Here is a 144,179-nt window from a genome sequence, read left to right as displayed (position 1 = left end):
GATATAGCCATATAATATATAATTTTATATATGTACTTGGAAAACAAAATTAGGATTACTCTACAATTATTAAAAACTGAATCAATGATTAAAAATCTTGACCTCAAGAAAACACCAGGTAAGGTCTATTGCTCTGCAGGGAAAGAAGCGAGTGAAAGAAATGATTTAAGGTTTTCAAAAGAAGAAACAAATCTATTATTATTTTTGATACCTGATATCTGCGTCTTCGCAGAAATCTCTTCCAAACAACCAAACAATTCTTAAAATTAATAAGGGAGTTAAACAAATCTTGGTAGATGATTAACATGCAAAAGCCAATTCCTTTTCTTCATAGTAGCAGAAGCTAAAAGTCATACAGAAATAAATGTAAAATAAAATATACAAAACTTTTATGGAGAAAACTATACAACTTTATTAAAACACATTACAGAATACTTCGTTAAATGGAGAGTTATATTGGTTTCTCAGGGCTGCCAGAACAAAACACCACAAATGGGTGTCTTCAGATCAACAGAAATTTATTCTCTCACAATTCTGAGGACTAGAAGTCCAAAATCAAGATGTCGACAGGGACATGTTCCTTCTGAGAGTCTGCGAAGAATCCTTCCTTGCCTCTTCATTTCTGGTGGTGGCCAGAAATCCTTGAGTTCCTTGGTTTGCAGCTACCTAACTTCAATCTCTGTATTTTCACGTGGCTGTCTTTTCTTATATTGTTATATCCTCTTATATAGACACTAGTCCTATTGGTTTAGGGCCCACCTTATTCCATTATAATCTCATCTTAACTAATTGCATGTGTAAAGACCCTATTTCCAAATAAGGTCACATTCTGAGGTACCAGAGGTTAGTTTTTTAGGGGAACATAATTCAACCTACAATAAGAGTCATACCATGTTAATGGATAAAAATACCATGTTTATGGCTGTGGGCATTTATCACACAAGTATGAATTATTGCCCAATTTTTGCAATGTAATTCCAATAAAAATTTCAACAAAGCTGATTTTCAAATTTATATGAAAGAGAAAATGGTCAATAATACAATCAAGCTAATCCTTATGGAGAACTCGGTAGAAGGACTCACTTTACCAGATGCCAAGACTTATGAAGTGATAGAAACCGAGACAAGGGGGTATTAGGGCAGAATTAGATGAATGGAATGGACTACAGAACCCAGAATCAGGCCCACACAAATATGAAAAACTTATTCTTGACAGAGATGGCTTGCAAATCAATGAAGAACAACTAAACTATTCAATAAAATGGTCCTGGCAAAGTATATGCATACAAAGAAAGATTAAAAATGGGTCCCCACCTCATATTATATTAAAACTCAATTCCATATAAATCAATGATTTATCTCTTAGGGCTAGAAGAGGATTCCTTAAATGAGGTCTAAAGAGCACCAAACAGAAAGATTAATGATTTTACTATATAAAAACTCCTAGCGTTAACCATCAAGTGCATTATTTCTTTCATTTCCTTCTTTTAACTACCTAATAAATTCAAGACCCATGGTAGGCACCAGGAATTCAAAGATGAGGAACACAGATGGTATAAGGTGGAAAAGATATGTTTGCAACTAATTTCAGTTTTTGCAGGGTTATGAAGGAGGACAGCGGGGAGCCCTAACTTGCCTACAGTGCCAGAAAAGTGACAGAAAAGATGGCGTGGGAGGAAGTTAAGGGAGTACAGGTAGGAGGTAAAGGGTGTCTGTCTGAGGGGAGGGCACATTCAAAGGCTCTGTAAACCTACCTTAGGGCCAATGAGGCTGAAATGAGGGGGGTCCAGGGGAGGGTCACCCAAGACCAAGTAGAAGAAATGGTTAAGGCCAGATCATGCAGGGTCTTGGGGCCATGTTTAACATTTTGAAATTACCTAAGAGCCATGGGAACCTTTTTTATTTTTTATAATCAAGGGAATGATAATATTGATAAGAATGACAATATTTGCATGTTTTTAAACAGCAAACCAGATGACATCTGGAGAATAGAGAAAGCATGAGTGGATGTAGGAAGAGCATCCATCTTTTTCTCTTTCCCCATCCGTTAGATGTCGTTTTTCAGCTGTGTTTTATGAGCTCGGGAAGTAAGGAAGCTTCAGAAATAACAACATATTATATAAATGACACAATAATGGTATTATTATTAATGATAATTAATGATACTTAATTATATTATTATATATAATATTATAATAATTAATTATTATTATTAATAATTAATGATAATCCTCTCTTTTACTAGAAAGTAAACTGGGTTGCTCAAGGTTGCCCAAGAACTGGGAATTGCACCTGGACATTGTGGCTCTAGAGCCCATGCTCTTAGCCACTGCAACATGTGAGCCAGAATTAGGGGAAATAAGAGTAACTGTTTGTATACACTCCATAGGAAACCATTCTTAAATACAACAAAGACCCAATGGACATAAAAAGGCTGCTTCCAGTATAAGGAGAGAGATGAGTTATGGGTATGACCCGGGCCCATTGCTGGTCCAGCCAGCAGGGGTGATCCAGCACCGAGATGTTGCCCAAATCAACGGAGAGTCTGTTTAATATACTCAGTAAGGACTTAGGTGGGCTTGGACAAAATTCTGCTCTTGAGTCTAGTTACAGCCAAGAAAATCATATTTATCGTCTTTGTTTGACTGTAGCCAATGTTGATCTGGCCTGGAATGCTGTTCACCCACTTCCTTCAGCCACTGAAGCCAATGCTGAGATTGTGTGGCTAATTTCTATGACAGCCATGGTGTAGACATGAATCAAAGCACAAACCTGCACAGATTTGCACACAGGTACTCACAGGCTTCCCTGCTGCTTTCAAAGACCTTGCTCTTGGGGCACCTGGGTGGCTTAGTCAGTTAAGCATCTGATTTTGGCCCAGGTCATGATCTCATAGTTCATGACTTTGAGCCCTGTGTTGGGCTCTGTGCTGACAGCTCAGAGCCTGCAGCCTTCTTCAGATTCTGTGTCTCCCTCTTTCTCTCTGCCTCTCCCCCACTCGTGCTCTGTCTGTCTCTCTCTCTGTATCTCTCTCTCTCAAAAATAAATAAAAACATAAAAAAATTTTTTTAGACGAGCTTGCTCTTTGAGAGGGGTTGTCTCTAGCCACTTCCCAGGCACAGTTAGGGTCTGCTTATATTTACAGCCATTGCTGCAGTGTGCACACCCACTGGGCAACTGCACAGGACCTATGAGTTTCTATGAGGCTAGGAGGGCTCACATAAGAAATTTTGGACTGGTGTAGCCACAGGAAGGAAAGCACACGTGAATGTGGGGACACTTCTTGTGGTGGCTGTTGTTCTAACATGTTCTTTGTTAGCATGGCTTTTTTTTATTCACTGTTATTTTTTACTTCTTTCTGTCCATTGTCAGCAGGGATGCAGCCAGGGGTTCTCTCTATGAACTGCCTCTGATTAGCATCAGCTCAGCTGTGCTTCGTCTGTTGTGATTCCAAGTACACGCGATCATTGATGGGAGGCCAATGGCTTAGAAATGGATGGCCAGGAAAAACAATGACAAGACACAGCGATGTCGGTTCATTTCCTTTGTCTAAATCTGTGAGCTCACAGGTGTCTCTGTGTTTTTCTGAATGCCGGATGATGCACATCATAGAAATGTGATCATTGCTTCTACTTTGCTGAAACTTTCCACTTGGCTCTTTCATTCAGTCCATTAATCAGTCAGTTCAGTAGCTGACCACCCCAGGCCTCCACAAGCCCTTCCAAAGAAGTCTTTCTATATAGGAAGAGAGATGCAGATACAAGGTCATTGCCATTTCAACCCCAGGAGGAAACCAGAATTGACTAGGTTTTTTTTTTCTTTTTGATAGTAATTCATATTTGTAAATATACTTTACAATCTGCTGGGTATTTTAACAATTATTTCATACACTTACATCAAAAATTTTATGGAAAAAGACTATTCAAGACATTGTTAAGAGTGATTTTCCTGAGGAGGGGTTAAAATGGCAGAGAAGTAGGGGGACTGGGATTTCCCTCCTCCCTCAAACACAGCTGTATTGAGACCAGAACACTTAGAACTCCCAAGAAATCAATCTGCCGAGTGGCAGAAGTATCTCCACACTTGGAGGGAGACAGCTTGGTGGGATAGAGGTGCATGTATGTGAATTGGGGGAAAAAAATGGGGAAGGAGCCTCTCCTGTGGAGGGACAAAGGGAGAGAAAGACAGAGGGCTCTGGTATGGAGGAAAACCTCTCTGGACCACAGACAGGAATGAGAAATATGAAGAATGCCAGTTTCTATTTTGCAAACAGCCTTAGGAGCTGAGTCTCCGAGCTTTTAAAAGCACATGACTTTTTCTGGATGGGAGCCAGCCATGTGCGCACACCTGGAGGGGATGGAGCCAGCCCCGGGGTGTGGTGGCAATCTCAAGGGCACACTGGGAGGAAACAGTCCCCTCCCTTGAGTACTGTGGGAAGAAAGTTTATTGCCTCCCCCAAGACAAAATACCCTGCAGGTGCCATCCAAAGGCCCTTTATCAGCAGGGATGAGTGGTGCTATTCCTGAATTGGAGCGAGATCCCAAGACATGAGGTTTTGAATCCCAGTCAAGTGCCTAGGAGATGCTGGAGACTGTGGAGCAGGTCCAGTGGGCTGCCTGCTCTACTCTTTGAGGGCAGCCTGAACAGCGTGGTTTGAGACGCCCTATCCCGGGAGGAGAGATTGGGATGTCGCCATTTTTCACCTCATCACCAACACAGTGGGGCTTCAGGGAGCAGCACAGCAGCCCCCAGTGGCGGCAGGACCCGCTTACACCATCCTTGCCCCTGGGTGCCTGGTAACTGCTTATCTCTTGGAGTAGGACTGACACTGACTGAACCAGATGGCCTCTCCTCCAGACCAGCATAACCACTGGTCCCAGGCACCAACAGACAATGTTTTTTGTTTTGTTTGTTTGTTTGTTTTGTCTGTTTGTGTGTTGGTCTGTTTGTCTATCTCCTCTTCTCTTCTCTTCTCTTCTCTTCTCTTCTCTTCTCTTCTCTTTTTCTTTCTACCCTCTTCTTTTTTCCTTTTGGAATCAGGCTCATAGTTTCTGATTTGTTTTTGGTCAATTCCTATATATATATATACATATATATATATATATATATGTATATATATATATATATATAAATTTTGATCTGTTTTGTTTGTTTATTTAATCAGGCATTTTTACTCTATTCTTTCTACACTTATTCTATTATTATACCTTCTCTCTTTCCGGATTAAGTCTTATAGTTTATTTTAATTCTCTGCTCAGTTTTCTTTTCTCCCCTTTCATTTTTCTCTTGTATGGGATCAGGCTTCCCTCCGCCTTCCTTTTCCTTTTTTCCAGGGTTACTTCAACGACCAAATCAAAGCACACCTGGTTGAAGATCTAAACACTCCACCACTACAAGCAAGGTGGAGCTTTGCAGAGGACTGACCAATGGGATTGAGCAGCCAAAACGCAACAACAGAGTGCATGCAACACACTCCAAAAAACACTTCCTGAAGTACCACACCCTGGACAGTGTATGACCTCTTTTTAATATACTAGTACTCACAAGTGCAGGACGCATAATAAGCTATTTAAAAAGACAGAAACCCAGCCAAAATGATGAAACAGAAGAGTTTTCCTCAAAAGAAAACTGAAGAAGAGATGACAGCCAGAGAATTGCTCAAAACATATAAAAACAATATATCTGAACAAGAATTTAGAATAACATTCATAAGACTAATAGCTGGGCTTGAAAAAAACTATAGAAGACATCAGAGAATCTATTGCTGCAGAGATCAAAGATCTAAGAAATAGTTATGGTGAATTAAGAAATGTTATAAGTGAGATACAAAATTAACTAGATACAGTGACAGTGAGGATGGAAGAAGCAGAGGAGAGAACAGGTGAAAGATAAAATTATGAAAAATAATGAAGTTGAAAAAAAGAGGAAAAGAAATTACTAGATCATGAGGGAAGAATTAGAGATCTAAGTGATTCTATGAAATAAAACAATATCTGTATTATAGGAATTCCAGAAGAAGAGGGAGAGAAAGGGGCAGAAATTTTATTTAAACAAATTATAGCAGAGAACTTCTTTAATCTGGGGACAGAAACAGGCATCTGAGTCCAAGAAGCACAGAGAACTCCCTTCAAAATCAACAAAAACAGGTCAACACCACAACATATAATAATAAAACTGGCAAAATACAAAGATAGGGAATCCTGAAAGCAGCTAGCAACAAACAGTCCTTACTCTACAAGGGTAGACACATAAGGTAGTAGCAACCTGACCACTGAAACTTGACAGGCCAGAAGGGAATGGCAGGAAATATTCAATGTACTGAATAGGAAAACCATGCAGCTAAGAATCTGTTCTCCAACAAAGCTGTCATTTAGAATAGAAGGAGAGATAAAGGCTTTCCCAGACAAACAAAAACTGAAGTTCGTGACTACCAAACCAGCCCTGTGGGAGATCCTAAGGGGGAGCTCTGTGAGTGGAAATCAGCAAAGACTACAAATGACCAGAGACATCACCACAAGAACAAAACCTACAGATAACACAATGACACTAAATCCATATCTTTCAATAATCACTCTGAATGTAAATGGACTAAATGCCCCAATCAAAAGACATACGGTATCAGAATGGATAAAAAATATAAGATCTATCTATACGCTGCCCACAAGAGACTCATTTTAGACCTGAGGACACCTTCAGATTGAAATTGAGGGGATGGAGAACCATCTATCATGCTACTGGATGTCAAAAGTAAGCTGGAATAGCCATACTTACATCAGACAAACTAGATTTTAAAACAAAGACTGTAACAAGAGATGAAGGAGGGCATTATACTGTATTAAGGGTCTATTCATCAGTAAGAGCTAACAATTGCAAATGTTTATGCCCCCAACAGGAAAACACCCGAATATATAAATCAATTAATCACAAACAGAAACAAATGTAAGATAATAATACTGTAATTGTAAGGGACTTTAATACTCCACTGACAACAATGGACAGATCATCTAGGCAGAAAATCAACAAGGAAACAACGGCTCTGAATGACACTTTGGACCAGATGGACTTAACCGATATATTCAGAACTTTTCATCCTAAAGCAACAGAATTCACATTCTTTTCAAGTTCGCATGGAACATTCTCCAAAATAGATCACATACTGGGTCACAAAATAGCCCTGAACAAGTACAAAAAATTGAGATCATACCATGCATATTTTCAGATCACAATGCTATGAAACTTGAAATCAACCAGAAGAAAAAATTTGGAAAGTGTCCAAATACATGGAGGTTGAAGAACATCCTACTAAAGAATAAATGTGAGAGCCAGAAAATTAAAGAAGAAATTAAAATATATTTGGAAGCAAATGAAAATGAAAACACGACAGGCCAAACCCTCTGGGATGCAGCAAAGGCAGTCCTAAGAGGAAAATATATTATAATTCAAGCCTACCTCAAGAAGCAAGAAAGTTCCCAAATATACAACCTAAACACACACCTAAAAAAAAGCTAGAAAGACAGATGGCAGCAAAGAAAGCCCAAAGCCAGCAGAAAAAGAGGAATAATAAAGATTAGAGCAGAGATAAAGGATATAGAATAAAAAAAAAAACAAAAAACAAAAAACAGTAGAAACCGTTCAATGAATTTAAGAGCTATTTTTTTGAAAAAAATATACAAAATTGATAAACCCCTAGCCAGACTTCTCTGATAGAAGAGAGAGAGGACCCAAATAGATAAAATGACAAATTAAAAAGGAGAGATCACAACCAACATCACAGAAATACAAACAATTATTAGAGAGTACTATGAAAAATTAAATGCTAACAAACTGGACAATCTGGAAGAAATGGAAAAATTCCTAGACATTCACACACTACCAAAACTCAAACAGGAAGAAAGAAAATTTGAACTGACCCATAACCAGTGAAGAAATTGAATTGATTATCAAAAATCTTCCAAGAAATAAGAGTCCTGGGCCAGATGGCTTCCCAGGGAAATTTTACTAGACATATAAAGCAGACTTAATACCTATTCTTCTCAAGCTGTTCCAAAAAATAGAAATGGGAGGAAAACTTCCAGATTCATTCTATGAAGCCTGCCTTACCTTGATTCCCAAATCAAAGATCCCAATAAAAGGAGAATTACAGGCCAATATCCCTGATGAACATGATGCAAAAATTCTCAACAATATACTAGCAAATTGAATTCAACAGTATATTAAAGGACTTATTTACTATGATCAAGTGGGATTCATTCCTGGGCTGCAAGCCTGATTCATTATTCACAACCCAATCAATGTGATACATCACATTAATAGAAGAAAGGAATCATATGATCCTGTCAATAGATGCAGAAAAAACACTTGACAAAATACAGCATCTTTCTTAATAAAAACCCTCAAGAAAGTCAGGATAGAATGAATATAACTTAACATCATAAAGGCCATATATGAAAGGCTCACAGCTAATATCATCTTTAGTGGGAAAAAAACTGAGAGCTTCCCCCCTGAGATCAGGAACACGACAGGGATGTCCACTCTCACCACTGTTGTTTAACATAGTGTTGGAAGTCCTGGCCTCAAAAATCAGACAACAAAATGAAATAAAAGGCATCCAATTGGCAAAGAAGTAGTCAAACTTTCACTCTTTACAAATGACATGATACTCTACATGGAAAACCCAAAAGACTTCACCAAAAAAACCTGTTAGAGCGGATACATGAATTCAGCAAAGTTGCAGGTTATAAAATCAATGTATAGAAATCGATTGCATTTCTATACACCAATAATGAAGCAACAGAAAGAGATATGAGGGAATCAATCCCATTTACAATTGCATCAAAACCCATAAAATACCTAGGAATAAACCTAGCCAAAAAGGTAAAAGTTCTGTATGCTGAAAACTATAGAAAGCTTATGAAAGAAATTAAGGAAGGCACAAAGAAAAGGAAAAACATTTCATGTTCATGGATCAGAGAGGAAATATTGTTAAAATGTCCATACTACCCAAAACAATCTACGCATTCAATGCAATCCCAATCGAAATAGCACCAGCATTCTTCACAGAGCTAGAACAAACAATCCTAAAATTTGTATGGAACCACAAAAGACCCCAAATAGCCAAAGTAATGTTGAAAAAGAAAACCAAAGCTGGAGGCATCACAATCCCAGTCTTTAACCTGTATTACAAAGCTGTAATCATCAAAACAGTATAGTATTGGCATAAAAGCAGACACATAGACCAATGGAATAGAATAGAGAACCCAGAAATGGACCCACAAATATATGCCAACAAATCTTCGACAAAGCAGGAAAGTGTATCCAACAGAAAAAAGACAGTCTCTTCACAAACAGTGCTGGGAAAACTGGACAGCAACATGCAGAAGAATGAAACTGAACCACTTTCTTACACCATACACAAAAATTAATTCAAAATGAATAAAAGACCTAAACGTAAGACAGGAAGCCATCAAAATCATAAAGGAGAAAACAGGTGGCAACCTCTTTGACCTCAGCCACAGCAACTTCTTACTTGACATGTCTCTGAAGGCAGGGAAATAAAAACAAAAATAAACTATTGGAACCTCATCAAGATAAAAAGCTTCTGCACAGTGAAGGAAAGCGTATATGTATATACAATGGAATACTATTCGGCAATAAAAAAGAAGGAAATCTTGCCATTTGCAACAATGTGGATGGAACTGGAGGGTATTATGCTAAGTGAAATAAGTCAGAGAATGACAGATATCACATGATTTCAGTCATATGTGGAATTTGAGAAACTTAACAGATGATCTTGGGGGAAAAAGTAAGATAAAAACAGAGAGGGAGGCAAACCCTAAGAGACTCTTAAATACAGAGAAGAAATTTAGGGTTGATGGGGGTGGGGAAAATGGGTGACAGGCATTGAGGAGGGCACTTTTGGGATGAGCACTGGGTGTTGTATGTAAGTGATGAATCACTGGGTTCTACTCCTGAAGCCAAGACTACACTGTATGTTATCTAATGTGAGAATAAAAAAAAGAAAGAAAAGAAAAGAATGATTTTCCTTAGGGAGGAAGGAAAATTACACTTATTTAAATAATTACACTTCTATAAATCATTTTATTCTTCCAATGCACATGCAGTATGTTTGTATTTAAAAAAGAAAAAAAAATCGAAGAAATGCACATAGAGGAAAAATGGGGAAAATACAAGCAACTGATGAATCTGGCTAACAGCATTTGGAAGTGTTTGTACTATTTTTGCAACTTTTCTGTGAGTTTAAAATTATAAAAGCACAGAAAGTTACAATAATGGCCTAAAAAGATTAAAGGTATGTAATTCTTGGGCAATGTTTAAACTGGGTAATTCCAACAAATTTGCTCGGAATTTCCCTAGGAATCCCCCAAATGCCTAGATTATAGGCTTTGCTTAAAATCATGGATTTAAAATATAATAGAGTGAACCATAGGCTGTGGGAGAAATTATTGTACAGTTGAAGCACAACATGGCTGTTTTCAGTTCATAGCTTTTATTGAAATATAAACTAAGCAAATTCTTTGAGTTTTCTTTGTATGCAGGTGTGCAATTACAGGGTGAGTGCTTGTTTTCTGAGCATAGTATGTTCCATACATGAGAAGGTGATAATTACCTTGTTAGATATCCATTCTATTTTTTACATACCATGAAACTCATCTGTTTTAAGTGTATAATTCAACTACTTTTACTAAATTTATAGAGTTGTTCAACCATCACCACAATCCAGTTTTAAAATGTTTCCATCACCCCAAAGGGATCCCTTGGGTCCATTTACAGAAAATCCCTGTTCCCACCCCCAGACTCAGGCAAATACACTCTCTGTCTTCACAGATTTGCCTGTTCTGGACATTTTATATAAGTGGGATCATACAATATACGGTCTTTCCCATCTGGCTTCTTTCACTTAGCAGAATGCTTTTAAAGGTCCATCACCCCTGTTTTTTTTCTGGGAATTTTTTCTTGGTGCAAGAAGTTACTCAGTGAGTAAGTAAATACTTATCTTTACTCTGAGGCAATGAAGAAAGTGAGCCACTAACACATACTAACAGGTCTCTCACAGCTGAATCTACATCAAGAACTCAAGCCTGATAAAGTTTTCTTGTCCAGAACTCCTGCTGTCCTGGGAAAAACATAACAGTTTGTTAATGGTCTACAATATTCTCCACAATCTGGGAGGTTGTCATTATACCTTAATTTCTTAGTGACATGGAAGAGGCCTTGAAAGAGAGAGAGAGAGAGAGAGAGAGAGAGAGAGAGAGATACAAGGATAGAGACTCCAATACTGCACAGAGCTCACAAAACCAACATGTTATCTGGAAATTACATTTCTTAGACTTAAAAAGAATTAAAATCTCTCTTTCAAATGTGGGAGTTTATGTGCACAAATACATTAGTGTTTTTGTTCTCACAAGCAACAGAATGGTGTAATAAATGTCTCTGCAGTAAAAAATAGTGTGCTATCTGGGACCGGACCCAGATATCTAAAGACCTGTAAGTGCTTTTCTTCTGAGAAGGCACAGTGAGTGCAAAGAGACATATGTTTTGTGATCATGTCATCCGGCACCAAACTTGCGTTTGAGATGCAACTTGGGTTTGAGAAAGTGTTGGTCTCAGGAAATGCTGTATTTAATATCAATGCATGATGTAAAAAAATTTTAAGTGTTATCATTTTATATAATTTAAAACACCCAGGTTTAGGGGTGCCTGGGTGGTCTCAGTCAGTTAAGTGTCTGATTGTGGATTTTGGCTCAGGTCATGGTCTCCTGGTGGGGAGATCGAGCCCGCATCTGGATCCGTGCTGAGCATGGAGCCTGCTTGGGATTCTCTCTCTCTGTCCCTCCCCCACTGGTGTGTGTGCAAGCTCTTTCCCTCAAAATAAATAAAAAATAATAAAAATAACAAAGTATTCAGATTTATAAGTGGAAAAAAACCCTACATTCGATTAAATTTTTCTTATCAGTTTAAATGGTTTGAAAATGAATTCGCAATTTCCTTACAAATGGCCAAAGGAAACATCTTTCAGTTACACTCGTGGGTGCCATCTCTTCCTTCTGCTTTATCGTACTTGTTTGGAATTCTCTTTCCACTCCAAGCATCTCTGACTCAGCAATAAATGTCTTGTCTTCTACGAAAATGATGAGATTTCCCCATCAGCTCCTTGTTTTTTGTTTGCTTTATCTGCATGTCTTTTTCTAACTGAGTTGTCCAGACTGTCGTGGCATCCCCTGCTGGTCAATTTGCAGCCAGGCAACTCTTATACTGCTACCGTTTGTTACCTACAGTTATGCATTAGTCATGTTAGTTGTGTGATGTTTGTAAAATGAGCTATTTCAAAACACGGGTCCTGGACAGACAATTCTGTCGCCTAGGTGCTTCAGAGTTTTAGAAATCTGAATAAAAGCTGGTTTTTACCAAATCTTATTTTTGCTTATTTGTTTTCCTGGAACACCCAAATTTAGGGTAGAAAAAAAAAAAACATCAATTAAAAAGTTCTACAATGTTTTCCTCCATGATCAAGGAATTGTGTGACTTTGGGGAAGGAAATATATTAGTCAGCATTTCTCAAGATGAGACTTCTGGGCTGAAGATCAGAAGCTGTAATAAATCAGTATCCGAATTTGCAAGTCAACGAGAATAACAAAGGCATTTATGTTCAAGCCCAGCCACTGGGACACAGTCATCTTCATTGCCTTTCCAAGTGATAAACCCCACACAGATGGAGACAAGGTGCAGATGTAGCATCAGTGGTGGTCTTTTCTCCCACCCCTGTGACTGGTGCCCCAAGAAGGGTGAAAGACACCACATTGGATTGCTCTGTCATCACTATGAAAACTTGATTCCCTTTCCCTAAGAAACAGTCCTGGAAAATAACACAAACATGACCAAAGCTGGAGTTGATTGCTGCAGGGGAATGAGTGATCTGGGGGATTGTGAGAGTAGGCAAAGTATCCCATTCCCTGAAGGCATCACAGGGAAGGAGAAATAGTGCTATAAAAGGTCTAAAATTGAGTCAAGAAATTGAGAATTTAGAACTTCCAGCATCAAATCCAGAATCTTCTATGATTTGGGCCTCCATTCTCTTCTGAGACTCACTATCAAACTTGGAGTGAGACCCTAAAGAAATAGGGCATAGCTTCTGGTTCCAATTTTGCAAGGGGGCTTAGAATCTTCATTCCATTGGAAGTTTTGTTATATTTAATTAGAATGTCCCTGCCTATTCCCTTTCTCCCTGTTTTTCTCTCTCTGCCAGTCATTCCTCATATTTATAAATTGCAGAGGATTAGGTAGATATGAGGTACCATCACTGTCACCAACAGCAGCATCACCATCATCATTGTCATTGACATTGTTACCTTCCGGTGATAAGAGACAGCATGTGAACAGCGATCACTGTACACAAAGTCATGGAAAAGCAAACTCGCAAACATCCTGAGTAAACAGATGATACCTTTAAAAGCAGATGTTTCCACATGTGCTTCCACATGCACATTCCTCCCTCACCTGTTCTCTTGGGGAAATGCCCAGACAAACTACCCATACAAATGCAGCACATGTAGCCCGGGTCCACTTCAAACAGGACCCGGCCTTTCCATTCGAATGCAGCTGGATAGCTGGATAGCTAAATAGCATCAACTATACTGAAGGTTCAGTGATGAAATAATTTCCTCAAATTTCTGGTAATATTGGCACTCCTTCTGAACTGGAAGGTTGATAGCATTGATTACGAATCAGTGTGTGTATTAGAGAAAGGAATTATGGCAGTTTACTTTGGGAAATCGCATGCTTTTCTTCAGTATGCCAGAAAAACTCTGACTTCAAAGGAATACAGGTTTTCTGTCTTCTTCATTAAGTACAAAGATGAAGAGATATAGACAAGTCAGCACTGTAGTAGCAGTTCGTTTAACCAGTAATCTTCAACAATCTTCTAGTTTATGTGATGAGTATCATGCTAGAGAATGATAATAATAGCCAATATTTATTAGATATTTACTATAATCCAGGTCTTGTGTTCATGTATCAACTTTAATGGACTGGCAGTGGCTGCTTGACATGCGGTGCTGAGATGGATTCTGAGAGCTTGTCTGGGTTTAGTGAGAAAGAGCGCTGCGATTGATTAATGATGTCTGCTTTGAGCACAAGCGGGAAGAATGAAGGTACATACAAGTATAGTCACATCCCATGATTTTGTATTATCAATAAAGATAGAATGTGACAAAGCACACTGAGAGAGGCACAGTGAAGTCCACAACAGAAATTCAGCAAAAACCGTTAGCATGGAGGTGAATTTGACCTGAATTTTGACAAAGAGTCAAACTTTGTTGGGTGAAGTTGAGAGAAAAGCAAAGGGCATTTTAAGCAGAGGGAATAATTTCAACAAGATGCCGAGGAAAGATGTAGGGTATGCCAATGGACAGCGAGTAATTGGGCCCACCTGGTACTTACAAGGCACAACGGGAATTTAGATGGGCAATAGTATGGAAGAAAAGTAGAGAGACCTTCAATATTGACTGAAAATGGTTAGAAATTGATAACTATCTATTTTGTGGCATGGCCAGATATGAGGATTATTTTGAAAAGCACACATAGAATATATCCAAGAGAGGAATTAGAGAATACCAAAGCTAATGCAATTGCAAGAGTCTGGATAAGACATACAGTGTCTGACAAGGGTATAGGAGACCACTGTGAACAACATCTGGAGGTAGAATGACCTGTGTTGATAGCCAAGTGAGCACATGGGTGAGGACAGAGAGGCATGGCTATCATACATTTCTGTTGTGTTCATTTAACAGGAATAAAGAAGCAGGAAGTCTTATGATGATGAGCTTTATTTTGTTCATCTTGATTTTGGTGTGTTGAAAGAAAATCATTGGAATATCTAATAGGCAGCTGGAAATTATGTTTGGTGATCAGGAGACTGTGGAAGGCCAGAAAGACGGTTTAGAAAGAGGTCTGCCTAGACATGATAACTGATAAACTGAGAATTCAGGGGCTTGCCAAGGAAGAGAACACAGAGAGAAGAGGATAAAATGTGACCTTGGGACCTGCCTCATTTAGGAGGCAGAAGGATGGAGCCAAGCTAGCAAAGGTGACAGAAAAAGAGAGATCATTCAGTCGAAGGAACAACAAGAAGAAGAGAATGGTCAACCCCAAGACCATTGCAAACAGTCCTACCTTGAATTTCTTTTAGATTTTAGGCTGTCAACTCCTATTCTCTATTACATTAATTAATGCTCACAAATTTGTTTCAGAATATGTTTACAAAAATTATGAAATATCCTTGGAAATTTCCTTGGTTTTGTGCTATTTTTGCATATGAACAAGTAAAATTAAATTGTCTCTGAGCCATCACTGTTCTCTCATGTGTCCTAACCATTGAAACATGCAGAGGGTTAAGTGTAAAAATGCAAAGATCTGTTGAATGTGCATAGTCTCCATTTCCTTATTTGCTCTCGATTTCCTCCAGATATGGGTGCTTCCTTCTTTCCATGTTATTTCCATTGACTGACCCATGGATCACAGAATGGACTCCCTCACTGGGGTGTATCTTTCTCTAGGAGCCATATATGACTTCCATATATAAAAGTTGGCTTCTAAAAATCTAGATGTAAATAAAACTGCCAAAGGTACTGTGTTACCTTCATTTTCTACCTTTTTAATTTTTTTCCTTTATCTTACCTTTCTCCATCTTTTTACAAAAAAGTGACTTCCGAGAATTTTCAGGGCTCATCCTCCAGTATCACCTATATTTTCTGGGGTTTTTTTTCCCTTCATGTTTTCTTTGGCTGATTTGCTTCAGATTCTGTGATTTACTATTTGTATTTAATTTAATAAGTATGTGTGGCAAAGGAACATGCAGGAAGCCATGCTTATATCCTCTCATGTTTTATTCTAATCTGTAACTGCTCATTAAGTGTGGGCTGCATTGGTATCTATATCCTGCTTTCTTTCAGCAGCTTGTAAGGCATACCTATTTACCACAATATAAAACACACATTCTCAAGGGGAGAATATTATCTCCAAAGGAGAAAAATTAGTTCCTTGGAGGGAGTGAGAAAATTTACTCAAAATCTATAAAGGACATATATACATATAACACACAAACACATATACAGTCTATTTATGGTGTTATAATTTTACTGTGGAGTGACTGGGGAAAAGAGAGTCTAAAAAGTCTTCATAGGGGGTGATGATGTAAAGAAAGATTCAGAAACACTGGCCTAAAGGAAAAATTATGGTCTGTCTCAAAAAAAACTCCTGTTTGAGACAAACATTATAAATAAATTAGGAAACATGACGAAGTGGAGAGAAAAACTGAACAATGGACATTTTTGTCCAAATATTCACTTGTTGTCTTCCCTTTTGAGTGCTTTAAATGACCTATACTCTACAAGTCTTAATCATTTTTTTCTAGTGATATTTTTCCAAAGAGCTTAATTCCAGGGTTTAGAAATGTGAGTGTCCCTAGTTTCTAATATCTTTTATCATTTGTAAAATTACACAGTAGTCACTTCTGTTTAATTGTATGTGAGTGTGCATTTACCTTCTTCCAATAAACCATTGTAATTCATGCCAAAACAGGAATATAGCAAGTGCTATAGAGAACAACGTAAGAAACAATAAATATGGAATGTTCAGGAATATGGAAAACTCAGGAAATTTGTGTCCATCAAATCACAACCACTTCTCTTTTTTAATCATGTATGAATTGTTAAATTATTTGCTGCTTCATCCTTTGATGGGCATCTGTTTTCAATCCATATCTTTCCATTTGTTAGACCACACCCCTTTCCCTAGTTCTGCACCGATTTTGTAAAGAATTAGGCATTTTAAAAATAAGTCTTGCAAAATACACCATCATAATACTTCCTTGGCACAAAATGGCAATTATAAAACAAGTAAGTCATGGGATGAAGAGTCCAGCATAGGGAATAGGGTCAATAATATTGTAATGGCTTTGTACGGTGGCTGCTGGTGACTACACTTATCAGGTGAGCATTGTGTAATGTATATAAGTATCGAATTACTAGTCTGATTATTATAATATTGTATGTCAATATAATATTTGTACAATTATCATACCTGACACTAATATAATATTGTCTATTAACTATAGCTCAATTAAAAAATATCTCTTTGGGGCTCCCAAAACAAGTGTTTACTGCATCACCTGCCATGCATCATGAAATTTTTATTTGTGTGTGTGTGTATGTGTAAGACTAATCTTCTCTGGGGTCTGTTGACCCCAGCCTTCAGGAGAAGAGAGATAGGCAAGAGGCAATGATGAGACCTGATGAGAATCATAGTGTTTTATATTTGAAAGAGTCATGGAGATCATCTAGAAAACTGCACAAGCCACATTATTCTGATGCAGCATTCCACTGAGGCCCAGGGAAGTATGAAAAGTCTCAGCACTGGAGACAAACTTGAGCTAACAGCTAACTGCCCTGGCATTCACTTCTGTACATTCTTCTCTATGCCAAGCGATGATTTTCTGGAGTGCAAGTTTTCCTTTCCAAAGTCTATTTTTGGGGTCTTTGTGATATTAGACGCAGAACTTCTTGCAGACAAAGATCCCAAGATGTCTTAATGATATTTGAAGTGAACTCAAGGCATTAAGAAAGATTAGAAACTTTCAAGAATGCTCTAGAAAGGAGACCCTTAATGAAAATCGATATGACTATGCCTAAAAATTTGTGTGACTATAGCTTTCTAAGGTCACCTGAGCTCTTTAGGATGAAATTCTGAGACTTTTGGCCTTGTAATCTTGTGTACTTGCTATCCCTTTCTTTTCTTCAATTTTCACTGACTTTTCTTTTATTTGTTGTATATTTCATTCGGGTTTGTGAAACTTTGATAGTGGTGAAGTGACAAACAACATAATAAGGAATTATTAGCACCTCCGTTTTGTGGGATGGCAGTGTTAACAGAAAAACCATTTTATTCTGAAAACTGTACTTCTGTACATGATTAACATTTTTTAATAAAAGCATTCACAAATAAACTCAAAACTCTTATTCCCAATGTGTATATTCCTTTCCCTCTCACGGAAATCTCTGTACAGCGTAGTTTTAGGAGTATATACACCTCCTCCCACCTCCCTCATTTCAGCATGAGAAAGGTACCAGAGCCACGAGCTGAATGTTCAATGGCAATTTTCGTGTTTATGATGTGGGATGGAAAGAAATAGAAGTGAAACCTCTCTTCTTTCCACAAGCCACATGCGGACCGGCTCCAAGTGAAGGGTTTTCACACAGGCCAGTTTCTGTGCTATGAATTTGCCCGCTTTGCAACCAGCCCTGAGAGGTATTTTAGGCTCGGCAACTGGTCGAGGCCGTCTCTCAAGCACAAATACACCGCTGTGCCAGTCGTGGGGCTGTTTGATGAGGACCACAGCTCTCTGGCAGATGGGCTCTGTTTTGATTTCCCAAACCTCCTGGAGGTGAAGGAAGGCTTGCTGACTGTGGTCAGGAAGGTCCCAATTATGAACGATTCCCTAACCAAGTGTTGAAACACGGTACTTTGTAATTAAAATGCAAAGCACACAAACTGCCAAACCTAGAAAAAATTTCTTCAGGAATTTCCCTTGAAAGTTTGGTTTCTCACATCCTTCAAGCATCTTCTCTCTAAATGTACTCTGATTTCCTTTACTCTTCCATAAACAAAACAATCTTGTCTGCTCCCTTTGATTGGTACTGTCGGTCAAGAAGTAGGGATATGGGGGCACCTGGGTGGCTCAGTTGGTTAAGCTACCGGCTTCGGCTCAAATAATGAACTCAAAGTTCATGAGTTCTGAACTTGTGACACAGTGCCTGCTTGGGATTCTCTCTCTCTCCCTCTTTCTACCTCTCTGCCCCTTCCCCACTCACACTCTCTCTCTCAAAATAAATAAAGAAACCTAAAAAACTTTAAAAAGAGAAGACTTTCATAAAAAAAAAAAAGAAATAGGGTTATGGTTTATACTATTAATGACATATTTCAGGGACTTACTTTTTCTCTTTTTTTAAAAATGTTTATTTACTTATTTTGAGAGAGAAGGAGGGGCAGAGAGAGAGAGGGAGACAGAGAATCCCAAGCAGGCACTTTGTCTGGGATCTGCACTCTGTCAGCGCAGAGCCAGACTCGTGGCTCAAACCCACAAACTGTGAGATCATGACCTGAGCCGAAATCAAGGGTCGGTCCCTCAACCAACTGAGCCACCCAGGGGCTCCTCCTTTTTTTCTTATATATCTCAAATCTTGTCCTCATTTTACTTTGCTGCTGCTGTGACAACCAACTCTGTGCTACCAGGAAAATGAAGGAAAAGACAACTCTAGAGAAAGCAATTTTTCCTTTTAATGTGGTAAAATTTCGCTCTGTGTATTGTAAGCCTCTGTTGTTGGGTACATACAAGTTCAAAACACTTTTTTGGTGAATTAAGTGAGTTATTATTATGTGGTGACCCACTGTATTCCCAACAATGTTTTTTGTTTAAAGTCTATGTTGTTTATTAGTTAACATATCTGCAGCAATTTTCTTTTAGTTGGTTGTGTTTGCCTGCTATATATTTTTCCATATATATATTGTTTTCAATCTCCTCATGTCTTTCTTTTTTCTTTCCACATTGCTGAATTGGAGGGGGTCAGGGCAGGAGACTAATGTCGGTCAAAATAGCAGAGATGGAACTGAGACAAACAAAAGAAAGGACAAAATACACTGCACTTTAAAAAGTACCTATCAGGGGCGCCTGGGTGGCTCAGTCGGTTGAGCGTCCGACTTCAGCTCAGGTCACGATCTCACGGACCGTGAGTTCGAGCCCCGCGTCAGGCTCTGGGCTGATGGCTCAGAGCCTGGAGCCTGCTTCCAGTTCTGTGTCCCCCCTCTCTCTGCCCCTCCCCCGTTCATGCTCTGTCTCTCTCTGTCTCAAAAAAAAAAATAAATAAACGTTAAAAAAAAAATTAAAAAAAAATAAAAATAAAAAGTACCTATCCGATGCTAATTATGCAAATACATCTACACATCTGGATATATGTATAAAGGAGACTTAAAAAAGAAAAAGAAAGGAAAATTTTCTTTCATCAAATACCCCATAGACAAAGACAAATAACTGTTATCAAACTAGGAGAAAATAGTTTTAACATGTGTAAAGGTTTTATAAAGAATGCTTATAATTAGATAAGAAGATAAACTAATTAGAAAAAAAAAGAGCAAGAGGTATGTACAGGTAATTCATAGAAGAAGAAATGCAAATGACCAATAAATGCATATTTAAATGTATAACCTTACTAGTAATTAACAAAATGCAAATGCAAATGAGCTTTTATTTTTTACCTATTATAGTAGAACATATTTCTGGTTTTTTAGAACATATTTCAAAATTAGATAAAATAATATACTGATAAGGGCATGGGGGAAGGTAACTCTCCCTCTAAATGATCTCTTTGCTAAGGATTTACTTTGTACTGCCTTTTTGTAAGGCACTTTGCCAAACCTTTTAAAATTGCACAAGTTTTGAGCCAACAATCTCATTTATTGGTATCTACCCAAGAGAAACACAGCCACATGTGTGCAAGGGAGGCATGTACAAAACTGTTCCCTGTGATATTTTGTGGAATAGTTAAGAGAAAAGTAACCTTGAATTTCCACTAATGGGGTAATAATTTCATAATCCATCCTATGGAATATTATGCAGCAGGTTTTTTTAATGCAATAAATCCATACTTAACTCGTATGGAACCACCTAAAGACTTTGGCCAATTAAAAATGTCCACAAAAGTAAAGAGATATTTTATTTACGTGAACAATACATATTTGAAACAAAGATATTTATTTGTATAGTATCATGTGTAATTAGAAAAAGTTGAGTGGACACACACTAAATTCCTCACAGAAGGCATCATATGCTGTGAAAGACCTGGGAATGGAGGTACTGTCTTTAGGGTAACTACTTGTATCTATATTATTTCAATTTCTTACAATCAAAAATGAATTCATATTTTACTCTGTATTTAAAATAATTGGTTTTAAAAAGAGACGATTTTACATTTGACTAATGGCTCAATTTTTAGTCTGATTTGACTAGACTCTTTAGAGTAATTGGATCATAGCTTTTAATGAAATGATAAAATTCTTCTCTAAACTTACAGAATGAGGCCAGCACATACGAAATCTTTTGGTTGGGGGTACCTGGAAGGCTCAGTCGGTTGAGTGTTCGACTTCCGCTTAGGTCGTGATCTCGAGGTTCAGGAGTTCGAGCCCTATGTCAGGCTCTGTGCAGGCAGCTCAGAGCCTGGACCCTGCTTCAGATTCTGTGTCTCCCACTCTCCCTGTCCCTTTCCCACTTGTGCTCTGTCTCTCTGTCTCTCAAAAATAAATAATCATTAAAAAAATCAAAATCTTTTGGTTGACCACTGTGCAAAGCAAGTTTAAAATTAATTTCAGCCTTCAGGAAGAAACTCTATGTCCAGAGTGAAATGAACAACGGAGAGCTGTAAGCAAATCTCTTTTCTTTGACACAGGGAACGCTGATGCCCTTTTTTGTCAAAATCATGAGGAATTGTCGACAGACAGCACTGACCCACAGAATGTGGATGGGACTATCTGGAATAGTTCTTACCGTCTGTTTCATTAGATGCATCTTACTCTTCCAGAACAAAAGGCTCTTTTCTTTTGAGCGTGTCGTGCCTCTGCCTAGCTATTGTAAGCCTGTTACACACAGAATAGAGTCAGATTCTATAAAAGGTGTCACTATCTTTAGGGTTATAAACTGTGGTAGGGGCCTCAAACCCTACCAACTGGGTGATGAATTTTAACCTTGCTTTAAAAAATATAAGCCTTTTGGGGTGCCTGGGTGGCTCAGTCAGTTGAGTGTCCAATGTTGGCTCAGGTCATGATCTCATAGCTCATGAGTTCAAGACCCACGTCGGGCTCTGTGCTGACAGCTCGGAGCCTGGAGCCTGCTTCGGATTCTGTGTCTCCCTTTCTCTCTGCCCCTCCCCCATTCATGCTCTGTCTCTCCCTCAAAAATAAATAAACATTCAAAAAATAAACATAAAAAAACATAAAAAAATAAACATAAAAAAATAAGCCTTTTAAAATTGAAATTCTGAGCTGTCACAGACCATAGTCTAATCTCTCACTTTACAAAGGAAGAAACTGAGAACCAGAGGGGTTAAGTATCTCACCCAAGGTCACTCAGTGACCTTGGCAGTGACTCTTAAATTCACCAGGTACACAGTGACCCCAAACAAATCACCAGTGTAGCCTCTCTCAGAACCTAGGTGCTCTTCAGCTGCTGCTCAGAGGGACTGATCTAGAGCCACAGGCTTACTTTCTGAGAATTCTGGAGAATGATCAATTCTGGACTATTTAGGTACAGCCCCCAGCTACAATTGTGTATTTATGGAGAACGCCACAGGTTATTCATTGTGTACTGTTCTCAGGCTATCTTGACCTTGTACTGCCTAAATTCTATTTTCTTTTTTTTTTTTAATTTTTTAATGTTTATTTATTTTTGAGGAGAGAGAGAGAGAGAGAGAGAGAGAGAACAGGGGAGGGGCAGAGAGAGAAGGAGACACAGAATCTGAAGCAGGCTCCAGGCTCTGATCTCATCTGTCAGCACAAAGCCTGACTTGGGGCTTGAACCCACAAACTGTGAGATCATGACCTGAGCTGAAGTTGGACGCTTAACCAACTAAACCGCCAGGTGTCCCCTAAATTCTATTTTCACGTGATATTTTTAAGCCATTATCCCTTTGAACAAAGAAGAAATTAAGCGATCAATGTATAGAGATTCTAAGGATACACATCTCCATGAAATGTGGGAATTTAGAATGAAGGCTATTGGGTACTTATTAATAAATATCTCTAACAACCTTGAGTTAGGTGCCCTGTTACCACAATTCTGAAATATCTACTTACAGCAAAGGCAAAATTAGGATAGAGTATTGATCTTTAGGTTTATTGAATTTCCTGGGTTGGCATGGGATTGCAATGTTATTTTAGTTTGTCTAAAATGCACAACTCCTTTTTTGTAACTGAAATAGAATCTCCCCTTCCCTTCCCCTGTTTCCTTTGTTTCTCTCCCCCCTTAAGCACATGCGTGCCCACACACACACACACACACACACACAATGTTATCTTCAAAAAAGAAAACAAAAATAGGACCTAGAAACTCAAAACACATTGTCATCTTTCTGTTGAAACTGTACCCAGCAATGCAGACTATTCCTGCATTTCCTCTCCTCCCCCTCTGCTCAGTGTTGTCTAGGGAGATTGATAAAGGCTGGAGACCCAGGCTAGAAGGCCCATTTATGACAGTCAGACTCCATTACAGGCTCAGCTGAGGACACATCTGGAACCCATTTCCTGCCAGGGGGATCCGTGGATGGCGAGCCGTAGTCAGCATTCAGCTGAGCCTCTCCTGTCTGGCTGTCGGCTGCCTCTTCTGGCCAGAGCCTAAGAACGTGGCTGCTAGTGAAAGTGTTTATGTGTTTATGTGACCACAGGTATGTGCCCTCAGTGACAGATCTCCTGTCCCATGTCATGTGTCCTGGCAGACAAGTGGAATGGGGGTTTGAGCCAGAGGGAGTGTCCCTGAGGTTGCGATGTCACTGCCAGGAGAGGGAATGTCCCTGAGTGTGGAACTTGGGCTTTGGGAGGGTGATCAGTGGCTTTTCTTCTGGATTTGGGCTGGATGCGGCATTTGGGAATGACACTTCGTCTGCTGTTAAATTTAGTTTTGGTTTTGCCCAATGTTGGGGGGTGGGAAGATGACCTGTCTCACAAGAGGTAAGTCACTCTCTGCATGGAGAACAGATTTTCTGAGTGTAATAGCCACCCCTTAGCAGAGCCATGTCTATGGTCAGGTAAAGAGTGTCTCTTCTCTACCTGCCAGAGAACCCGGGGCCTTGAGACATTCAATGAGCTTGGGGAGAAAGCTTCCCACAGATCACAACAACATCTGTGACATCTGTGGGGAGTCCAATCCCAGTAGAAATGTTCCTCCCCACTCCTGAATGTTCCAGGAAGGGAAAGGACTGAGGGAAGATGTTTAAAGGGTACCGAGTGCTGTACTAGGCAATGTGAGGAATATCAAAGTGATGTGAGTCACAGGGTTTGTGTTCTGCTGTTAGTTGGTTGTGTTTGTTGCCTTTTATCTTGAGAGTCTTCAAGCTCAGCGGGACACACGTTGAAAAATAAAAAGGCTCCTCTGTGGCTTTTCTCAGTTGCACATGTCCTTTGGGTGTCTATCATGGGTTTGCTATGGGTTCTCTCCCCTTCTTATTCCATACGTTTTCTACTTCCAGATTCTAGCAATCCTGTTCGCACCGGCATCCCTTGGTCACTAAACCCATACCTGGGTTACTTAACAACTGTGGACCTCTCGCTCTTGCTCCCAGCTGCCTTGAGGTGCAACGTCCCACAGTGAATTTACCGCCCTTCTCTTCGTGTCTCCACTTTTCGATCACCCACCTGGTAGCCCAGCTTAAAAATCTCAGAGGCATTTTTGACACTCCCTTCTTTCTCAGTCTAAAATATGGTCCTTTTGACCTTTTGCTTTGGAAAATATCTCCTGAATGCATGGCTTCTCCTCCGTTTCCAAAGCTTTAGTTTATATAGTCTGCATTTCTCCCTGGGCTGTCAAAGATGCCTGGTAGTGCACAGTACTATGAGAACAAGTCTTCCCTTTTCACAAGGAATGCTTTGTAGCATCCCTGTTAGCACCCTGACATGAAATCCATACATAATGTAATCTACCTGAACACATATTTCAAAAATTCACACAAAGCTCCAACTTTACTGGAAAGGGAAAATGCAGTTCAAGTTTGTATGAGCTTAATACCTGTTTCAGTACAGGAAGGTTTGGAGGGCCCACACCAGAAGACACAATTCGGTGGTCAGTGACCACACCCATGGGAAGAATCATCAAGAATGCGACAGCTGCCAGTGCAGCCCAGTCTGTGGGTGTTCTTTAAAAAGAAAAACGTTTATTTATTTGTTTTGAGAGATGGGGTGTGAGTGTGAGTGGGGGAGGGGCAGAAAGAGAGGGAGAGAGTGAATCCCAAGTGGGGGCTTGAACTCGTGAACTGAGAGATCATGGCCTGGGTCAAAATCAAGAATTGGATGCTTAACCGACTGAGTCACCCAGGCGCCCCCTCTGTGTGTGTTCTTGAGGTGGCTCCCATATTTAGAGTGATGCTGTTGTCGGCAATAGAATTTTCCAGCAAGGTGAAGACTCACGGCAAATTTCTGAACCAAAGTACAGTCTTCCCTGTAGATGCCAAGATTGCATTCTTAGAAAATTCAATGTATAGTAAAATGATGCCAAAAAGCTATTTTCTTTTGGGTCTCCTGGGTGGCTCAGTCGGTTAAGCATCCGACTTCGGCTCAGGTCATGATTTCACTGCTCCTGAGTTCGAGCCTCGCCTTGGGCTCTGTGCTGACAACTCAGAGCCTGGAGCCTGCTTCGGATCCTGTGTCTGCCTCTCTCTCTGCCCCTCCCCTGCTCACACTCTGTGTCTCTCTCAAGACAATACACATTAAAAACAAGTCCTTTTGTTTTTATATGTAAATGTTTAGCAGGACATTTGAAAACGATGTGGGACACAGGACAGCTCTTCATGACCTCAGCACTGCGGGACATTTGGCAACCCTAGTCTGCTCCCACTCACTGCCAGACGTGTCCCCGATCCTTGCAGCTGCCAAGAAACCCCCTCACAAGTTTCCAAAGTGTACCTTGGCAGTTGATAGCATTTCTCCTGGGAGTCACTACAAAATCTTCATTTATTTATATTTAGTTTTACTCAGGTAATCTACCTTCCTCGTAAAAAAAATGAAGATACTATAGTTGCAAGTAAATTTCCTTTGATTTCCACCTTACCTGGTCTACCTCACTATTATCTGCAGAGGTGACCGTAATCGGTTGCTTCGTATTATTATTCCAGAAGGTTTATTATATATTAACCTGAAATTTATGTTTCCCTAGAATATATATAGTAACTGTTATGAGTTGAATTGCGTCCCCTGAAAATTCACATGGTGAAGTCCTAGCCTTTATTTGGGAATAGGGTAGTTAGAGATATAATTAGTTAGGTTAAGATTAGGTCATGCTGGAGTAGGGAGGGCCTCTAATTCAATATGACTCTTCCTATAAAAAGGGGAAATTTTGACACAGACACAACACACAAGGCACATGTGATGTGAAATGGAGGCAGAGATGGGGTGGTGCTCTACAAACCAAGGAATGCCAAAGATGGCCAGCTAACCAGAAGAACATAGGAGAGAGGCATGGGACAGAGTCTTCTCACAGCCCTCAGAAGGAACCAAGCCTGATGACACCCTGATCTTAGACTTTGGGCATCCATAATCGTGAGGCCCACTACATTTCTGTTGTTTAAGCCTCTCAGTTGGCGATAGATACTTCTCCATGACGGCCTCTGCAAATTAATACAGTACCATTCTGTGTCTCACAGCTTTAGGTAACAGACAAGAAACAGTCAGAATTAAGACAGCCTGAAGAGGAAGGAGGCCTGGAGCCCCTCCAGACTGGATGACCAGCCCTCTGTGGAGATGTCAGCAGGCCAGAACCAGAAGGATCGGTACACTGAGAGGGGAGACTCTTGCATACACACTGTGCCTTTCCCTTGAGCCCCATCTCCCAGCGAGAGACTCATCTATTAAATCAGACTTGCAATCGAGTTGTTTTTGTTGCAAAAGAAAAGTTGCAATTAATCTTGAGCCTTTTTATCAAGCTGTTGGTTTGTCAGAGAAATGAAAAGGAAGAACTCAAAGCGTAGCTGGGAGCATGACAGACTTTTAACTGGCTGCAGTTTATAGCCGGGTGACTGGGAGAAATGTGATCTCCATCTCATTCTGGACCCTTCTCTATACCTTGCTAAGTGTGCATGATGAAATGGGTTCCATAATATAGCTTGAAATGTAGTGCATGGCATACTAGTGATGGAAATGAAATGAGCAGTTCAAAATCTCGGGTCCTGAAAGAAAAAGCAGACCTTTTAATATCCAGTTTCATAAAGTAATGCATTTAAAAATAATTTGCAAACTGGAAAGGCAATTAAAAGGGTCCTTTTACTCTACTGTGCCATGTGTCACAAACTCGAAGTTTTGCTCATTGCGTCTAAGGTGTAGCCAAAGACATTTGGCTTCGGCAAACTAGGAAAAGCACTGCTAAAATGATCATATTCCACGTAGTGCTTTGGACACTTTCACTGATGACAGATGCTTCTGAAAGTAGGGCTTGTGGAATACGCCTCTTTTGAAATAGTTCACCCTGAAGTGTTTACAGGAATGCTTCTGAATATTTAAAAAAATTTTATATTCTAAATGGAAACTTATGAATCTCAAAAATATTGTTAATTTTCTAAAATAGTTTAAGGTGGGGGTGCCTGGGTGGCTCAGTCAGTTGGGCGTCCGACTTCAGCTCAGGTTGTGATCTCACTGTTCGTGAGTTCGAGCCCTGCAATCGGGCTGTGTGCTGACAGCTCAGAGCCTGCAGCCTGCTTCGGATTCTGTGTCTCCCTCCCTCTCAGCTCCTCCCCTGCTTGCACTCTGTCTCTGTCTCTCTCAAAAATAAATAAACGTTAAAAAAATAAATAAATAAAATAGTTTAACCTAATCAATGCCCTATATAATTTTGTTCTTCATTCAAAACAAAGTATATTAGTGCATAACTTAAATATATTTTGTTATGGAATTGAGCAATATCTTATATGCCCAATGTAATAGAGATGTAAACGTATTTATAGTTCTATCAATGTATGTGAAATTCACAGTCTTTAAATTAAAATATGAACACTCCTCTTTTGTATATGGGTTTGTTTCATGTTTTTCTGGGGTCTTTTACCAATGCAGGGGTGCCTGGGTGGCTCAGTTGGTTAAGCGTCAGGCTTTGGCTCAGGTCATGATCTCATGGTTCATGAGTTCGAGCCCTGCATCGGGCTCTGTGCTGACAGCTCAGAGCCTGGAGCCTGCTTTGGATTCTGTGTCCCCCTCTCTCTCTGTCCCACCCCTGCTTGTGCTCTGTCTCTCTCTGTCTTTCAAAAATGAATAAACATTAAAAAAAAATTGAAAATAACAATACAGGGATTACCAAAATACTTAGTATTTCTCTTATCCCTATTTGTCATTTATGAAATTGTTTGGAATAAGTAAAGCAGTTTTGCCAGTTCAGCAAGAAAATCACAAGGTGCTGTAAGGAAAGGGGCATTAAATATTTTATCCAGTTGAAGGTCTTTGAGAGGGAGACAGGAACAGACAAACGCTACTCCAACTGTACCAGCTTTCGGTGCACGATGTCTTTTACTCAAAGCACTCTGCATAGTTATAGCCCTTCATAATCAGAATTCACTCTGATCAAAGCCCGGGAGTGTTTTCTGAGTAATGTGCTTAATGATTCAAGATGAGCTCACTACTTAGACTCCTTCTTGCTGACATCTTCAAACATCCTTCACCTGGCTTTCTCTGGTCCCTTTGCCTGCAGTGCTTTTCCACCTTTCCCTTCCTACCTTCCCTCTCATGCTGTACGCCTTCAGCAACTTCAGACTCTCTGCCTCAGGGAAACTTTCTGGGCCTTCTGCTCTCCAGGTTGGACCTCCCTATCCCCACCTGCTCCTGACATTATGATCTCTTTGTGCGTTACTGGTGTCACATCACCTGAATCTGAAGGAGGATGTGCCTAAATGTCTGTCTCTACCCCTGGTCTGTAAGCTCCAAGCACAGGGTCTTTGTTTGATTTTGTTCACTTGATAGCTAGTGGAGTGTTTGGCTGATGGTAGGCAATTACTACATTGCCAAATATACTTAATAAATATTGGTGAATAAATGGGTGAAGGATAATGTTAGATGTAAGCATTTTTAGTTTAAAAGCATTGTGCTAAGAGATTTACTAATATGAAAAAAAATGATGTTTAGCCAAATACCCACTTGTTCCACTCAAAATTGGCCATGGGTGAGGTGCCTGGGTGGCTCAGTTAAGCATCTGACTTTGGCTCAGGTCATGATCTCATGGTTTGTGGGTTTGAGCCCCGCATGGGGCTCTGTCGCTGACAGCTCAGAGCCTGCAGCCTGCTTCGGATTCTGTGTCTCCCTCTTTCTGCCCCTCCCCTGCTGATGCTTGCTCGCTCTCTCTCTCTCTCTCTCTCTCAAAAATAAATAAACCTTAAAAAAATTTTTTTAAAGTTGGCCATGGGCTTAGTGGATTGACCCTTGTGCTGCAGGGCACAACGTATGGGGTGCTTTTAATAATCAAGACCAGTTCCACATAGAAGGAGCACATTATTTCAGGACGTGTGACCAAGGCCTCGTAGAAAAGGGAGCTCAGATGTTAATTTGCTTTTACATATTCTTTATTCATTCAAAACCATGAATTGGGGCACTCGTTAGGCATTAGGATATGACAGTGATGGAGGCAAATGTTTTCTCTGCCATTATGCACTTGGCAGTCTTGCGCACTGGATCTCAATGTGAGTCTAGATTGTTCATCTCAGAATCACAGGGATGGTTATTAAAATGTAGCTCCTTAGCCTGCACTGCAGCCAGACCAAAATCAAATATTGCAGAGCAGGACTGAACAAACCTTATTATTTCCTGAATTACACAAGAGAAAACTGGATTGAAGTCTTCCAAAGTCTCTTTTTTTCCCAAATGACGGAGAGCATAGAATACAGGTCATAAGACTAAGCTTACCCAAAGGTGCGACCACGTGAGAGGAAATGCTAGGAACATTTCAATAATGTCTACACTCCTGCTGACAATCCCAACATAGCTTTGCAGGTAGAGAAATTAGAACATCATGTCAGTCATGGTCCCAGAAGGAAATAAAAGTTTACCTGGATGATCCAAGTAAAGAGACCTAATGAAGGCACTCCTTGTAGAGAAGAAAGACCAGGCACAAACAAGAGATGTCCAGACACCTCGAGATGTGTAACAGCAGGAAGCCACTAACACCTCCCTCAGGACTGCAGAAGCGTGAGAGGAAATAGTGCCATTGGAGTCCCCTAAGAGCTGGAAGTGTGAAAGAGACGGCTACTCCAGCTGGGACAACAGTCATGGAGAGGTGCAGATATTGCCAGAGATGTGACCCCAAACAGGGAGGAAACAGGGAAGAAGTACTCTAACTCCCTTCTTCTCCCTCCTCCCATGCTCCTGACAGTGCACCTGCTGGCTGAACCCAAGCAGAAACCAGCCAGAGGCAAGCCCCTGGCAGGGGAGCTCAGGTGTTGAGCCACAGGAAAGAAAGGCTGAGAATAGCTTGGGGGAAGGGGTGGACAGTGGAGAACAACGGCACATACTCTCTGCTCAGGCATCTATATGGAGAAACCCTCTTAGGCCATACACTAAGCACAGAATGAGGTTCAAGCTGTTCACTTGTAGAACACTATCTTCGATCCATCTCATAAGAAAGGCTTGAAAATAATCCATAATTGAAAAAGCACTGACCAGCTCAAAACTTGTGTAAATATCATTGATAGAGCTGCTTTTGCTATTATTTTTTTAAATTTGTCTCATTTCAAAATATGTTTAAGGTAGACGTATCAACAACACATCCACTCAATTTTCTCTTTGGAAGCTTTATCTCTCGTGCTACTTTCTCTCTACCATCATATTGACTCAAGAACATTTTTCCTATAAGAAGGCAGGAAATGGAGAAAATTCAAAGATAGAAATAATATATGATTTTTTTCTGAGATACTCTGATAATCTATGCTACTCATTTCAAATGCTGACTTGAATACAGCATAAGCTGTAGGGTGTATACTTTTTAATATATTTTTTATGACTACAAAAATGAAAGAGGCTCTTCTCCCATCCATAGTCTGGGGGGGGGGGTGCCTTTTGCCATTTCCAGTCAATAGCACGTCTATGTAATGTGGTTGACCTTTCATTTGGTAACTTGCAGTAAATCCTAAATTCCTTAGGATGATACAGGAATTTGATGCCAAATTATTCAGGGGTGGAGAGGTTTTCATTGTTTGGTTTTGTTTCTGCTCAACACTAGCTGAGAAGCACTAAGGTTTGTGGGGTCAGGGAGGATGCAAAATGAGCATGGTTTGAAGGTTCTCTTGATGGTAGACAAAGAGTGATCAAAGGGAGGAGATGACTCTTAGTGTTCTCTTTGGGTCAGGAGTGAGGTAACTGGTGAAGTTCGAAGCCCAGGCCCTTTATAGAAAATCCTTCAAGACCCCTTTTGCAGGCTGATCTTTTGGGATGGCTACTTTGGACTTATTGACTATATTGTTAGGGTATCTGAGTTCCAGCCAAGTCAGACAGGTGCCAAGGTTCCTATCTGCTGGGCTGTGAATTTCAGTGAAGGTTTTTAGCACCTGGCATGGTTTTCTGGTCATGTCTTAACACCCTAATCATTAGGGCTGGTCCCTGAAGCAGAGAAATTTTTTGCTAAAATGCCGCATTGAAGTCAACACAAGTGTACTTGTGCTATCAAACCAAAGCTACTGACATCTTCTCTTTAGAGATGTTAGTTATCTCCAAGAATTAGATCCTAAATAGTGAGAGTTTAGAGAGATCATATTAAGTTTTAAACCAGGGAATTGAATAATGGGGACATAACGAATCCTAAAACTTTATTTCATCTCATGGTGTGTGAATATCATAGGCTGCATGTGCCTCCTAATATTTTCCTTCCTTCATTTTATTATTTTGATGCATTTTGATAGAATTTTCATAGTCTCAGTGAAATGTGGTAGGGCAAGCACAAACAATAGTATCAGAAAACACAGACTTCAAGTTCTGGATGCTGACCTAGGCTCAAGGGGTCTTACTTTCTTTTCTTCATCTGTAAAATAGAGTTGCAATGTACCATGGGCTCTACCAGACTCAGGCACTAGAGAGAGAGAAGGCAGTTCTAGAAAGTATGGAAGTTTTCTTCGTTCTGGTGAAAGAGCTCCACTGACTCTCAGCCAAAGAACATGAGATGGTCACAACCAAGCCATCAGTGCCAGAGGAATTATTCCCAGCTCCAAAACCTTTGCAGATTTTGATCTTTAGGACATAAAGTCCAAATGGCTCAGTGTAATGCCAAACAACCTCCTTTCTCTGGCCACACCTAATCTTCCATGGCAGCTAGACAGGTAGCAGTTCCTTCAGCCATGTGCTCGCCCCACTGTCTCCCCATCTCCTCTCATGCTTTTCCTGCTGTCAAGAACAGCTCCTCATTTCTCCCCTGTCCATCCAATTTCTACCAACTTCTACCTGCTTCCACAACCTTGAATTAACTCACCTGCCCACCTGCTCATTCCTTGAGACATGATGCTTTAAGGAGGGAAGGGAGAAGCAACCTGGCATCACTGAGTACCGAGAAATGTCATATCTTTCATCTCGGTTTGTGTTCACACCCACCACGCAGTAGATGTTATCCCCTTATTTCACTTATGACAAAGTCGAGGTTCGGCAAGGCTAGGTAGCTTGGCCAAGGTCACAGGCTCCTAAGCTGCTAGTGTCACACTTAAACCTAGGTCTGTGCAGTACTTCTTGCTGCCTGGCTTGTCGATAGGAGATGTGTAGCTCTTCCCTAATGTGGATATAAGTAAGCAAGCATTTATTTACTGATATAGCTTGAGAGGACTTTCAACCTTTTCCAACATCCAATGGTTAATCAGGGGCCATTAAGTTCCTTTGTAAACATTTGACAAGAATAGATGCCTGCACATAATATTCAGGCAAGTATTCACTTTTTCTAATCAGGTAAAGGGTTTGTGATTATTTTTCTAAAACTGTATAATGGAAGAATGGTTAATTATGTTCGTATTTAAACCTAATGAGTTGTTAGGGTATACTTAGAATGATCTGGCAGTCACAGTTCAGAGAAATAAATTCCACATAATTTTATTACCAATGTAATTTTTTAAAGGTTTAATTGGCTATGCCTGATTTTTAAAAATATGTCTATTTTAGGGCCTCTGCTGGCACTAGCAGCTAGTACTTCCTTCACAGTGGAGTGAAAGTGGCCCCATTGAAACAGGTGGGCTGCAGCTGGCTCCTGCTGAGGCTTGGGAGGTGGGAGAGCCAACCCTACAGGCTGCATGTTGGAAAGGAGGCATTTCAGGCCTTCTTCTGGAGAAACTAATCTCACACCGGGCCATACCCACACCAGACAAGAAGTTACCAAACCCTGACGCTCTGTCAGACACACTCCCAGAGATCTGAAACCATGGTGGTTAAGGGTTTTTTTTTTTTTCCTTCTTCTTTTAAGCTGCCTGAGGTGATGATGACTCATTGCAAGGTTAATGCATTTCACCTTTCACCAAAGCTGCAGCCAAAATATTTTTCCACCTTTATGACTCACCCTTTTCCCAGGCCTGTTAAATTAATAGGAGTTTAAAGAAAATATACAGGGAAGACTGAGGCAGTCCCCCTCATCCACCTGATGAGCATGGGTGTGTCCCAGCAGTAACCTGGAGTCTCCTGTCTTTGCTAGGTTCAAGTCGAACTTGGACTTCAGAACTCAACAGGGTTCCGATGGAAAATGCACTATAGGTTTTAGAAAGCCTCCTTTCTGGTTTCAGAGTCAGAGAATTTCTCTGGGTGCGAGGAAACAAGGGTCTCCTTGATGAGAAAGGGGATCTGTTATGAGTCAACCAAAGAAATGTGTTTATTTGTGGTGCATCCCTAGGCCCAAGTCTTTAGAGAGCTTTTCATTGTGCACGCTAATGTAGGTTGACCATGCCTTCCTAATTCTGTCTTCTGCCAATTTCCTACATTATTCTTTGCTTCAGCCAGAGCATCCTTTTCATGGACCTGAAGACTTGCCACCATACATTTCAGCCTCTGCATCTTCGATTAGGATTTTCTTCCCACACCTATGATCAGAATGTACTCCCTTCCTCTAATCCATTCATCTAAACTCTAATCCTCTTTCTTGGCTCAGGTTAAATCTTATTTTTTGGTGACATCTTCCATGACAGAAATTGCTTCCTCTGTAAAAGTCTTTTCTCACTGCTTTTAAGAACCTGTCTTTGCCAGTGATTCTGTAGCTTTACCTCAATGCATCTAGTGTAAGTTTCTTCTTATTTACTTAGCTTGTGATTCATGCCTCTCATCAGTTCTAGAAGATTCTCAGCCTTCGTTTCTTTGAGAATATTTTCACATCTTTTTCTTTGTTTCTCAATTACCTTCCTTTCTGGAACTCCAATTAAATATAGATTAGAACTTTTCATACTTCCTCCCAACTTTCTTTACTTCCGTCATGTTTTCCATCTCTTTCTTTTCTGTGCTTTTGGATCTACATTCCAATTTTGGCAGTGTCTAATCCAAACATCCCACCGACTTTTTTTGAACAACCTTATTGAACTATAAGGTATACACATAATTTACATACATAAATTCAACTATTTTAAAGACTTCACAGTGTAACGACGTTCAACAAATTTACTTAGTTGTGCGACCATGATCATAATCTAGTCTTAGAACATTGCTTTTATTTTTTTTTTAAAGGAGATTCCACACCCAGCATGGAGCGCAATATGGGGCCCAAACCCACAACCCTAAGATCAAGATCTAGTCTCAGATCAAGAGTCGGGCAGTCAACCAACTGAACCACCCAGGTTCCCCGGGTCTTAGAGTCTTTCTATTTACCCATAAAAAGGCCTATGACCATTTTCAGTTAATCTCTATTCCCACAACCTTAGGAAATCACCAATCTTAATGTCTCTATAGATTTGTCTCTTGTGGATAAATGGAATAATACAGGATGTGACCCTTTGTGTTTTGTTTCTTTTACTTAGTGTAATGTTTTTGACCTTCATTTATGTTGTCACATGTGTCAGTACTTTTCCTTTTTCCTTACTGAATAGTATTCCACTGGATGCAATAGACCACATTTTATTTACTCATTCATCTCTTATCCACTGACTTTTCAATGTCAAAGACTACATTTCTGTCAGTAAGTTCTATCTGATTCGATTTCAAGTTGAATAATACAATTATATTCATGTAGTTGTTTCCTTATATTTATAACATCATTTCACTTTAGTTATTTCAAACATATTTTTAGTTGGTTTCTAATAATTCCAGAGGTCTGAAAATCTAAGGAGTCTGAATCTGATGTTTGTTGATTGTGTAATTGTCTATTCTGCCTGTGTTTCTTCGTATGTTTGAATAGAGTTCATATTTTGTGGGAATCTTGTGTCTTCTAAATTGGGGATCTCCTGGTTGGTACCCAGGATGACCTTCTTTCAGGTTCATTTTCTGGTTTAAGTTTCCTGGACCTGGTGGTGGTGTAAAAATTCTCCTAAAAGACTTTTTTTTTTTCCAGAAAATGAGATCAGAAGAAGTAACAGAGATGTTTCCTTTTCTGGTTTGCTCACTTTTTTTTTCTCCCCCTTTTCCCTAAGAGTACTGTTCTTTGAGTCCCACTACTCTATGCCAGTGTCTCAGTTCTAAGTCATGTCCAAATCCTTGACCCTTGGTCTTGAAAGACGTTAAAACCAAGACCTTACTTTGTCCTGAGGATAGCCAAGGTACTTGTTACTACTTATCACTTGTGTTTTCATCTTAATCTTCATTTTACGTCCCTTATTTTGTTTAGGCATATGATCACTTTTACATTTTTTAAAGTATTTTTTTTCCATTTTATTTAGAATTTCTAGGTGTTTTATAGCATGAGGTTTTTCAGTATTTGATGCAACTGGGAACACAGATGGATATAAGCAGTCAGTGGTTGTCTTGTTATACAGACATCAGTGTGTTCGCATCTGTGAATATGTATATGTGCTTTCATATGTGAACTGTCAGTTGCTATGCTAGAAACATGAGCTCAGATATCACTAGACCCAGCATCAGTGCCTGGATAGAAGGAATGTAGTTGTTTGTAGGGATAGACCATATTTTAAGTTTAAGCAATCTTTTTAGAGTTCACAATGAATATTTCTGTAGGGCCCATGATTTTTTTTGAGATTTTTGGCTTGTAACGTACACTACAAGACAGTAATTTCAAGGAAGTAATACCATAAAAGTGTTTGGATTTTATAGAATGTTTCTGTTCTTTCTTTTAATAGCTTTTGTAGTACAATGGTGTACATTAAAATTCACAAACGTTTTTTTATCCCAAGGGTTGTGTGCCCACAAGAAATGTTCTTTTCCAAAGGTGTTAATGCTATGGCACACTGGCCATCTAGTCTAAAGTAGGGAATAGAGTAGTTTTCTTCCGACAATCCTTTAATCTTGAAGTTCTTATTTGAGGAAGAACATAAAATTATCTAACCTTGACAGGAACCAAGGAACCTATTTATTTCCTCAGATTGTCACCTCCAAATAAAAACAATCTTGCATGTTAAGTGGAGACAGAAAAACATCTTTACAAAATGTTTTTTTAATGTTTATTCATTTTTTGAGAGATAGAGCAAGAGTGGGGAGGGGCAGAGACAGAGGGAGACACAGAATCTGAAGCAGGCTCCAGGCTCTGAGCTGTCAGCACAGAGCCCGACGCAGGGCTCGAACTCATGAACCATGAGATCATGACCTGGTCCAAGTCGGACCCAGCCGACTGGGCCACCCAGGCACCCCAAAAACATCTTCTTAAAGCCTAATTTGAAAGCTTCAGGTATCGATCTTTGAAGTCTGTCTCATTCCTATGAATTTCTCAAGAACTTCCTCTCCAGTTATTCACACATTAATTTCCGAGGGCTGCTATAATGAAGTATTACAGACTAGGAGGGATAAAGTAACAGATGTTCATTGTCTCATGGTTCTGAAGACTAGAAGCCTGAAAGCAAGTTATGGGCAGCGTTAGTTCTTCCTAGAAGCTCTGAGGGAGAACCTGTTCCATGTCTTTCTTCTGGCTTTGGCTGTTTGCCATCGGTCTTTGGCATCCCTTGGCTGGTAGACACATCACTCCCATCGCTGCCTTCTTCTGCACATGGTGTTCTCTGTGTGTGTGTGTCAGTCTCAATGTGGCCTTCTGATAAGGATAGCAGTCATTGGATTAAGGTTTACCCTAAACCAGCATAACCTCATTTTAAATTAATTACAACTGTAAAAGTCCTATTTCCAAATAATGTCACATTCTAAGGGCCCAAAGACATGATTTCTGGAGGGACGCTATTCAATCCAGTCAAGTCCAGTACTGTGGGCTGGCCAGAATAAGCATGAGCTCTAGGAAGAGGCAGTCTCTATCCCAGGCACCTTGTCTACACTCCATGCATCATCTCCCCGTGGAGATGTAAGGTGTAAGTAGTAACTTTAAAGACCCAGGGATCCCTAATATAAAGCCCAAATTTAGAAGCCCTCAGAGAGAAACATTTTTTTTTTCATTGTGAAAAGCATTGACAATCCACAGTTGCTGGGCTTTGCTGGATCCATCCATCTGGGCTGTCTTTTAAATGCATTTTCAAATGGTGAAAAAGAACACAGCTTAACTATTAAAAACATAGGTTTGGGGTTACCAAAAGCCATTAATAAATAGAGAGTCTTAGTTTCCAAAGCTTGCAGGCACCTTCCCCAGATCTTGAGGGTTCCTAACATTCTTGGCAATTATGAAAACAAATGGAGCAAAACTGCCTCCAGCCATGACCCTCCACCTTTTCCCAGTTCCCCCGATCACACGACTATAAGCCAGGAGTCTCTACAGATATTTAGTTTCCTTTAAAACACACTCTCATTAAAACTAAACAGCATCATCAGAGAAGAAGAGTAAACATTCAGATTTTTTTAAAGCTCATGAGGACTTGAACAGTACTAATTCTTTTGGTTGGACTGATGACAGCAATCATGCGGTTTTTCACCAAGAAGCATTAAACACCAGGTCTCAGCCTCCCATCTCCCATTTCTGCCCAGAATGCAAAAAGAAGCTTTTTTTTTTTTCATCCTTCTAGCTGCACACCTTCCATGCTATAAACCAACATTAGCTCCAACCACACAAACTTGTGTGTCTTCCAATGAAGCTTCTTCATGGATTGGCATAACTCAGGTGTAACGAGAAATTGTAGTATGAAAGAGAACACTTCTTGGAATTCGTAACACTTCCTTCCTCTGCTGACTCTTTTTTTTTTTTTTTTTTTTTTAGAAAGTAATGCCTGACTGCCCAGGGAGATTTTAGAGGAATTGCTGGCTACATACAAAAAGGAAAAAAGTATGAATTACGTTTAATTCTATAATAGGTTCCTGCGGTTGCTGTCTATCTTAAAGGAAGGATTACAAGAAGGAAAAGGTTTCATTCTATTCACCAAGCATCATAGCTAATATTATTCTGACATGAAATCTTTGTTTACCTTGTGTAGTAGGTGCAATAGATTTGTCAAACTGGTTCATTCTATTAGAGCTCCTGATTTCAACCTCCCATAAATCAACTTCATTTGACTCAATATCCTCACCCACAGTGATTCTGATTCTGCAGAAGTAGTTACTTGGCTTTCCACTCAAGCTTTACCTTTATCTGTGGCTTTAGAAAAGTGTTGTCAAAGCCACCAGTACTGATGTTATACCAGCGAGGCAAGAAAGCCCAGGGAGAAAAGGGCACATGTTGACTGATGTTTCTTATTTAAGATTTAGCAACTTTGACATCAGTGATCTGAAGCTATCTTTTTCAGCAAATGAGCTTTTTTGCTGTTTCCTTCTGGAGCTCTGAAGCTTTTTAAAGCCAAAGCCAGAGGCTGGGGTACGAGGTGGACATACCATCACATTATACAAAGCAACACAGAACTCATGATGGGCAAGGATGAAGCGAAACATGATTTCAAAGAAGCATTTCTAAGTCTTATTCACTTCCTAAGATTGGAGTCTAAGCATTTTTTGGTGGCAATATGTTTTGCTACTTTTCTCAAAAAAAAAAAAAAGTTTTATGTGTTTATGGTGGTTAAAATAATTTATTCAAACTCTGAAAAATTATTCCAACAATTACAGCAAAATAGTTAAAAACATCCATCCCCCCAAAAACTTTTTAAAATTTTTTTAAATGTTTATTTAATTTTGAGAGAGACAAAGTGTGAGCGGGGGTGGGGCAGAGAAAGAGGGAGACGCGGAATCCGAAGCCTGCTCCAGGCTCTGAGCTGTCAGCACAGAGCCCGACGCAGGGCTCGAACCCACAAACCCCGAGATCATGTGCTGAGCGAAGTCGGACACTTAACCGACGGAGCCACCCAGGCAGCCCCCCCAAAAGACTTTTAAAAAGATAAAGCATCCTAATTTGGGTCTCTTTGAAATAACCAGTGTTAATATTTTAGGGTACATCCTCTCAGGGTATTTTTTCTAGGCAGTACATGAATTTCATAATATATAACATATATATAATTACATAATATATAACATACTCTATAATACTTATAGATTATAGTTTTAAATTATTTTATATATATTAAATATATATCAATTTCTTTTTTCACTCTGCATTAACTCATGTATCTCATCATATATTGAAATGGCCCAATAGAATTTTCTAGACTTTATGGATGAACTTTAACCAGCTTCCTCTTGGTACATCCGTTATTTTTCTCTGTTACAAACATGATGTATCATTTGTGCATGTTATTTCCTTATCCACATAAAGTTTATATTTTATGCAACTTAAACCAATTATTTGTTGCCTCGTATATTTTTTTCTCCTGTAATAAATTTAAGTATCCCTGATCAAACACTCATGGTCGACCACGTCTACGAAACTTGGCCTGATCCTGCAGTGGTCAGTGGGGGAGGATGTGGGTCTGGGTGTCACCACCACTAATCTTTCTTACAGCTTATTGAATGATTCTCCCTGTTCCTCACTGTAATATGCACGCACACCAGTGGGTACACGCAGGCATGTGCACACACCCATACTCCCCATGTACAGACATGCACATCTCTGACAAACCTTTTTAGGAAAATGAAGTTCTTCTTCCCCATAATGCTGACCAAATACATCCCAAGGTATGTTGGCTTTAACATTTTAGGGATCCTTCCACAGTTGGCTATTATCTCTGATAAGTATATTTCAAATATCAAGTACAGATATGAAAAATATTTTGAGCGTTCTAACAAAGCAAAAAATGGAAACGCCAGAATTATAAATGATGCATATCTTAGTCAAGCTTTTCAGAAAATATTCTCACCTGGAAAAAAATTGTCTTCCAAATTCTTCATTTTAGAGATAAATATATATGGCGCAATTGCTTGGAGAGAGTATGAGATACATGAGATACATTTGTGCCGAGGCTGATTGTTAACAGCATATTGCAGTGTGACTTTTTTGTGGGGCACTGTGTGCACATGCATTCTGACTTTTGTTATTTATGATAATCCTGTGAGGGGAGCTGGGCAATCTTACAGTCCCCATATCATAGATGAGAACCCTGCTCCCAGAGAGGTAAATGACTTGTCCAAGGACACTATCAACATGGGGTGGAAAGGTGTCTGAGTCAGACCCCAGGCCTCTTTTCATCTCATCCGCTTTGTTAGCATAGATGTCGCTGGTTAATTTATAACTCCATAAAGTCTTTCTGTTATGATAGCTTTCCCTTGCTTCAGAGTTTGGGTCCACAAGCACCATTTGGAATGAGATCATTTTTCTATAAAACTTCTGTTAATAAAACTATTCCACACTGATTCGTTAGGTATCTGTCAAGTGTGAGTTTGCCTCCTACGTCCTTGGCATTTTTAAATGTTTCTAGGAGCCTGTTTAGGGGAAAAGAAAGTTGCTTCTGACATGCTTGAATTTCTAATAATTTTGTCACTGGACTGGTGTGTCCGTTAGACATACATATCCCCTCTATGTCCATTGCCGACTGTCCCCTCCGGCTATCTCTATAAAACCATGCTCTGCAGTTGTAAATCAACCCATGTATTTTATTACAAAAATATATAAAACCATGCTTTGCTAATACTCCTAAATTCTATATACATTCAGCTGCAACCACTGTTAACATCTAAATGGAGTGCTTCCATTTTTTTTTTTTCACACCCTTTCCAATTTCTTTATGCCTATGCTTGCTTCTGGTTTGTTTTTAACCATTCATGTCAGAATGCAGTTAAAAAGGTTGGTATTCTGCTTTTTTAATGTAAAGTTATATCATAAGAATTTTCACATGCCATTAAATAAATCAAAGCATATTCTCATGGTGGACTATTTTGCAGCAATGTTTATAAGAATATTTAACTGTTCTTCTATTTTCTGCCATATGGTTGTTTAAGCAAGATGGCGGCCAGGTTGAAGGATGATAAACCTGGATCATTTCCTGAAAGTTGCTGGCAATTTATGTTTCCACTGATGGTGTATGAGAATGTCTTTGTCATGGCCTCTTCCAAAAACTTCATTACCTTTAAATATTTTATTAAAATTCATTGCGAATTTTATAAGTGAAAAGAGTACCTTATTTTATTCCAGTCACTGGACGCAGACATGTTTGCCTTTCTGAGGTCTTCTAGAAGTCATTCCAGCTCCTTTGCTTTGTGGTATTTTGCATCTCTCCATTTGGCCCAATTTTCCCCTTAGGATGAAGGGAAGGTGGTCTGGGCCCAGGCACTGTTGGTGAGGTGTTGACTTGCATGGCTCCCACTAATTGTCCATTGCCAGGTTAGGGGAATGTTCTCTTGCCTACAGCTCCTGGCCCAGCCCAGGTTCCACCCAGTTAGGTTCTGCCAGACTGAGTTGTCTCCCCTTCTCTGCCTGCCTCCAGACAAGTGGGAATGCCCAAGTACACAACAAAGCTCCCTTCCTCGGCATGTCCGGTGACTTAGTCTGTTTCTACACTGGTTTACTTCGTAGGCCTACAGCTCCCAGCAGGCACTGTATCATAGCCACCTTTGGGCCAGGGTGTTTTGGGGTTAGGAATTGCACTTGTATTGACGAGAAAGGCAGATACTAACTGGATGAGGAGGGAAAGCATCTAAAAAAATGATACTCTTGCAACAAAAGGAGAGTTTTCAAGTTGCCCAACGCTCTTGTCATTCAACCAAAGGGCTGACAATGGGGTTGCATAGAGTCTCAGGCTCTCTTTTCAAGTGATAGGGTTAGTCTGTTTCAGGTGGCCAAGCATGAGTCACACGAGTCCACAGTTCTGGAAGTACTAGAAATCTTCTCCAGGTTGGTGGTTTATATCCATTTCAATGTGAGATATTTTCCTCTTTCATCGGATACTTCTTTACAGATATTTTGATTGGAATATCAGAAGGTTCCATCAGCAGATTATAATCATGCTGTTTAATTTTTTTTTTTACACGTTAGAAGCTCCCACTGGTTTATTTTATTTTAAGGGCAATATCTGTCATCTGGGACTATTATTTGTACAGACAGCATAGCTTTATGTGTCTTTTGCTTTTAAAACTAATTTGTACAGACTTATTTGTACAGACAGCATAGCTTTATGTGTCTCTTGCTTTTAAAACTAAGAGGCCTTTTTGCCACCCAGAGAACATGCCATACATTTCCTGTTCCATGTTCTGTAACACCATTTGGTACAGCGGATAGCTTTTCATGCTGACTTCCTCAGAAGCACCTGTCAAGTAAGGGAGAGAAGTGATATTTTTTTCCTTTCTTTGGAACACCTACCATGTTCATTAACCACCATGAAGGCCAGCAAGCTCTCTAGACAGTGGCCTTTATACTACGTATGGCTTGTTTGGCCCTTATGTACATCAGAAGATAAATAATAGCATCAGGAATCCTTAGGCTTTTTAATTTTAATTTTAGAGAGAGAAAGGACAAGCAGGGAGAGGGGCAGAGGGAGAGAGAGAGAGACAGAGAGAGAGAGGGAAAGGGAATCTTAAAAAGGCTCCACACTCAGCACGGAGCCCAACACAGGGCTGGATCCCACAATCTTGGGATCATGGCCTGAACCAAACTCAATGAACTGAGCTGCCCAGGTGCCCCAAGCATCTTTTTTTTAAAAAATGTTCCCAGTTTGGTGAGTAAAACTTATACTTCAATTCTAATTTTTTTTTTCCTTTTGATTACTATAACTTCATCGTTTTCATTTTTCCTGTATTGCCTTGGAATAGAGTTCCAGGTTCCTTGTTTATGAAATGTGACTCTGTTTTGTTTTGTTTTTTTTTTTTTCATTCCTTCTGGGGAGGATTCTTCCTTCAAGTTGCCTATAGCCTTTTCAGTCCCCAAATATGTTTTTTCCTGGCCTTCCTCTGAACAACCTGCATGGCTTTTAAAAATCATCTTGCGGGGAACGCCTGGGTGGCTCAGTTGGTTAAGCGTCTGACTTCTGCTCAGGTCATGATCTCGAGGTTTGTGAGTTCAAGCCCTGCGTTGGGCTCTGTGCTGACAGCACAAGGCCTGGAACCTGCTTCAGATTCTGTGTTTCCTTAGCTCTCTGCCCCTCCCCCACTTGTGCTCTGTTCTGTTTCTCTGTCTCTGTCAAAAATAAATAAACATTAAAAAAAATCATCTTGCACCATCTTGCCTCTCTCTCTCCCCAGAAACTTTCCTTGATCCAACCTACTTTAAAAAACTCACAGTGTGGTTTCTGCTTCCACGGCTCTTCTAGTACTGCGTTCTAAAAGGCCATCCAGGCTTTTCCAAATCAGTGGAGCATCTTTGCCTTTATTCTCCTTTAGGGAGTACTAAATATCCTGTGATTTAGTACTTGCCATCATCTCTGCTTCCCATGGAAGCCATCCTCCTCTTTGGAGTCTGTGACCTGAATTCTGCTCCTGAGGGTGATCTGTGACACAGTCAGGACTGCAACGCTGTTATCAACTTTTGCATGACACTGAGAGAGATGCGTGACACTTTAAGGTCTTCTTGTTTATAAAAGTTGGGTTATAAATTCCACTTCATAGATATATTATGAAGTTCATAATGAGATAGTGTGGGTGGGGGCATTTCTATATCATACTTCAGCATGTATCTACTTGAAAACTATCCACTTAGAGCCTGCTAAGACCAAGGAACTGTGTGGGGAAGAAAGAACGCAAAGGTGACCCTGTCCTTAAGAAATTATAGCTTCTTGGGAGAGTCGCTATGAATGTAATGATTTTACAAAGAGATATATAATCACAACTGTGAGGAGTTCTGGAAAAGGAAGATCTAAAGTGCGATGAGAGGATTTGATCTACCCAATTAGAGAAATATAAAGAGCTTCCCTAAGAAGTGACCCCTGAATTGAGAATGATACGCAGAAGGCACTCAAAGAGATGAAAGAAAAAGTTCTCAGTCAGGACAAAGGCCCTGTGGCAGAAGGGAACCTGACAGGCCCAAGGGGTGAAAAGAGGGCCAAAGTGGTTGAAGCACAGAGGTGAGGGAGAAGGTAGATAGGTGGGGGCCAGAACTTTCAGGGCCTTGTAGACCATGTTGAGATTTGATGTTATCCTAAGAGCAATGGGGAGCCACTGAAAGGCCTTCAGTGTCTGCATGGAAGGGACCTACCAAGGTCAGACCTGCATATCTCAGAGAGATCTCTGGCTCCAATGTCAAGGAGATTGGAAGAAGGCATCATGGGCACAGACATACTACTTCTCATCCTTTCCTTGTAATGACGGCTCTCCCTTCTCTTGACCCTTAACTGTATGTCCTTCCTTCATGGTTCTGGTCTCTACAACCTAAGTGTAATGACTTGCTGGATATATCTCCCTAATGGGCCAGAAATTCAAGCATGTTCTCTTAGTCTCTGCTCATGGACTCAAGGAAAATATTTCCAACTCCTCCCTACCTTGGCCCTCATATCTCATCCGTCGTCATGTTACATGATATCTAGTGAATCCAGTCAACCTACAGTGCCTTTAATAATCTCCTGGGATATCAGGAGACTATCTTTATGAGCCCCATCTTGGTCCTTAGATTGGTTTGGGTCCACTTTTTCATACACAGTGCTGCTGCCAGGTCAGTATTCCAATGGGCATCTCCAGTGATGGCTTTTCTCTGCCTAATTTTCCCAAACTCTTTACACCAGTCCTACATTCTAGCCAAATGGGTTTACTCACTGCCTCCACCTTCGAATGTGATAGATGTGCTGGCTCGCTCCATTCTAACACCATTCTGCCTTTATTAACATCTGTTGGAGTTTGAGTCCTTGTTTATACCTCAGCTGAAATACCACTGTTGACAGGAAGCCTTCGAGGACTCGTACAATCCTACATGAAATTTCCTTCCTCTGACCCTCTTACAGCTCTCTAATGACACATGTGGCACTGGGATTTGTAACTTTGCACATATTGTGGATTTGTCTTAGTCTCCCCACTGAGCTCTTTCCTCCTTGAGATGCAGGACCACAGATTACTCACCTGTGTATTAGTTATAACGCTCGTATCTACACCTTGTGTGAGGAGGATGCTTGAGTGGTATTTATCAAACCAGCCTGTATGTTGTGATAATAAATAATATAGAATGCAAACTCACTTTTCTATTCTTCACTGTTGTGATACATTTGCAGTATCCATTTGGAAGTTTGGAGGAAATACATTTTTTAAGTCATTATTCTTACTGACTGTTCTCAACTTTTTACATCTTCAAGTGTACAAATAAGAACAAGATACTCTTGAATTGCATGTTATAAAGAGAAGAAAGAAACAGGCACACTGAACAATTCCTTTTACGTTTCATCCTGGTTAGAAGCCAATGTAAATGCTTGTGCTACATGAACAAGCCTATTTCCTGCCGTGAAGCCTTGGCTGTTTATCCTGGGACCCCTCTCCGCCACTGGCTGCCCTCAGACAACTATTAACCCCTGCTTTGAGCCAGCAAACCAGATGTGGGTTTTTTCAGCAAATTATTGGTTATTTCGCCACATGTCGGTTTTTTTTTTTTTTTTGCAGTTAAGTGTTTCCAGCTTCTCAGAGCATTCCATAGGAATAACATCATAGTTTTCCTCCAACCTGTTAATTAACATAATTATTTATCAGCCCTAAACCACAGCTTGAGTTTGTTAAGTGGCTCACAGAACATGTATCCACTGAACGGACCCCAGTTCTGTTAGGGAGGACAAGCCAGTGATAAAAAAAAAAAAAAAAAAAAAAAAAAAAAAAAGGAAAGTCTTGTGGGAGAGGATTCCTCCTCTTGCTTCCGGGGACCCACCTCAGGCTATACCCCAGGTGTTAGATGGATGTCCCCAGTGCTCTTCTTGTCATTTGATCGGTATGGTTTTTAGAATGAAGGGTTTTGAGTGCCATCTCTAAGTGCTTCCCTAGCTCCAGTATTTGAAACCTGTCTTTGTAGCTCCAAAAGGCAAAAGTGGGTTAAACCCTATTTTTTTCCTGCCACTTCCTGAACATCAGTGCAGGCTCTAGGGATTAAGAGAGTTCCCCTTGACCTACAGCCTACCACACTCCCTGGTGTTGGTGTTACCTGGAGAGAAGAGTGCCTTTCCCTTATAATAGCAGTTCTCAAAGTGCCCTCTGGGAGCTCCTGAGAGTCCCTGGGACCCTTCTAGGGATCTGCCAAGTCAAGTCTATTTTTATCAGTATAGTCAAATATTACTTGTCTTCTTCCCTCTTGTCATTCCTCTTACCAGAACACAGGCAAGTTTTCCAGCAGAGCAAATACAGAAACAGAAGTGAGAGTCCAGCTATCTTCTATCAAGCCAGAAAAGAGTGAGATTTACAAAACTGTCAGCAACAAACTACCCCCCCAAAAAAACCCAATGCTATCCTTTTCGCTCGTGTTTTTTTGTGTTGAAAAATATACTTATTGTTTGCAAAGGTATGATTTGTGTATTAATACATAATATTTTGCTGTTACTCTTAAAGTAAATTAATATAAGATATTCCCAGTGTTAAATTTTAACATAGTGATCATTGATAGATATTGTCACCCACATAAATGAAAGCACTTTGGGAGCCTCAATAATTTTAGAGTGTGAGGAAGTGCTGAAAACAAAAAGTCTGAGAACCAGAGCCTTTCACCTATTATTTACATGAAAAGTCCTTATATTGCCAGGCTTCCATCATTATATGAGTCAAATGGCATGTTCCTTAGGAAAGAAGTCAAACGCACCAGGCTTGTGTAAATGCTTTAACACTTTGACAAGGGCAATGAGAAATGGCTCCATCCATGCTACCACAGTCCACAGAGATGACCTCTGTCCACCCTGTGCCAGCTTGCTATAGCAAATAACCTCATGCATGGTCATAATCAAAGTGCTACTAGGGGCAGAAGCCAAAGGGCCAAGGATGAGAGAAGCTGGTAGCTATGGGACCACAAGAAGGGAAAGAGAGTCATGGAATCGGATTGGTGCTTGCAGAAACAAACATTCGTGGGTAGGAACACTGGCTATCTACAAAATTTTTCCCTTTGGTATTATTCCTTGAGAGCAGAAAACCCATTTTCAGAATTCAGCTACTGCCTGCACTGTGGTTTTTGTGAAGACAGTAATTAGTAGCTTTCAGTGGATTTCATGTGAAAGTCAAAGTGGCTCCAGGCTGGACCAGAGATGGATACATGTCCAAATGTTTAAGTAGAAGTTTAAATGGCTGAACCACAAAATATTTGGATTTGATTCCAATTCCTGTAAAGTAGACGCCATCTTGGAACTTCCTGTGACTGTATTCTACTTTTCTCAGAGCTCATTGACAAAAAGTCTTTCCAGCAAACAGTGGTTTATTAGCACATTAGTGTTCACCCTGACTATTCCATTCTAAGAAAACCTCACATATCTACAGCCAAAAGTCATTTCCATTCTATTTGCAGAACCCAAATAATAGCTTATTCACAGATTTGACTAAAATCACAGTCCCCTTAAGAGTAGAAAGAATTATAGCTGCTATTCAACTAATTAGTTTTTATTGAATAACCCGAGACATCACATGATGAGAATGAAGAGATGCCCAACCCAGCCTTTGCATGCAGGGTTATAAGTCCCTTAAAACGTTAATATTCAGATTTCAGTGATTCATTATTCTTTCCTGCTCATGCAATGCTACACATCCCTCAAAATTACCTTCAGTGATTTTAGGGGTCAAGGTGGGGGGATGTCTCAGTTATGCGAAAGGAAGATGCCCAATTAGCTTGGATATTAGGTCCTAATAGCATTCCTTAAACATACAAGCCCATATAGCACCCCTCCATCTCTGATACTTTCAAAATGCTATATGAATCACTGAATTCTACTCCTGAAACTAATATTACCCTATCGTTAACTAACTAGAATTTAAATAAAAACTTGAAACATTAAAAAAAAAGACAGAATGCTATCTGTCATTATTTGAGCTTGTCTTTCTTATTTATATGTGTGTGTGTGTTTGTGCTGACCCCTTCCTTTCACATGAGAATGGAACTCCATGAGGCAGGAACATTATATTCCAAGTGCTTAAAAAAGTGCCTGGTGCAGAGTAGGCTCTCAGCATTTGCTGAGCAAAAGAATGAAGTTACAAGACGCTTTCTGAAAATGCTTTTTCTCTGGACATAGCCAGTCACCTCTAATGGGTCCCCTCTGAACCTCAGGGTTTTTAAGCTCTACTAACATTTGTGGTTGTATCTTAGCAGGGACAGGTTCAGAGGCAAGCATAAGGCAGAGATTCTATCACCAAATTTCCCATAGTCAACTTGGGAACAGTATCAGTCAAGGTCCTGCAGAGAACAAGAGTTAACTCTAATTGGACAATTTGAGGAGAGGCCAATAAAGGGAGGCAGTTGAGGTTTAAAGAATCTAATGAAAGATGCTGCCATCCACTTTGGCTAGTGATGCCAGGAAGCTGTTCTCTTCCTGGAACCCCGAGACTGTGTCCATAAAGAGAGGGCTTTCTGAGAGAGGCTGGGACATTCAGGAAAGAAAATACGGCCAGCTTTGCAAAATGCTGCCAGAACAGAGCCAGAATTGAAGGGGAGCCCATGAGGCTGACAGGGGCATGGAGAGGACAGAGGGAAATGAGAGAATAAAGCCCTCTTGGACCTGCTTAGTGGGAACAGAGGTACAGCATCTTCTGGATTCATTGTGTGTTTGTGATTTCCTGATGGGAATGCTGCAGTGTTCTCAAAATGATTACACCCATAATTTTTGGCTTTATCCCAAAAAAGTACCTGTGGACGCTTAGGCCTTTGGAGTATTTAGAGTATAACATCTTCTAATATTAATTGTCTTTATAGAAGAGCTTGCAGAAGTTATTAGGCTAACTATTCTGTGCTAGTTTGCACCAGGGTAACAATGATCTTCCCCCATCCCCACTCAGGGAGGATGAGGAGGACAAAGCAGATTGTATGTTGGGGACAGGACACCTGTCTTGCCCCATACAGAAAGCGCACATTAAGATGTTTGGCACACAGTGAGTGACCACAACATGGTCAGTAATACGTATATTAGACTCCCCAGTGGATAGTTTGGCTTTTGAGGTTTTTGTGGCCCCTCTTGGACACTTGAAACAAGCAGAAGTGGAATTTATCACGGACCTTTCAGTAGACCACCCGGAGTTGCCCTCAAAAGAAGCAAATCCAGCCCAGTTCACACTCAGGCAGTCTGGCTCCAGGGCCTTTGCTCTCAAAGCACTATGGATGCCACACCCATGTCTCCTTAGTACTTTCTCTTCTTGGGATGGACAACAGCTGCTTACTGCTGGCCTTATGTTCTCACCCAATGGCTCTCTCTGACTGGAGGCACTGGTACACCAGAAGTACTGAGGAGGTAGAACGCAGGAGCATCCCTCCACCAACAGCTGAGACTTGGTGGGTAAGTACTCCAGTGACTCACTCTTCAAATCTATTCTTTGTGGTCTCTCATGGCCTCCCGGCAGGACTGAGCCTTGGGAGCTCTGCTTGCCCACAGCATGACCTGACTCATTCCTGTACCTGGGATTGGCTTTCTTCCCTTCCCTGGCCCTCTGTCCATGCCTCTCCTGGTTCTCTGTGGGATCATCTCCCTCATAAACTGTTAATACTCAGAGTCTTGTCCCAGAGCCACTTTGGAAGCAAAGCAAGCCTAACATACTGCTCACTCTGATCTTCTTAGCTTAAATTTCCCCTTTGCTTTAATGTTTTCATCCTCCTAATCAACCCTCCCATTAGGAAACAATCTCATATAACACTCAGTGATCATCCTAATGAGTGCCCTCCTTATTGCCCATCACTCATTTAGCCCATCACTAAATTCTACTCCTGAAACCATTATTATACTATATGTTAACTAATTTGGATTTAAATTTTAAAAAGGAAGAAGAAAGCAGGATGCCTGGGTGGCTCAGTTGGTTAAGGCTCCAACTCTTGATTTGGCCTCAGGTCATGATCTCACAGTTTGTGAGTCAAGCCCCACGGCAGGCTCTGCGCTGACTCGTGCAGCCTGCTTGGGATTCTCATTCTCTCTCTCTCTCTTTCTCTCTGACCCTCCCCTGCTTGGGCTCGCTCTCTCTCTCTCTCTCTCTCTCTCTCTCTCAAAATAAATAAAACATTTTTACACATTTTTTAAAAAGAAAGGAAATAAAAAGGAAAATAGTCTTATATTAGTTATTTAAACCTTCGAGTGAATGAAGGCAATGTGTCACGATTCCTAAAGTTTCTTACATTTAATGAAGTCAACCAAACTGATTGTGCTTCACCTCCATCTTTCATGAGATGCAAGGAGAATTCAACAGAACTGACTTTCTTTTACTTAATCATTCCCCTGTTTTGCATTCCAAAGTATCACCAAGCTTTGCCCCTCCTTTCTCTCCAATGACCTGCTATGCTTCCATTCTTGGAAAAATAGCTACTTTCTGGAAAAAGAGAAAGAAAGGAACACACAAATCATTTTTATCCCTTTGCTCTTTCTCTCTAGTGCTGGCGTAGTATGTTGATTTTTATGCCATTAGCGATCACATTTGTATGGTGACCTCTAAATCTGTATCACCACCACTGATTTCGCATCAGAATACAGGTCTCCCATTGTTTATGTCTTGAACATTTCTACATACATGTCCCTTATTCTCATGTACAGCCTGTGGATACAAAGGGGAATTCCTGATGTTCATGTTAAAGTATCTCCTTTTATTAAGTTGCCTATTTATACAAAAGGTAACCTCATTCCTATAATCCTCCAGCTGCAAAATCCAGTATCCACATGTGGTTCCCTCTTCACATTTGGCTTCTCAACCCCTTACCACTTCCTAACTCCTCTTTAGCCACAGAATCTCTCCATTCAGTTTGCCCTATAGAGGACTGGGCTAATTTTCCTCAAATTCTGCACACATCATGTTCCTGTTGTAGCTCAAAAAAAAAAAAAAAATGCTAGTATAGCTCTCAACTGACTTCAGGACAAAATACAAATTTCTTAAAACTGTGTATGTGTCTTTCCATCTTTTTAAGTTTTGTTTTAAAAATCTGTTCTAGTTCAGCTAAAAATTCTTCATTCAATTTCTTTCACTCTGTTTTCCAAAGCAAATTCTCCAAAGCAGGCTGGTTGATCCAGTGCCCCTAAAAATCACCCTCACTCTTGTCTCTGGGTTTTTGTTCATGACACCTCCCTATTTATAGTAGGGAACATATTTTGAGCCCTTACTGTGTGCTAAATGTTACCCAAAATACTTTCATTACATACTAACTCCTTTGTCTGCTACTTCCAGTTTACATACTGAAAGTTATACACTTTATACATAAAGTTATACACTTTATAGATGAAGAAACCAGGAACCAAGAAGCTAAGGTACATTGTCACATTTCACAGCTGGAGAGTGGTAGAACAAGATGAGATATTCCCTTCTGCCTGAATACTGTTAAGAAAAAAAAACCCAAACTTGAAGATCTTTCCAATATCGTGTCCTTTCAGTGTTACTCTGGAGCATTGTCTAACAGTCTTCAACAGAAACACCTGATTCTTCAGCTGTACTTTTGTTGGACTTCCAATTGACTATTGATTAGGACCCAGACTAATTTAACTTAGTGAAGATTGTCAAGTTTCAAATGATTTTTATGCCATAGAGATTCAAAGATTCTTGCCCAGGAGGTAGGGGACCTCCAAAAGTTACTGCTTTGTTGTCCTTTAGAACACAAACCAGTTTTGTTTTTCACTTTGCAATTTTATTTCAGCATTCAAACTCTCACTAATAACATGTTCTTTGATTTCTTCTTTATTCTGTTGAGTCAGCATTATTATACCACTGATTCCCCCATTAATGAGCTAAGTGGATCTTTGAAAGGTGCTTACTCTATATTTTTATGAGAGTCACTCTTTTAACTTTTAGAAAATTATGCTTTGACAATACAGAGCTTACACTCTGAATTATTGTGCTTAGTAACATAGTACCTACCAGTTCCAGAATGCCTGCCCCTTCTATATCCAAACTTTCAAAGTTAAATGAAGGATCACCTCTCCTCTTGACATCTTCCCTGAATATTCCAACTCATGCTCATCATTTTCTTCTCAGAATGTCTAGAATCCTTGGTGGTCTTAATGACATGCTATTTAATTTTACCTTAGTGTCTTATTTGTCTGTCTAGATCTAGATCTAGCTATCCATTCATATATTTTCTACCCCCTCCAGGTGGATAGAGAACTTTATGAAGTATGACTTCAAGAAGTTTTGAAATTATTCATATATCCTTGCAACCTACTCTGCCCCCAAAGGTGCTCAGAATGGCTTTGGACACATAGTATACATTCAGTGAAATTGAAATGAGCTTGCAGATTAGCCTTGGCTATAGCTCATACTTCTCCTGATTTATGTTTAAGCAACTCCAGACAAAACAGAGAAGCATTGTATCCAAGAATGAGTAGCCTTTAGGGAAGAATAATAATGAGGAGAAAATTCTGTTATCACACAAGGATGGGAAAAATGTCCTGTGTAAGCTTGAAGATCCTAACAGTTAACTTTAGAATTTACCCTCGTGGTTAAACCTCATTCCAAATGCCACTTCTCTCAAAAGCTAGCTCAGTGGCAATCTGTGCTTTCTCCTTTCAGCCACAATTCTGTTTAATTTCAAGACAAGGGCAGATAAAATATGCTAATACACAGCAAGTCTCCCATTGCTATTCATTAGGAAGTCCCTTTCCAGTGTGAAAGTCCAGTCTTCCGTGAATCCACAAACAAATGATTGCCCTTGTTACTGGCATTCCACACCGGTGATAAAACACGGGAGTGAATCAGCCTTGGCCCAATTGTGTGAGTTTTCTTCTGGAAGGTGCTGTGTTCTTTGTCTTGAATATATATGGGAATGTAACTCTGTGCCCTTGTAGGATGTTTCAAAATCAGTGGGCTTCTACCTGCAGGGACATTAACAGGAAATCTTCTGAGACTTCCATTTGGTTGTGGTGGCGATGGCGGGGGTGGTGGTGGTGTTTCAGGGGTTCAAAGTCTTTGCACTTGAGCTGTAGGCGCCTGCTGTAAGCAGTGGACTGTTTAGCATGCCATGTGGGCCACAGCCTCTGACATCTTTAACTAGAATAGCAAAGGGCTGGGAAAAGGAGCGTGGTGGAGAACTAGCAGCAAGGAGAGAGCAGGGCTGGAATGCTGGCTCTGACCACAAATTGGTACACGGAACTTGTGTTTTTCATTAGAGCTGCTGTAGTAATGCTGGTTTCTAACATTCCAAAGGATATTCAGACTTATATTAAATTAAGTTCTCCTTGAAAATCACTCTATGTTGGAACGACATGAAGGACCAGACTGCAATCAAGAAAAATCAGGAAATATAAAAGAACTAAGTCAGCTCTGGCCTTTGCTTTGGCTGTTGGTATGAATGTACAACACACAAGCCATGATTCAGCAGGCAATCTGGAGTATATCTGAAAGATGCAGTATTGCCTTGGGCTTTTCATTGACTACTTAGTTCAAGTTTATGTATATATAACATATATAATTTGTGGATTGTTGTATCAACTCTGAATGACCATAATACATTTATATACCAAAGCACAAAGACATGAGGGTATGTTTTATACTGTGCATCAATAAACTCTTATGTCAACCATGCATTTGTTTAAATATACATTCATTTGTACAACCTACACCTAAAATTTCCTACTGACAAAAATCAAGCATTAAGAAACTTGTCCCTCATTCTATAACCAAATCCTCATCATTAGGAAGTTCTATCGTCTGTCTATTGATCTATCATCTATCCCTACTGTCTATCATCTATCTCTATTTCTCAAACACACACACACACACACACATACATACACAAAATCTATACCTGCACAATGAGGTTTCTGAGTTTCTCAATAAAGCATATGTAACGAGTCAGGATAGGCCAGGCAGTGTTGCAGTGACAAACAAATCTCAGTAGCTTAACACAATCAGAGTTTATTTCTCCCTTGTGTAAAACACCCAGTGAGTATGGACAAATCTTCAGGACAGCTGTCCTCCATGAGCTGACCACACAATCCAGGCTTCTTCAGTCTTATGGCACTTCCATATCAGCCTGTGCATCCAGGACTGTGGCAGCAGAGAAGGAATAGTCTAGAAGGTCAACTGTAGTATTACTACATGTTGTTCCCATGCATATGTTATGGGCCAAAGTTAAGTCACACTGTCTTACATAACTTCAAAGAGGTAGAGAAAAGCTATCTTCCCTGAAAGTAGATATTGGTGAGTAACAAAAATTATATACTATGATTGGTATAGCCTAAGGAATGTGACTGATTTTGAAGTCAATCAGCTAATCCATCTCTCTGTCTCTCTCTGTCTCTTTCTCTCCATCTCTGTCTCTCTCTCTGTCTCTCTCTCTCTCTCTCTCTCACACACACACACACACACACACACACACACACCGCTGTGTGAGAGTAGGAGATTATTTCTGAAGCACAAGTAAAGGCCCTCCCTTCTTTCCTCAGGATGGACCAATCTTGATTGATTACAGAGGCAGATAGGACATTTCTTTAACTGAAACGTTACTTTTTTTTTTTTTAGGTGTTTCACATTATTCCAAATCCAGTCTTTAATGAAGATGTTCAGTTCTCTTCCTGAAAGTTGTGTTACAGCAACAGCAACAACAGAGGCCCAAGGTTCTCTTTCTGAGTAAGAGTCAAGGTGAGAAGAAGGAAAGGAAAAGCCAGGCAGGGCTTGGGGAGTATACTTTGTTTCACGCCAATGGCACTCATGTAGCCCTGGAGCAAAGGACTTGGAGTCCTCGAAAAGAGCAAAGTATATTTTCAGCTGTGATGGATCCAACAGATGAATGGGATGCAATAGGGCTTTTCAGGTTCTAGAAAGGAGCTCTGAGGGAGCCCACTTGCAAAAGGCCTTCTCAGCAGTGCTTCTCCTCATGAAGGTGAAGAGAGAGTGGGGCATCGGGGAGAAGAGAGACACTATGTCCAGGAGGGCTTGTGCATGACCTCTAGGTGCACTTCAGACAACGGTGAATGCTGTTGTATGTATCCAAGGCCAGGCAGGATCTAGCCCCTGGCTACCCCGCTCCAGCTTGGTCTCAGGCCACTCTGCATCCCCTCATCACCTGTCTGCCAAGTCTCTGTTCCCAACATGCCCTTATTCTAGTCCTTGAGTGAGTAATGTCCCCTCCTGAACAGGGCCTTTGCATAAGCAGTGCCAAGAGCACATTTCCTTATCTCTCCCCACCTAAGTAAAACCTGCTCATTCTTCTGATCTCAACTCAGATGCCTTTTTCCAGGGAAACCTTCCTTGACGGTCAGAACCACCATTATGTGCATTCACAGTACCACATGTCTTGTCCCCTAACAACTTCTGTAGTTTGTGATCGTATATGGGTTGGCATAGAAGTCTGAATAATGTTGCTCTCCTATAAATGGTCTTTAAGCTTTACAGGGACAATATATTTTCTTTTTTTTTTTTTTTCTTTTTTTTTCTTCCTCAACTTTGTAACTTTATTTTCTATCTTGGTGCCCTGGGTATGTTAGGAAATCAATAAATATTTGCCGAATAAACGCAGTATTATGCAAATAATGACCACAGTCTTCATACTTATATAGCCCTATTTGGGTATCAAGTACTTTCCCTACATTTTCTAATCTTATATTCGCAATAAACAAGTTGAGTAGTGTCAGATGTTCTTCAGTTGTGAATTAAGGGCCGAGGTGGCTGGAGCTCCAAAGCTATGACTATCCATCCAGTGCTCTGACCCTCTTCGTTATCACTCTCCCTTGGGTGTCATCCTTATGTAAATAAGTGCAAGATTCAACATATATCAAGTGGTCCTCCAAATAAATAAGAAAAAAGATCAATACCCAAGAGGCAAGTGGACAAATGGATAAATAGAAAATTGGTAACAGAGAAAACAATAATTAAGCATATACTAAAAGGCCCTATTCCTTAGTGAAATGCAAGGGAAGCAGGTCACAGAAGTACTCACATTGTAATTCAGATGCCCAGAGGAAATGTTTCTTCTTAAAATGTGATCTGGTCTCCCTCTAAGTCACTGTGCACCAGGAAGAAAAAAAGTCACAATCTGAAAAACATACCCCGATGTAGTGACTGTAGTCAGCACTGATAGGATCATTGAAAGAATTTGCCATAGTTTTGCTCAATAGCCCTAGGTAGAAAGGCTAGTGTCCTGGAGTCCTGCCCACTTTCCTTGTTTCTGTACGACATGACTTCTGGGTGTAGAATGTTAGTGGGTCCTCGTGGTGTGAGAAGAACCCCCAAACCTCTATGTTACGTCTGTGTAATGACTTCTGCTCCAGTGTCCCTGTCCACCTGCTTTGTTGGGCACCCTGATGCTGATGTCTGTAGGTCATGAACTTGTCTGCTATCTCTCTTGACTTGGTTATAGCCAGTTGGGCTCAGGACTGGCTGTACCACATCTCCGTTCTCATTGGCCCTCTCTGTGTCTCCCAGCCACACCTTCACCTGAACTTCTGCCTACTTCCCCAGTTCTGTGTGGGGACCATTGTGTCATGCCATGTCGATCCTGTGTCAAAACTGTTGGCTGCAAACTCTGTATCCATGCAGTTACTCAAAATGCCAACCTTGAAGACAACACCCTTCAGGCTCTTATGTGACAGCCTACATTCAGTGAGAGGAATTTTGCTGGACCGACCCAAAAACGGTGACCTAGAGGAAAGTATTTTGAGTTCAAGAAGCAGAAAATGCTGAAATCTGTCAAAAGAGGTGGCATTTAGCCAGCTAGTCTACATGAAAGGATGAGCTTTTTAAAGGTGGTTGAGGAGACACCATCTAGAATCCACTTCTCTGCAACACCCAGATGGGAGCTGAACTGGGATGCTTAGGGGTTGGGTGGAGGATGTAACCTGAGTGGTGGTATTGAGAGCAGTTGCAAAGGACTCTGGGGACCTTTGCCCCAGAGACTTCAGGGTGTTCCCTGCCTTCAGGAGAGATACAGACTGGGGCTATGAGCCTGTCAGAATAGATCAGCCTAAAATAGAAATACAGAGTCCTCTCAGAATGTTCTGGAAACTAACGACTACTGAAATTAGCCCTCATAGTGTAAAGTACAAAAGAAACCCCGCAGAATCTACTGGAATGGAATTTCCCACCAGCCCAGTGAAATGGGGTTTAGAGCAGATTACATGTGTTTAGGGGTAGAAAATAAATGTGCTGTTGCTCTCAGTCTCTAGTGTGCGAACTAAAATTGTTACCCACACATTAAAGCATAAATATATTAAAAGAGGTCAGGAGAAGAGAAGGGCTGAATGGTTTTCGGAAGTAGCCCTTGCGGGGGCGGGGGGCGGTGTGGGTAAGCTGAGAATGGTAACAGAGGCCTTTCCGAGTTTTATTCTGTATGTATATTTATTGTTTACATCATTGACCTCAAGACTCCATTGTTGTCCCTTGTGTAATAAGTGTGTACCATCAAAAGAGAAAGGTCGAGCCAGATAATCTCCATGAGTCTTTGGCAGCTCTGTCATCCTTGGGGCTCTGTGATCACGCCCTCTGGAGCAGTTGCAGAAGAGGGTGGCCAGCTCTGCATTGCCAACTGCTTACCTCTCCAGCCATAATCCTCCACCACAGGACCTTGTTGCTTTTCCTTCTTCACATGCTGTGCTCCCTAAATCCCCTGAGGGAGCTATCAAAACGCACCAGACACCCAGACCTACTCCCACAGACCTGGAATCAGTTGGTCTCAGGAGGAGCCCAGGTTTGGGTGCTTTCAAAGCTCCCAGGTAATCCTCATGGCAGCCAAACTCAGAACCACACTCGACACTTCCTGAGGGTCAACCTGAGCACAGCAATGGTTTCCCACCTCGCTTTGTCCTGCTAGACCCTCTGCTTCCATCACAGCCCCTGCTGTCTCCTGTCAAAATCCTATCTCTCCTGGAAGACTCTTCCTAAATGCCACCTTCTCCAAGAAGGCTGTGTTCCTTAGCTGTGACCTTTCCTTCCTAAGCACCCTCACTGGACTTTATTCATCTTTCTTGTGTGGTCTTTATTTTGGCACATTTTGCACTGTAGCTAATTGGGTGCCTGCTTCTGTACAAGACTGGAAGCTCCTTGAGGCTGGTGGCCCATGTTTATTCCTTTCTGCCAGGTCTTTCAGGGGATACATAGGGTTCTAACCACAAACAGTGGGGAAGCTGATTCTGCAGAATCTTCACAATTATTTTAGCCAAGCTAAACTAATCCATGCAGACTAAACTACATAAATGTTTGTGGAAATGGAAGGAAAAATAAAGGAATCATATTAATTTTCAGAAAAACTCAGCTAAATACTTGTTCCTTGAAAATGTATTCTGTAGAGTTACAATCTCTTTGTGCTTACTGTAGGTGCTGGAAGTCAGGTGAAGAAACTGCCCTGTGCTAGAATAGTATCTATTTGAAGAGTAGTTACTTGAATGGAGGGTCTTGGATTTAGAAATGTGACTTCATTGAAATGAACTTATTTAAAGTTATTTTTTAAGTTTATTTATTTTGAGAGAGCAAGAAAGAGCACACGTGGGAGAAGGGCAGAGAGAGGGAGGCACAAAGGATCCAAAGCGCTGATAGTGCAAAGCTGGATGCGGGTCTCGATCTCATGAACCTCGAGATCATGACCTGAGCCAAAATCAGGAGTCCAGTGCTCAACCGACTGAGCCACCCAGGTGCCCTGAAATGAACTTATTTTAAATTAATCTTCTTAACATCCTCTGGGAGGAAAAATATATCTAAAATTTTGCTCCTACAAGTACAGAGAAAGCATGTCCCAAAGAATCTATGAATTCCAGTTAAGTGGGAAAGGAGAGAAAAAATATATCTATCCTTCCCAAAACATATAGTCATCTCAAACTCAGATTCTTGGAAGTGAAGGTGCTAGTGGGAACATTGCTGTGAAGTGCTGCTGGCACATGGTCCATGTTGGGATGCAAACCTAAGTTGTGCAAGCCTCTGGATTTAATGACCAGTTTATAGGAAACAGGGACAGACAAATACATTAAAAGATGGAACAGGGGTGCAGGCAGCAAAATCCAGACTGGGAAAGTCTATCTACTGGACAAATGATCTGGTTGTGTCAACAGGTAAATTGCAAAGGGGGATAAAAGAGATAGAGAGGTAAATTAAAGATTAAGACAACTGGGGTGGCTCAGTCTGTTGAGCATCTGACTTGATTTCTGCTCAGATCATGATCTCATGGTAGTGAGATGAGTTTCCAGTTGAGCTCTGGCACTGGGTGTGGAGCCTGCCTGGGATTCTCTCTCTCTCTCTCTCTCTCTCTCTCTCTCTCTCTCTCTCTGTCTTTTCCCCACTCTCAAAAATAAAATAAAATAAAATAAAATAAAATAAAATAAAATAAAATAAAATAAAATAATTAAATAAAATTAAATAAATAAAAATAAGCCTGAGGTCAGGGAGTGAGTGAGGGTATGGATAAAATGAGAACATCCCTGAGTTAGTTTTTGAATGAGTACCTGGAGTTTATGATTCTCAGCTTCTGTCAAATTTTGCAAAAGCTTCCAAAGTATTAATAGAAAGCTATAAAAAAAAATACAGTAAGGCACATAAAAGTAAATTACTAATATATTCATACGATCGTCACAGTTTTAAAAACTATCTGGGACCCCATTTAATGATAAGAACTGTCCGGGCTGCCCGACCTCTGATTCCTTGCGGTAGGTAAGGGATAAAGCATTTTCCAGCTAATACTAGAAGGAGGGATGGGGCTGGAGGGAGAAATGTTGCTGATTCAAGAAAGTGTTTGTTTCCTGCCTTAAAATATGATTAAAACAGAAATTAGAGTTTCAAAAAATTAAGGCAATTTGCCTTATGGTAAAAAAAACACTGCCTGGCAGTGTTAAGTAAATATCTGGAGGTTATATCTGGAGGTTACAGAGTAAAAAATTGAGCAGAGAACAATTTTTTTTTAATTTAAATTTTAGTTAGTCAACAGACAAAGCAATCTTGGTTTCAGGAGTAGAATTCAATGATCCATCACTTAATGTACAACCCCCAGTGCTCATCCCAACAAGTGCCCTCCTTAGTATCCATCACCCATGTAGCCCACCCCCACCCACTACCCTCCATCAACCCTCAGTTTGTTCTTTATCGTTAAGAGTCTTTTGTGATTGAACAATTTGTTTTTATAAACTCTCAAGCCTGTTGGAAAACGGGAAATTGGGGGAAATGTCAAATCAGAGGGTGGAGGCTGGATTGCACAGAGATGGGGACCCTTCATGGACTAATAAGATGTCGGTCGCTTTTCTATCATGACATTTGCAAGAATGCCAGTGAGCCCCATTTAAAAAATCTATTCATGTATGCAAGATGAGAAGAAATTCATAATCCACCTTTGAACATGAGTTTCTGGAGAGTGACAGACAATGAAGAGAAATGATGGTGAAAAATGTCAGGCATTGGAATGGAACAAGCAGAAGGGAAGGTCGTCAGCAGGGCTTGATGATGTAAGAAAAATGTATAATTTCTTTTGCCTTTCCCTAGATTTTTCATTATTCCTGCTCATTCTTACAGCGGGGCATCAGCTATACTGGTTACCAGTGATTGTCCCAGGACAAGATCTTTACAGGAAAATGAATTGAGAAAAATGAATTGAGACTCCAAATGAAAATGAATTGAGACTCCAAATGACTCAGGACAAAGAAAAAAACTTGTGGGGTCACTGCATTCATATCACCACACACACACACACACACACACACACACACACCCCTAAGAAAGGATTCTCTGGGCTTCTGGGAGTAGGAAAGGCAGCTGAAGAGGGTGAGGGGAGGGAGAGAGGCAGAGCCCAGCAAAAATCATGGAAATGCATCATCAGGTAGCCTGAGAGAACACTCAACCTCTCTTCAAGCATCCACCCCAAAAAGCACATCTGGGGTCCCTCAAAATCATGGACAGCTGCACTGTGTGCCTTCTACATCAAGTGGTCTTGTGGGATTGTCCCTTCTATAGTTGTGGAACCTCAGAAAAGCCTCAGGAATTAGAGCAACAGGAATGTCTAGAAAGGGTGAGGGCGGGGGCATGGAGGGTTGGGAGGTTTGGTTGAAATTTTACATGAGAAGCTGTCAGACATCTAGACACAACTGATAAAATGCCTCAGTGTAGAATATCTGTGTGAGAGACTGGGGATGGGTTCTCGGAAATCTAAAAAAATATAAAAATAAAAAAATAAAAGAGTTTTTTTTTTAAGTTTACTTTATTCATTTTGAGAGGGAGAGAGTGTGCATGTGAGCTGGGGAGGGACAGAGAGAGGGAGAGAAAGAATCCCAAGGAGGCTCCATGATGTCAGTGCAGAGCCCCCCAAAAGTTTTTTTTTCAATTTAACTACAAAAAAAGCAAAATTTTGTGCAAGAAAAGAATATACTTTCAGTACACTTACATGGCTCAACGTGAATAATATTTATGTTCCCATAATAATGTAAGCAACGGAAGTCCATTTACTAAAAAAAAATAACAGTTCTATTGGGCAGAAGGGCGGGATATTTATGTGGGAAGGTAGGTAGAGCAAAATCCTCAACTTTCATAGTATAAAAACAATGAATATTTAAAGGTAGTTGGAATCAAGAAATTAGCAGGATATCTGCTGGTTATTTTGAAATATGGATCTAAGCATCACAAAAAACCATCAAAAATAGTTAGAAGTGGTTGCCTCTAGAAAGCTGAAATTGAGGACAGAAAGCATGAGGTAAGGATTGCAAAATTTCTTTCTTTTGAGGGGAAGGCGGTTATATTTAAGGCAGGCTCTGCACCATCAGCTCAGAGCCCGATTGCAGGCTCAAACTCATGAATTGTGAGATCATGACCTGAGCTGAGATCAAGAGTCGAATGCCCAACCAACTGCACCACCCAGGTGCCCTAAAGTGCACAAATCTTAAGTGCACAGCCTGATAAGTTTTTGCAAAGTGAATACACCTTTATGACCAGTGCTCTGATCAAGAAGCAGAACATGACTAGCAGCCCTACCAAATAACTTTCCCTGCCATCCTCTCCAAAGAGTAACTAGCATTTTCAATTCCAAACCAAATACAGTATGTATTCTTTTGTGTCTAGACTTGCCCTTCCCTCAAGTTTTCTAACGTAGTTCTTCAACTGCCACTTAACACAATGTATCTATTTAATAGGTGAATAACGCTGCTGTGAAGAATCTGAATTTCTTTTGGGCAATTACCTATGGGAAGAACCGCTATGTCACAAGGTATATTTTATGGTTGGCATTAACATATTATCAAGTACTCCTCCAAAGTGATTTTTCCCAATTTACAGTCCCAATAGCTATGACCATGGCCATGTACTTCAATTTTGCCAATAATTGTATGACTAGCTTAAAAAATAGTAGGCTCCTTGGTGAGTGGTATCTTATTATGGTTTTGATTTCCATTTCCCTATGGACTAATAAGTTCGGAATTTTCATAAATTTTATAATTTTCTTTTTATATTTTTGGCTTGGCATTTACGGTAGATCTTAAATCCACAATTTGGTATCCTTATTCAGGTTTTTAAAATTCTCAATCACCATAATTTCAAATAATATTTTTATTCGATTCTCCTTTTCCTCCCAGGACTCCAACTCTTCATAGGTTAAAATTTTCGATCATGTCTCATGTTTTGCTTTCTTGCCCTCTTTATATATATAAAGACACTGGATGATAATTTAGATTGAATGTACATATTAAATCTATATGTAGATCTAACTTATCTATATATAGACCTAACTTATCCAGTGTCTTTTAATATGACATTAAAGCCATTTGACAAGCTTTTAATAATTACTATATTTTTCAGTTCTAGAATTTTCATGTTTAAAATCTTTTCCAGTTTACAAAAAAAAAAAATCATCTCATTTAATTCCTTGGACATACTTAGCATCATGTTTTTCAAGCCTGTGGTTAATAGCTCCAGTTTCCGGTTGCTTTTTTCTCTTTGTTTTCAGTCAACTGATTTCAAATAAACTCATATATTCTTGTATCCCTGGTTATTTTTTTTTTTTTAATTTTTTTTAACGTTTATTTATTTTTGAGACAGAGAGAGACAGAGCATGAACGGGGAAGGGTCAGAGAGAGGGAGACACAGAATCTGAAACAGGCTCCAGGCTGTCAGCACAGAGCCCGATGCGGGGCTCGAACTCACGGACCGTGAGATCATGACCTTTGCCGAAGTCGGCCGCCCAACCGACTGAGCCACTCAGGCGCCCCTCCCTGGTTATTTTTTAAAATAAATTATTTTTGGCTTGGAGTACATTTCGATGTATAGAAAAATTGTCAAAATACAGAGCTCCTATATATCCCTCATCCAGCTTTAGTTTCTCCTAATGTTTTCATCTTACATCATGATGGTGCAATTTTCAGAATGAAGACACCAACATTACTATTAACTGAATTCTAGACTTCACCTGGTTATTCTTTATTGGGTGCCAGGCATTTTTTTTTTAATTTTTTTTTTTAACGTTTTATTTATTTTTGAGACAGGGAGAGACAGAGCATGAACAGGGGAGGGTCAGAGAGAGGGAGACACAGAATCGGAAACAGGCCCCAGGCTCTGAGCAGTCAGCACAGAGCCCCACGCGGGGCTCGAACTCACGAACCGTGAGATCATGACCTGAGCCGAAGTCGGCCGCTTAATCGACTGAGCCACCCAGGCGCCCCAAGGGTGCCAGGCATTTTTAATGATAAATTGTCAAGAATTTGAAGCATTGATGTTATTACTTTTCTACAGTGAAAATTTACTTTTTCTTCTTTTGGCAGATCACTGGTTAAGGGAAGGCCCTCTCATTCCACGCCGAAATAGAAATAATCTGAACATGGATTTCAGTCATTCTGAGGACCAATCCGTTTCTGGTTTACCTTTATCCTTTGCTGTATCCATTTGGAGTCCCAAACAAAGCCCTGGGAGGTGTATCAGCGCTGCTCCCCATTGCTAGCCCGGGAACTCCATCTTTTCCCCCTCCGTCTATGTGGGACTACCAGAATCTCAGTCCAGCTTCTCAGCCTTGCAGCCACCACTTTCCCTTTCGGAATTCGTAATGGGTTTGAAGGGAAAAGTGGCCCCATCTATGTGCATCTTGCCTCTCGTAGCTTCCTTCAGGCGCTGAATCTTCAAAGTCTCCCTGTCCTGTTTACTCTCATGACTTCAAGCGGAATAGATATACACTTTTTCCCCCTTGAATCTAACTTTTCTAGCTGCTCTTAGAGAAGGGGTTGGCCCAAAAGAAACTATTTAGGCATTACCGGGAGTTAAACCCTCAAAACATATTTTTTTTTTAATTTAAAATTTGTGATAAGATACACGTGCCGTAACATTTATCATCTTAACCATTTTTAAGGGCGCAGTTCGGGGCATGAAGTACGTTCACACTTTGTGCAGCCATCGCACCGTTCATCCACAGAACTCTTTTCACCTTGCAAAACCCTAACTCTGAGCACACAAACCAACAATCGCTCAGCCCCTGGCCACCACCATTTTAGTTTGTCTTTATGAAAAGGACCGGTCTAGGGGTCTCTCGTGAGTGAAACCTTACCGAATTGTTCTTTCTGTGACGGATTTATTTCATTTAGCACAACGTCCTCAAGTTTCACCCATGTTGTCAGAATCTTCTTCCTTTTTAAGGCTGGCTAATGTTCGATTGTATGTATACATCCCATACAGTAACCACCACACTGTTTTCCATAAAGGCTACACTATTTTACATTCCCACCAACAGTGCACAAGCGTTTCAATGTTTCCACATCCTCTCCGACACTTGTTGTTTCCTTTTTTTTCTTTCTTTTTTCTTTTATGTCAGCCGTCTTAATGGATGGGAGAGGGTGGCTCATTGTGGTTTTGATCAGCGCACTTTTGATGTTTATTGCTTAAATTTGCACTTTGGACTTCATTTTATACCTGTAGGTCATCTCTAGAAGATAATCTTATAGATTATCTCCATAAATAGTGTGTAGTAGGGACTCAGCTTGAGCCAAGCTGAGAATTTTACTTGTCAGGCCTTCCAGGTGAACTGATGCTCTAAGGCTGTTGGATGTCTGTCTCAATGATGGCGAGGTCTCAGTTAAGGCCAAGAGCTATCTTGGTCCAGTGCTGTCTGTCAGCATTATTTCTGCCCTAGGCCCCATCCTTTGGACTCCTCTGCTGCTTGGATCCTGAGAAAAAGCTCACATTAGCACAACCTAAAAAAGTGACTTTGATTAAAATCTGTTTATGGCATTGCTTGGTGTCTCCCTAAGGAGAAGATCCACATACTCAGTGAGAAAAGAAGTCATCTGGCTCTGAGTACATCTTCCAGAGTGGGAGCAGTCTGGGTTGTGAGACCCAGAGAAGGTGGCCAGAGGCCGAGCAGGGTCTGTCTGCGTGCTTGCTCTCCTCACGAGGAAGCTGACCGCATCCTGAAGGGCGGTGGGTTTGGAAGGAATCATGCTTTGTGTTGCAAGTGACAGCAGCACCTGGGGGATGTCAGGACACATCTGACCAGACTTGTTAATAAGCTCGTGTGAACCACCCTGGATAATGTCAGAAATATTTAGGGGAGCTTTTTATGGAGAAAAAATTTAGAATGCGAAGCAGAGGTCTGGTTGGGTGAAATATGGACTATTTGTATTAATGTGACTTCATTTGTACCCAGAGCTGGTGAAATATTAGGAAACTTAAGATGCAGGCAGGTAGAAGGTCTTGGGATCTAGTTGCTAAATAGAGGCTAGCTGGAGCCTGCTGGGTTTAGCAGCTATTTGACGAAACCTATCCTCCTAGTTCTTCACACACATTCCTGAGATAGAAATCAACCACATTTCTGGAGGCCATTTCTTCCATAGCATTTCTCACTTTGTTGTACTAAAAAAACAACAACAGAACCCCTCATGTTCCTATATTTTCAGGAAGTGATATCATATGTACATAATGGTAGAATTAGCCCCAGGATTTCGCTCTATTGAAACACAACAAAAGAAAGCTTTGTCACTAATTACTTACAAACTTATTATTGGTGTCATGTAACTGTGTAGGTAGTGATTTCAGCAGAAAAACAAGAATTGTAGGCAGCTATGCCTAAGTCCCAGCGTAAACCACGTATTATCTATAATAATGGTAATCAAACTAGCTGACTATTAGGTCCTTAAAAGATCTTGGTTTAGATGTAACGCTTATGTTCACTGTCTAAATACAATTTTAAATAGGCCCACTTTTAATGCCCAGTGTGAATAGAGAGGAAAGTGATGTGTGGGGTGTGTGTGTGTGTGTGTGTGTGTGTGTGTGTATTCAAGCTCCAAAAACTGCCCTTTCTATATGGGTGAAAACCTGCAGACACATACTTACATGTGAAATGTTTTTTAATGTTTATTTATTTATTTTGAGAGAGAGAGAGAGAGAGAGAGAGAGAGAGAGAGAGAGAGAGAGACTGTGCTCATTAGAGCAGGGAAAAAGCAGAAAGAGAGAATCCCAAGCAGGCTCAGCCCTGTCAGCACAGAGCCTGTGCACAGGGCTCAATCCCATAAGACATAAGATCATGACCCAAGCCGAGACCAAGAGCCAGACGCTTAACTGACTGAGCCACCCAGGTGCCCCAGCATACAAACATTTTTATTAAGAGCTTAGAATATAGATGTATTGGCCACAGTTTTTGCCCGCAAGAAACAAAGAATCTAATTAGATATAGACACAGTGTTTAGTAGACCTGGGAGAACAAAACTCCTAGGAATGGAATAAAGTTTGATTTATAACTTGAAGTACCAAATGAACTAGGGCTCAGATTTGATCAAGCCTGAAAGGTTAGCGAGAATCCAGCACCAAAGGTTAAAGCAACAAGGTGGAAAAACAAAGCTGGTTAGGCTGAGATAACTTCAGAAAGCTTGAGGGAGAATCTGTGACAGAAAGCTCCAGTTGCCTTGGCAAAGAAAATGGCCAGAATATTTCTCAGAGCAAAGGAAAAAGCTGACCTCTTAAAAGTAGGGCAGCTGGGTTGAAATTTATGCATTCAGTCTCCTGTGTGCAAAAAAACTATAACTTTGTTTTGTATTACTGAGTTCATCTTTCTCTGGAATCTTCCAGTTAATGTAAACTTGCCAAGTTGAAGGTAACCCAATCTCTTCTGGTTTAAATTCCAGTTCACTTCAAGGTTAAAGTCTCTATCAGGATGGCTCCTCTCTTTTTTCCTCCTTTCTATGAGCTCCCAAACTGGAAGCTCTGTGTAGAGGGGTGGAGGGGGGTGCTCCCACTACCTCCTGCCAATAAGAGCTGGAAGGACCAAAAGTCTGAACACTGATTGGTCTTCACAGGTTTCTAATACACTAGGGCCAGATAATAAGGCAGTGGTGCCATCTGGTTCTATTGGACACCGGCACTGGCAGCTGAAGCACTCATGGGTAGGGTAAGTTATGGTCTCTTCTCTCCTCACGGATAAGGTACCATGTTGATTGTTCTTGGGAACTTGTCCACCTCCCCAGGCGGGGCCTAACTTTCTTTCTTTCTTATTCCGCAGATTTGGCAAGATCTTGCCAAGTCTACCAAGTAGTCCTAAGTGTGGGCACACTTAGGTTTCTTTGTCCCTATCGTGGTAGTTCTCCCCGGCAAGCTAGCTAGCCTTTCCCTTTAGCTACCTTTTGTGCACCAGCTACCGTGCTTGTAGAAACTGCTGGAGTCCACATGCAGTGCATGAAGACTAGGGAATGCCATTTTAGGCCCAATTGTTTAGAAATCTCATAGTGCCCTTGCTCTTCTACGTGCTTGCACCATATTGGTTTCCACAGGAAAGTGGAAAGCCAGTCTGGATGTTCTCAGATTCCCCTTCATCTATTCAAGATTTCCATCAGACTTACTGTTTTCTCACATTCTCCTTTTGGCTGACTCCTAGGACTGTCTGGGGTTCTGGCCGACTTCTCAGTCGAGTCTTATGTTTTCCATCTCTCTCTATCTCCTTTACCCTTTCCTGTCCATCTTCTCTAGTGAAGAGGCCCTTTCTTTTTTCTCGGTTTGGAACTTCTTTCTTCTTATCCTCTTTCTTGACTGTACGTCCACATAAAAACTCTGTTTTCTGAGTAGACCAGGACTGGTATATAATTGGGATATTTATTAAAGGAGAGACATAAACATATATAAGGAGAGATTTTGAGGAAAAAATATTCTCAAAAAAGCCTGGTTTTTAACAATATTATCTTCCTATGAATCCAGAATAATCAACTTTGTTGATTAATCCAGAATAAATACATCTTTATTGAAGGTATATCTACCCCTCCTTCCCTGGGATAATAGTCTCATGAATTATCCTCAATGTCAAATATTCACAAGGCATTTTATTTAGTGAAGGATTAAAGAGTACATTGCAACTATTTTCAATGTACCTACATACCCACAGCTACTGAATAGATAGGCTTCTAAAGTTCCCTTATGCCCATCTTTCAACCATGTTCTTCTGCAGTGTGTCCACTTTGAGTTGGACAATAAAAAAAAAAGGCACCTAATTATACTTCAAGGAGTATGAACAGGTATCCCTAATAAGCAATTGCCTGGAGTGATGTGTGGCTGCACAAATACTTATAGGTTGTCCGTACACTTTACTCGATGTTATAACTTTGATATCAAATGGTACATGCCATTAGGTTACTTTTTCAAAGCATTCCCTTGATGTTCAACTTTTATTTTCTTCTTCCAGCAATGATACAAATGGGATAAAATATTAACTCATCAAGGGGAGGCTCTGTTTCCCAACGGTTCTTTCCATATAATTTTTTTATCTGAAAAGGAATGTAAATAATATAAATTCTCCCTAGGCATAAATAGTTTCAGTTTTATAGGTGAGTTTTTTTTTTAACTTCATAATACTCTTGCTTAACATTCTTCCTACACACTGAGTTAGACTTTTCCTTTTAAGTACAAGCCAGCCAGAGGACAATTGGAATTCATGAAATCTGCCCATAAATAACAGTAGTCCTCTGGAGTCTATGATCCAATCCTGTATATTTCCATACTGTCTATCAACACAAGCATAAGAAAATAAAATTTCATGGAGGCAAAAAACACAAACTAATTGCGAATGGCCATCAGATTGTAGTGCCTCGATATGCCTTATGTTAGTTTACGTAAAGTATGTTTGATAAATACTTATTACTTATGGGCTTGAAGGAGATGCAAAGATCAGTTTATAGTATTTTCAAGTGATTAAAAATTAAAGCCATCACTTACTGATACATAAATATCTGGACCTGTGCTAAGTCATTTTATTACAAACTAAAATATATTTATTCAGTCACCATTGATAAGATCTGGCTTCCTTGCCAAGGATTGTGCCTCAGGGACAGGAGTAAGTAAGATGTTGTTATCCTATTCATAATTCTATTACTAATCTCACCATTTTTATCCCTCTACATAAGGGTAGGTTGCGAGTCTTTTAAAAAGGCTAGATTTACAACTATCTCAGCAAAAGTCAAGAATGAATTATCTGGATTTGCCAGACAGTGTTTAATGAGAAGGGCTTTATGTGATGGGGTGGTTCTTTGAAGATATTCTCATTGCTACTTGTTTCAAAAGACAACTTGTAGCATTTTTCCTTTTATATTAATTTCACTAAAGTATGTTTGATACATACTCATTATGTGCCAGTAACTGGGCTGGAAGGAGATGCCATTTCCCTTCGGCTTGAAAACATTTCTTGTAAGCTTTATTTTTCATACTGTACAATAGGAACAAGAAGGCAAAACTATTCTGCTCTTGGTGCGGAAAGAGACGGACAGCATAGATTGATAAAAATAACCATGCACATTTATATACGGCTTTCTATTTCTTAAGGTACATTGGCATGTATTATTTATCTCATAAGAACTCTGGGGGCACCTGGGTGGCTCAGTCGGTTAAGAGTCCGACTTCAGCTCAGGTCACGATCTCGCGGTCCGTGAGTTCGAGCCCCGCGTCAGGCTCTGGGCTGATGGCTCAGAGCCTGGAGCCTGCTTCCAATTCTGTGTCCCCCTCTCTCTCTGCCCCTCCCCTGTTCATGCTCTGTCTCTCTCTGTCTCAAAAATAAATAAATGTAATAAAAAAATTTTTTTTAAAAAAAGAAGAACTCTGGTGATATCAAAGATTTTAAAATAGCAAATGGGCTGCTGGCTTGGAGCCATCAAAGTCTTGGATCCAGGGTAAGAAATGGATTTCCTTCTGGTCTAAGGAATAAAGTCCCTTTGACTTTATTTTTCCATCCCATGCTGGCCTTTTGAGTGTATGTGCCTTGTTCTTATTTAGGTCATTGGAATATGTACTCTTTGAACCCATCCAAAAGGGCAGTTATGATTAAGGGGATTCGATCCAATAAATCAAATCTGCAAGGTTCCAAGCCAGGAAGAATTTGCTTCCCGTGGACTAGAAGGATACATTTTATTATTTCTCCATCTGTAAGTTGTTTCTACGGATTCATAGGAGGCCCTAATCTACTACATAGCCACACTAGTTCATTACAGTATAACACTAGGTGATGGATGGAATTGGAAGGCTATAGACAGCAGAGGAAGGAAAGGCGGAAAGGGAAGAAGGAGCAGAAGCAGAAAGCCAAAAACTGCTTTAAAGAAAGGGAAAGAAGCAAATCAAGTGCAAGAGCGGGAGGGACCAGGGCAAGGGTAGATGTCCAAAGACACTCAGCTTGATTAGAAAGGAACTAATTATTTCTTTAAAAGAAAATGTTGTAACCAGATAGCTTGCACAATCTTTAGAATAATGTAGCTAAGCAGAAAAAAATTAGCAGCAGCTATGCTAAACATTAATAGTGATTAGCTCCGGGTTGCAATATGAGTGATTATCATTATTGCCATTTGCTTTTTTGCACTTTTCAGACCCCACCAAACGAGACCAAGTCAAAATCAGATCAAACGAACCTTCACAAACTCCTTTCTGTCTTTATTATTGACAGCTGGCAACATCACCGCCTCTCCAGAGAAATTGTTCCATGTAACGTCCAACTCACAGCCATGTCCATACCATAAATCAGAAAAGTTTGTTGAACACGTTACTACATGCAACTTGTGTTGAGTTAAAAGCACTTCATAAAGTGAGTTCAAATTTCTAATTCCTAAAATAAAGCTTTTTTTTTTTTTAATTTTGCCAACAAGTGCTTATATCCCTTTGGTTCATTTCTGTTCTTTGGAAAGTAGAACATAGTATTAGTAATTGTAGGAAAACACATTTATGCACCCTGGAAAGTTAGTGTTGATGCTGGTCATTTTCCAAATAAACAACTGAACTGAACTTTTTTGAGATGAAAGAGTTATTGCAGTTAACTCCCAGAATTACTTGGTTCTGTCTGGATTCTTGTTTTAATTGATTTAAATACTGTGTGCTATCAAATTCCTGTTTCCCGAGTTCAAAGAGAAGTGGCTGATCCAGAGAGATGAATGTTAATGATAAGAAAAGGACAAATTCAATACTCCCAGACTATCCAAATAAAAACACAATATATTTTCATCCTCGGCCTACTAGTGAAGAATTTAATCTTTAGTAACATAAAGCTTTTGGCTCAAGATTTCTAGGCCACTGACAAAAGAAGATGGTTGTGAATGATTGATACTTGCAAAAATAATTTGTAACTCGTTATTTATTCTTAAATAATGAACTCATATTTATTTAAGGCCCAGTCACATGGATGATATTGCCACAAGATTTACTTGCTCATTTAAATGGACTTAAAACCTTTAGTTTTTGGCCTTTTCTTGCATTTTTGCAAGCTGGGAGAACCAGTTTCTTTTAGTTTGTTACCAGTATCAAAGAATGCATCCTAGAGCCTTGTTTTTAACTTGTTAAGAAATCGGTTGGTGTAGTTCATTCCGTTGCTTGTTGACTATCAATATAATACAGGTATGGTCCCAACCTGAAAGCAGACTGTTAGCAAGTGAGGGTTTTGGAGTTAGTCTCATCTACTCGGGCAAATCTCTTTCCTCTCTCTGAGCCTCATTTTATGCAACTGTAAAACGGGGACTAACAGGTCTACCTCATGAGGTTATTACATGACTTAAATGAGACGATGTAGCGAAAGCATTAAGCATTAAGACAAGTTATGATACGCATTTAATTTTCAAGGGGCTTACTGCTGTTTTGTTGTTAGCAAACATAGCTTATTCAAGACCAATCAGTCCCTCACTGTCCTTGTTGAAAACTTACCTAAATCCATTTCTAAACTGCTGCTCTGTCCCCAACCCCTCGTGTCGCTTTCATTTGCTCATTCAAATCTCTTAGTCTGGATGTCATTTCTCACATAATGACTCCTTTCTTGAATCTCTTGCAGCTCTTTCCTCCCTTTTAAACAGGCTTTTTCATGCAGCAACATGGATGGACCTAGAGGGTATTATGCTAAGTGAAGTAAGTCAGAGAAAGACAAATACCATATGATTTCACTTACATGTGAGATCACATGTAACAAGTGAACAAACAAACAAACAAACAAGCAAGCAAAGAAAAAGCAGAAATAGACCCATATATACAGAAAACAAACAACATCAGGTACTTTTTAATAAGTTGTGTTGAAAGGATAGAGAATCAATTCTGTGCAAAAAAAAAAAAAAAAAAAAAAGGAAGAAAGAAAAGAAAAGAAAAGAAAGAAAAACAATGTATAACCTGATTCTAATCATGAAGAAATAAATCCAAATTGCTTGACTTTTTCAAAAGTATCAAAGTCAGTGGGGAGAAATGAAGACTAAAAAACTGCTCCAGATTAAGAGACAAGAAGCATGTCGAGAAAATGTTGCATGTGATTCTGAATGGGACCCTGGGTGAGATGTTTTTCTTTTTATTTATTTATTTATTTATTTATTTGCTCAAAATGACATTATTAGAATAACTGGTGATATTTGAATAAGGCTTGTAGATTAGATAATAGCATTCATCAGCGTTAAGCTCCTGGGTTTGATAACTACACTGTGATTTTGTAAAACAATGTCCCAGTTTATGCGGAGTAAAGAAGCATTATATCTGCAACTGGGTTGCATAGTTCATAAGGAAAATAATTAATACACATATTTACAGAGACTGATAAAGCAAACATGTAAAATGATAACAGTTGGGAAATCTCCGTGAAGCATATACGAAAGTTCTTTGTACTCTTCCCGCAACTGTTTCACAATAAAAAGTTTTAAAAAATGGACTTTTACTATGATGACAAACATGATTTGTAGTTTCCCACTTTGTACGTATTTGGGGGAAAAAAACTGTAATCTGCTCCTATTAGGAAAAGTGACGTTTTAAACAATATGTGGCTTAAAAAAAAATGTTTTTAAAATAGAAACAGCCGCAGAAAGAACATTTTGCAAATGAATGTTTGAAAATATTTCTTGTTCTCATGCCTTTTAAAAAGCTTTATGAGTATACCCATACAAAGCTTCCGTGTCTCACCCTTGAAGGAAACCATGAAAATAAAATGATCTAACCCACTGAAAAGTCTTCCAAATGTGGCATTGCAGTGAAATTCTGTTCTACTGTTTGTGATGCAGATAATCTGCACTCTAGAACTATGTGGCTTAAAATAATTTAATACTATCTCTTACAGTTCTGGGTATAGACAGGCTTAACTGGATGGTTCTCACTTGGGGATGTCTCACACAACTGCAGTCACAGGTGAGTGGGGTTGAAGTCACCTGAAGATTTTCTCATTCACATGTCTGCTGTCTGGGCAAACTTGGCTGGAAGTGTTGAGAGCTGGCCAAGCATCTCTTTCCTTTTCTGCCTACATGAATGGCCTCGGTTTCCTCACAACCTGGCAATCTCTGGGTACTCTATCTTATGCAGTGGCTGGCTTTCCCCAGAAAGTCCAAAGTCTTCAATATGACCAAGTCTCAGAAGTCAGCCAGCGTCTGGGGCACCTGGGTGGCTCGACTTTGGCTCAGGTCACGATCTCGCAGTCCAGTCTGTGAGTTCGAGCTCCACGTCGGGCTCTGTGCTGACAGCTCAGACCCTGGAGCCTGCTTCAGATTCTGTGTCTCCCTCTCTCTCTCTCTCTGCTCTTCCCCTGCTCAGGCTCTGTCTGCCTCTCAAAAAAGTAAGTAAGTAAATAAATAAATAAATAAATAAATAAATAATAAACAAACATTAAAACAAATTAAATCAAAAAAGAAATCAGGCAGCTTCATTTTAACAATACCCCATTGGCTAAAGCAGTCACACATTAGCCAAGATTCAAGGGAATGAAAGAACAGACTCTGTCTCTCAGTAGGGAAATGACTTGGCATTTGCTAGGAGGGAAGGAATTGATGGCGGCCACATTGGAGACAAGCTACCAACACGCACAGAAACGTGAAATGTTCTGATTACTTCCTAAGGAGAACATATTGACATACAGAGCAAATGGACATTTACCAGCCACACTTTGGGAAAAGACTATGATTAATTGGTGGATGGGATTTAAAAATTCATATCAGGATTTAGTCAGTATGGTCCAGCATGTACTTCTTCCCTCTGAGTCTTTGTGGGGTAACATTTTCAGCTGTGACAGCCAATAAACTGACTGAATGACTGCATCATAAAGTATAGAGTCAAATATTTTTAAGAAGGGAGCATATTCCATCACATATTTTCATAAAAATATTACTATTAAGAATAGTTTTATTAAAAGAAAACGCTTTTGACTATTAATGTTATAAAATATTAACTGGTTTATATAATTTCTTTTAACTTCTATTTTTGTATATAGTTTAGGTACATAATATGTCCATACAGTTACACATTTGAGAGAGACAGCCTACTGTTTTGCTAAGGACATAGATTCTGGAGTGAGATGCCCAGATATGAATCCTGATTCCATGGTGTGACTTTGGACAAGTTACTTGACCTCTCTGTACCTCAGTTTTCTCAGCTCTAAATAGAAGCAATGATATTACCTATGTCATAGGTATAAGGACTGAGTTAATATAGGTCCAAGCATGTAATAGTTAGCTATAACTATTACTATTTAACAGTATTTTTTAAAATAAAACTCCAGTCCCTTTGTCAAAATGATTCCACATCTAGGTATGGCTATGGAGAAATACTCATGTGCTCAAAGAGCAGCTTTTGCAGGGATGTCCATGGAAGCATCATTTGTAATGGGGAAAAATGGAAACTGTATAAATGCATAGGGGAAGAGTTAACAGAGTGTGGGATACAGACACAATCGAATACTTCACAGTGGTTCCAAAGAGAAAGGCAAATTTTTTTTAATTTTTTTTTTTTTTCAACGTTTTTTTATTTATTTTTGGGACAGAGAGAGACAGAGCATGAACGGGGGAGGGGCAGAGAGAGAGGGAGACACAGAATCGGAAACAGGCCCCAGGCTCCGAGCCATCAGCCCAGAGCCCGACGCGGGGCTCGAACTCACAGACCGCGAGATCGTGACCTGGCTGAAGTCGGACGCTTAACCGACTGCGCCACCCAGGCGCCCCGAGAAAGGCAAATTTACGTGTCTTGATGTGGCAACACCCCCAAGACATGAAATTAAAAATCAAGTTATGGAACAGTTGGGTACGATATAATTCCATATATGTAAAAGACAATCATAAAATTAAACCATATGCCTCTAATGTAAATATTTGTGTTTATATATAAATATTTGTATGTCTATACATGCGTATAAAAAAGGTCTAGAAGAATCTATGCCACACTGAGCTTACAGAGATGTGGGTGGAACAGGGTGGAATGGGTTGTTCCCCATTTTGTAAATGTTTTATAAGAATGTATCAGTATAATGATCATACAACTTAAGATAGATTTTAAAAAGAGTGTGAGAGTCACCTATCTAGATTGCGGCAGGGAAAGTGCATTGAACTTGATAATTAGTTATGTAATTGTGGTCAGAATGGGGAAAGTGACCGGTGGGTTTTTGGTGTTCTTTATTCTTAAAGACTACATTTCACCCATTAATTTCAATATAGTAAGAATTTTTTTCTTCATTTTTAAAGTTAACAAGTGATGGCAAGAGATGCTTGAGAACATTTATGTAGTCAAGATCACAAGAAGAACATCCAAGAACTCGCTCATTTTGTTCCTTTTAAGACCCATCATGGATAATAGTTTATGAACTAAAAAAAAAAAACATTGATTAATCATGCCCATGGTGAGAGATTGCTTTTGCTACGGTAAGTATTCCATTCACTTCCTTGAGGAAAGAAAGAAAGTAGTATGGCAGATTATTAAATTCATATCGTATATTATTGCTAAGTGCGAATCACTTTTCAAAAGTCCTGAGTGTAATCTTGTCTTGATACATAACTTCACTACATGCCTTGAAGCCATTGGCAGGTCTCCAAAGAGACAAAGCAGAACTTCAAATGTTATTTCAGATCGCTGAGGAAACAGGGGAAGTGAGATCGATCTTGCTTTAAATGACTGGAGTCGGGCTCCGCATGGGCTAGTCTTTTCTGCCTTATTTTGGGGGCTGTGCTTTGCCGATGAAGCGGTGTTGCCGGGATTCAAAAGCTGAGCTAAGCCAAGAGCTCAGTGGAACAAAGAGGGAAAGGGGTGCCCTCCTCCAACAGCTGTCTGCGTGTGTCAGCCCAGGTTACAGCCGGGAGCAGCTGTGCCCGGACCCACATGTGTCCCCGTGGGAAAGCCAGCTCAAAACTAACAGGAAGAAAAGTGACTCCTCTGATTTCAGAAAAGCAACTTGATCCCCTTATGGAAAGTGAGGGCCATTGCAGTTTTTGCTACAGGTTAGAGAGAGTCTAAGGCAAGACTCCATCCTCAAACTCTGCCCTTCAGGGGGCTGAACAGCTCTGATGAAAATCCAAACAAAACTCCTGAGCCAGGGAAGGAGGTCCTTCCACGTGGCAGGTGCCCAAGGGCCAGCTATGATGAGGTTTTGCTTTGGGTACCTGGAATGGGAAGGGAAGAGAACTTGCTTGCTCTGCCTGGTTTCCATATGAAACCATAAACACCGACCTGGAGAGCTGGGAGCTGGGTGAATGGTCATCACCAACCAGCTTATGGTATTTCCAAAAAGAAAGCCTTTTCAAAACCCACAAGGGAGCACCATGTGATGAGCTGAAAGCAGTGAGGGGCTGGAAGTGTAGAGGAGGCAATTTTCGAGGCTCCAGTGCCCCAGGCCATGGAGAAAAATATTTGTAAGCAAAATGCTTCCATCCTCCCCAGTGCCTGTGGTGATCCAGGGGCTCTGCTTCCCCGTAAGGATGATGGGAGGCATGTTGACTAACAGAACCTGAGATGAAACAGCATCCCTGCTCATATTGAAGCCACCTTAATGGAAACGCTGAATAGGTTTACTGGGTCCAGACATAAAGGGACCTCTATGATACAGCCCTGGGACTGGACATTAGGACTGTTTCTGGGTTTGTGCATGTGTGTGTGTGTGTTTAATTGTTTTTGGTTTAGCTTTTTTTTTTTTTTTTTTTTTTTTTTTTCAGATAGGCAATGCATTCACATAGTTCAATAACTGGAACATATTAGTAGGCATCTAGTAAGACTGTTTTCCATCTTACCAGCTTCTGCTCCTCTCCATGGGCGGCCACTTCCTGTTTAACTATCCTTTCAGGTTCTCCTTATGCAAACACACACACATGAATATGGATTATTGCTCTCCTTTTGTTTACTTAATGGTAGTAAGTTATAGAGAGTTCTCATTCCTGCCCTCCCCCTTTTTCTTCTTACATTTTATAACCTCCCACTATATGGACCTATAAGGATTAGTTTAGCCAGTAGCCTGTGGATGGACCTTAAATTATTTCTTAGTCTTCGGTGATTATGCAAAGAATGACATTGTCATTTCATGCATATACAAGTTTTCTGTATAATAGATTTCCACAAGTAGAATTACGGGGCCAAATGGCATGTGGGTTTTAGAGATGTGGCCAATATTCTAGATGCTCATAAGCCATCTATGACAATTTTCCACATTCTCACCAATAGAGTAAGTGTATTCACACCAAGCATGAATACACTTGGGAGCTATGCCACCTTGACAGGTGAAAATTAGTATCTCCTCATAGTTTTAATTTTTTTTAATGTTTATTTATTTTCGAGAGAGAAAGAGAGAGAGAGAGAGAATGAGTGGGAGGGGCAGAGGGAGATGGACACAGAATCTGAAGCAGGCTCCAGGTTCCGAGCTGTCAGCACAGAGCCCGATGCAGGGCTGGAATCCACTAACTGTGAGATTATGACCTGAGCCAAAGTCAGACACTCAACTGACTGAGCCACCCAGGCACCCTCATAGTTTTAATTTTTATTTTTCTCATTATGAGTGAAGTTGAACTCAAACATCTTTGTTTGAGTTATTTGTATTTCCTTTTCTGTAAACTGGTGTGTGCATAAGACCCTGTCCATATCTTTTGCTTATATTTGTGTTGGGTTGTCGGTCTTTTCTCATGAATTTTTGCTATTGAGTACATCCAGTGATTTTTTATTAGCTTTTCATTTTCATTCCAGTATAGTTCACATGCAGTGTTACATTAGTTTCGGATGCACTCTATAGTGATTCAACACTTTCATGTGCTCATCACAAGTGCACTCCTTCTGGTGTGCACTCCTTTCTGGTGCTCATCACAAGTGCACTCCTTAATTCCTATCACCTATTTTACCCCTTCCTGCATCCCACCTCCCCTCTGGTAACCATCAGTTTGTTCTCTATAAGCTTCTTGGTTTCTCTCTCTCTCTCTTTCCTTTGGTCATTGTTTTGTTTCTTTAATTCCACATATGAGTGAAATCATATGGTATTTGTCTTTCTTTGACTGACTTATTTTGCTTAGCATTATACTTTCTAGCTCCATCCACGGTGTTGTAAATCCATCCAGTGATTTAAAAAAAAAATTGGTAACTACATTTTTCATTTGTAGAAATTTTCATTGTTTCTTCATTACATTTTCTATTTATTTGCTGTGACTTTCTATCTTTTCATGTTTCAAGCACTCATAATTACTTTAAAATTAAAACATTTGTATAGTAACTGCTTTAGAATTCTCATCAGATAAGTACAATATCTGCGGCATCTCAATACTGATGTCTGTCGATTGCCTTTTTTAATTTGAGATTTTTATGGTTCTCAGTGTGATGAGATTTTGGATTGTGTTCTAGACATTGTGAGGACTATGTAACTCTGATTCTTACTTAAATCTTTTATTTTAGCAGGCAGTCAACCAGTTTAGACTGAGAATGCATGTCTTGGTCCTCTTTGTGGGCTGTGGTTCAAATGTCAATGTCAAAACCTTGGCAGTACTGTTATGGCATGCCCCACTGTGCATTAAACCCAGACACCAATCTCGAAAATAGGTGATGTTTCAGATCAGTATTCAGTTTTTCTATCCTTTCAAACCATTACTGAATAGTTCTTGTCTGTTTTATGCACAGGTCCCTGAGAGCTCTACCCGGGATTTCATAATCAGATTTAGAAGCTCACTCCCTTTAGTTCTCTCCTTCACATAATCCACCTCACTGTATTCTAGTTAGGGGGTGGGGGGAAGGATATCATCTCTTTGTTGCAGGAAGAGGGATGGCTAATTGGATTCTACCCACTGTTCTTACCTGCAGCACCTGGTAAGAAGGGGAAGGGACAAAGCTTTTTTCTTTCTTTCTTTTTTTGGGGGCAGGGGCGTTTGACTACAGAAGGGAAATATGCAGATATGGTCAAAAGTTTTGTCCTGCAAAACACAAATATTGTATGTTTTGGTCCTTTGGCTATAGAAAGAAGACTTTTCCTGGGCTTTTAAAAATCTGTACCCATGATGCTTCTGGGTGGTCCTCTCCAGAGCTCAAGCTGCCATATATAAGAAGTGAAAAAATTTAACAAAACAAAACAAACAGACAAGCAAACAAAACCCAGGAACTCACTACTGGATGGGTCCTTGAGCCTGGCAGGCCCTTGCCAGTCTATCTTCTTTCCTGTAACTTCTGAGTCTTCTTTCAGTTGCTTTATGAATTTTGTCCTGGCTGTTTTGATACCATCAGCAGGAAGAATAGGGTGGGATGTCCTTATTCTAGCTAGTCTGGAGCCTAATCTAGAACCTTGTTCTATCTAGTTGTGGAGATCTACCCACCTTTGAAGAAACTATAGCCCAGAATCTACTCTTTACCTTCCCCACCTCACTGGTCCCTGAAAACCCCTGCAGCTCATTTCCCTGAATCTGAGTCATTCAGTTTGGATTCTAGTCAGGGACACTTTCTGATCCCATCTCTCTGTCCAGCAAGGACTGTGGGGGTCTCCTAACTCTAGCTCCACATGTCTTCTACCCGGGTGAGCTGAAGGCTTTCATGTCTGTGTAAACTAAACTCCCCCATAAACCATGGCTATTTAGGTAGTAACTCTTGGATCAGTCCCCATGTTTATCTCCTGAGGGCAAACATTAATGCTCAGAGCCAGCTGGTTAAGCCCATAAGAAGGAAATACTTGCATAACCACCTCATAATATGCAAAGTCCTCTCCCACTAAGTCTTCAAATTTCGCATTATTCCGTCTCTTCTAAAATTCTGCTCTGAAATTATGCTCCCATAAGGCTGCCATCCCAAGCCACCTGAGTCCCAGACACTTCTTTGCCTGCCAGTGCTCTAGGTCTCCCCCTACAGGACTTAATTATGTTCTTAGTCAAGGGTCTTTGCTTGAAGCCCTTTCTGTTTTTTCCCTATGTCTAGGTTCTTTTTCGTTTTAACTCATATCTCTTCCATTTTAACAAACAAACAAACAAAACAGCATGTAAATAATGATAGCAACAGGAACAGCAATTGAACAAAAGCTTTTTTCACACTGCTATTCTCCTTTTCTTTCCAGTAAAATTTCTCTTTTTGTTTTTATTTATTTTATTTATTTTTGGATTCTAAATCATTTATTTGGAGGCCTGCTCCCCACCCCCGGGAGGTGCAGCTTAATCTTTTCTGTTCTAAATATAGACTGAACTTAATGAGTTGATTTCAAAAAGTACAGTTTGGAAGAGGGTAAAAAGTAATTTTATAGTGGAGTAACTTGGCAAACACACCTTGGCCAGATAATCGAGGTTAACGTCAATAGCGATAAATCCTCTATTGCTATATACTTCCTTCTTATGACTGTATTTGCTGCATCCCAAAGGTTTTGGACCATTGTGTTTTCATTATCATTTGCTCCCATGTATTGTTTTTTAATTTATTCTTTAATTTCTTGGTTGAGCCATTAAATCTTTTTTTTTATTTAACTTTTTAAAAAAATTTACATCCAAATTAGTTAGCATATAGTGCAACAGTGATTTCAGAAGGAGATTCCTTAGTGCCTCTTCCCTATTTAGCCCATACCACCCCCACACCCCCTCCTGTAACTCTCTGTTCTCCATATTTATGAGTCTTTTATGTTTTGTCCCCCTCCCTGTTTTTATATTATTTTTGTTTCCCTTCCCTTATGTTCATCTGTTTTGTCTCTTAAAGTCCTCATGTGAGTGAAGTCATATGGTATTTGTCTTTCTCTGACTGACTAATTTCTCTTAGCATAATACCCTCCAGTTCCATTCACGTAGTTGTAAATGGCAAGATTTCATTCTTTTTGATTGCTGAGTAATACTCCATTGTGTGTGTGTGTGTGTGTGTGTGTGTGTGTGTGTGTATCACATCTTCTTTATCCATTCATCCATTGATGGACATTTGGGCTCTTTCTATACTTTGGCTATTGTTGATGGTGCTGCTATAAACATTGGGGTGCATGTGTCCCTTTGAAGCAGCACACCTGTATCCCTTGGATAAATACCTAGTAGTGCAATTGCTGGGCTGTAGGGTAGTTCTATTTTTAGTTTTTTGAGGAAACTCCATACTGTTTTCCAGAGTGGCTGCACCAGCTTGCATTGCCACCAACAATGCAAAAGAGATCCTCTTTCTCCGCATCCTTGCCAACATCTGTTGTTGCCTGAGTTGTTAATGTTAGCCATTCTGACAGGTGTAAGGTGGTATCTCATTGTGGTTTTGATTTGTATTTCCTTGATGATGACTGATGTTGAGCATTTTTTCATATGTCAGTTGGCCACCTGGATGTCTTCTTTGGAGAAGTGTCTATTCATGTCTTTTGCCCATTTCTTCACTGGATTATTTGTTTTTTGGGTGTTGAGTTTGATAAGTTCTTCATACATTTTGGGATACTAACCCTTTATCTGATACATCGTTTGCAAATATCTTCTCCCATTCTGTTGGTTGCCTTTTAGTTTTGCTGATTGCTTCCTTTGCTGTGCAGAAGCTTTTTATTTTGGTGAGGTCCCAGTAGTTCATTTTTGCTTAAGTTTCTCTTTTTAGAAAGTAGTTTATTCATTAAAAATTACTTTTATTTATTTTCCAGTTTTATTAAGTTATTATTGTCTTACATTACTGCATAAGTTTTAAGGTACATAGCACAACAGTTTGACATACATATGTTATGAAATGGTCACCACTATAGGCTTAGTTGACATCCATCATCTAATATAGATACAATAAAAAGAAAAAGCAAAGAAAAGAAAGAAAAAATGTTTATCTTGTAATGAGAACTCTTAGGATTTACTCCCTTAACAACTTCCCTGTATATTGATAACTGGTTGTTAATTACAGTCATCACACTGTGCATTTACATCCCTAGTACTTATTTGTTTTGTAACTGGAAGTTTGGACGTTGTGACCACCTTCCTCCAGTTACCCCCTGCCTATACCTGCCTCTGGTAGCCACGAATCAGATCCCTTTCTATATAAGCTTGTTTTGTGTGTGTGTGTGTGTGTGTTTTAGATTCCACACATAAGTGAGATCATACAGTATTTGTCTTTCCCTGACTTATTTCACTGAGTATAATGCCCTCAAGGTCCACCCATGTTGTTGCAAATGGCAGGACTTCTTTGTTTCTTTATGTCTTGCCAAATATCTTAAAAGAACAATCTGTGTATTTTCATATCCCACTTCCCAGCTTTGCTAAACTCCTATTACACCATTAAAAATTTCCCCATCAAGGTCCTCAGCAACCTGAATATTGCCAATTCCAGTAAGAACATCCTACCCTCCCACCTCCACCCTGGCTCTTTCTCAAAACTCTCAATTCTTGTGCTTCTGTGACCCTCCTGTCTTCTTCCTAACTCTCTAACAGTTCTTGGTCTCCTTCATGGATATCTCAGCAACCCATCCCTTCAACACAAATTATGATAATAATAATATCAATAGTAGAAACCATCTGCCATTTTTAGCGAGCTCTTATGCCAAGTTCTAGGCCAGGTATTTGGAATGCATTATTACATTAAATATCATATTAAAAACCCACAGCAAAATCCATTGTGGAAATGTGGTCACTGAGAAATGTCCAGCTATTTGCCCAAGTTCATGCAAACTATTCCATGACAGAGAATGAAAGTGTAAGTTTTCTCAAGCTGTGCATTCTTGGCCAATTTCTCAGTTCACTTCAAATCCTCTCCTTGAATTATTTTGTTCACTCTCATAGTCTTTAATGAGTGACATCTATGAGGAGTTTTTCCCCACTGGGTTTCCAACTCCCAGCCAAGCTTCCTCCTGAACCTGCCAATCTGGGTGACACTAAGAACCTCTAATTCACCCTGTGTCTATCCAGCCTCATCATATTCCTCTCTCCACCACACATGATTGTCCTTCAGTGTTCTAGGTCTTTGGAACCAAGAAAGCCAGCTTCCACCCACTGTGCAAGAGACACAGAGCACTTTTGACTCTTCCTCTCTTCTTTATTCATCATTTTTTGTGAAGTCTATTAAGTCTGCTTCCTGTTTCTAGAATATTGCTTTTATTCTTTGCCTTAACTGGTACTCTCAGGCTGTCATCTTTCCTTCTGATTATGTCAATGGGTTCCTACCAGTTCTCCCTATTTCCATTCGATCTCTTTTAAGTCAATAGGCTATCCTCCAAGAGGTTTCCCCCCCCTAAAATATAAAAATGACAATTCTGGTTATCTGTTGCTATGTAAAAAATAAGAAACCTTAGAAATCAAAAACAAAATTCATTATCTCTCAAATCCTGCAGTTCTCATCTGGGGTGTCTCATGAAGCTGTATTTAGATGGTACCTGGGACTGAAGTCCTCTATGTGCTTAACTTGGCTAGCCAGGTCATTCATGATGGCAAACCACGTGATGGTGTTTGGCTGGGAGCTCAGCTAGGGTGATTGAGTGGAGAACCTCTATGTGGCATTTCCCTATGCTTTGAGCTTCTGACAGCACGGGTTTGCTTCCAGGAAGAGGTGTCTTATCCCAAGAGTGAATGTTCCAAGAGTCTAGGCAGAAGCTGTAAGACTCCTTAAGACTCTCCCTTGGAATGTTGATTCTGTTACCTTCTTTTAGTCAAGCAGTTGCTTAGGCCAGCCCAAGATTCATGGGAGGGAATCAGACCCTATCTCTTAATGTGATGAGCACCACACATGTGCAAAGGAAGGAGACCATTGTGGTGGCTATTGTGAAGATCATTTACTTCAGCAATCGTATCATTTTTATGTGTTTAACTCTTTCATTCCTCCCCAGTTCTAGAAGATGAAGTGCAAACTCCCTGGAGTAGCATGTATAGACTTTCCTAGGCTTGCAACACCTACTTCTCCAACACCTTTTCCTTCTACTCCCAGCCTCCCACAATGATTGCTTGTAAGTCTCCCCATCTCACCTCTACCATAAACCTTAATGGCTATTCTCTCCCCATCCACCTTAAAATTTCTACTTATATATCTTCACTTAGGCAACTCCTACTTCACCCTGTAAGACTACTGAGATAACACATCCTCCGGAAGTTCGCCCGGGTGGCCACTGCTGTGCACAGTCTGGGTGCACTCCCTTATCATAATAGTTGTTATAATACCTGTATTGATATTACCTGTTCTGTTTCTCTTTCCCCTCATCCTCCCAGATGATTAGCCTCTTAAAGATGGGAACCAGGTTCCATTCACCATTGCACCTTTGATGCACAGTGCCTGTGCAAAGGAGGTGCTCTAAGTGTCTGTTGACATGACGGCGTGCTCACTATGGGGCAGAGCTGAATTTTCTCCATTGTCTGTGATTCCGTCGTTCTACACGGAACACTGAACCTCCTTTCATGCAAGAAAACAGGGCACAGGGAGTGTGTGTGCATGGTGGCTTTGTAATGTGTCGACTTGCCTAGACTGACCTGTATTTCCCAGAATTCCTTCCCCTGTTTGTTTTGGGTTAGGGTAGGCCCCAAGAGAGACACTGTGGGAGATGTGGAGGGAGGAACTGAAGGAGCAGCCATGATGTAGCTCATATGTTGTTGCTCTCTGCTGGCTCATCTTGTTGGTGTGGGGTGGCAGCCAGTTCTGCAGCTGCTTCTCCTTCTCTTGCATTCTCCTTTGGCTTCTCTGACCGGTCAGCTCCGTGATGAAGGGCACCAGCTTATCCTACAGGACATCAACACTGGCAAAGTCAGAGGCAGCAAGAATTGACGTGGGGTTCTGTCTGTCCTTATGGGTTCCAGCTCATGCTCGCGGGTCCTGGCTTGTCCTTGCTTTTCCACTGCCTGCTCTGTGGACAAAAGCGATCATCTCCCACAATCCTCTAAGGTAAAAGTCGTGTAACAAAGATATCTGTCTATACCCATACCGATACCTCTGCATATGTGTGTAGGTAAGCACATACACATATGTATTACCTCCTGGTGATTATGCTTATCTGATCAAGCCATGACTGATATGGGTGGAAGAGTTTATTGGGCCACAGTTGAGACCCATCAGAAACAACGGCAAGCCATCTGGCTTTGCTAACAGCCACTGCTAATAGCCACTGCTATAATAGTAATAATACAACCCATAATTTGAAGTGTAAAGATACAGCACAGTGCAAAGATAACAAGTACATTTTGAGACCATCCCTAGTCATCTATGGGTTAAACAAGCGAGGATAATTTAAAAGCCAGAAATATGAGTAAGATACAGTCGAAGATTCAAAGGATATAGTCTGCTTGTGTTGCTAATTTAAACTCAGAATTACAGAACCCCTTCATTCCTTTTGCTCTTCTAAGAAATCCTCCTTTGGCCTTACAGTTTTAAATTCCTCCTGCTTTAAAAATTGAATCAACCCATGTATTTAAAACTGCTTTATAAATGATTAACCTTGTATTTGGCTCTTCTTTCCATTTTAAGTTTTTAGGGAGTCATTTAAGAATGCGGCCTTTCAGAGTCCATTTAAATATCGATCCTTCTGGAAGGCTTCCGTGACCTACCAAAAGGAGGAAATAAACACATGTCTCCCAAGCCCCACTGGCTGTCAGGGGCGAGGTTTGTAAGAATATGCACACCAGAGAGTGAGAGAAAGTCTTGGAATGATTTGACTTCTCTATTATTTTTGCCTTTTGGGACATTTGATTTTTCTGAGTTCTCTTTGTTTATGAATTGAAAATGCTTTTGTTTATTAAGCTAATTAAATTATTTTAAGAACATAAACAATGCAAGATAAGGGACTCAAACATTGTGAGCCTCTCTGTCTCTCTCTGTGCTAACAAACGGTCCGTGTCATAATAAAACAAGTCTATTTCTAAATAAGGCAAAAACGACTGGGTCTTGTCTGGTGAAGCAAGACACCAAACCACTGTGTCAGCTGCCCCTGATGCATCCTGGGAACTTCATGAAACCCAGTATTATGTAGCAGAGCCCAAAGGTCACTTCCCAGACCACAAAACACAATGCTCTTGATATTTGCTTATCGCCCCTCGGTGAGTGGAGAAGGCTCTAGATTGTGAGAAGTTGATGCAAGGTCTTCCCTACATCTTCCTGAGACTGTGATAATCTGAATTTGTTCCTGTTCTTACCTCTTAAGCCCATACACAACCTTAAGAGAACTACATAGTTTAAATTCCCACCTGCCATATAGGAGGCATTAAACATTAACTTTATTCTATAGAATAGAGAGACAATTTGCAATTTTATTTATTTTTTGGGTTGAGAGAGAGAGAGAGAGAGAGAGAGAGCACAAGAGGGGGAGGGGAAGAGAGGGAGGGAGACAGAGGATCCCAAGTGGGCTTTGCCTTACAGCAGAGAGCCCTATGCGGGGGCTCAAACTCGAGAACTGAAATCATGACCTGAGCCAAAGTCAGATGCTTACTGAGCCACCCAGGCGCCTCTGCAACATTTTTTTTAAATGAAAGTTTAGTTCAAAAATAATCTTTTTTATTTTTTTAAATTTTTTAATGTTTTTTTTTTAATTATTATTTATTTTTGAAGGAGAGAGAGAGAGACAGAGCATGAGCAGGGGAGGAGCAGAGAGAGGGGGAGACACAGAACCCAAAGCAGGCTCCAGGCTCTAAGCTGTCAGCACAGAGCCTGATGTGGGGCTTGAACTCATGAACTGTGAGATCATGACCTGAGCCGGAGTCAGACGCTTAACTGGCTGAGCCACCCAGGTGCCCCAAATTCAAAAATAATCGTACACAATATACCAATTTGTGAGATAAAGCAAAGACAGCCACTGCCACTCCTACTCTTCTTTCTTTCCTCTTGAGAGAGCTCCTTAGGAGTCCTCAGAAGAGTGTCTTGAAGACAAAAGACACGATGAAAATTCTGGCATTTCCAAATGCTAGTTTCTGAAAAACCCAATGTGATATTCTTCAGGCCCAAGAAGATGGGGGACTGTATGTATCTTAGGCAGAGAGAGAAAATGTACATTCTTCTTGGTACATCTTGCAAGGTGTGCATCACTGCTGGGCACTGCACGTAACTGACAGGTGCTGAACCTGATTCCTTACAGATTCTGAACCCCACCTAGCTCCAGTGGCATTTCCAAGGCACCTGAAGGGTGCAGATCTCCAAGGACAGGGTTCAGGGGCCTGAGATATGCACTCCCCAGTCTCTTTCTTGCCTGCATCTGCCTGCCTTCCCTTACACAAGCCTCCTTCACATTTTTTGTTTACCTAGAATGCTGGAGCACAATAGAAGCTGAGGAAATTAACATTTTCAGGGCTCTGAAAAGAATTAGCATTTGAGTTGCTACCTGGGGCAAGTAACATTCTTCCCCCAGAAAGAAAGCTGGTAAGGGTTAAAATATATTCTCCCACTTCAAGAAACTCCTGGTGTCATTGGAAAGATAGCCTGTGCTGTCCTGTGCTGTGGATTTGTCTGGAGGGCTATTGCAGAGCTGTTTGGTGCAAGAGTAGGGTTCTAACCGTGCCTGGGGTCATTGATCATGTGAGCACGTGGTCATGATGCACAAGACATGGTCTAGTCTGTTCCTAAGTGTTTAAATGTTTATTTATTTTTGAGAGAGAGAGGGAGAGGGAGAGCAGGAGAGGGGTAGAGAGAGAGAGAGAGAGGAAGACACAGAATCTGAAGCAGGTTCCAGGCTCCGAGCTGTCAGCACAGAGCGCGATGCGGGGCTCGAACCCATGAACTGTGAGATCATGACCTGAGCCGAAGTCAGACGCTTAACTGACTGAGCCACCCAGGTGCCCCTAGTCTGTTCCTGTTTAAACAAATTTCAGGAATCCAAGGAAACATCTGTGTCACAGTCTCAAAGATGAAATTCAGAGATGAAGGACCACACTCTTCTGCTGTTAAAGGGGGCTGGCCCAGATTACGGGAAGAAACGTCTCTGTAGGTGGCGTCCCCTCTTACGCGAAGTCCACTTGTTGCCCTTTGGGGACCCCCGTTATTGTGTCAGTCAGGGGGGCGAGAGGACATGAGCCTTACTACGTCTGAGCCACAGAGCCTAATTTATGAAGACGCAGCATCATCCGTGGCCTCTGGCTCTCATTCCTGAGTGTCATCGGGGTTCACTGCAGGGTATCGTAAAGGAAAACCTCCACAAGTGGACATGGTCTTTGGTGAGTTTTAGCTGGAGCCACAGGACTGGCATTCGAGATGATAGCTAGGGGCCCACCCGTTTAGGTGACACTGTTATGTGAACACCCAGATTATAGCCCACGTACAGCGACAAAGCGGACCTGTGGCCCGTACAGTGGAGCGCTGTGTTTACAACGACTATTGACAAAATTTCAAACCTCAGTGATTATACGTATTATGAGGTGTTCGGTGCTTATTGCTTTGCGTCTACCTCAAAACTGTGTCTATTATGGCTCCTCAATTCATCAGGAAACTTTCTTTGGGACACACATGGCACCCTTTCCACTATTTTTGTTTGTTTGTTTTATTTTTTTATTTTTTGTTTTTTTTTTTCTTTCCACTATTTTTTAAAAACAGTTTAGGTGGGCGCTCATTTACGAAGATCCTTCAGATAAGAAAGAGCAGAGACCCCGGAAAGGCATGTGTGGACACTTTCCAGTGCTGTCTCCCACGCGCATCATAGCCAGCATGCAGAATTTTCTATTTTCTTCTTTTTTGATGTGGCCTGAGCAAGCCCTCCAACCTGTCTCCCGTCCCTACCCTTGGGTGTGAAGAGTGGCGCCCTCCCAGGAGGAAGGAAGGAGGGGAGATCGTGACTCCCTGTCACTAGGACCTTTTCCAGCTCTACTCACCGGCCCAATATTGGGTTCCTAAGCACCATCTTCAGCTTGCCTCTCCCCTCCTCACTTCTCCCTTCCCCTCCCCTCCTCCCTCCAGCGTCAGACTCAGCTGCCGAATTGAATGGCAAAGGATGGTTTCAGTGTGGTTCTTCTCAAAAATCTTTCTTCTGTCTTTTCGGCTGGGTGGAGGGGTTACAAATTTCCAGATTCGGGAAGAGGGAAGGGAATGCTGCCCATGGCAGGGCTGAGGCCCACAGAGAAGGGGGTGGAAACCCCCTCCTCGTTCTCAATGCCCCTCTTGATAACAACCCTTAGTTTCCAAAGAACCCAGGGCAGAGACCAAGAGCCAGAGGTGCTGAATGTGTAGGAGATGGTGGGCAGCTGTGGTTGGCCGTAAGCAGAGCTCCTGGGGAGGGGAGGGAAGCAACACCAGAGGAGGAGAGGTGGGTGGGGGCCCCAGAAAGCATCTCCAGGGATTTCTGTCAGCAGTTAACCCTGAATCCCTAACCCCCAGTCCCTGGGAACCCCCCATCTGTGCTGCTCAGTCTTCCTGGTGACTGTTCTGCTCCCTTCTCGGTGTTGACCCCTGCCTTCCATTCCCCCCCCCCCTCCCCCCGCCTCCATGAAGACAGTCTCTCCCCAGGACAGAGGGCTCTTTGCTGCTCCTCACAGCCTCTCTGGTCCCAGGGAGAGGCAGCAGGGCATCCGGCAGAGCCAGACCCTGCTTATACCATCAGGAGAAGGGCAGGGTGAGGGTCTGGGTTGAAAGCTGACCCCAAACCACCACATGCATGCGACTCCCCGAGCCCCATAAAAGGGGAGACCATTTAGACGTGCGAATGCACTCCTTCAATTCCTAAGCCCTCCCAGGACCCTCAGCTGCCACCTGCTTGTGTCAGAGGCCTCGTGCTCCCCCCGGGGCACACAGGCTCGCATCTGCTGGGCACTAATGGAGAAATGTTGCTGCCTGGCGTGCTGGGCTGGGAGGAAGAGCTCGTGAAACAGATTGTAAAGCCCTGGGCCATGACTCGCTCTCCTCTGACTTGGCACTTACGTAGCTTTTTCCACTGGTGCAGACGGAGCCCGAGGCCAGGCCTCCTTCCTCAGATGGACGCCTGGCCCCAACCACGCCGGGGACTCGCTAGTCCTCTGCCCCTCGTTGTTTCAACTCTGCCCCCAGTACCTCCCCCCCGCCCCGCCCTCCCCCAGTGGGTTTATGGAGTGGAGCTGAGCTTGACACCGAGGTGGCAGGTTGCAGGCCATCCCCTGTTACACATTCCAAGTGTGAAATGGCTTGAATCTGTGGGCCTGGCCCCGGGAACCCGAGAGGCCCAGGGGCACCGATGCTGGTTCCCAGACAACGGCCTGTGGGTCACTGGGTGTGAATCTGCTGGTCCCGTTGCCTGCCCCGCCCACATCAGGCTTCCCTGGCTGCTGCCGGAGGCTTCTTGCCGCCCCCCCCCCCAGGCAGTGCTTGAGTTGCAGGAGCGCACGTTTCCGGCCTGCGGGGGATGGGCCGCCGGCCAGCCTGTTCCAGGCCTCCAGGGCGGCTACAGCCACAGCTGTTATGACTTCATGACTCTCAAATGGCAGAGGGACCGGGAACAGGGCCGGATTGTATTCGCAGGGTGCAAGTGGCAAGGGGTGGAAGAGCCTCGGCAGACTGGCGGCCCTGCCTGCGCGGTTTTGAAAATCACTCCTATCTCCAGCAGAAACTCCCTAGTGCCTCTGCCCCTTCCTGCAAAAGCCCCTGTAGTGGGAAGCATCGGTGGGGCCCTCCTCAGCCGGGGTATTGTGGAGGGAATGTTCAACGCCAGACCACCTTTAGGCGGGTTGCAGATTTTGGGGGAAATGATGAACATTTCATTTAAATCTGCAAAAGGGGCCAAGTTAGCATTTGAGCTGGTTGGGGTCTAGCGGTGAGAGTTTCTCCATCAGCTTTTCTGCCCCCCGCCCAGGGGGAGGGTCGAGTCCTCTGGGAAACGTGGCCTCCAGACCTCCCGCCAAGACCCTTCCACACCAAGGTCCAGGTCATGTGAGAACCAAGACTCAGGCACCATGTCATTGGATTGTCAAACTTCCTGACATTTCATTGTGGACACAAGGGTCTTGGCCATAGCTGGGTGGGAGGGACACGTGCACACACAATGTCAGACACGATTATGTTCATCTCAGTGTTGTTCGTAATGGTAAAAATTGGAATAACCTAAATGTCTATCAACAGGGGAGCGGGTAAATAAAATGTGGTGTATTTATATGATGAAATTGGATGCAGCAGTTAAAACAAATAACCGGCTTGGGCTAGAGCTCGAAAAAAGAAACAAATGAGTAAGTTGCAGATTGATAACTACAGGATGAAGCCATTTCTGTAAAGAGAGAGAGAGATGAAAAAAAGAAAAATCCTCACGAAACACAAGGCCATGTTATGTTGTCCATTCTGTCCTGCATACCTGCATATATATATATATATATATATATATGTATAGATCCACATTTATATTTATGTTTGTTCATGGATATGTACTTGTCTATGTACATGGTCTAGAAGCGTAAACCCCAAACCCCACCCTATCTATGGGAGGGACTAAAATTGGAGAAGGTGGCCAAAAGTTCGTTTTGAGTAAACATTCTAATGTTTAAGGGGAGAATGACTTCACTTATTTCTTCTGCAATTAAAAATTCATTATAAAATAGAAGAAAATGAGGTGTTAGTGGTTTACAAACTTCATCCGTCCAGATTTAACAGATGTGGGACTTTGAGTGTTTGCCGAGTTGTGGATAGTCAGTGGTTTCATTTCCCTTTTTTTTTTTTTTCTTTTCCTCTGCTGAGATGACCAAATTGACAGGATGTAAAAGGTGAGTGTGAGTGCGTGTTCATAAATCAACAGGTGACTGTGTTGGGTAACACTCAAGAAGATCCTTTTCTAAGTACTTCGTCTGTCATACTGCAGCCTTGCTGAGCCACAGGGCCATCGTCCTGTCCCGCCAAATATGGGGGTGCAACACTCATTGCTGTCGTTGACCCATCTAGAAAGGTCTGGGGCCAGGAGGGCAGGTGTGATCTATTACATGGAGTCCTCACATCTCCCGTTGTTCCTCGCACTTGAAAATGTTGCAAGTAGATGTAAGTCAGCAGTGCAAATAGCATGTTGGAAATTCACTTTGTTTGGCAGTTCAGCGAATACTATAGCATAAAATTTCTGTAAGCCTATACGTGGTGATTATTATGCTCACAGAGATTTTCAAATACAAGGTGTAATTTTGCGTGCGTGTTTGTGAGTGAATTAATAATATAGAATTTTAAAGATAATAAAAGGAAAACACCTTTTTTTTTGTGGGTAACATTGAAAATCAGAAAATATAGTTGTTTTCAAAAATAATCTTTTCCCTAGTTATAATGATTGTGTTCTTATTGGAGAAAATTTAGCAGTTCAGGAAAAGAATAAATAACAGAATCAAAAGCAGACAAAAATGAAGCAGAGGCTAACCCTTCATGACTTGATTATGGATATTATCTTCTAGGCTTTACTGTTATTAATATAACAGAATCGCCATCCTACTGGTCACATTGTTTTCCAGCCCATTTTTATACTGCTTTGATTAATATTTGAAAGTCCATCATCCCCCAAATTTCCCTCATACGCATTTCTAGTCAATTTTCTACCCACCCCAGGCCTTGGTGTCCACGGATCTAACCTCTATCACTATACTTTGGCCTTTTTCGGAATGTCAGAAAAATGGGATTGTATAGCCTATGGCCTTTTGTGACTAGCTTTCTTCACTCATCATAATGCTTTTGAGATTTGTCTATTTTGTGGCGTGTATCAGAAGGTGATTTATTTTTGTTGCTAAATACAATTTCGTTATATGGGTATATCACAATTTACAATTCACTGGTCATTTTTGAGATTTGCTGAGCTTTTTTTTTTAAATTTTTTTTTAACGTTTTATTTATTTTTGAGACAGGGAGAGACAGAGCATGAACAGGGGAGGGTCAGAGAGAGGGAGACACAGAATCCGAAACAGGCTGCAGGCTCTGAGCTGTCAGCACAGAGCCTGACACGGGGCTCGAACTCACGGACCGCGAGATCATGACCTGAGCCGAAGTCGCCGCTTAACTGACTGAGCCACCCAGGAGCCCCTGGGATTTGCTGAGCTTTTGGAATCTGTGGGTTGAGGTCTTTTCATCCCTTCTGGAATATTCTTAGAGATCATTTTTCCCCCCAAATATTGCTTCTGCCCCAATCCCAGTCTCTCCTCTTTTTCTGGGACTCATAGTACAGCTTTGCCACAGCACTTGATTGGGTTCCCACATCTCTTATGCTCTGCTCTGTTCTTTCCATTCTTTTTCTCTCTGTGTCATTTTGGATCTTCTCTACTAATTTCAGCTACATTCTGTCTTTTCAGGTTCTTGAGTAATCATGATGCTATTGCCATAAGGCTTGTGCAAATAGAACCCAAAAATGTACTCCTGCCCTTCCTTTGTATAGTTACCTCTAGTCGTCTTATAGACCTCATTCCCTTAGGAATACTTTCTCTGATCTCCAAGATGAGGCCAGAGTCCCTGGCCACTCAAGCCACCACACACCTTTCCTTCTGAGTACTGGCCAAACTTGCCATTTTGTTGACACTTTACTTAACTGCAGAATTGTTTGTCTACCTCCTCGTCTAGACCATGAGCTCCACAGGGCAGGGCCTATGGAGACAGCTCCCTTCTGTTTATTATTGTTTCCCTATCCATAGCCTGGTGACTGAAATAGTGGAGGATCTGAATATTTTTTAAATCTATGTGGAATGAGTCCCTCTCTAGCTACTTGGGGCCTGTCTCCTGAGACTGTTCCGGTTACCTCATCATAGCTCAGAGTATGTCATCTTGCCCGCACCCCAAACCATTTCCTAGGTACTGACTCAGTTGACTTCAGAGGTGGAAGATCCAAACACTTACAGAAGCTGCTAGCTCTGGCCAAATGTCGTTGTGCCAAGTGGTGCTCAGGATTACCAGAGATCTTGATATTCCAAGAGAATTTGGAAATCTGAATTTTGATTTCAACTATTCTTATTTTTAAATGACAGCAACGAATGCCTGTTTAAAACGCAATGTGGGTGAACGTTGTGCGAGCCAAGCAAAACACAACCATAAAGTGCTTTTGTTTGATACACGGACAGCCAGTTTGTGACTTCTACTCAACTAATAGGACATCCGTGTAAGACTGAGGGGAAAACCATGGAGGATAGGGATGGTGCTACTTAAATTTATGTTAACCCTTCTTTTTCAGGGACGTCGCAGTGTTAGCAAATTTGGCTTGCCAGTGCATAGCTCTGACCAAATCCCTCTACTGTTTCAAACCTCCGGTGGTCCCTTAACCAATGTTTTCACCAAAGCCTGGCAAGTTTACATGTCAACTTCCTTTTTCTGCTTTCTCTCTAAAATAATACAGAATTGTTGAATATAAACTTCCTATTTTAGGGAGCAGTGTGCTAATTATTTTTATTCATTTTTCAGGATCATATAGAAATAAGCATCACACCCACACATTTACATACACACTCATATGCAAATGGAAAGTGCAGTCACACCCGTATTTGGCTCACACATTTTCCAGATTCACCTCGTTTTGAAGTTTGCTAATTTTACGACTGGGCAGCAGACTATTCTTCTTTTCCTCATTCCTTAGGGAGCCACTTGCAGTATGTGAAAGTGGTCAGCACTCTTCAGTCACAAGCCCCCCAAGACCAATGGGTGCTTGATTGGAACTACTCTTTTTAAAAAAAAAAAAAATGTGTATTTATAAAAGAAAAACCTAAATAAATGCAAAAATGTATCCTGCAATAAATAAATAAATAAATAAATAAATAAATAAATGTTTATTTATTTTGAGGGGGGAGGGGCAGAGAGAGAGGGAGAGAGAGAATCCCAAGCAGGTTCTGTACTATCAGTGCAGAGCGCAATGTGGGGCTCGATCTAATGAACTGTGAGACCATGACCTGAGCAAGAATCAAGAGTGGGGTGCCCCTGAGCCGCCCAGGCACCCCGGGACTACTTTTTATAACATCTATTTGTATGTGTGAGACTGGTGGTAATTTCTGGGTATCCATATGTTTGCAGCTAAAGCCTCCTAAAACGTCTGCAGAGGAAGGTGAAATTTACGTTGCAGGATGAGCTCATTTGCAGTCACCTGGCAAGAAATTGACAGAGGTGGGAAACTGGATAGAAGAAAAGATACTGCTATTCTCCTTAAGAAGTTCCATGCTTTTTAAAGTAGGTAATAAATCATTCCTTTTAATCCCATTTAAGTAGAACTCCAGTTAAGATACTACTGAGGCATGTATTCTGTAGGCGTGGAGATCGCTGTTGGCATGTTGACTGTTGGATGTAGCCATTGGGCTTGTGTTGGGTATGTCTCTCCTACTGCTTGTAGTCAAGCTTCACTTTTCTAACTGCCTTGCTCTCCCTACCTGTGGAGTGTTACTGTAGCATACATCCGGCACATCGGGGGCACCTTCTGAAAATGTTGCTGGAGAATAACGTCACTGCTCGTCCATCCTTCCATGGGCATGCAACTCTAAGGGCTATGACCCCTTTCCTCATGTTGCATCTGGCACCCAGGAGGCGCTCAACATATGGGGAATGAATGGTCATTTGAACAAACATGGAAATTTAGAAGGTATCAACTAGAATAATAGCCACAACTATCTACACACAGCCTGGGCAGCTGTGACAGCTGAGCCCCCCACCCCTTGGAATGTTCAGGTAGAGGCTGGATGATCCCTATAGAAAATATTCCTGCATGGAACTAGGACTGGGGGAGACCCTCTCCCAGCTTGTTCCAAGCTGTGATGTTTAACAGGGTTTTCAGCTTGCCCGGCTCTTTGCTCCAGTACCTGGGGTGTGGAGTTAGTGGGGCAGATACTGTTCTCCTCTATTCCTACCCTACCCACAAACCCCCACACCAGCCTTACCATTTTAACATACAGGCCTGACTTCTACCTGCAGGCACCTGCATTTCTCTGCTGGGGGCTTTGTCTGGTCTCTGGAGCCCACTCTACCTGCAGAGGCTGCGGGGTCCTGGAAACATCCCTTAACACAAACACCCCAGCTCCCTTGTGTGTCAGGGACAATACTGCCACCTTGGCTCCCGGCGCCCCCAACGGAAGTCAAGCTCCGCAGCCCGCAGTGGAAACTCACTTTACGGCTTGTCTTCCCTTCCCCCACTCTCCAACTAGCGATTACCTCCCAGATAATTAATTGCCTTACACTCTACTCCTTACCCTGGGTTCCCCTTCTAGGGGAAACCCAAATTGAGTGCGGGCATCTCCGTAGTTTCCTCCCATGGACTAACTCAGAGAAGACCCACATCTGTTCCTCAAAGTCGGATTCAACTCAGCAAAGAGCAGCTCCCAGACAGAGGATTCGGGAGTCACAGGGACAGGGGCCTTGGCGAGAAATGCAGAGGCAGGAATACAGCTGCGTTGTTTCAGATGCTAATTTACAGCTCCCACACCTCAGAGCTGAGGCAACGTCTAGCACTAAAGCAAACAGTGTGATTGAAACTCTCCCCAGCCCCGCAGTGCAGGTCAGCAATTCAATCCTACTACGCGCGTCACCTTCTCCGGCTGCTCTGGGTAGGTGACACAGTGCGATTTAAAACACCGGTCCTGGCTGAAATGATAGCAAGCCGAGGGTTCAGTAGTCTCCAGGGATAATTGTGTGGGAACTAGGTAAGGAGACAGGTGAGAAGTAAATTAAAATCCTCGTAGATTGCCTTAAACCTGGAGCCAGTTAATATGCTGTGGCAAGGTGGATGGAGTTGACAGTTACAAAACACCCACATAACAGCAGGGGGTGGGGGTTTTACAGGATCCCTCATAATGACCCAGCTATTAAACATCAAGCAGGAACTGGCTTTTTTTTTTTTTTTTCCCTCCCTCTCGTCTAACTTGAGATTTCTCCAGGGAAAAAGCACAGCTATAGGCAAGTATGAGATGCCATCATCACAGCAAACTCAGCCCTGAGAGCGGCATGTCTCATGATTAATACTGACGCCCCAAACCCCCAACCTTAGGATGGCCGCATGAGCAGCCAAGCCAGGAAACACAATACGGGCAACACATGACTGATGAGAAAACCCAGTCCGCTGGGAAACGGCGTTGGAGAGCAGGAGCCACAGTTTGACCCATGTGAGAGTTCTAGCCTGGCGTGGCTCCTGCGGGCCAAATCTGGTATCAGAACTGGAAAGAAGACGTGAGTGGTGGATTAAGGGGTTCCTTTCATTCCCCTCGGTTAAGGAGGGTCGGTCTGTTGCTCTTCTAAAAACAGAACTCTGAGAGAGTCTAATGAAGGCCGCAAAGCCGTAAGCTGAGCACGGGCTCATAGGCACACTGCCTGCTTGAACTTGACCAGACTTTCCAAGCCAAACCAGGCTTTTATATGCACTGGAAGGGGTTTCTCTGCTTCTGCTCAGTTCGGAAAGTGTAGACAATGGTTGAATAAAGAAGCAGAGGGGGGGAAAAAAGTAGTTCCAAGGGCCCCATGTGTCCATGTGTATAACTGCCACTTGGAAAAGAGTCCATTTGTAAAAACAAACAAACAAACAAAAAACAACAAACAAAAAAACCTTGTAATTTTATTAGAAGTCTCTAAAACAGACTGCTGCTGAGCCAGGCCAGGATTAACTCAATATATTTTTTTTAAATGCTTATTTTTGAGAGAGAGAGGGGGGAGGTAGGGGCATAGAGGGAGAGAGAGAGAGAGAGAGAGAGAGAGAGAGAGAATTTTAAGCAGGCTCTGTACTGTCAGCACAGAGCTCAACACGGGGCTTGAACTCATGAACAGTGAGATCATGACCTGAGTGAAAATCAAGAGTTGGATGCTTGACTGACTGAGCCACCCAGGTGCCTCATCAATATATATATATTTTTAACTCAGTATTTGTATTCAGTCTTTGGTAGGTGCCTACGTATTTCATGGTATATGAGAAGCCAGATGACACGTGAGCAAACCTAATTATTCACCATACGGTGGATTCTATGACTCCATCCTTTGTGATTTGTGAGCCCTGCTGCTCTCCCCTCTCCCAACATTCTGAGTGGCAACTATTTTTCAATTCCAAGTTGGTCTAAATAAATTCCGTGTTTGGGGAAGGCTTTACAGGTATTTCCACCTTTCTAGGGTCTTTAGAAGAATCTCGAATTCCTTCTCATTCTGTCTTTTGTCCCTATGGAAGGTTAGTCAGTGATTTGAGACCAATATGTCAATATGACATCAGACAGTGTCTTTTCTGTTCAATACAAATCAGTTTGCCTCCCATGTGGTCATGAACTCTGAGTGGAAACAGTTCAACTCGAAGCCTCAGAGCTACACAGGTAGCAGGACTCTGATGGCCAACTTTCAAAACGTAATGATTAAACTGGGGCTGGGCTAACTTGCTAAGCATTGACTTGGGGTCCCATTCATAATGCTTAATTCTTGTCATCCCCATGTCATGGAGCACTTAGGACTCTGCTGTCTCAGCTAAAGAAGCAACCTCTGGGAGGCCTTGGTCACTTGTCCCAGGCTCTGTCATCTGTCCCAGGAAAGATTTAGAAAGACCCAAGCTGAAAATCCATTCTAAGCCCCTGGTTCTTTCCATTACAGATGTCTGAGCAATAATTAAATGGAAATGACAGCAGAGAGGAAAATTCTAGCGTACCAATAACTTCATTTTCCTGGCTGCTCTTAAAATGCAAAAGAGTATAATTTAAACAATAAATCATACTTAAAAAATATAAACGTCTGAATTTTTTCCTTCTTGCCTATGACAGACTCCTGGCCTCTTTCACAATTAGGCTTCTCTCCTTTCTCTGCTAGATTTCTATTTTCCTAATGTGTTTAAAAGGCCCACAGCCATGGGTGCTCCATAGGGAAAGGGTAGTCAGAATTGCTTTTCGAATGCCCTCAGCAAACCCAGGAGGACACATTCACCGCTCGCGGCCCTGAAATGGACCGTTGAAGTGCAATTCAGCACCCACCGGGCATGCAGCAGACTCAAATATCTGCAAACTTCCAGATTTGAAGTGTCTGAGTTTTCCTGCCTTGCGCTGGGTACTTGTCCTTTTTTTGTAAGCACTGGGAAATTTCAGGCCAGGTGGCCTAGCCAGCGGGATAAGGAATGTAGAACTCTTTGGTGCTAGTTTCAAATTTGATAACACAAATGATTACATACCAAGGAAATGTGAATTACTAAAAGGTTATTGTATTATCCACTTAGGGAATACAGGTGTTTCTATTTTAAATACAGTATTTTTGTTTCAGGGCTTGGAACTGAGTCGTAACTCAACTTATGGCCCCTGAAATTTTAAAGTGGAAGACATTCCAGTCAAGCCACATAAAATTGTTTTTTGGTAGTGTTTACCATCCCAAACACAATAGTCGAATTCTGGAGTGGGAAGCCAGCAAAGATACAGGGAAAGGAAATACTCTTAAGAAAGAAATATTAAGGGATGTTTCTCCCACCTCTTTCTACCTTTGAGGGAAAAGTTACAGAAGTAATGTTCACACAACGTTAAATTCTTGTTCCGAATATCCTACAAACTCTCAACATTTGGCAAGTGATTGATTCATTGATTTGTGCATGAAGCTATGTCACATTTGAAATCCCCAGAGAAGCACTTCTGAGGCTGCAAGATCCCAGATACAATCAACAGGAGTCGTTTTCATTATAAAGTTGGATTGTGGTCTGAACAAGTTGACTAGACATTCTTGAGATTCATAAGTCAGTAAATTTCCTTATATTCTAAAGTTATTTCTTTTTCTTCTTCTTCTTATAGTTATTATTTAAGTGGAAGCAAGTTTGACACTAAAGAATTATATAATCAGTGAAAGAAATGTCCAAATAAGGGAGCTTATTGCTTCTCTAGAAACAAACACCTGCCTCATTGGGATACCAGGTCCTGTGTCTGGGTTGAACCAGTACATTCTTGATCCACAGGCTTTACTTGTGATACTTATGACTTCACTCTCCCTGGATTTTAAAACACCTGCAAACCTAACCATATAGACGCCTCCACAAGGGTAAGAGGTGTCAAATGCGAGCTTTATAAATTTGACATTTTGATGCCTGTTTCTGTTTAGGGTTTTAGTTCAAATCTTACAGAATCTACCTGCAGAAGGCAGGGGAATGGCAGGAAGCTGGGGCGCCTTTCTCCATCGAACCATCTGGGTTTTGTCCTGGGAAACGGATTGGCTTTCATCCAGTGTCACTTGACCCACAGAATGCTGTCTAGCCCAAATCCCAGGCCCATGGCTCCTGCCATATTTCCTCCAGTTAATGCAACCAATAAGCACCTGGTAGTTACAAATTTCCTATTGCCCTCACTTTTACTCTGTTTTATATGGGCTTTTACATCCACAGACATTTCATGGAAGATAAATCACAGAGAATAGCATGGGGACACAGCTACCAGCAAAAATGCACCGGCAGCCAATTCTCTCTCATGCAACAACAGACCTGGATTCTTAGGTCGCCAAGAAACAGGGTAACCTGGGAACTGGATGAAGTAAGGGCTCACCTTCAAGCCCAGCTACAAATGTGGTTTATTTATACGCAGACATTTAAAAGTCCCCAGAGCCACAAAAAAAATCCACACTTTTAATTAAGGACATTTCCTTTTATGAGTTCCTGAAGGTAATGGCATCGTGAGCAGGGATTTAATAGTTTGGGGGATTTGGTTTAAGTACTGATCATTCTCCCAAACAACTGAAGCCTATTGTACAGACAGACGTCTTTCATTTTCAGATATTTTTCATCCTCACTGCCCTTCTTCTCAAGCAACAGTTAAAGAAGGTTTACTGATTTGAACTTAAGGATTATAGGTGTCTGTCTGATAGCTTCTTCAATTATTCATCATCAACATGCATTTAGTAAAAACCTAACTGTGCTGTCCAATGTGGAAACGACTAGCCATATGTGGCTATTTAAGATGAACTTAAAATTAATTAAATTAAATATTTGGTTTCTCAGTCAAACTAGTCACATTTCTTTCTTTTTTTTCTTTTAGCTTCCTGTCTTTTTTAAATTAGTATCATTCCAGTGTTGTTAACATACAATGCTGTATTATTTTCAGGTGTATGATATAGTGATTCCACAGTTCTATACATTACTAAGTGCTCATCAAGATAAGTGCCCTCCTTAATTCCCTCCACCAATTTCACATATCCCTTAGAATGTGTTTTCATATTCTTTGGGTAAATAACCAGTAGTGTAATTACTGGATTGCGGGGTAGTTCTATTTCTCAGTTTTTTGAGGAACCTCCATACTGTCTTCCACAATGGGTACACCAGTTTGCATTCCCACTAACAGAGCACAAGGGTTCCTTTTTTTCCACATCCTCACCCACACTTGTTGTTTCTTGAGTGTTTAAGCCATTTTGACAGTCAAGAGGTGGTATTTCATTGTGGTTTTGATTTGCATCTCCCTGATGATGAGTGATGTTGAGTATTTTTTCATCCGTCTGTTGGACACCTGTATGTCTTCTTTGCAAAAGTGTCTCTACCTGTCTTCTGTCCGTTTTTTAATTGGATTATTTCTTTTTTGTTTTGAGTTGTATAAGTTCTTTATATATATTGGATACGAACCCTTTATTGGATATGTCATTTTCAAATATCTTCTCCCATTCCGTAGGTTGCCTTTTAGTTTTGTTGATTGTTTCCTTTACTGTGAAAAAGCTTCTTATTTTGATGCAGTCCCAATAGTTTATTTTTGCTTTTGTTTCCCTGGTCTTAGGAGACATATCTAAAAGGATGTTGCTATGACCAATGTCAGAGAAATTACTGCCTGTGCTCTCTTCTAGGACTTTTATGGTTTCAGGTCCCACACGTAGGTCTTTAATCCATTTTGACTTTATTTTTGTGTATGGTTTAAGAAAGTGGCCCGGGTTCATCGTTTTGCACGTAGCTGTCCAGTTTTCCCAACACCATTTGTTGAGAGCCTTCTTCCCATTGCAAATTCTTGCCTCCTTTGTCGAAGATTAATTAACCATGTCATTGTGGGTTTATTTCTGGGCTTTTTATTCTGTCCCTTGGTCTATATGTCCATTTTTGTGCCTACTGTTTTGATTACTAGAGCTTTGTAATATAACTTGAAGTCTGGAATTGTGATACTTCCAGTTTTGTTTTTCTTTTTCAAGATTGCTTTGGCTATTTGAGGTCTTTTGTGGTTCCATACAAACTTTAGGATTGTTCAGTCTAGTTCTGTAAAAATTGCTGTTGGTATTTTAATAAGGATTACATTAAATCTGTAGATTACTTTGGCTAGTATAGACATTTTAACAATACTTGTTATTCCAATCCACGAATATGGAATTCTTTTCATTTCTTTGTGTCATCTTCAATTTCTTTCATTAATGTTTTATAGTTTTCAGAGTACAGATCTTTCACTTCTTTGGTTAAGTTTATTCCTAGATATTTTATTATTTTTGGTGTAATTGAAAATGGGGTTGTTGTCTTAATTTCTCTTTCTCCTGCTTCATTATTAGCATAGAGAAATGCAATGGATTTCTGTACATTGATTTTGTATCCTGCAGCTTTATTGAAATTCATTTATCCATTCTAGTAGTTTTTTGGTGGAATCTTTAGGGTTTTCTACATATAGTATCGTGTCATCTGCAAATATTCAAATGTTTATTTCTTCCTTACCAGTTTAGGTGACTTTTATTTCTTTTTGTTGTCTGACTGCTGTAGCTAGGACTTCCAGTACTACCTTGAATAAAAGTGGTAAGAGTGAAGATCCTCGTTTTGTTTCTGACCTTAGGGGAAAAAGCTCTCAGTTTTTCCACATTGAGTATTATATCAGCTGTGGATCTTTCATATAAGGCCTTTATTACGTTGAGGTATATTCCCTCTAAATCTATTTTGTTGAGGGTTTTTATCATGAATGGATGTTATACTTTGTTGAATGCTTTTTCTGCATCTATTGAAATGATTATATGGTTTTTATCCTGTCTTATTGATGTGATGTATCACATTGATTGATTTGTAAATATTAAACCATCCTTGCCTCCCAGGAATAAACTCCATTTGATTGTAGTGAATTTTTTAATGTATTGTTGGATTTAGTTTGCTAATATTTTGTTGAGGATTTTTACATCTATGTTCATTTCATATATTGCATGTAGTTGTGTGTGTGTGTGTGTGTGTGTGTGTGATGTCTTTATCTGGTTCGGGTATCAGTATAATGCTGGCCTCATAGAATGAATTTAGAAATTTTCCTTCCTCTTCTATTTTTTGGAAAAGTTTGAGAAGAACAGGTGTTAACTCTTCTTTAAGTGTTTGGTAGAATTTACCTGTGAAGCCATCTGGTCCTGGACTTTTGTTGGGAGTTTTTTGATTACTGATTTACTTTCATTTCTGCTAATTGGCCTATTCAAATTTTTCTGTTTCTTCTTGCTTCAATTTTGGGAGGTTATATGTTTTTAGGAATTTAACTATGTCTTATAAGTTGTCCAATTTATTGGCATATAATTTTTCACAATATTCTCTTAATGTGTGTATTTCTGTGGTGTCAGATGTTATTTTTCCTCTTTCATTTGCGATCTTGTTTGAGTCCTCTCTCCACACAAGTCATGTTTCAATAGCCACATATGATGAGTGGGTACCATATTGGATGTACAGATAGAACATTTCCATCATTGCAACAGTTCTTCTGGCTGGCATTGAGTCCTAATGGATGAAGGCAGATAGGTTGTCCAGTGGGTACTCTAGAGATGTGGGAAGTTGTCAGCCTATGGAAATTGAGCACCATTTAGTTAAAGAGATGAACAATGAAACAGATATTCTGTATGGGTACACTACCCAGGTGGAACAGGGGCAACACATTAATGTCAAAATGGAGGCATGAAGTTCAAAGCTAAACAATCCCGGGCAGGATGGTAGAATCTAGACCATACACCATGACCAAACTTGGGGCTGAAGAGTGATTACAAAGTCTGTGGGGTAGGAGAGAATAACAGAGAAAAAGAGAAACCATATAAGCCCAGTTGTGACATGGAGCTAATCTAGAATTCTCAAGGAGTGTTGTATTAGCTTACTGCTGCTTTAACTAATTATCACAAGCTTTCTCTCTTAAAGCAACACAAATTTGGGGTGCCTGGGTAACTCGGTTGGTTAAACTTACAACTCTTGATTTCAGCTCAGGTCATAATCTCATGGTTCATGAGACTGAGCCCCATGTGGAACTCTGTACTGATTTCGCAAAGCCTTCCTAGGATCTTCACTATCCCTCTCTTTCTGCCCCTCTTCTCTCTCTCTCCCACTCTCTCTCTCTCTCACCTTATCTCTGTCAAAATAAATAAATAAACTTAGAAAAAGCAACAAAAGTTTATTCTTACAGTTCTGGAAGTCAGAAGTCTCACTGGACTTAAAATAAAGGTGTTGGCAAGAACATTTGTTCTAGAGGCTCTAGATTTCTTGCCTTTTCCAGCTTCTGGGGGCTGCTTGCATTGCTTGGATCTGTGGCACCTCCTCCATCTTCAAAGCCAACAATGTAGCCATCTTCCAATCTCTGAATCTTATCTCTAGTTGCATCATCATATATCCTTCTCAGAACCCCATGCACCTGCCTCCCTCTTATTATCCCACTCAGATAATTCTCCCATGTCAGGGGCCATAGTCTTAATTACATCAGCAAAATCCCTTTTGCTGTGTAAATGACATATCCATGGGTTTTGAAAATTAGGATTGGACATCTTTAGGGGAGGGATTATTCTGGCTACCACAAGTGTGGTAACACCAAAGGGTCTGTTTGAAGGCCTGTGACCTCATGGGTATTTATGATTTAGAGGTTGCCAAGCTTTCAGACCATAACAAATTATTTATTAATTTATATTCTACCTAGTTCCAGAAAGGAGTTATTGGCCTATAACAACATTTACATATAAGGTAGAACTTCCAATGTAAATAGGATACAAGGGGAAAGAAGGAGTAGTGTAAGAATCCAATGTTGGAAAGAATGAGGCTAAGAAGTATGGTGTATAATGACCTCATCTTCTCTGTTGATCTATCCATGGCCATATTAAAGGCAGAATACTTTGAATTTAGAATATAACAGCACGTTCTAAATGTTACGTGAGTGATTCAGACAAGGGGTACAACCAAAAATTCCAAATAATTACATCCTGAAGGTCAAGAAAATAAAGATGGGAACTGTAGGTATAGGGAAGCGTAGCAGAAAAGAACTGCCCCATCACTTCCTTTAAGATTTGAAAGGTACAGGGGCACCTGGGTGGCTCAGTCGGTTAAGCGTCTGACTTCAGCTCAGGTCATGATCTCACAGTTTGTGGGTTTGAGCCCTGTGTCGAGTTCTGTGCTGACAGCTTGGAGCCTGCTTCGGATTATTTGTCTCCCTCTCTCTCTGCCTCTCCCCTGCTCATGCTCTGTCTCTCTCTCTCTCTCTCTCTCCCAAAAATAGATAAAACATTTAAATTTTTTTTAAAAAAATTGGAAGGTACAGTCTCTAAGAAGTGATATAACTTACAATGTTCACCATTTCCAGGCACTAACCACGAGGATATGTAGAAGTTAAAGTTCATTGAGCTTTTAGATCTTACAAAATTATTTATTAATTTATGTTCCTCCTAATTTCAGGAATGAGTTAGCTGACTATAACACCATGCATAAGGTATGATGGCAAATATAATTTAGGTGAAAGAAGAAAGATGGGTGAGGAAAAGAATACAATGAAGGAATGGATGAAGCTTTAAAAATGGGTATTGGTTTAAACCTGTTTTGGTTGGGTTGAACCAATGAACTTGGTCAAAAGACAATCAATAATATTTTTAAGGGGCATCTGGGTGGCTCATTCAGTTAAGCATCCGACTTTGGTTCCGGTCATGATTTCGTGGTTGACAAGTTCCAGCCCCATGTCAGGCTCTGTGCTAACATTTCAGAGCCTGGATCTGGCTTCAGATTGTGTCTCCTTCTCTGTCTGCCCCTCTCCTGCTTGTGTTCTGTCTCTCTTTCTCAAATATAAATAAACGTTAAAAAATAATATTTTTAAGATGGAAAACAACAAAATGCGTTACTGAGAAAAGCTCTAACTAGTGTTCTTACTAAAGCCAGGTCATTCTTTCTGGGATACTCATAAACAAGACATAATGATCGATGTGTTCAACAGTATCCTTTCTTTGGATGTTGGAGTTTCATAAGGCTTTTTCTAGTAATGACCTTTTATTTAGGCTCTTGGCATCCCCAAAGCATAATTCATAAAAATCAATTCTTCAGGGATCCAATAATATGAAATCTGTGTAGCTGGCTCCTTTCTAATCTTCCTAAGCCAGGGGGATAGTTCAGAACACCTAGAAGAGAAAATTGACAGTGATCCTTCAAACAGTTTTGAAGACTGCTTCTTTCCATTGGACTTTGGAATAAGTAATGGGCCCATGTTCACCTGACATCATTCTCCCCGGCAAATGTCTGGAGTGTATTATTTTATATTACCAACTCAGTATAATGAGAGCCTCAGCAGGCGCAAATAGTGTAATCTCACCTCTGCCCAGGAGAAAGCTAAAACAGTCCCCACTGACAGGATTCTTAGGGCATAACTATAAATCTTCTCCAGGGCATAGGAAACTATCAGACAGTTGAGAACTAGATGGAGCTAGCTGGATGGATTTTGTGCCAGGTGACATCAGACACCCTTGATTGGCCAGGGCTTCTAACATCAAACTATGGGGTCAAGGAGGTGTCCGTTTCTTCAGCCCAGGTTATGGCTTTCTACTTGCAGTCAGACTCCTATCTTTATCTTTATCCTTTCAGGACTCAGAAATAGTGCAAGCATTACACTGGACTTATAGAATGCTTCAGGAGGGGGCTCTAGGACCTTTGCCCATACTGATTATATCTCTTGATTCACAGGAATCAAGAAATCACAGAAAATGTGATTCGTGACCTCAGAGGGACATGGAAAGAAAAATGTGGGGAAGAGCAGAGGTGGGTTTGTAAGGGGTATTGAGTGGCCTTTGTATGGGTCAAGTGGGAGACCCCCCCATACTTCTGAGTGAGTACTGCAAGCCCTGCTAACAAGCTAACAAGGGACCTAAACCAACCTAACACTTCAGGGCCATTTCCAAAAAGTTCCAGCTTTCCTCCATGGTTCATGAGGAAGTCTTTTCTCCTACTTCTCATCTCTTGAGCAATTTAAGAACAACCTACTCTTTGATTTATAACGTGAGGGTCTGGTAAAACTGTGAATGAAGTGTCTTGAGGGAAAGAAGATAATGTTTTTCAAGTGCCTTGACTAATATGTTCAGACTTGGTTCAGATGGGTCTGTGTAATTATAAGCTCCCATCGTGGATTTCACAAAGGCTTCTCTGTCTTTCCAGCAGTGCAGAGGGAAGACAGGGATAGGAGGAGAATCCATCTAGAGAGCATCCCATGCTGTTTCCGAGAGTCAGACGTTCAGCTGAGAGAGAAGAAGCGTTGTGTTTGGGGCCCAGTCTGCTATGTGGATGACACATACATGACCCCAAAGGGTAGAAAAACGCCTTCATTCCTTCTGTGCTCTCTGATTAAGATCTAGAGACACAGAACTATGCACCTTCCTGGGTCGGGGAGAAGCTGTGTTCTTCTCATCCTTCAGCTGTTAGCCTGGGTGTCCTTTCTCAAAGGCTCCCCTGAGCCCTGATGGAGGTAAGCTGAGGTAACCGACCCCCACATGACTTTCAGTCCCAGCGTTTCCTGCACTACAGATGAGAGGCTATCTGGTGTCAGGTTTAGAAGCACAGATCCTGAAAGTGAAGGAAAATCTGAATTGAAACCTCAACTCTCTCATAGTTGGGGTACTTTGAGAAAGTTATTGAACTGTTTTATGCTTTAACTTTGTTATATGTAGAATGAGGATGTGAATTACTCCTACCTCATGGAGAATTCTGACAATTAAATCACTTAAATAGTCATAAAGAGCTTAGCACCTCACATACGGAAACCCTATGTAAACGTTCACTATTACTATGTATGTATTTGTTTACTTGTTTATTGTTTCTGTTCCTTAAAAAGCTGTAAGATCCACTAAGGCAAAGGTTATATAGATAACATTTGTTTTCATATTGAATGAAAGGAAACACAAGATACCAATCTAAAGTATTACATTAGAATCCCTGGCTCAAATCATATATACAGATCAAGGATTAAAACCTTAATATGGAAAGTATAACATTCATTTTAAAGTTTTGGAGAATGCCATTATGACCTTGGGGTTAGGGAAGGATTTCTTAGTTAATAAGAAAGGGCTTATCATTAAGAAAATGTTAAATGTATTAAAATTCTCTATAGCAAAAACCATCAGAAACAAAGGGGGGAAAGTTGCATTCTTGGGAAAGATATTTGCAACCATATGGCTGATAGAGAATTCGTGATTGACTATATAACAGGAAACCTGAGTTGAGGACAGACACAAGAAGGCTGGCATCATTAGTTATTAAAGGAACACGGATTAATATTCCAATAGATAATATTTCATGTCTGTCAATTGGCAAGACTTAAAAATCCCTGACAGTACCAAATGATGGAAGTACATGGCAAAATGGGGTTCTTATGCCTGTTAATGAGAATGTAGATTTATACAAGTACTTTGGCAAATAATTAGGAAATGATAAGCACTGAATCCATTGGCGTGGCTTCCCTCTGGAGAGGGGAGAGGGGATGAGACTGGGAAAAAGTCATGCAAATAGATTTGAAGTGTATATATTTTAATATTTTTGAGTAAATATGACATAATATTAACAAATGCTAGATTGAGTTATTAGTGACTGATGATTTTTGTATCATTTTCTATTTTTAAGTCTATATGTGAAATACTTTTGTAATTTAAAAAGCTAAAAAAGGGCTGCCTGGGTGACTCCATCGGTTGAGCATCAGACTCTCGATTTCAGTTCAGGTCATGATCCCAGGGTGGTGTAATCGAGCCCCACATGGGTCTCCGTGCTGTGTGTGAAGCCTACTTAAGATTGTCTCTCTCTCTTTCTCTCTCTCTCTCTCTCTCTCTCTCTCTCTCTCTCCCTCTCCCCCACCCCCTCCCCCCTGCTTGTACACACATGTGGTACAGTGATGCTCAGACTTAACATACATTCATAGGGCTGCTAAGTCACAGGTCTCTGATGTGTCAGGTTTATGTGGGGCCTGAGAATCTGAATTTTCTAACAAGTCCCCAGGCTGATGTTGCTGATCCAGGGACCCTACTTTGAGAATTACTGATCTAACCCAGCTTTTTCATTATAGAGATAATGAAACCAATGAACCAATCTTTTCCTAATCAGAAAAGACAAGTCACGGGGTGCCTGGGTCGCTTAGTCGGTTAAGTGGCCAACTTTGGCTCAGGTCATGATCTCAAGGTTGGTGGGTTCGAGCCCTACATCGGGCTCTGCTGACAGTTCAGAGCCTGGAGCCTGCTTCAGATTCTGTGTCTCCCTCTCTCTCTCCATCCCTCACTCACAGTCTGTCTCTCTCTGTCTCTTAAAAATAAATAAATGTTAAAAAAAATTAAAAATTAAAAAAAAGAAAAGATAAGTCATTCCATTTTCTTTTTCTCCAAAATGTGCTTGTAAATGTACCAAAATGTACTTGCTATGTGCCAGGCATGGCTCCAGTGCTGGTGACAGAGATCTTAGCAAAATATACACAGTTTCTGTTCTCCTGCAGATTTTGCTCAGTTGGGGGAGAGAGAGGAGGGTATGATCAAAAAGTAAACAAACAAGATCATTCCAGACAGCGGTAAGTTCTAAGAGGAAAACAAAATAAGGTCATATCAAAGAGTTGAGAAGGACAGGTGCATTATTAAAGCGGATGGTCAGCTAAAGTTTCTTTGAGGAGGTGACACAAGTTCAGATGGAAGAATGAGAAGGAAAAGCTGGGGGATTGAGTTCTAAGCAGAAGAGAGAGAAAGTTCAAAGCTTGACACAAGTTAGAAATAAGGAAACATAAGAGGTATGAAAAGAAGTTTAACATGTTTGGTGATTAGAGAAATAACTAATTGCTAATTGGTAACTAACTAATAACCATTGGAGAGGTAGTCGGTGTAGTTGGATCATAGTGACCAAAGGGCAGAGAGTAGGATGTGAGGTCAGAAAGGTAAGTGGGGACCATGGATTTTCTTCTCTGGGGTGGCACTGGATGTCCTAATGTCTAAGGTTACAAGTTTGTATCTCAGTTCAGGGTCTCCTGTTCCTCATACCAGCCACACTCCACATGAGTAAGACACAGATTAAGTGCAGCACAAACAAAACACAACCAGCCCTTCTCCAATCTCAATGTCATTGCATTGTCCCTCTTGTGATCTAATCAAAGTAAATAAATTCAACGTTTCAAAACAACTCCTCCCACATCTAAAACATTTTCTTTTTTAAAAAATTTTTTTTTAATGTTTATTTATTTTTGAGACAGAGAGAGACAGAGCATGAATGGGGGAGGGTCAGAGAGAGAGGGAGACACAGAATCTGAAGCAGGCTCCAGGCTCCACACTGTCAGCACAGAGCCTGATGCGGGGCTCGAACTCACGGACCGTGAGATCATGACCCGAGCCGAAGTCGGACGCTTAACCGACGGAGCCACCCAGGCGCCCCTCTAAAACATTTTCAAGACAGTGTCAGAAAACTGGCCAAAGATATTAGTTTGCAAATAAAATTTATGTATTTGTGTGTGTGTGTAGAGTTGTTTTCTTTCCTTTGAGAGCCAAGGAGACAGATTATTATCAGCAAAAAAAATAACAGATTTACAATGGTTCAGGGTCTTCTATGGACAATCAAAATGTCAAATGTGAATTTTCTTGAAAAATTTCTATATCTCCTCTTAATTCATTTAGTCAACATGTATGTGTTAAGCATTTACTTTCCTTGCCATTTGTATCTTTCTTTAACCGACAGTTATGTGTCACACTCAGGGTTCTCCTTTCGACTATGATATGGTTCTGGGATATGGATATCTTAGTGTATATGCAGAGATATTTTAAAATAATTACTAGTGTTGTCTTTCACGAGCAAATTTCTCTTCCTATTCTAATGTTTCTGGGGTTTATTGTTGTTGTTATTATTGTCTTGTTTTGTAGCTGGTTTTGCTGGCCCAAAAAAGATGATCAAAAAGTGCTTAATGCTAAATCAATACTTGAATCTGATTCAGGGCTTATATTATTATTAAATGTTCTTATTAAAAATTAATTTATTCATTCCATATGTGTTTACTGGTCATCTACTATATCTCAGAGACCTTTGGATACAGCAATGAAATGAGAAAAACCAGTGTTATTATGGAGCTTGTTTTCTAGTAGAGGTAATATAATAAACAAATAAATGTATTATGTCAGGTGGTGGTGAGTGCCAAGGGAAAATAAAGCAGGGTTAGTAGACAGAAAAAGAATGAAGGGCGTGGGATACTTTCAGTAGAATAGAGACGAAAGTTTTTGGGTAATTTGACATTGGAGAAAAGCTCTGAATGAAATGAGATGGACAGACATCTGAGAGAAGCAAGTGCAAATGACCTGTGATGAGAACCCACGTAGCTAGAGGTGAGTGGATGGGGGACAGGCAGCCACAGGAGATGAGATAGAGAAGTAGCAGGGGGGCAGATCAGGCAGAGTTGTATAAGCTATGGTGAAAACTTTGGATTTTATTCTGAGAGAGATAGAAGCTCTTGGTAGATTTTGGGGAGAGGAACAATAGGTCAAACTTATATCTTAAAAGCACTCTGGTTGTTGTATTAAAACAAGACAAATGCACACACACTGAAATGGAAGCCAAAAAAGATGGAATCAGGAAGAACATACGAAGGTTTTGCAATAGTTTGGGCAAGAAACGATGGCAGAACAGAAGCAGAACAAAGGATTTGAGGGGTGACCAGATTCTGGATTCATTCCAAAGATAGAGCTATAAGTATTTGATAATACATTGGAAGAAGGATCGGAGAGAAAGAAGTCAAGGAATGAGCACCTCAAGGATTTGGGCTTCAACAACTGGAAAGATGGATTTGTCATTTACCCAGATGAGGAAGGTGGGAGAAAAAGTGAGTTTGGGTGGGTAATCAAGAGTGAGATTGATATTCAAGAAGGCAGGAAGATAAATGTCTGGAGTTCAGGAGAATGACCTAAGCTGCAGGCAGACATTTGGGAGTAATAGTGTGTAAATGGTATTTTCCAGACGAGACTAAATGGGGGGTATTTATCAGTAGAGAAGAGAGGTGATTTGAAGACTGAACTTGGGAACACACTAACATATGGAGGTTGGGGGAATGAGAAGAATCCAATAAAGGATGTAAGAAAGAGGAGACAGTGACATAAGAAGAAAACTAGAAGCAAATGGGGCTCTGGAAACCAAGTGAGAAAAATTGCCTTAAGGAGAAGAGAAAGGGCAACTGACAGAAATTCTGCAGGCAGATCAAGAAAGAAGACCAAGAAATGAATACTAGATTGGATTGACAGGAGTTTTAGTGGCAAAACCTGACTGCAAAGTGGTCAAGGGAGGATTAAAAGAGATACTAGGGGAACTGTAGATTTAATTTATTTTTTAACATTTGTTTATTATTGAGAGACAGAGAGAGACAGAGCATGAGCAGGGGAGGGACTGAGAGACCGGGAGACACAGAATCCAAAGCAGGCTCCAGGCTCTGAGCTGTCAGCACAGAGCCTGATGCTCACAAACCGCGAGATCATGACCCAAGCTGAAGTTGGACGCTCAACCGACGGAGCCACGCAGGTGCCCCAGGGAACTGTAGATTTAGATAAGTCTTTGGAGAATTTATGCTGTGGAAGAGTGGAGAAATATGGCAAGTAGTAGAAAGGGGAAGGGCTGTCAAGGGAGCAATTCCAACGTGGTTGGGTGCTCACTGCAATAACCAAATTGATAGAAGAATAGACAATTTTGTGAAAGGAGGACACGACTACAGAAGGGGAGCCCTTGACAACTCTGGATGGGATAGAATTCAGTATCTGAAGGAAGAGTGGCCTTAGGGACAAAGGAACAGGACGAAGGTATGGTACGCAGGCTCAGATGCAGGTAGATTAGCACATTTGGAGGTGGGAACTTTCGGAATTTCTCTTATTACTGACTCTCTTTTTCCTGAAGTAAGAAGGTCTTTACCTGAGTAAGAAAGGAATGGGGGCTAAATTTTAGTGGTTTAGGGATAGAAAAGGAATTATGAAATGGTAGAGTCAAAGATTGATAGTGTGAGCTGACCAGGGAGATGTGTAGAGTTTCTGGCCAGCAATCTGGGCTCAATGAGGTTTGGTTAAGAATTTAGATCAAGAAGAGACAGTAGACACAAAGTAGCTGGATTTAGTTAGGTTGTGGCTAATGGAGGGGGTGAGAAAGGGAGTTGAAGACAGTGCAAGGGACCGATTATAGTTTTAGAGCAAGGGATCAGGGTCAGGTCTGAAAAAATAGGAGAGAGGCGCTTAGAAGTCACAGAAGGCCAACTGGTTAATGGAGTTTGAACACAGGTAATGATTTGAAAAAATGGGAGGTAGTGATCATCAGGGGGGATATTTGAAATTAAGATTATGGAGGGGCACACACTACTAATGATAAAGTCTGGAGTGGGATCATTTGAAATGAGGTAGAGCGCAAGCTCATAAAAGGAAGGAGGGGGAGGGAGAATTAAGAAGCTAGATTATTGGAAGAATTCTCTATGTAGACATTGAAATAATAGAAGTAGCAGTGGAGAGAATGACAGTAAGATAAGAGAAAAACTAAACTCCACAAGGAATGAAGATGAGTGATTGGGGGTCTGAAGATGACTGCCCCTAAGAGGACTGGCATGTGGCATAGATTTATTGCATGGACTTCAGAGGAGCTGAGATGAGGGGTGGGGTGGGAGGAGGGTGGACGGTCCAGAGGAGGCAGCAAGGAGCAGGGAAGACACTCATTTTGTCATACTGTGGGAGACAGACATGGGTGACCTGCTGAACTCATGCACAGAAGAAGATAAAAATACTCGACTACGGCTTTCTTCTTTTTCCTGGCCTTCCTGGCCTCAGCATTTAAGTCCTGGTTGTATGTTTTTTCTTTTTCTCCCATTTCCAGATAAAACTAATGATCTTTCAAGTCACTGAATAAGCCCTTAAGTTTTGTTTGGCCAAATAAGACGTGTACTGTCTGTGTGTATATATGTGTGTGTACAAGAGCATCTACGCTTGTTCGTTTATTATGAAGAGCGAGCCAGTTATTTTATGTTATTGTTATTTCCATGGCTTTAAAATAAATGAGTTTATCTAGATTTCTAGAAATGAAACTGCCTACTTGACATCTCATAGCTGTTTGGGGTCTTTTGGGACTTGAGTTTTTCAAAACCCTTTTCCCTGTATGTGAAAACAGCAGGGAACAGGAGAGGCAGACATTGACTTGAAGAATGAAATGCAGCTAAAAGCTAGATTTTAAACAAATGTCCATCTTTTTCCGGAAGTCCTTTAACATTTCCATCAGCCTTATCTGCAAAATTTTCTGGATTCTTAAAAAGACTTGGCTTTTTCTATTTTCTTTCAACTCATTCAATATAAAAGCAAAATAAAACCTAGTTATGGCCACAGTATTCATTCAATTGTTCAACACTATTGCACAAAACTCCATACAAACTTTTCATTCTTGAAGATCATTTTATGTTTTCTCATTTGTAGAATCAGATGCAGTCAGTGCCGGGAAAGCAACTTTAGAGCGAGAAATGATCCAGTAGTGACTTGGCGATTCTTCTTACATCCTGTTCAGTGCTTGAAGAATGTGGTTAATGGGGGAAGGAATGAATTACTCAGCTGAATATATGTTTGAAGTATGTTTTAATTAAAACGCTACAATAATGCATTTCAGATATGGGTTACATTTCCCTTTCTGGAGGAAAAATAACGTGCTGTTTTCTTCATCTATTTTTGAGAATATTGTGTTAGTCAACTAGACAGTGGTATGTTTGGGGAGACTTGGATGTGTCTTTTGCCCGTGGCTCTGTCTTAACTTCCTCTGAATTTGACCAGATGCCTCTTTGGCCCATTTATGAAAAATAGAAAGTTCTATTTCTCTCTTGATAATTCATGATAGCCTTCCCATCTTCTCGCTTACAGAGGGAGCAGGGCGATGACTAACTCTTTCCTTCACGTGGTAACTTCACAGGGAAATGAAGTCCACACCATCACCCACATGCACAGATTTGTTTTTAGCCCATAAAATGATCTATGATTTACACACTCATTCCCAGGGAGGCTGAATGCTGTTTTCCATGTACTCGCTCCTCAGAGAAAGAAAAGAGAAGGGATAAAAGAAAAACCAGAATCTTTTATATCAATCTTTTGGTGTCTTCATTAACCTCTGCTTCATTTCAAGGTACTTTACTAATCCTTGCTCAGTATTTGTTGAGCTCACTTATTTAAAATAAAAATACCTTCACAAAAATATTTCCGTGCCATAGAGAGTGAAAGGGACTGCGCTGCTCCTGGATAGTTCCAGAAGACTTTTGCTTGAGGGGCCATAAATATTCACAACCTTCCTGGGGTCCAGGGGCTGGTAGGTCCTAGGCAGTAAATTACTGCCCTGGTCCTGTGTTAGGAACAGCCCTGTAGGCAGAGATGTGCAGGCTGCTGACATTTTAAAAGCTTTTGTGGACGGAAAATGATTTGCAAGTGTTTGGCAAACAAAACCTCTGTGTAGCTCTGTGTCACTTTCAAAGTCAACTTTGACTTCTAAAACTTCCATGTTTATGAGAACAGAAAATTATTATTTAGCCTGAGCCATAAGAAGCACTCCAAGTGGCTCTGTGTGCGAAGGTGAAGCCTAAGGACTGAGAAGAGGGGTTTTATGTTCTGTAGCCATGAACTTCAGCGGGAGCCTCAGAGAAATGGGCATAAATGCAGAGAATTTTTTTTAGAGAGATAGAGTGTGAGCAGGGGAGGGCAGAGAGAAAGGGAGACACAGAATCCAAAGGCTTCAGGCTCTGAGCTGTCAGCACAGAGCTCAACACGGGGCTCGAACCCACAGACCTCGAGATCATGATCTGAGGCAAAGTCAGACACTCAACCGACTGAGCCATCCAGGCACCCCTAGAAGGAACTTTTAAATGCAGATTCTGAGTCAGTGAGGTCTGGGGTGGGGCCTGAGATTCTGCCTTGCTATCAAGCTCTAGGGTGATGCTACCCCACAGACCACTCTCTTGAGTATCAAGGAGGAGATCGAGTGGCTAGCTTCGGGTTATACAACTAGTTAGTGGCTCCTTCAATGACTGTAATCATTATCAACTAATTTCTGGTGACTTAGAGCTGTGTAACTTTACGCAAGTTTCTGAAGTGCTGAGTTACCGTTTCTTTATCTATAAAAAGTCTAGTTTATGGGATTTGTGGCCCCATTGGCCTGGCGGTGCGGATAGCATAGGCTTCATATAGACTTATTTACAAAGGAGAGCAGTATAAGGAAAACATTTTGAGTTGGGAGGTGAGAGCTCCCGGGTGACCCAGCTATGTGACCAGAGGAAACACTCAGTCCTCAGCTTCTTTCCCTGAAAGAAGAGGTTGGCCTGGGTCACCTTTAAGATTTAAGATCCTATTTTTTAAAAAAGGTGAAACCGAGTTTATTATTTAGGATAGGCAGTTTTTTATACAGCTGCCTTCTGGGCAAACATGAAAATACAATTAAGAGCTGATACTTGCCCTGTGCCAGGCACTGTTCTAAGAGCTTTCCCCGTAGCAACTCGTTGCATATTTACTACAACCCAATAAGGCAGGCACTGCTGTCCCTACTTGCCAGACAAGGAAGCTGAGGCACGGAGAGGTTCAAGGTTATGTAGGTGTAAGTGGAAAAGCCAAGCCCCACATCACATGGCTTCAGTCTGTGCGCTCACTGACTCAGCTAACTGTAAGGAGTGTCTGTTCTCCTGAGTGTGATCATTGCCTCCATCGTACAGGTGAGAAAACCGATTCACGTGAGTGGCGAATGGAGAAGCCAGGATGTAAATGGAGTCTGATTGCATCCAACGCCACCTCCTTCGTAGTTTCTCTGCTTCCTCAAACCTGAATCACCAAATTTATTCTGAAGCTCTGGCTACGAACACCAAATTTATTCAGATATGGGAAAGCTTGATCTCCCGAGCTAGCCAGCTAACCAACGTATTCCTAAGTTAGTGGCCAGTTTTAAAATTTAAAAATGCGTTGACTTCTCAGCCACTAACCTTGCTGTATGTAGTCGTCAAGTGTACTAATTAAGATATAGAGACTTCTGGGTTTTCTAGGTAGACAATAATACCATTTATAAATAATAATTTTTTTTTTGGTTTTTATCCCCAAAAGAAAATTCCTTCTATTTGTAACAGTCCCATCACATGGAACATAATGTTCCTCGTTCAAATAAGTACAGTGATTTGGAGTTGTGGTATCTTTATTCCTGCAGCATATCAATGGCTCATTGAATGCCAAGCTCTTGAACAGTAACAGAGACCCATAATTAGGCATAATTTCTATGGGAAAAACTGTCCTTGCTCCACTCGAGGACATATTTTTTCAAGAACATAATGAGTGAGGGGGGATATGATGGTGTTTGTAGGCTCATAACATTCCAGTGACTGGGAGTATTCTGGAGTTATGCCTTTTTTCGATCTGTCACCCAAGCTGAGTGCCCTGATCTTTGGATATAGCCCCAGGAGATTACCACAGATCCCTTAATTGCAAATTACACTGATGTCAATCTGCAGTCACTGCATACTCAGGTGGGGCCACAGTCCGCATACATCTTTGGCTGTCTCATGAGATGAGGAATCTCAGAATTAACTTGTTTTTTCAAAAAAGGGGAAAAAAGAATTTGGGCAGTTTAGGATGCCCAACTGCTTCCTGCTTCATAGAGAATTATGGTAACCATCCAAGAATGGTTGGATATGCCTTTCAGGAAAATGAGACCTTCCTGATGATACTTGACATACGTCCAAAAGACGCCATCTTGACAAACCATATTTATTTCTGTCAATCTCGTCCTGCCACCACAGGAACCAGGAGAAGTAGGCACTCCCCTCCCACCTGTAGAGGAAAAATTGAAGTTTCCAGGTCTCACTTGCCTTGTGGCTGCGTCAGGACTACAATTTGGACCCCTGTTTTGGGGGGAGGGGGTTGTTTTTTTTGTTTTTTTGTCCAGGGCTTTCTTCCATCCACCAAGACTACGGTCCTAACATCTTACAAATATCCTGTGAGAACCTCCGTATGAAATATACAGTCTTTTCTAAGTCTGTTTACTTCTGACTCTGTGGAAAAATTTAAGAGACATTAGTAACTCCTTTTTTTTCCCTCTCTCTCTTTTCTCAAGTCCCTGTGAAGAAATGACTGTATCTGCAGTGCTTTTTGTCTGGGCTCTGGAAGGACTCCAAAGCTGTCATGTGTTTTCCATCTGGCACTTTTTCAAGAATCTCTTTGCTGCTTCCTATAGCCTGGAGGCCGTCCTGCAGAGCTCTGTAAATTCACTCCTAGCAGGTTGGCCGAGGCAGGAACGCAGGCAACAGGGAGCCTCCAAGGAGACAGAAAAGGTTTGTGGAATGTGCAGGCGCACCCCGCTATGTACAAGCTCACTCTAAGACACCAGGGGCCCCCAGAGAGGCTGCTTTTCAAAAGCAGACCACTACCTGTTCATTTGTTATGGAGCGTTTAAATAGCGAAGTACCTGAGTGCCTTCTTAAAGTATAATTCAGTTTTTGAAAAAAAGCTCAACTTGACTTTCCCGCGGCAGTCACAGGTCACAGGTTTGAAAGGCAATACAGAAAAGAAACTCTAGAACTTTCAAAAGATGATCGATGGGGCGTGAGCCCCTGCATTGCAGAGTCTGAGCTGTCTCACTGCCCTGAGGCCCAGCTGCAGAAGACCAGTGAGGTAACTGAAGTCACAGCTTTGCCGAAGCTTCGGTAATTCGGTACTTACAAAGCCATTGGAACACCTGGGTGGCTCGGTTCCTTAAGAGTCGGACTTTGGCTCAGGTTGTGATCTCGCGGTTCATGAGTTCGAATCCCTCCTGGGGCTCTGCTGCTGTCAGCACAGAGCCCACTTCAGCTCTTCTGTCCACCACCCCCCTACCCCTCCCCTGCTCTCTCTCAAAAGTAAATAAACATTAAAAAAAAAACACATAAAGAAAGTGAAACTTTGGAAGGCAATCGATGGGCAAGATCTAAATACTACACACTGTTACTCAACCACTGTTACCCAAATTTTGAAAAGTGCTTGCAGTCTTCCTTGCCCAAGTTCAGATCAATCAAGGTGGAAAAGAAAACAAGATGGCCTTGCCTAGACATTCATACTTGGATGAGCCAAGTGTGAATCCATTTTTGGGTATTAAGCGTGTTCCTGATCATTTGAGCAGACTCTTGTTCCCTCTCTTTCTCTTCACCTCTTCCCTTTTTCCTTTGTTCCCTCTGTTAACCACCACTGAAAAGACATTGGGGAAGTCTGTTGTTTAAGGACCCCTGTGGGCGATCCCAGAACTTTGAAACTGGAAAGGAACCAACAACCATTCAATACCTTTTGCAAATGAGGAAAAACCCAGAGCCAGGACGTTGGGCCCATTGCATGTGTGCAGTGCTTGAGGGCTGTCAAAGCCAAGTCCACCAGTGCCGAGGCCCTCAGAGCCATGCCCTCTCCTGTCTTCTGCTCTGCTCTCAGGCAGAACATGGTCTTCAGAAATCCCTGTATATAGGAGTCAGTCCCCAAGGAAAGCAGCCTGGCACTTTGCCAACCCCTAATATAGAGGTCCACCTGATGAGCAAGGTCCCTTCCATGTGTCTTTTCCATCAGGCATGACACACCTGTATGACTTTCCTGTGGCCATCATAACAAATTACCACAAACTGGGTGGCTTGAAATAATAGACATTTATTTTCTTATTGTTTAAAAGGTCAGAGGTCCAAAATGAATGTCTTGGAAGGGTCACACTCCCTCCAGAGACTCTGGAAGGGAGCCTTCCTTACCCCTTCCAGCTTTTGGTGGCTCAGCTCTCCCTTGGCTTGTGGCTGCATACGTCTAATCTCTGCCTCTGTTGTCACCTGGTCTTCTCCTCTGTGCCTGTGGCTTCTCTTCTTTGTCTTACAAGAACACTTGTCATTAGATTTGGGCCAACCCAGCTAATGCAAGATGATTTTCTCATCTCAAGATCCTTAATTTAATTATATCTTTTCCAAATTAGATCACATTCCCAGGTTCTAGGGGTTAGGACTTGGAAATATCTTATTGGGGGCCACCATTCAACACACTACAGCTCTCATGTGAATAAACTCTCAGAAACACCCCCAATCTTCAGTATAAGATATGATAACTTCAATATTTGCATTTCCCGGGGTGTGTGTCTTGTACCAAGTTTTAGGAGCCATTTTCCAAATGAGTCTCATGGTGGAATGATGTCGGCAATTTGGTAATTTTATGTAACAAAGTTAAGCAGTTACGCAGGCTTTTTAAATTTTGTTTTCTCTGTTTGTTTTGGTAGAGGACTCCTCAGAACCTTTAAGAAGTTGATGGGCATCACGGCTTTTCATAAATGGGATACAGAGCATGGCATTTCCCAGGGGAGTGTGTTTTTGAGCGTTTACGTTGTGTTTGGGTTTTCCAGAAAGCAGGACTTCAGACAAGGTTTAAGCCCAAGCTTTCCACTGGGGACTATTATCCAGGGAGCCAGAGGGAAGGGCAAGAGCCCATCACGGACCAAAGGAGGGCCAGGGCCGAGTGTATCCTGTATCTGGTTGCTTCTGGGACTGTTGGTAGCCTGATCCCCTGGAGCAGCTCAAAGAACCAGATGAAATGTTTCTGGGTGCTCTCTACTCGGGGAGGGAAGGAGGCAGCAGTTATCAGCAGTTATCAGTTGTTATGCCTCTCCATAATTAGTTCACTTTCCCCACCCATGCAGGCTCTGCGTGTCTAAGCTCCCAGCAGGTCCTCACCTGCCTTTGTGTAAGCACAGCACCAGCACCTGCAGGAAGCAAGTCAGAGCCCATGCAGAAGTGGTCGCACCACAGTCATCGGATTAGGAGACACCTGAGGCCCAGGGAATCTGCAACTGTGCTCAGGGAGCGTCTGATGTGCTCGTGTGCCCATTAGTTCGGAGAACAACTCAGGAAACAAGTAACAAGTGCTCCATGAAAGGCTCTTTGAAAAACCAACTTCACCGTGAAGTCATTTCTTGTGTAAAAAGTGTATTTATTTTGAGAGAGCCAGAGACAGCCTGAGTGGGGGAGGAGCAGAGAGAGAGAGGGAGAGAGAGAATCCCAAGCAGGCTCTGGGCTGCCAATGCAGAGCCCGATGTGGGGCTGGAACCCACATAACGGTGAAACCATGACCTGAGCTGAAACCAAGAGTCCGATGCTTAACTGACACTGCCACCCAGGCACCCCGTGATACGTCATTTCTTTAACAAACTTGCACGAACCCTATTTATGCATTCTGGTGTCACCACACACTCCCTTAATTCTATAATTTGGAGCCACTGTTAATAGTCTAATTGACTTATATTGCCATGCCTCTTAAAATTTTAACTCAGGAGAGAGTTCATTCTTAAAAGAACTATCTGTGCACACTGGACATAACATTCCTGGAACTGATTTAATTTTCATTTGACTTGTGTTCATATCTTCAGACTGCATGCTATGAAAATGGGAAAGTTTCTTAGGGCGTGGGATATCTCCAGTCCTGCTCATGAGGATGATGTGGTAAATACAACCTTACCAACAGAGAAGGGGAAATACAATACACAGCAGTTTCTTATCTACTCAATGGGAGAAAAAAAAAAAGAAAAGAAAGAGGAAAGGAAAGAGCATTGTTTGTTCCAAAGTTTGGGATGGTTACATTAAACAAAAGAAACAGTAAATGAAAGCAAATTCCTTTGCTACGACTCTAATTGGTGTATGTTGAGGCTGAGAGAACAGTAGTGATGGAGAATAAGGCAGGAGAGAGTCTTAATTGTCTCTGGTGACGAAGGCTATATGGTCACATTTGCGAGAAGAGGTTCAGACATTGCAGAGGAGTTGGTTTTCAAGAGATCTTCTCTGTGTGGAGTCTGCTTTATGGAAGGTTGGTTGGCATGGAGGAACCATGAATCACAGTGAGCCCACATCTTCTCTATGGCAGGCACACGGGGAGCATATGTTCCAAACAAAGCCAGAAAAGAAAGAATTATGAGGAAACCCAGGCCTGGCAACATCAATTCAATCTGGCTCTGGTATCGTCATCAGTGAGATAAGTTAGAAGCATGGGCGTAGAGAGGGGAGAAAGCAGAGCGGCTGGTGGAGGGTAGGACAAATGCTATTCTTTTCAAGAGTTTAGAAATGTTCTTTTGGGAGCAACATAGTAAAAGAAAAATACCCTATACTTTCCAGCCAGCAGAGTTAAACTGAATTTCTGGATCCTTGGCTTGTGAGCTAAGGGGGTCTTTGGGATAGTCATTTAGCTCCTCTGCCCCAGTTTTCTAGTCTGTAAAATGGAGAGAATTATATTATATCACTTAGTAGCAAAAAACAGAACACTCTACTCAACTTACTTTTAACAATACTGGAGTGTTTCCAGGCAAGATGGCTCCTGGCACTCCCAACTACATAGCCCAATAGTAGATAAGAAGAAGACATAGTTAGGGCTCAAAACACATATAAATATATCTAAGGACCTCAGTGGAAAAATAATAAAAGTGTCCCAGGTGCTGAGGAAAGCAAGGGAAGCATTAGTAAATGGAAAAAGAAAAAAGAAAGAAAGAAAGAAAAAGGAAAAGGGAAAGGAAAAGGAAAAGGAAAAGAAGGAAAAGAAAAAAAAAGAGCTGAAGATCAGTTCACTGCCTAACGCTTGGGCCTGGGTGGGACTCGAGGCCACAAATGTATAAGACAGAGGAGAAAGGTTCAAAGTGCAGCCTCTTAACCAGGGTCTCCATCAATTTCTTCTTACTTGGTGATTAAATCCATGATATGAGACAGTGTGGAACTGGGGCCTAAGGGTCTAGGGAGAGGAAATACAGAATTTGTGAAATGGTATGCAGCTAACAAGGTAGCCTCAAACTACAAAAAGCAAAAACGGATGGAATTATGAGGAAAAGTTGATTAATTAAAAAGAAACCTGAGATATTTTAATATACCAGAAATGATTGGTTGAACTGACCCCTGGTTGTTAAGAATAAAGAAGATAGGAAGAGAAAATAAAACTTTGTTCTAATAAATATAAAGACAATCCTACAACTCCCAAATGCAGAATATATGTTATTTCCAAGTACATATAGGGTATTTATAAAAATGTATTATATATATATATGTCACAAATGTATTATCTACAAATTTCAAATAACTAGTATCATATCATAATGGTTTTCCAGTTAAAAGTGATTAAAGTAGAAATCAACAGAAAAGAATAAAAATGGACAAACACAAATAGGGAAACTTAGAGAGGTACTTTCAAATAATTCATGGTAAAAGAGTTTTCTATGGCTGCTATAATAGATTATCACAAGTTGGTGGCTTAACACTAAAAGAAATATATTTTCTCACTTCTTTAGACCAGAAGTCTAAAATCAGTATCACCAGACTGAAGCCGTAGTGTTTCCAGGGCCACACTCCTTTTGAAAGCGCTATGGGAGAATTTGTTCCTTGCATCTTCTAGTTTCTTGGGGGGCCCCAGAAGTTCTAAGGCTTGTGGCTATATCACTCCAACTCAGCCTCTATGATCATATGTCTCCTCCTCCTGGGTCAGGATGAAATCTCTCTCTGCCCCTATCCTATAAGGATATATGTGATTATATTTAATCAGATATCCAGGATAATCTCTCCATATTAAGATGCTTGAGTCAGTCATATCTGCAAAGTCTTCTCCCCTCACCCAATAAAGTAATATTCCCAGGTTTCAGGGATTAGGACATGGGTATATTCCAAAGGGAGGTGAGTATTACTCAGCCTACTATACGAGTGAAAGAGAAAAATCACAGTGACAACTGTGAATGACAATACAAGTCATATATAAAGCCTTGTAGGATGCAGCAAAAATCACACCTAGAGGTAAATTTGTAGCCTAAAATACAAAAACATTTTTTTAAAGAAAAGAACATTTAAAATAAACTACTTGACTGAACTCAAGAAGTTGAATCAGGAATCGCAATAGTACCCTCCCAAAGCAACAGATGCACACAGTTTTATTGGTGAGTTTTTGGAAACTTCGAGTAACAAATATTCCCCAAGTTATACAAATCGCTTCTGAGTCTAGCTCTAAAAGGGTCAGCTACCCACATAATTTTATCAAGCTAATAGAACTTTGATATGGAAACTGGACAAAACAGTACAAGGCAAGTATAAACCGATCTCATTTATCATCATGAATGCAAAAATCCTAACAATATGGCAAATTGAATTCAGTAGTGATTAAAAAACATACAATGACAAAGTAAGTTTTGTCTCACTAATTATAGGGTTGGCTCAGTACTAGAAAATTCCTCAATGCAATACATATCATTAACAGATTAAAGGAGAAAAATCAGGGGTGCCTGGGTGGCTCAGTCAGTTAAGCGTCCGACTTCGGCCCTGGTCATGATCTCGTGGTTTGTGAGTTTGACCTTACATCAGGCTCTGTGCTGACAGCTCAGAGCCTGGAACCTGCTTCACATTCTGTGTCTCTTGTCTCTCTCTACCCTCACCGGCTCATGCTGTCTCTCTCTCTCTCTCTCTCTCTCTCTCTCTCTCTCTCTCAAAAATAAACATTAAAAAATAATTTTAAAGGAGAAAAATCATATGATCATCTCAATAGATGTCCCGAGAGCATAAGATAGAAGTCCTCCCACATTCGTAACTAAGAACTAAAAACACTTAGCACAGTACGACTGGAAAGAAGCCTCCATAAGCTGATAAATAGTATCCATCGAACACCGAAAGTCAGCCTCATTATTTACTAAGGAGAGTTTAGAAGTATACCTGTTAGATTGAGGAGAAATTTTGCCTGCAATTCACTGTTATCTTGTTTAGCATGTTTGGGTTTGGGTGGCCTATGCGTGTTTGGTTTTCTTTACGCTCTTAGGTAAGCATACATGTTTGGTACTGGTATGGTAGCATGGCCTGTAGTAGGCTACTCGTTTGCTACAAAATCCACTCTCCTCTTCCTCCATTGTTGGAGAGTCTCAGGTAGGCATGTGCCCATCTGGCCAGCCAGTAGCTCCTCACTTCCTGTGTCATGCTCTGTGGCCATGTGACTAAGTTCTCTCCAGTAGAATGTAAGAAGAAGGGATGTGTACTATGTAGGGGTCCCCACTGAAGAGTGTATCCCTTCCGAGCTTGCTTTGTCTCCCCTCTAGCTGGCATTTGGAAGTGGCAGTGATGTAGCTTCAAGTGTGCAGGTGGTGACAGTGCTGGGGATGAAAGAGTCACAGGAAGGAGTAAAGCAGTTTCCCAGAAGGACCTTGCAGAACAGAGCTGTCCCTCCCGCCTGGGCTGCTCATATTGGAGTGAGTGATGGGGTGACAAAGAAATGAAACTGTGTATTCTTGAAACACGGAAGCTTTGTGTCTCTTTGTTACAGAAGCTTGGCCTTGCCATCCCTACAACATGGAAATAACAAATAACTATCTGCTTGGCCATGGGAACATTGGACCCCATGGTGCTGCAAAAGAGCTTCCACAGCATCTTTAACATTGGGTTTCTTAAAAATATGTGGAAGGAAATATGTCAGTTTTAAAGTGCTGGGTTGTAAATATACTGATGCTTGTTATATAATTTTCTATTCTTTTCTGCAGGTTTAAGATATGAAATAAGAGTGAAAGACCAAAAAAAAAAAATGATAAAGGGAATTTACTGGCTACAGATACATTCTGACTTTAGGATAATCTCAATTCTGCCACCCAATAAGGTGGCCAAGAATTGTTTCATCTTTAACTTTGTTCCACCTTTCTCTGGATGTTGGCTTCTCCTTAAAATGCCCTTCTTGATCTCAAGAGAGCTATTAGCATCTTCTGGAATTCATGCAGCCTCCTTCATTACAAACAGAGAAGACCATCTTTGCCCCCAAGTAGGGAAAACATTGCTTCATCAAACATTGAATAAGCTTTTAGTCTTTTCCAAGTATTCAGGACACAGAAATGACTTAGACATGAGTCCTTCTACGGCAAAGCTCAGTCATCCTAGATATTCACAAATATTTGTTTTTCTCTCTGATTCAAGATTGTTTTTAAAAATTCTCATTGTCTACAAATCATGATGTGTGTCGACCTGGCACCCATTCTTCCTTACGTAGTTTCCTTGTCCACGAACATGAGATGTTCACATCTTTTTTTCCAGTTTTATTGAGATGTAGTTGACCTGTGGCACTGTATAAGTTTACACATGTATGGCATGATGACTTATATATATTGCAAAATGAATACCACAGTCAGTTTAGTTAGCAACCATCACCTCATATAGCTACGAAAAAATTTTGTTTTCCTTGTGATGTGAACTCTTAGGATTTACTTTCTTAGTAACTTTCCAATATGCCATACAGCGTGTTAGCCATGGTCACCATATTGTGAATTACATCCCCACTATTTATTTATCTTATAACTGGAGGTTTGTACCTTTTGACCACCTTCATACATCTTTCCCCAAACGACCTGTTGCTTCTGGTTACCACAAATATTTATACACCCAATATCAGACCACCTGGATCTATAACGCAGATACCAACAGGGCTAAAAGCAGTGGTTCACACTTTACTCATTGTTTCTGCTGTAAAACCCTTTCATTTCCTTTTCCCTAGGAGAAGTTTTAATATTGCTTCGTAAACCCCGCAGAACATCTTTCTGAGGAGTATCAAGGAGTGAGGCTCATGGTTAAGTTAGTGACCGGGCCGATTTTTCCCTAGCTATGATATCATTGCTTAAGAGTTAGCCTTGCTGGATGTCACATCCAAGCAAGTTCATTGTTCCCTCCTTTGTGTTCCTATAGAATCTGTTTATATTATCAGTATAATACTTGGATGTATATACACAACTATAATGTGGCAGGATTTCTCTTACACTGAACCCATTGCTTTTCTTAATGTTTATTTCTTTACTTTGAGAAAGAGTGAGAGAGAGAGAGAGACAGAGACAGAGACAGACAGAGAGAGAGAATCCCAAGCAGGCTCTGGTTGTCAGTGGAGAGCCCATCATGGGGCACAATCTCACAACCGTGAGATCATGACCTGAGCTGAAATCAAGAGTCAGGTGCTAAACTGACTGAGCCACCCAGGTGCCTCTCACGGGCCCTGTTCCTCGAGGATAGGACTTTCGATTATTTGGCTTTGAGTGTCAGTCTTCTGGATCATAATAGAGACTTGTGGGAGAGGATGCTGATTGCCCATCTAATTTCTCCTTCCTCAACAACAGGGTCATGATGGGAATGTCATCATGTTTAGTGAACAAACTGTTTCCCTTCCTCCCTTCCACATAAAAGTGGTCAATGTGCAAGTGGATATTTTTGGATGGACATCTAGGAAAATTCTTTTTTAAAGGGGTTTACTCAACTGGGAGGCAAGCAGCCCTTTTCCCCCTCTTCCTTTCTTTGTCCTGGTCAGAATTTGATGTGACAGTTGAAGCTGCAGCAGCCAACTTGTGAGTATGAGTCAGCCTTGAAGATACAAGGTGTGTGCTGAGGGTAATGGGCAGAAACAGAGGAAAAGAGCAGAAAGATAGGACAGGCATGTGGACCCCATAGTATTTCTAGGTTAGCTACCCTTGTACTTCTTTTTTTTTTTTTTTTTGAAATTTTATTTTTAAGTGATCTCCACACCCAACATGGGGCTTGAACTCACAACCCCAAGATCAAAAGTCCCATGTTCTACTGACTGAGCCAGCCAGGTACCCCATACCCTTGGACTTTTTTAATGTGAGAGACAAACACACCTTTATCATTTTTAAGCCTTTATCATTTGAAACCACTGTCATTTAGGTTTCTATTACTAGTAGCTGAACTTCATCCTAACTGATATAATGCTTGATTTATGTTTACAATTAAAGTAAAGAAGTATAATGTCCACAACAACTTAGTACAGGCAACCTAAGCCAAAGGTAGCAAATCATCGGGCTGCAGGCTGAATCCAAAGACAAGTCAGGTTTATTTTTTTTTAAGTGCATTAACTGCCAACATCAGAAAGCTGGGGTAATTTCATACAAACACTGGGATTTTTTTCTCCTTTAAAATCAGGAAGTTTTAGCAACAGGGCCCAAACTCCTGCCTGGCATCAGCTGATGAATGGTGGTTGCCCCCTTGTTGTGGGGCCAGGGGTCTCCACACCTATGGCACCTCCACTCACATGGCTCCTCTTGTTTATAGGAGCTACTCAGCCCCTTCAGGCAATTAAGTGCTCAGATCAGCCCCAGATCTGAGCTAATGTCGTTTCAATGTCGTTTAGCAGTACTTTTTCAGAGTCTTTAATCTGCTCTCATCAAAGGCACCCTGTATCAGTAGGTACCTTTACTTTGCATGAACAGAGCCTACACGAAGTCTGGCAGTGGGCAATCCTTCCGTTATGCAGATGAAGAGCCAGCATTATATTTGATAAATCACATTGCTTCTAGAGCTCATATTGGCTAGGTTAGCGCAAAGCTTGTCATGAATAATGATCTATCCATCTATCTGTCATCTACCTATTGACTTCTTTTTTATAGAATAAAGAGGACAGGAGGAAGTGGAATAGGAAGGGAAAGAGGAGGGGAAGGTAAAAAATAGAAGAAGAAAGAAGGAAGAGAGGAAGCAATCACCAGGAAGTAACCAACCAGGTGGAGAGGAGACCCTAAGCCAGGTCACAGAGGCTCCTTTGATGGTTAGGCCAAGAGGAAGGAAAAACACACAGAACAAAAACGGCCATCCCCAAACAGCTGTATCCCTCTGAAGTGAGCAGAGGCACCTCCAGGGACTCTTTCCATAGGTGTTTATTGAATATGTGTCAAACACTTACCCAGGTGACGAGATAGATCAGGGAACAAATATGAGCCGCTCTGGCCATGTCTCACTTAAGGCCCCTGGGACAGAACTGACAGTAATCTCACCAGCAGATAAACTTGTGATGTCTGATGGGGTTAAACCTATTCTCTGTGAATCTGATGTCATATCAATATTAACTACGCAGAATGTAAGAAAAATGATCCCTCCAGTTTGTTGCAGTCTGAACCATCTGGCAATGCGGCGTAAGGGCAGAGTCCTTCGCATTTAAATGTCAGCATCTCCTGGACCACATCCTTATACCATACACAAAAATAAATTCAAAATGGATGAAAGACCTAAATGTGAGACAGGAAACCATTAAAATCCTAGAGGAGAAAACAGGCAGCAGCCTCTTTGACCTTGGCCACAGCAACTACTTACTTGGCATGTCTCTAGAGGCAAGGGAAGTAAAAGAAAGAAAAGCAAAAATGAACCACTGGGACCTCATTGACATAAAAAGCTTCTGCACAGTGAAGGAAACAATCAACGAAACTGAAAGGCAATCGGTGGAATGGGAGAAGATATTTGCAAAAGACGTATCACAGGGTTAGTATCAAAAATCTATAAAGAACTTACCAAACTCAATACCCAAAAGACAAATAATTCAGTGAAGAAACGAGCAGAAGACATGAATAGACACTTTTCTAAAGAAGACATTCAGATGGCTAACAGACACATGAAAAGATGCTCAACATCACTCATAATCAGACAAATCAAAACCACGATGAGATACCACCTCACATCTGACAGAATGGCTAAAGTTAACATCTCAGGCAGCAACAGATGTTGGCAAGGATGTGGAGAAGGAGGAAACGTTTTGCACTGTTGGTGGGAATGCAAATTGGTGCAGCCACTCTGGAAAACAGTATGGAGGTTTCTCAAAAAGTTAAAAATAGGGGCACCTGGTGGCTCAGTCGGTTAGCGTCTGACTTTGGCTCAGGTCATGATCTCGCGGTTTGTGAGTTCAAGTCCGGAGTTGGGTTCTGGGCTGTCCTGGGCTGACAGCTCAGAGCCTGGAGCCTGCTTCGGATTCTGTGTCTCCCTCTCTCTGCCCCTCCCCCACTCGCGTTCTGTCTCTCTCTGCCTCTCAACAATAAAGAAAATTAATTAAAAATTTTTAAAAAGAATTAAAAATAGAACTACCCTAAGACCCAGTAATTGCACTACTAGGTATTTATCCAAAGGATACAAAAATGCTGATTCGAAAGGGACACACGCACCCCAATGTTTAGCGCAGTGCTACCAACAATAGCCACGTTGTAGAAAGAGCCCAAATGTCCATCAACGGATGAACGGATAAAGAAAATGTGGTATATATATACAATGGAATACTACTCAGCAATGACAAAGAATGAAATCTTACCATTTGCAACAATGTGGATAGAACTAGCGGGAATTATGCTAAGAGAAATAAGTCCATTAGAGAAAGACAAATACCATGATTTCACTCGTATATGGAATTTCAGAAACAACAGATGAACATAGGGGAAGGGAAGGAAATAGAAGACAAAAATAGAGAGGGAGGCAAATTATAAGGGAATCTTGAATACAGAGAAGAAATTGAGGGTTGCTGGGGGGGGAGGGAGATGGGTTAAATGGATGTTGGGCATTAAGGAAGGCACTTTTAGGGATGAGCGCTGGGTGTCCTATGTAAGAGATGAATCACTGGGTCCTAGTCCTTAAACCAAGACTACACTATATGTTAACTAACTTGAAGTTAAATAACTAAACAAAATGTCAGCATCTAGGCAAAACTAAGAACGTTATAGACAAATGCAAGCTTTGGATGCAGGGATTGAGGTAGCAGATTGTGTCAACACTCCAACCTTAAAACCCAATCATGTCTTGTTTTCTGCCTCCCCTTTTGCAATATCCCCTTTCTTCATAGAACTCTCTAGAATCATTAAGAGTTGACTGCATGGTGTGAGAGACTGAGCAGTAAGTAAAAGATTTTCCACAGTCTTGCAATGGAATAACCAAAATGACCTATTAAGTAAGTGATTACCTCTCTCCATGCATTTCTCATAATTTCCTAGATCTTTGGATGAAAAAACGTATTTTAAGAAATGTATATTTAAGACGCGGGGGTACTGGGAGAAAGGGTATGGCGTGTGTGAATGCTCAATGTAATAACCATTCAAGCGCACAGATGTTTAAAAGAGCATGACAGTCACATCTGAGCCACCCGGCACATTGCCGCAATGAACACAAGAGAAACAGAGAATCAGAGAGGGCAGAAACTCCATTTAAGGTCAAAAAGGGCAAAGAGAACATATTTTAGGATAAAAACAAATATCCAGTCTTCTGTTCATCTTTGCACGACTTGCTATTTCAGCAACAGTGGGAAAGTTTTAAACCACTTATGCGGCAGTCTTTGGTCAGTAATGAACTTCATGTTCACAAGGGAAATCTTTTTTCCCAACCTGAGTCTTTACAACCCCAGGTCATGATAACTCATTTTTTTTTTTTTAAGCAAGGTCAGTTTCAAAAGCATATGGGATTCAATCTGTGTTTCTTTAAAATATGGGACATACACCAAAGCCAGAATTTTATATTTCTCCTTAACAATGTGACGTGAAAACTAAATGCATAAAAAGTTTGACCTTGTAAAGGGCAATCTCTTTTGAGTTATGGATGAGGAAAAAGAATTAAGAAAAAAAAAAACCTGAAACACAGTAAAGAAAAAAAATTCCTCCACACAGTCTCATTTTTCAAAGTGCTGAAATTTCCAAACAGTTTGATGATTTATCTGCAAGCTTTCTTGCTAACAAAGATTTTTCTTCTAGCTTGAAACCATACCCAAAGAATTCCAGGCTTAAAGGAGATCACTGTCTCCCTTTTCTCTCTCTCTCTCTCCTTGTGTGTATGTATGTGCATGTGTGTGTGTGTGTGTGTGTGTGTGTGTGTGTGTGTGTGTTTACTTGAGAGGGTTCAAGAATTCTGCCATCAAAGACAAGTCAGTGGTACTCCCCTCAAGACTAAGTGACATTATTTGGGGGAGCAATCTTGTCATTTTAGTAAGACCTGTACCCGGGCTCAGAATGTCACCTGAACAAAGATGATCCATCTGCCTTGGGCTCAGTCCAAATTCCCCATCAGTGACAATGGTCTGCTTAAGTCCTTGCTTCTTCATGGTCGTATTGAATTTCTCCACACAAGAGACAGGTAGTGCAACTGAGAGAAGAAAGAATCCCTTATGTGAGCTGGGAATTTTTCCTTATTTCAAACTCGATGGGAAGCCAAAGTCCCAGGCCACAGCTCGAGAGAGGTTTTATCTTGCTCCTGCAGGCAGCAAGTTTCAATAAACCATTCATTTGCCCTTCTTAGCGGGGAAACTCATTTAAATTTGCATATGTTTCAGGTCTCCCAGACAAAAGCTGGACCTGGAAAGAAAGGAACATATTTTGGGAGGCTCCCATGAACTCTCTGGGGCCACAAGTCGCTCTTCAGGAAATGATTGTTCCCTGGACAGTAGCCAAAGGCACGGCTTCCGAGTGTCCAACAGCTCCCTAGGGTGGAAGTTGGGGAGAGGGCGAACTGAGAGAACTGGATTACTGTGCATCTGAGGAGACTCAGTCATGTGGGGGTCAGAGCACGTAAGGGAGGGACAGAATGCTTTTCTGGGACAGAGTTTGAATTCAGGAGCTTGACTTCCACGGGCGAGATCTGTGCCTGCTCTCATGTAACAAGAAAGGAGCTGGGTGTTTCTAAGTGCACGCACTCGCTTATACTCTCTGTTGGGATCTGTGTGCTCTACTTTCCCTGGGCGCTATAATTTAGATTTCAGTTCAGAAAATTAAAAGGAACTGACAGTGCCCCGCCAAAATTTTTCAGATTTCTTCCATTACGGACACTGATTTCTTGTGATGAAAGAAAATGTCGTCTCTGAGGAGCTCTGGGAACTTTTGCAGTGTGCGCACCAGGTCTGAAAATGCAGAGTGGAGCCTGACACAGAAAGACGTGTGGAATGCTTTTGCCCGAGCAAGCAATGGCTTTGGGGGGTGGTGACACCTCTGTTTCAATCACTGTCTGTCACCCCCTTCCTTTTTCTTTACCTGTACTTGTACGCAATTTTCATTTTATTTAAAATAAAAATTGGGAAGGGGCGCCTGGGTGGCTCAGTCAGTTAAGCATCTCACGTCAGCTCAGGACATGTCACGATCTCACGGTTTGTGAGTTCAAGCCCCACAATGGGCTCTTGCTGACAGCTCAGAGCACAGAGCCTACTTTGAATTCTGGGTCTCCTTCTCTCTCTACCCTTCCCCTGCTGGTTCTCTCTCTCTCTCCCTCTCTCTCTCTAAAATAAATAAACATTTAATATAAAATAAAATAAAATAAAATAAAATAAAATAAAATAAAGTAAAAATTGGCAATATGGTCACCTTTACATCAGCAGTGGTAAGAAACTAACGGTCCCGGGAATAGCCTTCAACTGATGACTACCCGAAGTTGGTGTATAAATACCCCAGCTCCCCTGTCCCTCAGATGGAGCTTCTGCACTGGTTCCCAGAGTTTCTTCATTGGAAGATGATTTAATAACACCCCTTCCTGTGTCAATTCCCCTCTCCCCTTCAAATGTAGTCTACTCTCCCCTCCTAAATTAACTGCTTGCACTTGAACCTTTATCCCTGCGCCAGGGATATCCCCCTTTATCCTCCCTGCTGGAGGGACCTAGAGTAAAACCCATGTATTCTGGGTACTGAAATGTTGGCATGAACCATCAGGTAATGGCCATGCGGCCGGGTTCTCTCATCTGACAACACCTGATGCATTGTCTTCACAAATTACCTGAATTGCATGGCTTCGCTGAGCACAAGCTGATCGAGATTTTGTAACAAGAACTTTAGCGTTTTACTAGAATTTAACTTGAGCATAAACCAGAAAACAATTCTGTGATACAGGGAGGTCGAAATGAGAGTTTCTTCTCATTAAGGAATTGGCGAGAAGAAACACGAAGCTAAGTGAGCCGCGTCTGCACCTGCTGCGGCAGGTGGATTATGGTTCCTCTTGTTTTATGCTGTTCACCTGTCCTCTTCAGAGTATCTCCCATGTTTCTGCCCTGCTCTGGGGGTTTCCATTCCTTGTTTCGGGATCTGCAACAACCCTCATCACCCCTGGTGGCAGCTGTTGGTGTTACCAGCTGCGGGAACACAAAGCCCACTTGACGGGCAATATATTGACTCATGCATTTAATATTATTCTTTGATGCTATTTACAAATACCTTGCGCCGTGTTTTTCAAGAGTTATTTTTAATCCTCCCAATACCCTGGGAGGTTATGACTTGCGTGCTCACCCACTCCTCTCCCCTCCCAAAATCATCTCTGGGAAGGTGAGGTTCTTGCTGAGGACATTGAAGAGTCATTGAAGCATTGTTCAAAACCAAGAGAGTGATGCGATTAAGGAACCAGGAGAAAACCCATTCCTTAGAGGCAGAGACTAATTTCCGAATCACCGATGTCATTAAGCCATCCTGGCAATAAGTGCTACAGAGAAGGTAAGGGGCATTGACCAGAGACAAAATGCAAATACATATTTTCAGAAAACATGTGGCTATTTCAGGGATAGCAAATTAATCAGCAGTCGCTGCTGATAATAATAATTACCATTTTTTGAACAGCCACTTTGTGCTGGGAACTATACTAGATATTTTCTTAGGTTGTCTCTAACCCATGTCTCTTCCCAACACCAACCCTGAAAGAAAAATATTTCCTCCCTCCATCCTTCCCTTCTCTCACTTTCTCTCCTTCCTTCCTTCCCTGTTTCCTCCTCCTTATTCTCCTCCTCCTTCTTCTTCCTCTTCCCTTCCCCCTCCTCCTCCTCCTTCTGTATTTCCTTCCTTTTTCCTCCCCCTCTTCCGTCCCCCTCCCGCTTCTCTTTTTCTTTCTTTCTCCTCCTCTCTCCCTCTCCCTGTCTCTTCCCTCAACTTTGTCTTTCTTTCTTTCTTTCTTTTTTTCTTTTTTTCTTTCTTTCTTTCTTTCTTTCTTTCCTTCTTTCCTTTCTCTTTTCACAGCTGAAATTACCAAGATGCCAAGAAGTTAGGTTATTTGATCAAGGTCACAGCTACAGTATACCAAAACTGCGATTTGAGCCCAGATTTGTCTGATTCCAAAACCCATATGCTCTTGTATTCCTTGGAAGATATAAAACTTTGTAGCTTTATATATATATATATATATATATATATATATACACACACACATATATATATATACACATATATGTATATATATATATATACACACACATATATATATATACACATATATGTATATATATATATATATATATATATATATTTATATGTAGTATGTATGTATGTCTGGAAAATGCTTTTAAGAAGATGGCCATCTAAGCACAGACTTTTCTAAAATAGAAAGTCGGAGAAATTCTTTAATGACTGACTATGAAAACACAAATTAGTAGCATTCCTGCCCTGGAACTTCTGGATAATGAATTGCAATAGTTATTGAGGACTTACTGTGACAATGGACCCTTAAAAAGTAGATATTTTCTCTTCTTTTATGGACCACTTATAAATTCACCCACTAAACAAATATTTATCGGACACACACTCTCATAATAATTGATTGGTGTCTTGCATCTGAAATCCTCTGAGATGAACCTCCAAGCAAGTATTTGAAACAGAGAGCTAGTCGTTTCTGGAAGGTGTATAACTTTAAAAGCATGTAGCCACAGGAGAAGTACTTGGCTGGGAATTTTGTTCTTGCCATCACAGTCTGGACTGGGAGGCCCAACTGAGGGCTGTACAAATACGAGTCAGTTTCAATGTTTCTAGTTCCTGCTATTCACTCTTCTTTGTCGAGCCACCATCTGTAGGCCAGCCAGGAAGAGAGATAGCCGAGGTATCTAGTCACTGTTTAGTCATTTATATTTTAAGACTTGGCCCAGTCCAGTTTAAATTCTGAAACTCAGAGTTTCCTTCCAATTAGCACAGACAAGGGCTGAAAGCAGCTTGTGACAGACAAGGAGCAAGAGCTTCTTTCTGTCTGTCTCTCCGTGTCTCTCTCTGCCTCTCTCTCTGTCCTCCTCCCCTTTCTCCCTCTCTCCCTCTTTTCCCTCATCGCCCTCTCTCTCAGCCCTGCGTTCCCTCAACACTGACCCCACCGAGAGAGCTTCTGTTTTCATTCTTTCCCTCCCCTTTGATTTGTCTGTTGCAGACAGTGCCTGGATCTCCTTTCTGAGGCTCTGAGACTCAAGGCTGAATGGTGGAAAGGTCTGCAGGGGAGGAAAACAAAGAAACAAAACAAAGCAGACGGCTGGGAACAAAAGTCACTGGAGGGTATTTCAAAACCTCAATACCCTTTGTGCTTGTTTTTTCCATGTTTTCTCCTGTATCCTTCAACTTCAGGAGCCTATCGTTTTTCAACCACATTCCCCCAGCAAAGCATCTGCACTCATTGGACGTTTGTGGAATGAAGAAAATTCAGTGTGGAAGCATCAGTGTGGACCTGGGTCTTGATGAAAGCGTATGACAAAGGGGAAAAAGACAAATGAACGGGACAGAACTTCCTGGCTTCAGTTACAGGGTACTGGGCATGAGCGATGCACCAGGCGCGTACTGAAAAATAAGCGTTCTGTGTCCTAATTTGCTCATAGGCGACTGGGGAGACAGAGCAACGAATCATAGTGTTATTGTTTAACTAGCCCAAATTCTACAATAGAGACAAGTACAAAGTTGTAATAATGAGCTGGAGACTCTCAGGTACCAGACTTGGCGATCAAGCGTAGAAGTTCCTTTCTCCAGAGAGAACTTCTCCAGAATTTCCTCTGGGAGCTGCAAGCGGGAGGCCTTCTCCCCAGTCACAGTGCAGGTGAGGAAAGCTGTCGAGGGTACGGTCCTCAGCATCCACATGGAAGGAACTAAGGAAAGAGTAGTTTTCTCTATCTAGAAAGCTCTACTGAACAGCTGGGCTTGTATCAGTTTGCAAGGTTGCTATACAATGCCCTGGGCACATTTAGAAACACTGTATAAAAACTGTTCTCTATTGGGTAACGCACATACCGCGATAGTTCTCATTGGAATAATTTGGTTTTTCCGGGCAGGAGGTTAAGTTGGAATTAATGAAATCAAGCAGTTTTGCTTTGACTCACTGCTTACTCTTTATACCAACTGATGTTCTGCTGAGGAAGGAATAAGTTGATGAAACTAGAAATAGCTGTTCCTTAACAAATCCTGTAACTCACGGGAACTGCTATGAAAATTTTCCAGCTGACATAAGACTTGGAGTGTAAATGCTTTCTCTCTTCTAAGACGCAGCAACAAAACAGGAATAAAACTTGGGTGTCAGCATAAAAAGCACCTAGGTCAGTGCTGCCGATAGAGAAGCTACTAGCTATGTGTGGCTTCTGAGCACTTGAAATGTGGCTAGCCTGAATTCAGGTGTGCGGCGAGTGTAAAACCACGCTGGGTTTCGAAGACACAGTTCCACACACACACACACACACACACACACACACACACACAGCAAACTATCTCCTTAATAATCTCCCATATTGATTACATGTTGAAATGATATTTTGGATAGATTGGTTAAAGCAATATACCACTAAATTAATTTCCCCTGTTACTTTTTCCTGTTTTTAAAGGTGGCTACGAGAAAAGATAAAGTTACATATGTGTAGTTTGTACTATTATCTGTTTTTCCATGCTACTGTAGACAGAGATGTTTGGAATACTCATTTATTTAGTTAGTTAGTTAGTTACTACCAGGAATTGGGGACGTTTTCTATCCCGAGCAACTGACGTGTTTTAAAAAAATTTTTTAAACGTTTATTTATTTTTGAGACAGAGACAGAGCATAAATGGGGGAGAGTCAGAGGGAGGGAGACACAGAATCTGAAAGGGGCTCCAGGCTCTGAGCGGTCAGCACAAGAGCCCGACGCAGAGCTCGAACTCGGGGACCATGACCTGAGCCAATGTCTTGACGCTTAACCAACTGAGCCACCCAGGCACCCCACAACTGACCTATTTTAAAAGCAAGCCACAACCACATGGGAATATAAAAGAGGCTTCATTCCGTTTTCTTCGGTTTTGTTTATGAAAGACAAAGCTATCTAAAAATGTCACGCTCCGGGGCGCCTGGGTGGCGCAGTCGGTTAAGCGTCCGACTTCAGCCAGGTCACGATCTCGCGGTCCGTGAGTTCGAGCCCCGCGTCGGGCTCTGTGCTGACAGCTCGGAGCCTGGAGCCTGTTTCCGATTCTGTGTCTCCCTCTCTCTCTGCCCCTCCCCCGTTCATGCTCTGTCTCTCTCTGTCCCAAAAATAAATTAAAAAAAAAATAAAAATAAATAAATAAATAAAAATGTCACGCTCCACTGATTTTAAAATTAAGAACAGAGAACATAAATATCTTTTTTTTTTAAAGTTCAATAAAGGCTCAAAATCCACTTCAGTTCATGTGATGGCTGATGGGGCAGGGCAAACCAGAAATGGCGAGAAAGGGGGCCTGGGGGCCTGGGGGCCTGCCCCCCCCTGCCCCCCCCCCCCCCCCCACCCCGGGAGAAACTTGTCATTCCCTCCCAGTATGAGTTTTATGCTCCTATTCCTAACAATCCTGAAGGAGAAAAGGTATGCCTGGGGCACAAGCAAATACCTTCTTGTGCTGTGTGCCGATTATCCATGCTAATTACGGTTATTCAGATGAATTATCCTAAACCACCTACAAGGGACGCACCAGAGTCCCCTCCGTGGTCAGGCCAGCCTCCTGGGGAGGACGAAAGTCCTCCTCCTCGGACCACCGAATGGACTCTTCCCGTCAGGAGCAAAGTGAGGCTGGGGGAGGAGAAGGACCAGCTGCCAGGTGGGTTTGGTCTTGTGATGGCGTTTGTAGCTGCAGGCACTTCTACAAAAGGCAGGAACCATAGAAACTGACGAGCCCACCTGACTTCCTTGCTGCCCAGGGAAGACGGCAAGAGCGCTTGCTGGGGTTGAGTTCTCGCTCTCCTGAGAGGGTCCCGGCCCTCAGCCTTGGAGAGAGGCCTCCTTGGGGAGTACGACACTCACACACTCCAGCTCAGAGCTGGAGAGAAAGGTGTGGGTGTAGGCCTCTGGTTTGGGTTTTCTTTCCCCGCTTGCAGGCTCAGCAGTGAGGGTCAGGGGCGCACCGGTGTCCCTTTTGCCTGGTGTCCCTTTGCCGGACGCTGCCAGCACGTCGCCACAGGTCCAGAAGCAATCGAGAAAAGCTCTCGTCCGAGGCTTTCCGCTCCCACTGCCAACTAGAGGCCGGAAAATGAATTCCAAAGCGTCTGCTTAATTGCAACACTGTTACTGCTGCTATATATAAACAACGCTGTAATTCTAGGTATTCTACAAAGCGGAGCAAAACAAACGACCGCAAAAACAAATAAACAAAGAAATCATTGGCTTTGAGATGAAATTGATCCACATGGTTTTAGTTTAGCTCGAACTTCACTTTTCACAGCTGGACTCGCTGCAAGAGCGAGGGGCTGGGTAACTTTTCGGAGCCACACACGGGCTGGGATCGCATGTGCTCCTAGCGAGGACCCGTAGGCCCCTCTGTCTTCCGCAGTTGTCCCATGGGCTCTCTGAGGTGGTTTGGACCTGATGGGAGGGTGGGAGATTTCCGGATCCCTGGGTCTAATCTGTGAGCATCATCGACTCCCTGCCCTGCAGGTCCCAGGCAGGACACCTGCTCTTGTACCCAGGAGCTCAACTCATTTCAGGCGCTTCCACACTGAACTAACTTTCCATGGTCGCCCTGCTTGCAATTCCGTTTCTAAGCGTAATGGACCGCGGCCCACAACATGCTACATATTTACTTTCCTGAATTTTCCTTGAGCATCCTGGGAATTATTCTCTTACCATGTGAGTTAGATGCTTAAGCGGAGTCAATTGAATGGTGCCCAGACCTGTCCATGCCAGCTGTCCGTGTTATTATAACTACCTAATGTAATTAAATATAACAGAGATCAGTGAAAAATGCATTTAGAAAGAGAATTTTCTCTGTCAGAACTAGGGCAAATGCTTGGAACAGTTAGAGGAGAACTGTGAAGTTTAAGAATCTGAGCAATCTGGAGGGACCCTGTGTGCTGATTGTTTCACTGGTTTTCATTTAACGCTTGCTCCCTTTAAGAAAAAATTAAAACTGGAAATGACACAATAGATATTATTGCTGTGGCCCACGTATGAAAGACAATGCAGAGCTCTGATCAGTTGTCCTAATTCAGAGAATAATCTTTGGTCTTCTATGACATGTTGACTACTAAATATAGATGTAAATATACATTTTGAGTTTGAATAAATTATGTAAAGCAGGCTTCACTTTTCAGTGAGTCCATGATCAGTGACTTTTTTTTTTCAATGTTTTTTATTTATTTTTGAGACAGAGAGAAACAGAGTACGAGCGGGGGAGGGGCAGAGAGAGAGGCAGACAGAATCCATGAAGCAGGCTCCAGGCTCTGAGCTGTCAGCACAGAGCCCGACAGGGGGCTCGAACCTGTGAACCACAAGATCATGACCTGAGCCGAAGTCGGACACTTAACCAATGGAGCCACACAGGCGCCCCAATAACTGACTTTTGTCATTGACCTGCCATGCGTATAAGAAGGCTGTATACTGTGACAGTAAGGAAGGAGGAAGGGCGTATGTGTATTTCAAAGAATGAAAGGTTAATTAATATCGTTTGGGACCGCCACATGACTAAAGCAACCATTTTTATTGCCAGAAACTTCAAGAAAGTGTTTTCCTGTACTTACTTCTTCTTAGGCCTTTTAAAAACTGGTTACGGGGCACCTGGTTGGCTTAGTGGGTTAAGCGACCAAGTCTTGATATTGGCTCAGGTCCTGATCTCACAGTTTGTGAGTTCAAGCCCTGTGTTGGGCTCTGTGCTGACCATGTGGAGCCTGTGTGGGATTTTCTCTCTCCCTCTCTCTCTCTGCCCTTTCCTTGCTTGTACTCTTTCTCTCTCAAAAAACAAAAACAAAACAAAAAACTTCAAAAAAAAAAAAAAAAAAAGGCTGGTAACAGAACATAAGTTTTGCTCCACCAATAAAGTTCTTGTTTTCTTGTTCCTTTTTCTTAAGACCAGCGTATGTGCTTATAATATATAAATAAGGCTTCTGCTAACTGCCAGAAGGCAGGGCAGCTCGCTTTCAGACAAACCCTTGTGCTATAGCGGCCAATAGAGTTTTCCTTCTCCTCCTTTTTTTTTTTTTTCCTGGTTATCTTATTCTAGGACCCTTGACAAAAAAAAAGTAAGAAAAACATAAAAATGATTAGCTGATCGAATAGAATTGGAGCTCAGAGTCAGTATGGTCAGTTACGCTAACTTTCAATCCTGGAAGAGGTCCCTCACCTCTGTTAGAGGTATCCTGTACAGCATAGGGAAGTAATAATCCTAAATCAGACAAAACTAGGCCCCCGTGATCCTTCAGCAAGATGCTGTACTTAAAAAAAATGTCCAACAACCCCCCAAAAGTATTTTGGAAGCCTTACAGACGTCTTTCTAACTCCGCAGAATAGAAAACCCCCTCTCCTGTCTCCTCAGAGCTCCCCATTCATCACAACATGAAAACTGCCCACCTACCCCTCTGCCTTCTGACCACTCCCCATCAAGCAGCAGCACCCAACCCAGCCTCTCTGGTTCTCTTCCTCACTCCCTTTCCTAGCTCTGATTACGAATCTCTTGTTTTCTCAGCTTCCAGTAACTTCTTTCTCTTTCCGTTGTAAATCAAGCAAGTCAAGATAGACACCTTTCAATATTCCTGCCACTAATCCACCCATTTCCCTGATCTACATAACAAGTCTTAGGTGCAGAAAAGTGGGAAAGGCTTTTTAATCCCGTTCAGTAACTGGTGTTGATTTCTGTGTGATTTACATGAACAGCATGGACTCTGTTATCTGTTAAACTTTCATCTCTAACTCTTGATAACAGTCAAACTAAAATTTTCTATGTGTGTGATCTAGAACAAGCCACATAATCTCCCCGAGTGTGAGTTTCCTCAGCCTTACTACGGAAAACAACCCCCCCCCCCCCCCGCAGACTGTAAGCATTAAATGAGATACTCATTTGCAGAGGGCTTTACAATGTAAAAGCACTTTCTCAGATGGTAAGACCATGGGATGGCAAAGGCAGACCCCAAAGAGGAATTGTTGAAAGTCACGTTCTGGAATGTTGTCAGAAGGTGGGCCCATAGAATTGCGTAAAACTGTCCAAGTTGAAGACGATAATTCAGCCTGAACTATTTTTCAAATGTTAGAGGATAAAATTCTTTTTTAAAGGTAAAATCATGACATTCACATAAATATAAAATGAATACATAGCTAAGATTTTCATGTAACCACTAATTAGTGAGGGAACCAGAAAGATACCATGACAATTTTAAAGGAAAATCTGAAGTGTGGACACATAGGACATTCAGGAATTAAACAAGGTGGACGTTAGAATGAGGTGGGCACTACTGTCTTAGCAGCTACGTAATCAAACCAGAACCTAAGCCAGAGTCAATTCCTATAAATGTCTCAAAGTTAAGAAAGCAAAACTTGAGAGTAGCCAATCACAAACAGCCAACTAGGCTTTCCCAAATAAGGCAACCGCTTAAGCTACAGCCAATCTAATAATTTGGTTTGCTTTGCCTCTGAGTCTTATCTATAAAAGCCTTTCCCTAGCTCCTGCCAGTGGGGCACCTCTAACTACTTTAGGTAGAATGGATGTTTGCTCATATAAACTCTTGTAAATTTTAATAAGCCTCAGTATATCTTTTAACAGTTCATAGGTGGTCAGGAATGACCAAAATAAATCTGCTTAATAGTTGCAAAACTGGCTGCTTCTGTGATGAGAAAGTGGGGAGATAAATGATTTGTGTATCCATTAGACACTCTACTGTCCGTTCTCATTATTTGCTGATTCAGTATTTGCGAATTCACCCAAGTGCTAAAATACTGAGTTAGAAAAGCCTGATCCAGACATGAGTTGGCGTGTCACTGGCCATTATTTAAAGGCTAATGACTCAACACTGTGTATTAAAGAAGGTATGTTTAAACAGAAATATACATAAAACAAAGTTAAATATTAATTGGATGAAGAAAATGTAACCGGCGTTTTGCAGGAACATAATCCTGTCTTTTCCCTAAAAGGAAAGGTTCTGTATTCACTAATTCAGCATTCATGCCAACTTTATAGACCATAACTACCGTGAATAATAAGACTTAACTGTGTTTGTCCTTGGATAAGAATCATTTGTATTAGCACAGGTATCTACAGTTCACAGAGTTTTAAAATAAAAATAAAAGACATAGATAACTCAGTAGCGTTCTCCAGGCAGGACACCCAATAATGTTTTTGCCCATTTCAAAATCTTTCATGAGTTTTTTTGACACAGGAAAAATCTGTTGTTTCAGTTAGACAAAACAAACAGTGGTTGTCAGAATAAGAAATAAGTTCTTTTAAAATGTTCACTTGCTTACTAACAGCTAATCCTCTAGCATGTTAAAATAAATGACCCCACTCATTGCATTCCTATTTGTATATATCAGTCACATGATGGCTTCTTCAGGAAATGATGAGACAATCGGAGTCATTGCAGGGGAAGGAGTGTTAAGACAACGAAGGTAGGAAGGAGGTGGACACATAGGTTCTCTCACTCAAGCCTGGAACTTCTCAGCAAGCAGATGAGATTATAGTCATTTTGCAGAAGAGAAAATGTAAACTCTGATAAGGTTAAATATTGCTAAAAAGGACACAAATGGATAAAGGGATTCATCCTAGTTCTAGATCCAAAACCAGGGATCTCTCTACCACCCCTCCCACCCCCCAACACCCTCTGTGTTTTAGCAGCTTTTGGAAACCACTGCTCTCACGTTTC

At 41.1% G+C, this 144,179-nt stretch overlaps 1 long non-coding RNA gene across 3 annotated transcripts; it reads left to right on the top strand.

Moving 5' to 3' along the window:
* Positions 1 to 73,612: 73,612 nt before the first annotated feature.
* On the top strand, positions 73,613 to 133,597 carry LOC132663543 (uncharacterized). Of its 3 annotated transcripts, XR_009603111.2 has the most exons (7): positions 73,613 to 73,701; positions 76,017 to 76,193; positions 85,363 to 85,551; positions 95,548 to 95,700; positions 107,330 to 107,404; positions 118,718 to 118,934; positions 133,170 to 133,597. It is a non-coding gene; the product is annotated as an uncharacterized LOC132663543 (long non-coding RNA). The 3 variants fall into 3 exon arrangements; XR_009603110.2 differs by lacking the exon at positions 85,363 to 85,551; XR_009603112.2 differs by lacking the exon at positions 107,330 to 107,404.
* Positions 133,598 to 144,179: the final 10,582 nt, after the last annotated feature.

The sequence above is a fragment of the Panthera onca genome, chromosome D4, assembly GCF_046562875.1.
Source record: "Panthera onca isolate mPanOnc1 chromosome D4, mPanOnc1 haplotype 2, whole genome shotgun sequence".
Classification (NCBI taxonomy): Eukaryota; Metazoa; Chordata; class Mammalia; order Carnivora; family Felidae; genus Panthera; species Panthera onca.
The sequence above is the reverse complement of the archived record's forward strand: the minus strand, read 5'-3'. Positions and strand labels throughout refer to the sequence as shown.